The sequence below is a fragment of the Pongo pygmaeus genome, chromosome 9, assembly GCF_028885625.2.
Source record: "Pongo pygmaeus isolate AG05252 chromosome 9, NHGRI_mPonPyg2-v2.0_pri, whole genome shotgun sequence".
In the NCBI taxonomy this organism is placed as follows: Eukaryota; Metazoa; Chordata; class Mammalia; order Primates; family Hominidae; genus Pongo; species Pongo pygmaeus.
Window position 1 is genome coordinate 116,317,115 of NC_072382.2, and position 144,179 is coordinate 116,461,293.

General features: G+C 38.1%; 2 protein-coding genes and 1 pseudogene across 2 annotated transcripts; 2 read left to right on the plus strand and 1 right to left on the minus strand.

Annotated features, from left to right (window-relative positions):
• Nucleotides 1-4,538: 4,538 nt before the first annotated feature.
• On the minus strand, nt 4,539-72,999 carry NXPE4 (neurexophilin and PC-esterase domain family member 4). The gene is made up of 7 exons (XM_054438039.2): nt 72,680-72,999; nt 29,453-29,555; nt 28,525-28,630; nt 16,143-16,876; nt 15,580-15,641; nt 13,987-14,193; nt 4,539-5,414 (listed from the first exon to the last, which is right to left on the minus strand). The coding sequence occupies exons 3-7, from the start codon at nt 28,618-28,620 to the stop codon at nt 4,879-4,881; spliced, it is 1,635 nt and encodes a 544-aa protein (XP_054294014.1). The 5' UTR covers nt 28,621-28,630; nt 29,453-29,555; nt 72,680-72,999; the 3' UTR covers nt 4,539-4,878.
• Nucleotides 17,108-18,555, plus strand: LOC129007314 (histone deacetylase 1-like; annotated as a pseudogene).
• A 26,732-nt stretch (nt 73,000-99,731) lies between the features above and the next one.
• Nucleotides 99,732-128,572, plus strand: LOC129007313 (NXPE family member 2). The gene is made up of 6 exons (XM_054438038.2): nt 99,732-99,807; nt 100,870-100,975; nt 119,221-119,954; nt 125,107-125,168; nt 127,343-127,558; nt 127,945-128,572. Exons 1-6 carry the CDS (start codon nt 99,782-99,784, stop codon nt 128,478-128,480), a joined length of 1,680 nt encoding a protein of 559 aa, XP_054294013.2. The 5' UTR covers nt 99,732-99,781; the 3' UTR covers nt 128,481-128,572.
• Nucleotides 128,573-144,179: the final 15,607 nt, after the last annotated feature.

Consider the following 144,179-nt stretch of genomic DNA (forward strand, 5'->3'; position numbering starts at 1 on the left):
GGAATATAAATCAAGAATTCTACTTTGATCCTATTGAGTTTGAGATGTCTCCTGGACAGGTAAATGGAAAATTAAGTAGGCAATTAGATATGCAAGTCCTAAGCCCAGTGGAGAAATCAGAGCTGGAGACAAATACTTAGAAGTTATGGAAATCATCGGTGGTATTTAAGCCAGGGAGTGGGTATCACCCCAAATTAGCATATAGACAGAGCAAAGTAGATGCATAGGAATGAACCCCAGGGCACTCCAGCTTTAGAGGCCAAGCAGCTGAGTGGGGATTGGCAAAGGAAAATGGGAAGGAGTGACCAAGGAAGCAGGAGGAAAACACAGAGAAATCTGTGGCACAGAAACAAAGGAAAGTGAGTGAGTGAATAAAGAAGGCACAGTCAATTGGGTCAAACACTACTGAAAGGCTGAGATGGATGAAGACAAAGAAGTAGCCATTGGATTTAGCAACACAAAGGCCATTAGTACCCTTGGCAGGAGCGATTTAGAACATAAGCCCAACTGGAATGTGTTGTAACAGAGAATAGGAGGTAGCAAGGACAAAAAAATATATGTTTTCAAGAAGGTTTTATGAAAAGGGGAGAAGATATGTGGCCATACCTCAAGAGAATCATGTAATATCAAGGGATCTCTCTCTCTCTCTCTATCTCTGTATATATAGAATATTTGCACACATATGGAGAATATTTATATTCTACATACACACATATATATGTATTTAAATTTATGTTTTCTTTTGTAAGATGCAAACTATTAGAGAGTAGTCTATTTGTTTCCTAAAGAAATGACCCAGTTGAAAGGATTGGGTTGATGACTGTGTCAGTTATTGATTTATTACCTCTTGACTCCAAATTTGCCTTTGTATACATTCTCTGCAATCATGGACAGAATTGCCTTAAGCACCCTCCTGTATAGTGAGCACATTGCTAAGTTTTCTCAGCAGAGGGCTTTGGAGGGGCATTGCAGAAAGAAGGAACTCTCCTGCTGTTTCTGGTGGCTGTGCAGTAGGGTAGTGTTTTTGGTATGGGGACATCCAGTAGGGCTCTTCCCCAGCCATGTTCCCAGAATAAGCAATCTTTTGGCAACCTTGCAGCCTCATCCTGGCCTGGCAATAACCTTTCCTGGCCTTCCACATTGGCTACAGCACCCCAGCACTCCCTGTCTGTGAAGGCCTACTGCTTGCATGGGCACTCGATTCCCCATGCAGGCCCCCTGCACAGCTCATCTTTGTCCTAGGCCCTCACCCACTTGTCCACACCCCTGGTTCCTGATTGCCTGAACCCTGCCTGGACTATGGAGGATTCCCTTCTGCTTGCCCAGCAACTGCAGACGAGCTCTAGCCTGGGAAAACCAACGATCTCTGCTTTCCAGTGAAATGAACTATACATTTCCCAATAAGGCTGAACCGCAGCCTTGGGGAGGGACCTTCTTCCAAGTTTTTTTTGTATACCGTCCCTCAGCCTTAGGCATACCACATAGAGATTCCTTTTATCTTACAGTCACTCATTTATCAGAGTTTAGTAATTCTTTATATCAAACTTCCCCCCGTTTGGCCCACTGGGTGGTTTCTACCTCCTCATTGGACCCAGACTGTTAGTTACAGTGATGAGAAAGATTATAACTGTAAGGATTCAGCACAAACTGGTACTTAGAATACACTTTGTATTTTTTTTAAATACCCTTTCTTGAAAAAAATACCTTACCTTGTCAGTTTCTTTTCAGTATATTCTTTAATATGCTTGCCTCTTGTTAATAATTTCCCTTGGACATTTTTACAATGTTTTTTCTTTGTGGAGTATTTTTCCAAAATGTTTAAGAATCCATTCAGCTCCAAGGGCTATATGTCAGTCATTTTTACTTTTTCCCTCTGTTGGAAGAACAACTTGTACTTGCTATATATATACTGGCCAATCATCTCAGACAAGAAATAAACATATGAAACATCACACAGACATTGCCACAGCTAACTCTGTGTGTATATTGATTTGGTTTTCAGAAGAACCATTAAGCCTTCATGGATTGCCCCTAGAAAGTGCTAACTTCTGAGAATTATCATTCTGAATGTATCTTTCTATCTGAGCTTACACTCCCTCTTAGAGTTCACATATTACAAACATATATCTTCTTTTTCTTTTCTTAAAAAAAATCTCTGGGTCACATTCAAATTTTAGTTTCTGTGCTAAAATTATAGTGCTCTGTGTTCCTTTTAAATATTCTGCTCCTTTTGCAAGATCTTTAATACCTTTTATCCATCCTTACCTCAAGTAGAAAGGGGTAGTGGAAAGTCACTCTATTAATAGAAGAAAGCAGGTGCTGTTCTACCATTCCTGGAGCTTCACAACCCTTGTTCATTCTTACCTTAGCAGCTATAGTAGTCCATGGTGATGCTTGAGTTAAGGTACTGCTCCCCGCTCCCTTTATTTCCCCCTCTCTTCTTCACTCTCTTACTCTCTTTCATTCCCTCTTATTTTCCCTCTCCCTTCCTTCCTCCCTCAACTACCCACCCATTATAATTAGGATAAAATTTAAACTCCTTGCCATAGGTAATAAGGCCACATAAGATCTAGCTCCTGCTTGTTTCTCTAACTTCTCAAGCCTCTGTCTTCCTCCATTTTGTTTCACGGCTGCCTCCTTTTTATCTTTTTTATCCCACTTTCAATGCTTCTCTTCTGAGATGCTTTTCTAAATACCTAGTCACCTCCATCACCACCATGCCGTTACCCTATCACTGATGTGATATGCTTTGTTCATACGACTTTATCATGAATTGTGGAATCATTTTATGTCTTTTTGTGTATTATCTTTTTCCTTTATTAGAATATAAAATCTTTGATGGCAGAGATATCATTTGTCTTTTTGATGACTATATACCTAAAGACTAGAACAGTTCCTGGCACATGGTAGGGATTTAAAAAAAAATGTTGACCATTTGAGTTTATATGGGGCATTGAACTATGAACTGTGATTATTGGCAAATAAATAGAAAATGTATTATCTCCTGCTGCCCCCAAAACACTGGATAAACATATTTAAGGTGCCCTATTGTAACTGTTTTTTTCCAGATGCAGGTACTCTTGCCATTCTTACTATTGGGTCAGGGGCCTGGTGGTATCTGGGGCATGATGAAGGGTACAAAATTAAGGAAGAATATGGTACCAAACTGCTTGACAATAATCACATTGCTCTATTCAACTGAAATTCTCATATCCAACACTCTTTTTTGATCAAGTCTTGGGAAGGCCTATTAAAATGCAAATGAGAGTGATTAAGATGTTAACCTACCTGTGTAGATTATAGGAAACATTGTTATTTATTGTCTACTTAACAGCTTTCAGACAATAGTGGCTCGCAAACATATTTTAAGCCGTGGAATTTTTTCAAACAAAAAGCTCACCCAGGATTCCATGTACATATAGGTAAGAATGACTGATATTCTGGCTGAAGCAGTGGTATTGGAACTGATACTCTGCCCCATGGGGCACCTCTCCTGACTCTGCCCCTCAAGGTAGTGCCCAAAGTACCACATGAGGCCCAGAGAGCTGAAGTTACGTATCCACTCTTTTGTTGTTGTTGTTTTTTGAGGCTGGGTCTTGCGCTGTCACTCTGGCTGTAGTGTAGTGGTGTGTCACTGCAGCGTCAAACCCCTGGACTCAAGTGACCCTTCCACCTCAGCCTCCAAATGAAGAAGGAATTAATAAAATCAACTATAACCTAATAGTAGTAGTAATAGATATTTTAAAATCCTCTTAAAGCTGCTGCAAAGTGTGACCCCTCACCCCCACACTCAAGCTGAAAGGGAATATTAACAGCCTGTCTTCTCTCTGTGGACAGTGGACCTTATCTATACTCCCCAACTCTACATTCCTCAAAGTATATTACAGGCCCAGAGAGTTCCTGCTTATCTTCCTACATGGCTGCAGGGTCACAAGACTGTTAAGTTTAGGTTGCAAGACCTGTTTCTCTCAAGATGTAAGAAATGTTGTAATGCTGCGTTTGTTTCTTGCTTCTGTAACTCGCTTCCTGCCTCACATGGTTCCCGCCTTAAGATGTTTAAAAGTAGGAAAAGCCCTTTGTTCGGGGCTCAGACTTTCTGGACCTATGTCCGGCTGAGCCAGTGATCACCTTAATTTCATAGACTCTCCTGAACCTTTTTTGGTTTCTCCAGTCTTTGATTGTCTCGCAACACAAAGTGCTAGGATTACAGGTGTGAGCCACTGCACCCAACCCTCCAAAGTCTTAAAATGATCAACAGCAACAAGACTAAAGACAAACTTCCTGAATTCTAGTGGCCCGTGCTTTTACCTGTGTTATCCTATAAACCTGGATGAAAAATACTACAGAATCAGATTAGAGCCTAGTATCAGGAGTTCCTACAGAGAGAGAAAATTTAGAGGTTTTCAGGACCCGCATGTCCTTGCTTAGAATTCTCTCTATGACTATGGGAGAATTGCCTCACAAGACTTCTCTTCTGACTTGGAAATTCATCTAGAGCTTGTCTTTAGTGGTAGAAATAAACAAACAGGACTGCTTTCTCCAAATATTTATTTTAAAATTACTTTATCACTCTGAATTTTCATGCGTCAGAGAGAACTTTTACCCATAGGTATCTTGACTTCCCATTGGTGAAGAGTGGTATGGCTCCGATCAAGAAGGGTAGGCTCTTTTCATGAGTATTTTTAGTTTTATGTTTAAGTGGGATCCCAGATTAGAAACATCTCATTTAGCTGAATTGGTGGCTTATGGATCAGCCATAATGTAAATTCTCTGCTCTTGCTAGTTGGGAATTCAGAGCCAAACACAGCGTCTGGCCTGCTAGTAGACAGTCAATAAATTTTTTTACTTAAGTGAATGAATTTCAGACTTTTGCGTTATTTAACAAATATAGTTTAAGAATATATTAATCTGATTTCCAACTACATGTTGAGGTGGGTGTACATTATTTGTGCCATATGCAATTGTTATATCCCAGGCATCAATGATACTCACACTGAGATCCTGGAAAATGTCCTTTATGATGAGATATTGAATGTAACCATGAAAGTCACTAAATCTTTCTGCATCATTGTACATCTCCCTGATGTTTTCTGTTTTGATGATAACCATAGTGTCTGGGCTTCTCAGAAGAAGATGCTGAATGGCTTTGTGGACATTGAGGGCCCTTCGGATAAAAACATCAATGGGAAAGGGTCTGAAATGCTGGCCCAGGGAAATAACAATGACAGTATTTTTTTCTCCTCCAGTTCTGTCAATGGCCCGGGTGAGGTACTCCATCTCTTTGACTGAATAGGTCATTGATCCTATCAAGGGATAACAGTGTTTTTGCCACTGGATGTTGATGTTCCTATCCAAATCCACAGCAAGCTGGTGTTGCAATTTTCCAGATTCATGCAGATCCACTGACTTCAGCGCTGATAACAAATAGGCAATCCCAAAATAAAAGGAGGATATAGTTACCAAGATTGAGTAGATATAAAGATAGAAGAGATTTGATTGGTATAATTAAATAAGCTAATCATGTCTAATTTATTATAGGTTTAGATGAAGAGATGTTTTTGAAAATTATTTGAACAGTCAAAAGTGTTACGTAGCTTCTTGGATTAAGATGGTGGATAGGAGGCAGGACTAGCTTGCAGCTCTCACTCAGACAAACAGTGCAGCATGTGGAGACCCACATCATGAACTTCTGCTCCAAGAACTGCCACAGGAACATACCAGGAAAGTCAGAAGAATCCATAGACCCTTTGAAGGAACAGGATCACCACTGCAGTCTCTCTGAGATGCTGAAAAACTGTGTCCCTAGGGCAAGTTTGCATCCTGCCTATAGGACAGCAGCCGATGTGCTCTTGAAAGTGCCACCTGCTGGCTGGAGGCCAACCAACACAAAACCAGCGCACTAAACAAAAACACAACCAAAGACCCTCACAGAGTCCACTTCACTCCCCTGGTAACTCCACTGGAGCAGGTGCTGGTATTCAAGGCTGCAAGACCTGAAGATGGGTCACATCACAGGATTCTTTGCAGACACTCTCCAGTACCAGCCCAGAGCCCAGTAGCTCCACTGGGTAGCGAGACTCAGAAGAGCAAAAACATTCACTACAGTTTGGCTCTCAGGAAGCCCCATTCCTAGGGGAAGGGGGATTAAACCACATCCAGGGAGCACCCTGTGGGACAAAAGAATCTGAACAGCAGCCCTTGAATCCCAGATCTTCCCTCTGACATGTCTACCAAAATGAGAAGAAACCCAAAAACCAATTCTGGTAATATGAACAAACAAGATTCTTTAAATCCCACAAAAGACCATACCAGTTCACCACCAATGGATCTAAACCAAGAAGAAATCTCTGAATTGTAGGAAAAATAATTTAGAAGGTTGATTATTAAGCTAAGCAAGGAGGCACCAGAGAAAGGTGAAGTCCAACTTAAATTAAAAACATGATACAGAATATGAAAGGAAGATTCTTCAGTGAAATGGATAGTATAAATAAAAAACAATCACAACTTCTGGAAATCAAGGATACACTTAGAGAAATGCAAAATGCACTGGAAAGTCTCAGCAATAGAATTGAACAAGCAGAAAAAAGAAACTCAGAGCTAGAAGACAAGGCTTTAGAATTAACCCAATCCATCAAAGACAAAAAGGATTTTAAAAAATGAACAAAGCCACCAAGAAGTTTGGGACTATGCTAAATGCCCAAACCTAAGAATAATTGGTATTCTCAAGGAAGAAGAGAAATTTAAAAGTCTGGAAAACATATTTGAGGGACTAATCAGGAAAATTTCCCTGACCTTGGTAGAGATCTAGATATCCAAATACAAGAAGCTCAAAGAATACCTGGGAAATTCATCACAGAAAGATCATTGCCTAGGCACATAGTAAGCAGATTATCTAAAGTCAAGATGAAGGAAAAAATCTTAGGAGCTGTGAGGCAAAGGCATCAGGTAACCTATAAAAGAAAACTTAGCAGATTGACAGCTGATTTCTCAGCAGAAACCCTACAAGCTAGAAGGGATTGGGGTTCTATTTTAGCCTCCTTAAACAAAAAAATTATCAGTCAAGAATTTTGTATCCAGCAAAACTAAGCTTCATAAATGAAGAAAACATAGTCTTTTCCAGACAAATGCTGACAGAATTTGCCACTACCAGCAAGCACTACAATAACTACTAAAAGGAGCTCTAAATCTTGAAGCAAGTTATCAAAACACACCAAAATAGAACCTCCCTAAAGCATAATTCTCAAAGGACCTACATGAAATAATGCGATGAAAAGAAAAACAAGGTATTTAGGCAACAAGTAGCACAATGAATAGAATAGTATTTCATATCTCAATACTAATATTGAATGTAAATGACCTGAATGCTCTACTTAAAACATGCAGAATGGAAGAATGGGTAAGAATTCACCAGCCAAGTTTCTGCTGTCTTCAGGAAACTCACCTATTAATAACACATAAGAACTCACATAAACTTCAGGTAAAGGGGTGGAAAAAGACATTCCATGCAAATGGGCACCAAAAGCAAGCAGGAGTAGCAATTCTTATATCAGACAAAACAAACCTTAAAGCAACAGCAGTTTAAAAAGACAAAGAGGGACATTATATAATGATAAAATAACTAATTCAACAGGAAAATACCACAATTCTAAATATATATGCATCTAACACTGGAGCACCCAAATTTACAAAACAATTACTAATAGACCAAAAAAATGAGAGAGATGGCAATACAACAATAGCGGGGAACTTTAACACTCCACTGACAGCACTAGACTGGTCATCAAGACAGAAAGTCAACAAAGAAATAATGGACTTAAACCATACCCTACAACAAATGAACTTAACAGATATTTACAGAACATTCTACCCAACAAGTGGAGAATATACATTCTATTCATCAGCACATGGAACATTCTCCAAGATAGAACATATGATAGGCCACAAAACAAGTCTCAGTAAATTTAAGAAAATCAAAATTATATCAAGTACTCTCTCAGACCACAGTGGAATAAAATTGGAAATCAACTCCAAAAGGAACCCTCAAAACCATGCAAATACATGGAAATTAAATAACCTGCTCTTGAATGATAATTGAGTCTACAATAAAATCAAGATGGAAATTAAAAATTCTTTGAACTGAACCATAATAGTGATACAAGCTATCAAAACCTCTGGGATACAGCAAAAGTGATGTTAAGAGGAAAGTTCATAGACTTAAATGCCTACATCAAAAAGTCTGAGGGAGCACAAATAGATAAACTAATGTTATACCTCATGGAACTGGAGAAACAAGAATAATCCAAACCCAAACCTGGCAGAAAAAAAGAAATAATGAAGATCAGAGCAGAAGTAAATGAAACTGAAACAAAAGTAATACAAAAATAAATGAAACAAAAAGCTGGTTCTTTGAAAAGATAAATAAAATTGATAAACCATTAGCAAGATTAACTAAGAAGAGAGAAGATCCAAATAAGCTCAATTAGAAATAAAATGGGAGATATTACAACTGATACCACAGAAATACGAAAGATTATTCAAGGCTACTATGAACACCTTTAAGCACATAAACTAGAAAACCTAGAGGGGATAAATTCCTGGAAATATACAACCCTCCTAGATTAAACCAGGAAGATAAAGAATCTCTGAACAGACCAGTAACAAACAGCGAGATTGAAATGATAATTAAAAAATTGCCAACACAAAAAGTTCAGGATAGATTCACAGCTGATTTCTGTCAGACATTCAAAGAAAAATTGATACAAATCCTATTCACACTATTCCAAAAAATGGAGAAAGAAGGAATCCTCCCTAAATAATTCTGTAAAGCCAGTATCATCCTAATACCTCAACCAGGGAAGGACACAACAAAAAAGAAAACTACAGACCAGTAACATCCCTGATGAACACAGATGCTAAAATCCTCAACAAAATACTAGCTAACTAAATCCAACAGCATATCAAAAAGATAATCCACCATGATCAAGTGGGTTTCATACCAGGGACGCAGGGATGGTTTAACATACGTAAGTCAATAAATGTGATACACCATATAAACAGAATTAAAAACAAAAATCACATGATCATCTCAGTAGACACAGAAAAAGCATTTGAGAAAATCCAGCATCCATTAGTATTAAAACCCTCAGCAAAATCAACATAGAAGGGACATACCTTAAGGTAATAGAAGCCATCTACAACAAACGCTTAGCCAACATAATACTGAATGGGGAAAACTTGAAAGCATTCCCTCTGAGAGCTGGAACAAGACAAGAATGCCCATTCTCACCACCTATCTTCAACATAGTACTGGAAGTCCTAGCTAGAGCAATCAGACAAAAGGAAGAAATAAAGGACATCCGAATCAGTAAAGAGGAAGTCGAACTGTTGCTGTTGCTCGTGATATGATAGTATACCTAGAAAACTCTAAAGACTTATCCAAAAAGCTCCCAGAACTGGTAAATGAGTTTAGCAAAGTTTTAGGATACAAAATTAACATACACAAATCAGTAGCTCTGCTATAGACCAACAGCAACCAAGCTGAGAATCAAATCAAGAACTCAACTCCTTTCACAATAGCTGTAAAATAAAATAAAATAAAATAAAATAAAAACCTTAGGAATACCTAGCCAAGGATGTGAAAGACCTCTACAAGGAAAACTACAAAACACCGCCCAAAGAAATTATAGATGACACGAATAAATGGAAACATATCACACGCTCATGGATGGGTAGAATAAATATTGTGAAAATGACCGTACTGTCAAAAGCAATCTACAAATTCAATGCAATTTTCTTCAAAATACCACGATCATTCTTCACAGAACTAGAAAAAATAATTCTAAAATTCATATGGAACCAAAAAAGAGCCCACATAGCCAAAGTAAGACTAAGCAAAAAGAACAAATCTGGAGGCATCACATTACCTGACTTCAAACTATACTGTAAGGCCATAGTCACTGAAACAGCATGGTACTGGCATAAAAATAGGCACACAGACCAATGGAACAGAATACAGAACCCAGAAATAAAGCCCAATACTTACAGCCAACTGATCTTTGACAAAGCAAACAAAAACATAAAGTGGGGGAAGAACACCCTGTTCAACAAATGGTGCTGGGATAATTGGCAAGCCACATATAGAAGAATGAAAGTGGATCCTCATCTCTTACCTTATACAAAAATCAACTCCAGATGGATCAAAGACTTAAATCTAAGACCTGAAGCCATGAAGATTCTAGAAGATAACATTAGAAAAACCCTTCTAGACATTGGCTGAGGCAAAAACGTCATGACCAAGAACCCAAAAGCAAATGCAACAAAAACAAAGATAAATGGAGGGGACTTAATTAAACTGAAAACTTCTGCATAGCTACAGATATAATCAGCAGAGTTAACAGACAACTCACAGAGTGGGAGAAAATCTTCACAATTTATACAGTCAACAAAGGGCTCATATCCGGAATCTACAAAGAACTCAAAGAAATCACCAAGAAAAAAAACAGTCCCATCAAAAAGTGGGCTACAGACATGAATAGACAATTCTCAAAAGAAGATATACAGATGGTGAACAAACATATGGAAAAATGCTCAATCTCACTGTCAGGGAAATGCAAATCAAAACCACAATGTGATACTACCTCAGTCCTGTAAGAAAGGCCATATTCAAAAAAATCAATAATGTTGGTGTGGATGCAGTGAAAAGGGAGCACTTTTACACTGTTGGTAGGAATGTAAACTAGTGCAACCACTAAGGAAAACAATGTGGAGATTCCTTAAAGAACTAAAAGTAGATCTACCATTTGATCCAGCAATCCCACTTCTTGGTATCTACCCAGAGGAAGAAAAGTTATTATACAAAAAAAAACTTGTACACACATGTTTCTAGCAGCATAATTTGCAATTGCAAAAATATGGAACCAGCCCAAATGCCCATTAATCAATGAGTAGATAAAGAAGATGTTTATATATATACATATATATATAGAAAGTTATATATATATAATGTTATATATGAATATATATGTGTTTATATATATATATATATATATAAAATGTTATACACACACTATGGAATACTACTCAGCCATGAAAAGGAATAAAGAAGGGCATTTGCAGCAACCTGGATGGAATGGGAGGTTTTACTCTAAGTGAAGTAACTCAGGAATGGAAAACCAAGCATCGTATGTTCTCACTCATATGTGGGAACTAAGCTATGAGGATGCAAAGGTTTAAGAATGGTACAGTGGACTTTGGGGACTCGGAGGAAAGGGTCAGTGTTGGCGAGGGATAAAAGACATTGGGCACAGTGTACACTGCTCGTGTGATGGGTGCATCAAAATCTCAGAAATCACCACTAAAGAACTTATCCATGTAACCAAACACCACCGGCTCCCCAAAAACCTATTGAAATAAAAAACTTAAAATTTAAAAAAGTGTTATGTAAATGTGAAAGATTATGTGCATGCCACCTTATACAATCATGTGGAATCTAATGGAGTGGGGATGGAAAGGTAATGAGGTAACTTCCTTGGAGGATTATGTGGTCAGTTTTGTAGATATTATTTTTGTATATTTTGTTGATTATAGACTAAGCTCATTTGAGGATAGAGGAAGGTACTAATTGATGGTCTTTACATAAAAAACAAGTAAACCCTATTTCCCCAGCCACTCTTTAAATTCCCTCAAGACTGAAATTATATTCTGTACTTCTGTGTTTCCTTCACATATGCTTGGGATAATATTAAGTGCCATATCTATAATAATAAGTATTACTAGTCATTTGTGGAACCCTTTACGATATACAAAGCATTTATTTGGACTCATCTATCCATTCACCTCAAGGATCCTCTCATGTATATTTAATTGACCCATGAATAGAATACAATGAAGTTCTTCCATTTTCATCATATTAATTAGACTTTTATCAGAACATCAGGGCTAACTGCTTTGTAGTTAGAACTTTTGAGGAAAATGTTCAGAGGAGGATTATTGATGCTTTGTAACATGGGATTGTCTTAGAAGCAAAGGGCTACATTTGAAGACTTAACCCAGTGAGGCTGGAAAACAGAGATGCTGTAGGGTGAGTTGGAAGAAAATGGCAGAGCTATTTCCTTCACTCTGCTTCCAACTTACTTCAGTTTTCTTTTCCAAATCACACTCTGGCCATAGAATTTAACTTTTAACACAATGTACAACAGTTGTTTTTCTATGACAAATTAAAAGATGAGTCGAATAGGGTGGGTAACTCCATAACTCAGTCCTTTATATGACCCAAGAGAATCACTGTTATAGAATGTGATGCTAAAGGCTGTTACTAGACCCTGAATTTTGTAGATGAGGTAACTGAGGTTCCCTAGGAGCTTAGTCATTTACCAGAGATCACAATTTAAAGCTCTCCCTTCTGTTGGGAATTTTTCTTATAACTTAGAACTAAGGCCCTACCAATTTTCCCACTTTTATTGGATCAACTTTCCTTCTAAGTTTGAGATCATGAGTGGCCTCATTTTAGGAAGGCCAGGATGGAGCCACAGCTACTGCATTTCTCTTAGTGATGAGAGCCAGGATCCGGGGTCATAGAGGGACAGACAATAATGGTTTTGTAGGTGAGATTGCTAAGGTCTACTAGCAAATTCTGAGTTATTACTGGTGCACTCTTGGTTTAGTAAATAGAGCAACTGAACTAGGATTTTAGCAACTGGATTCTATCCCTGACCCTTAAATTAAGTAATGATAACAATTGCAATGGCTATTGTGTTTTTGGGCACTTTCTATGTGCCACTATGCCTTGCAATGTGTTAAATACCTTATATCCATTACTTCACTTAATCTTCTTTACAAACTTGTATTAGTCTGTTTGCATTGCTATAAAGGAATACCTGAGGCTGGGTAATTTATAAGGAAAGGAGGCTTATTTGGCTGATGGTTCTGCAGGCTGTACAAGCATGGCATCAGCATCTGTTCAGCATCTGGTGAGGCAGGGAAGCTTTTAGTCATGGCGGAAGGGAAGGGGAGCCAGTGTGTCACATGGTGAGAGAGGGAGCAAGAGAGATGGCAGGCTCTTTTAAACAACCAGTTCTTACATGAACTGACAGAGCGAGAACTCACTTATTACCATGGGGAGGGCACCAAGCCATTCATGAGAGATCCACCTCCATGACCCAAACACTTCCCCCTAGGTCCCACCTTCAGTGTTGGAGATCATGTTTCAACATGAGATTTGGAGGGAACAATCAGTCAAACTATATCACTGTTATTATTCCTGGTTGATTGATGAGAAACACCAGGCAGGGAAAATAAATAACATGCCCAAAGTCATTGTTTCTAAGTAGTACAGCCTAGATCTGTTAGACCCCAAGCCCATGCTTTACTTGTGTCTACCTGATGCAAAGTCTACCTCACTTCTGACATCTGTTCTCTTAGGTAATGATGACAGTAATGATACCTTACACCAAAGAGAAGTTATCATGTAAGAAACAATATTCTAAATGCATTGTATGCATTACCTCATTTTACCAGATACAAACTCTTTTCATCTTCAGTTGACAGATGAGAAAACTGAGGGATGGAATGGTTATGTAACTTGTTCAAAGTCACCCAGATAGGACGTAGAGAAGTCAGGTTTTGAACCCATGCTGTCTGACTCTAGAATCACACCGTTAATCATTATGCTGGTTCTAGAAGCTGGACAATTTAACATGTTATCTTTGGCTCCATCAATAGTTTTTGGAGCCTACTGGGTACATAGTGAAGTGTGAATTCTGTAGAAATAGGGATGTAATAAACCTTTTTCTACACTGGTTTCCTTCCAGTTAGATAGCTGTAGTTTTTTTTTTAAAGGAAAGATAACAATGCCTTGTGAAAAATTTTGGTGTGTTGTGATTGAAGAATATGAAAAAAAGGAGGAATTTTCCATATTCCCTTCTCCCGTTTGAAATGGAAAAGAAGTTTCTGAAAGGAGTAAGAATTATAGCTTAGACTGAGGCATACTGTTGATACTGGCTTTGAAGTATTCCATCCACTGGCGGATCGTGGAATCTCCCATTAGATATATGAGTTTTCCTCTCAGGCATTCCTTCATTTTGACTGTAGCCAAACTACAGGAGACAGGATTCCATGTGTTTCTCCAGACATGCCCACTGGGGATTGTGGATGTCATTCCAAGCTTGCATTTCTCTTTTATTGCAACTGTTTCTTCTGCCAAAGAATCAATGGGATAGGATCTTCCAAAACATCAAATTACCCATCAATATGTATTAAGAGCCTTCTATCCTCTAAGTATCCTAAGAGGGGGTAAGTTGGTGGTAATGGTGGAAAAAGTATTATTGAAGTATTCTCTTAATGGAACAGCTGTTTTTTTAATACAAATTTTTCTCTGATGTGAATTTCCTAAATAATGTTCATTAATGTTCATTACAAGAGTATATGTTTCTTCCCAGAAAAAATGGCTTTCTGGAGGAAAATTTAAGTATTTTCCAGCTTTTCTATGAAAGTAAAGTCATCAATTCTTGCATAGGAATGGAAGCTCAATTATCCTATCATTTTAGCTCACTTTACCCCTAAGTTTATCACACTGTATCTTAAATGCCACCATCAAGATATAAATCCTTTGAGTTAAATAAAGGTGATATAAAAAATAATAACAACTAGTTTGGCTTGGGAACTAACTGGCCAATCCAAATGAATATGGCTGTAGGCTGGAGAGTGTCTTGGAGGTCCAAGATGGGCCAGGGATTAACCCCTCAGTCATTGGTTTAGAAGAGTCTGGGAATCCACGGGTTGAGGTAGCCACAATGGTGAGGAACCGGTGGCAGTTTTGATTATTAATCAACTGAGAGAAGTCATTTAATATTTTAATAACTGGGATGAGTGTACTCATGTATGTGTGGTGAAAATAACATTTCTACATCTAGGTACATATTTACACTTCAGTGTAGATAGGTTTATTAGTGATTAGCAAGTCTTTCTTTTTTTTGTGATTAGCAAGGTTTTAATGCTGAACTTGCATAGACATAAAAGCTCTTGCCTTGAATCGTTTTAGATAGGAATTTCCTAGTCTATTTGGATTCAAAGAAATTTGAGAGAGAAATTAGTAAATGTAAGTGTGGAAGTTCTATTTTGTGTGCTAACAATTGTTTGAAAGGTGGCAAAGATCAAGAGGGAGGGGTTGTAATAAATTGACACCAAGATGGCAGGTTGGAAACCTCTAGATGATGATGGGCTAGTGGTGATATGGGAAGAGGTGATGGGAGTGGTATGAAGACGGGTGTTGTGGTGAGGTAAAGAACTGGGTATAGAATTGGGAAAGAGTTAATGTTTAAATATTGTTGTATAAAATGGGCATGGAATTCACTGACTGACAAATAGACTGATGATGAGAGTTACAGTTACTAAAATAGGCTTATGATAGCCCAGTGATTGAATTATTCACCTACCTAGGTAACTGGTGTCTTGGCCAACCTCAGATAAGCCAGATGACAGAGTGCTGATAGGACTGAAACAGTGAACAAATCCAGTAGAATGAAGAAACCCTTTAAATGGATCTAGAACTAGGCATCACCCACCAAACACAGGAGTACTTACTGTTGCATTTGGAGACACTAATTGTATTGAATTTTTCCATAATCTCTATGCCCACATTTGACCTTAAAGACACAAATACAGAAATTAATCTGTAGGTGGCCTCAAATCAGGAAACATACAGAAACTAGATTATCCAGTGCCTCAGTTATTTCTTAGAGATAAGTCAATTATTATGCCTACAGTTTCAGGCCATTTAGTAAATTTCCATTTCTTTGCCTATTAGGCTATGGGATACAGTTACCCAGAAGGTATGCAAGAGGATTTGTTGAGATGCAGAAATAATGTATTAGAGCACACACACATACACACATGTGCATTTCTCATTTTCTTTTAGTTTTTATTCTGTATATATTTTTATCCCATTGATAAGAATTAAATGTTCAAAAAGTTTGTGGATTACTAGAGAATGGGCACTGTCTCTAAATGAATTCACAGATCCTTTCCCCAAAGGCTCTTACTAAAGACACCCAAAATTGATACACTCACAAGACTTTTCTTTGGATCAGTATATAGGCCAAATCACAATATTTGCACAGGTAGTCTCAAGAAGTAATTATTTTTACCTTTCAAAGAGGCTCTTTTCTTGTTTGGTAAGATAAGAAACTTTCTTGTTCTTAGAGTACATGTGAGTGAGTGCAGCACAGGGCATGTGTTGAGGCCTCACACAGTAGAAGGCTTCTTGGTCTCTGTTGTCCAGGTACTGGCACAATTCAGCATTTGTGTTTAGGATCAGGCCGCATTCAGAGTGGACTTGGGAAGTGCCATTGACAAACTGGCCAATGAAGATCACCCTGTCATAGCCTTGGTTCCTTGCACTCCAGAGAGCTGACACCCCTTCACTGGGGTGGATGAGCAGCAGAGACAGAGAGACCTGGCCCTCCCAGAACAGAGTGAAGCTGACCAGGTAGGTGCCGTTGTTGAAGTCAGTCACCTTTCCTGAAGCACCTGCCATCAGCGCTGGGGAGGACATCCTGGCCCTCAGGAAATCCCCACCATATTGCTTCCTGCGTCCCAAGTGGTCCCTCACCTCCAGCAGGATGTGCAGCTGGTCTCCCCTGCAGTACGTATCTCGAGGGTTGAGGATGGTGGCTGTGCTGTGTGTGGCGCTGGTGGTGGTGTTCACGTGGGTGAAAGGTCTGGGTGGGATCTGCTGATCTAGTTTCTCTATGATTTCCTTTATTCTGAGTTCAGTCTCTGTTAGTGGCTTTAATGATATCAGTGGTGTTTTAGGGAATAAGGACTTTGTGGAGTTGTTCCAGTAATGGAGGGAGATGGATAAGTTTAGAGCAGACCAAAGCTGAAATGACAGCAAATGTGACATGAGATGGATAAATTTAGAGCATACCTGAACTAAAATGACAGGAAGTGTAACGTGCTATGAAATTAACCTGTTCCTAGTCATTTTTACTTATTATGATTTTGAATATTGATTTACATACTATTATCAATATTATTTAAATTCTCCAATAAAAAGGCATAGAATGGAGATTGACTGACAGGAGAGACAGAGGGAAAGGAAGTGAGCAAGATGGCACAAAGGCAGAGCACCAGGAGGAAAGTCTGTTACTACTACAATAGGGGTGTTGGAAATTGCTATTATGGACAAGCCTACCCAGGGAATCCTCACTGAATCTGCATGACTCATAATTTGCTGCTCAACTATGGTTTCTACTGAAAAATGGAAACCCATCACCCTCATAAAGCCAATGCTGAGGAGATGACCAAGTACCACAGTGATGACTACATTAAATTCTTGTGCTCCACCTGTCGAGATTACGTGTCTGAGCACAGCAAGCAGATGCAGAGATTCAACGTTAGTGAGGACTATTCAGCATTTGATGGCCTGTTTGACTTCTGTCAGTTGTCTACTGGTGGCTCTGTGGCAAGTGCTGTGAAACTTAATGAGCAGCAGATGGACATTGCTGTGAATTGGGCTGGAGGCCTGCACCATGCAAAGAAGTTCAAGGCATCTGGCTTCTGTTATGTTAATGATACAATCTGGGCCATGCTGGAACTGCTAAAGTATCACCAGAGGGTGTCGTATGTTGACGCTGATATTCACCATGATGATGGCATGGAAGAGGCCTTCTATATTACAGGCTAGGTCAGGACTGTGTCCTTTCATAAATATGGAGAGTACTTCCCAGGAAATGGGGACTTATGGGTTATTGGGGCTGGCAAAGGCAGATATTATGCTATTAACTATCTGCTCCTAGATGGGATTGATGATGAGTCCTATGAGGCCATTTTCAAACTGGTCATGTCCAAAGTAATAGAGATGTTCCTGTCTAGTGTGGTGATCTTACAGCATGGCTCAGATGCCTTGTCTAGGGGTCACTTAGATTGCTTTAATCTGATCATCAAAGGGCATGCCAAGTGTGTGGAATCTGTCAAGAGCGTCAACCTGCCTATGTTATTGATGGCAGAAGGTGGTTACACCATTTATAATGTTGCTCAGTGCCCTGGAAATAAGAAAGAGCTGTGGCTCTGGATATGGAGATCCCTAATGAGCCTTCATACAATGATTACTTTGAATACTTTGGACCATATTTCAAGCCCTACATCAGTCCTTCCAATATGACTAACCAGAACACTAATGAGTACTTGGAGAAGATTAAACAATGGCTGTTTGAGAACCTAGTAATGCAGCCCCATCCACCTGCAGTCCAAATGCAGGTGATTCCTGAGGATGCTGTCCCTCAAGGGGGTGGCGATGAGAATGAAGAAGACCCTGACAAGCTCATCTCCATCCGTCTCTCTGACAGATGAATTACCTGTGAGGAAGAGTTCTTCGGTTCTGATGAGGAGGGAGAGGGTGGCTGCAAGATCTCTCCCATCTTCAAAAAAGCCAAGAGGATTAAAACAGGATGAAAAAGAGAGACTCAGAGATGAAGAAAGAAGTCACAGAAGAGGAGAAAAACGAAGGAGGAGAAGCCAGGAGCCAAAGAGGTCAAGGAGCACTTCAAGCTGGCCTGAGGGAACCTCCCTAGCTCTGGCTTCCTGCCTAGTCCCTAATCTTTCTCTCCTAAACCCTCAGATTTTATGTCTTCTATTTCTCCAGGTATTCATGTAAAATTTATTAAATATAAATGGTTCCAGGGACTAGACAGAAATCAAGACCCTGAGCCCAGGGCAGCTGTGCTGGGTGATCTCTTCTAGGAACTGCCTTGCCACCCATCCCTCTGCAGGTCTTAACTCTGAAGCATAAAAGGTGCCAGGTCTGGGTGAAAGCAATACTTTTGTGCAAACAGAAGACAAAATCCTGAAATGCCAAGTGCCTGCTTAGTAGCTTTGGAAAGGTGCCTTTATTGCACCTTCTAAAAGGGGTGTCTGGGTCTTCAAGGATGCCCTGTTCTTTTCAGCTCCTAAAGTAACATCAGCCATTTTTAGATTGGTTCCATTCTCATACCTTCTCACTGGCCTCAAGTGAGCCAAAAAACTCACACTGCCTGCCATCTGTCTTCCCCCAGTTCTGCAGGTGGAGGATGGTAGTCTAGTCTCCTGCCATCCTCCACCTGCAGAATTGGGGGAGTTTTGAGATACTATTTTTATTTTTGTGAGACTCTGTAATAAAATGGTATATTTCAATACTCCCTACCCCAAAACAGAATGGTTGAGTAGATTATAAAAAAACAAGACCCAACTCTATCGTTCTGCAAGAGATTCACTTCAGCTTTAAGGACACACATAGACTGAAAGGGAAGTAATGGAAAAAGATATTCCGTGCAAATGGAAACCAAAAGAGAGCAGGAGTCTCTATACTTATATCAGATAAATTGGATTTGAGTCAAAAACTGTAAAAAGAGAAAAAGAAGGTCATTATGTAATAATAAAGGGATCAATTCATCAAGAGAAAATAACAAATATATGTACGTGTGTGTGTGTGTGTGTGTGTGTGTGTATGTATGTATATACATTCAACATTTAGAACACCTAAATATATAAAGGAAATGAAACAGGAGCTAGAAAGAAATTATTTAGGTAGACAGTGAGGGTAAAGGAGTCCTTGGCAAGGCTTCCCTTTTTAACAAAAAGGAGCCCCCAAATCATTTCTTTTCTAACAAAGAGCAGCCTGAAAAATCAAGCTGCAAACATAGATAAGCAAGCTGAAAGCTTGCATGGGTGAATGCTGGCAGCTGTGTCAATAGAAAAGGGCTACCTGAGGGCCAGGCATGTTCAACATGGAGGCTCCATCTTCCCTTTTCTTTGTCACCATGTGTACAGAAAAAAGCAGGCAACATGGAGCTGGCCAGGTAGAGAACCCATCTGCATAATGAAAGATTAGAGTGGGACAGCCAGCTTCTTCATGTGCTATGCAAATGGCACACCGAGTCCTAACCAGTTCTCTGTGTGCTATGCAAGTGTTACACCTGGGGTGACCAATCTTTCTTGTCCTATGTAAATCAGACACTACCTCCTCAAGCTCATCGATAAAATCTCCTGCACTTCACTGTGGACCAAAAGATCCACTTAAGACCCCTCTCTCTACAGAAGAGAGCTTTTCTCTTTCTTTTGCCTATTAAACCTCTGCTCTTAAACTCACTCCTTGTATGTCCGTGTCCTTGATTTCCTTGGAGAGAGACAATGAACCTTGGGTATTATCCCAGATGAAAAATGCCGTTTCATTATTGGGGCCCACTTGGGATCCAAGGAAGATTCATAGAAGGGGGAATATAGGAGTGGACCCCAACTCCTTTTTATTTCAAGGCCTTCTGCTCTCCATTTAAAAATCAAACCAAATACTGGGCCCCCAATCAGCCATTTAAAAAGTTAGCATGGCTACCAGCCTTACAAGATTCAGGGGACAGGCTTACCAGGGAGAACTTAGCTAATCCTCCCGTGTCCTCAGGGTGCTGGGAATGTTGGCTTTGTTTCTAATTGGTTTCCTTTTACAGAGAGCCTTGCTGTCATGTGGGGCTGGAAGAGGTTGAGAGGCACTGAAGGTTCCTGGCCAGGGAGACACCCTGGTGTTACCTGAAGGCTTCTGGACTAATTCCAGCCTCCAACAGCGTGATGGGTGATGGCAACAGGATCTCCAAGCTTTTTCTATTGCAAATTTTCTCCTTTCCTATCCGCAACTTCCATGTCTCCTATCCACTCTCTGTATGCAATGCTTTGAAAATTTTTACAGTTCAGTGAAGTAATCCTCTTAGGCAAGATCAGGAAATGCCATAATACCTGGGAATATAGCTCATGGGATTGCCGTTTTTGTGATTTTCTAGGCACAGAGGGCCTCCTTCCCTTCCCACACCCCCTGTGAACATCTCTCTCTTTACCCTTGGTCTGGAGAGCACATGGTATTTCAAGGTCAACAGCATCACCTAGTGGAATAGGAACCCTATTCCATGAGGCACGTTGTTGGCCCTTTGCCGAAACACTCTTAGCTTCCTCATTCTCACTTTTTGTGCCCCTCTACAAGAGACCAGGCTTTATGCTCCTTCTGTGAACAAGAAAACTCTGCCTTCAACAATGAGGAGAAAAAGGTCCTCCAAAACCAAATTTTAGTCTGAACATGGTCCCATCAGCAGGAAAACCACCATTTGGTTCCTATGTTCTTTTAAGGCACCTATTCTTCCTCCAATTAAAATGGTACTTAAATAGTAAGGGGAATTTAATTCCAGAAGTTAACCAGAGCCACTGCCTAAGAATAAATACTTTAGTACAGGCCATAATAGCAAATTGTACAGCTCAAACCTGCATTCTCTCTCTATTAAAGGGCATTGCCCAAATGTAACAGTAATGAAGTCTCTCTCAAGATCCATCTATTGGAGAGTCATGCAGATCACACAAGTCTAGAAAGTCAAAGGGAAATCACCAGCAAAGGACTAGAGTCACATGGGTGAGCATGACTAATCCCAATCAATTGTTTCATTGCTGTGGGTTACGCTTGCATCAATGGATGGCACCTTAAAAGATGCCAGGGCTCAGGGAGCCAAGGAGGGAAAACAGTTGGGGGGATGCCCCTACTGTCTTCCCCTCCACCCTAGGCCTTTCCAAAGGAAACGAAGGTGACTAAAGGGACACCTTTTTTCTTGCTTCTCTTTCTAGATGAATAACAGACCATCTTCGGTCTGCACTCCTCTGGAGTGCTTTCTGAAGCACTGGGATTCCTTTGACCCTGAGACTGAAGAAAAAGTGGCTCATTTTCTTTTGCACAAGGGTGTGGCCTTCTTACCATCTTGAACCAGCCTGGCCTGCAGAGGGGAGCTTTGATTTTAATACTGTCCAACAATTAGATATTTTCTGTAGATGGGACAGCAAATGGTCAGAGGTCTCTTATGTACAGGCTTTCTTTGCCCTGTGAGACAACCCAGAACTTTGCAAGCATTGCACAATCAGCTCAGCTTTTTCAGCCATCATATCAGGAGGGCCCAAAGGGAATGATTCCCCAAAACTAAAGAAGCAACCTCCAAGGAACTATCTGAGGCAGCTATTGAGTGTCCAGGCCCTTCTTGTCCTCCCTCTCTGGGGCCCCCTCCAGCTGTGCCATCAGGTCCTTCAGCTCCACCATCTCCAAAACTCCCCACTCCCCCAGCTTCACTCTTACCCTTACAGGAAATGCTCAGTGGAGGTGATGTCACTAGGGTTCCCTTCTTATTGCAGGATCTTAGGCAAATAAAGGGAGACTTAGGCCAATTTTCTGATGACCCTGATAAGTATATAAAAGCTTTCCAAAATTTAACTCAGGTGTTTAACCTCTCATGGAGGGATGTTATGCTGCTCCTAAGCCAAACCCTAACTGCAGCTAAAAAACAGGCAGCTCTGCAGGCAGGGGAGAAATTCAAAGATGAGCAATATGTCTCCTATAGTAGGCCAAAAGGGAAAAAAGGAAATAGAGAAAATGAAGAAGTAGGGGAACCATCATTCCCAATACGAAGAGAGGCACTACCTCTTGACAACCTTGTTTGGAACCCCAGTGACATCACAGATGAATGGAAAAGGAAACACTTTTTAATGTGCATATTGGGGGGCCTATGAAGAACTAGGGCCAAACCTCTTAACTACTCTAAACTGTCCATGGTAGACCAAAATCCAGATAAGAATCCCACAGCCTTTATGGAAAGCCTGAAAGAAGCACTAATAAAACACACCTTCTTGTCCCCTGATTCAGTTGAGGGACAGCTCATCCTAAATGACAAGTTTATTACACAGGCAGCTCCCAATATTAGAAGGAAACTACAGAAGTAGGCTATAGGGCCAGATAGCATTTTGGAGAACCTCCTGAGGGTGGCCACCTTAGTCTTTTATAGTAGGGACCAGGAGGAGACTCAGGAAAAAGAGAGGAAACACAAGAGAAGGACTGAGGCTCTGGTAGCTGCTTTGCAGGCTTGCAAAGTCTGGGATCCCTGAAGTGCATCTGTGAGTTGCTATCGATGTGGGAAGTCAGAGCACTTTAAAAAGGATGCCCAGGAAGCAAGAAGAAGCCACCTTGACCCTCTCTAGCCTGTGGTGGGGACCACTGGTGATCAGACTGCCCCCAGAGATGGAGGTCAGCAGGTTCAGAACCAGTCTCAAAGATGGTGCAGCAGGACTGATGGGTCCTGGTGCTCAAGCCCTGGCTCCAGTGCCTCAAATTGCCATTACAGCACAGGAGGCCCAGGTAATTCTGGAAACTGAAGGAAGGAAGGTGGACCTCCTTCTGGACACCAGAGCCAGCCTCTCTTTTCTCCGCTATAATCGAGGCCTCCACTTTTCCCATAGCATGAGGGGTGAGGGGTGTCTCATAAACACTCTAATCTGATATGTTTTTCTCAACCCCTTAGTTGCAGTTGGGGGGACATATTATTTACATGTGCCTTTTAAATCACGCCTGAAAGTCCCACTTCTTTATTAGGTAGAGACATTCTAGCTTGCATGTGGGCCAGCATACTTATAGCCCCAGGAAAAACTCTTTTTCTCCTCTAGTGGAAGCTAATATCAATCCAGAAGTCTGGGCAACTCAAGGAAGAATAGGTTGAGTTGTAACCATTATGCCAGTCTGGAGCTATCCTAATGATCCCACTTTTTTTGTAATCGGAGACAATATCCCCTAAAGCCAGAGGGTAAGAAAGGGCTAGAAGCCATTATTAATAAACTGAAGATGCAGGGCCTCCTTAAACCCTGTAACAGTCCCTACAACACCCCAATATTAGGAGCACAAAAACCCAATGCAGAATGGAGATTCATTAATGAGGCCATAGTCTCAATCCATCTGGTAGTACCTAATCCCTATACCTTGCTAATCCAAATGCCTGAGGGAACTAAATGGTTTACAGTCCTAGATTTAAAGGATGCCTTTTTCTGCATACTGTTACATCCTGACTCTCAATACCTGTTTGCCTTTGAAGAATGCTTCTGGCCAAACTGCTCAGTTAAAATGGATGGTGCTGCCTCAGGGATTTTGAGATAATCCCTCATTTGTTTGGACAGGCATTGTCAAAGGACCTCTCTGAGTTTTCCCATCCTCGGGTCAGGGTCTTGCAATATGTGGATGATATACTGCTCTGTGCGCCAACTGAGGAAACCTCTTGGGAAGGCACTGAAACTCTTCTTAATTTCTTAGCTGACAGAGCATATAAGATTTCAAAATCTAAGGCCCAGCTTTGCAAAACCTTGGTTAAAGTACCTCAGTTTAGTGCTTCTGAAAGGACCAGAGCATTAGGGGAAGAAAGAATTAAGCCCATTTCCTCCTTCCCCCTCCCTAAAATCCTCAAGCAACTGACAGGATTTTGGGGCATTACAGGATTTTGCAGGCTATGGATACCTGGGTATGGTGAGATAGATCATCCTCTATATCACTTCACAAAAGAAACTCAAGTGGATAAAACTCATCTAACCTGGAAACCTAAAGCTCAAAAGGCCTTTAGCCAGCTAAAGCAAGCCTTACTTAAGGTACCAGCCCTCAGCCCTCCTGTAGGCAGGGCCTTCAATCTTTATGTATCAGAAAGGAAAGGAATGGGCATGGGAATTTTAATTCAGGCCTGAGGACCAGCTCAACAACTAGTGGGCTACCTGAGTAAGAAACTTGATTTGTGGGTAAAGGCTGGCCAGCATGCCTCTGAGCAATTGCCATGTTGGCCCTGCTGGTACTGGAGGTCACCAAATTAACCCTGGGAAATGGCTTAACTGTTTATGCCCCACACGATGTAGCAGGATTGCTGTCTTTTATGGGGAACCTTTGGCTAACGGTCAGTTGGCTCCTTAAATACCAGGCTCTGCTGTTAGAAGGCTCAGAAGTTCTGTTAAAAACTTGTTCTTGCCTAAACCCAGCCACTTTCCTCCCCAAGAAAACTGGGGAACCTGAACATGACTGTGAGCAAATTGTGGTACAGATCTATGGAGCCAGGGAGGATCTCAGGGAAGCTCCCCTAGAAAATCCAGACTGGACCATCTTCACAGATGGCAGTTCCTTTGTAGAGCAAGAAGTCCATAAGGCAGAATATCTAGTAGTCACTCTGAATGATGTTATTGAAAGTGCACCTCTCTATCCAGGCACAAGTGCTCAACTAGCTGAACTGATAGCTCTTACAAGAGCACTTGAATTAAGCAAAGGAAAGGTAGCTAACATTTACATTGACTCCAAGTATGCTTTCTTAGTTCTCCATGCTCATGCTACCATTTGGAAGGAAAGACACTTTCTTACCACTAATGAATCTACTATAAATTACCACCAGGAAATTAACAGGTTATTATCCTCAGTTTTCCTTCCATGAGAGGTAGCAGTAATGCATTGTAAGGGACATCAGAAGGGAACAAATGAAATAGCTGAAAGAAACAAGTTAGCAGATCAGGCAGCCAAGTCAGCAGCAAGAAAGCCTCATGGCATCAACTTGAAGCCCCTCTAACCTGGGAAGGCTTCATAAAAGAAATTAAGCCTCAGTACTCCCCTGCAGAAATAGAATGGGCCATTTCTCAGGGTATACTTTCTAGCCCTCAGGATGACTACAGTCAGAATATGGCAAGCTCCACTTTCCAGCCTCCAGCCAATGGAAAGTCCTTAAAATCCTTCACCAAATGTACCTCAAAACAATAAATTCCATGCCCCCTCATGGAATTCCAGGCCCCTGTATGATGTTTGCTAAAAGTAGTGGCCTACAAATCTGTGGGTGAACAGGAGATGTCTGGACTGACAGCCCTTGATGCAAGGATTATCTGAGATATTGACAAGGGTATATTATGTCCCTAATTTTTTGAAAGTCCATTTGTCAGGTGGACCCTTCTCATTTAACAAAAATCATATAATCATCTCAATAGAAAAGACATTTGATAACATTCAACTTTGCTTCAGATAAAAATATCTCAACAAATTAGGTATGAAAGAAATGTACCTCAAAACAATAAAAACCATGTATAACAAATCCACAGCTAACATCACATTCAATGTGGAAAAGTTGAAAGCCTTCTGAGATCTGGAATAAGATAGTGTTGACCACTTTTACCAGTTTTATTCAACATAGTATTGGAAGTCCTAGCCAGAGCAATTAAGTCAGAGAAATAAATAAAGGGTGTACAAATTGGAAAGAAGGAAATTAAATTGTCCCTGTTTGCAGACCACATAAACTTATATTTAGAAAACTCCATAGACTTCAATGAAAAACTGTCAGAACTGATTTTAAAAACTCAGTGAAGTTGCAGGATACAAAGTCAACATATAAAGATCAGTAACATTTCTATACACCAATACCAAACAACCTGAAAAAAAATCAAGAAAGCAATTTCATTTACAGTAGCTACAAAAAACCCTAGGAATAAATTTATCTAAAGAGGTGAAAGATCTCTACAATGAAAACTACAAAACATTGATGCAAGAAATTGGAGAACACACACACACACTCACACACACAAAATAGAAAGATATTCCATGTTAATGGGTTAGAAGAATAAATGTTAAAATGTTCAGACTACTAAAAGCAATCTACAGATTCAAGGCAAACCCTATCAAAATACCAATAATATTCTTCATCAAAATAGAAAAACAATTCTAAAATCTGTAAGGAAACAAAGAAGATCCAGAATAGCCAAAGCAATTCTGAGCAAAAAGAACAAAGCTGAAGGCATTATATTACCTGACTTCAAAATATACTACAAAGTTATAGTAAACAGTGTTATACTGGCATAAATATAGTCACATGCACCAATGGAACAGAATAGAGAACACAGAAATGAATCCACATATTTACAGCCATCTGGATTTTTGACAAAGTCATCAAAAACATACAATGGGGGAACAAAAGTATTTAAAATAGATGGTGCTGGAGAAACTGAATATCCATATGCAAAAGTAGGAAATTAGACCATTTTCTCTCACCATATACAAAACTCAGTTACAAAATGAATTAAAGACTGATATGCATGATCCAAAGTATGAAAATACTAGAAAAAAACATAGGGAATACTGTTCAGGACACTGATGTAGCCAGAGGATTTTTGGATAAGACCTCAAATGCACAGAGAACAAAAGCAAAGATAGACCCATGGGATTATATAAAACTGAACACTCTTTCACAGCAAAGGAAGCAATCAAGTGAGTGAAGAGTTAACCTACAGAATGGGAGAAAATATTTGCAAACTATCCATCTGACAAGGGATTACTATCCAGAATATACAAGGAACTCAACCAACTCTATAGCAAAAATATTTAATAATCCAATTAAAAAGTGGGCAAAAGATCTGAATAGACACTTACCAGAAGATATACAAATGGCAAACAAGTATATGAAAAGGTGCTCAACATCATTGATCATCAGAGAAACACAAATCAAAACTACAGTGTAATATAATCTCACTCCTGTTAAAATGGCTTTTATCCAAAAGACAGGTAGTAACATATGCTAGTGAGGATGTGGAGAAAAGGGAACCCTTGTACACTGTTGGTGGGAATGTAATTAGTACAACCACTATAGAGAAGAGTTTGGAGGTTTCTCAAAAAACTAAAAATAGGCTACCATATGATCCAGCAATCCCACTGCTAGGTATATACCCAAAATAAAGGAAATTAGTATATCCAAGAGCTATCTGCACTCCCATGTTTATTGCAGCACTGATTACAATAGCCAAGATTTGTAAGCAACCTAAGTGTCCATCAACAGACAAATACATAAAGAAAATATGGTATATATACACAATGGAGTAGTATTCAGTTATAAAAAGAACAAGATTCTGTCATTTGCAACAACATGGATGGAACTGGAGGTCATTATGTTAAGTGAAATAAGCTAGGCACAGAAGACAAACTTTGCATGTTCGTTTTTATTTGAGGAAGTTAATACTTAAAACAATTGAAGTCATGGAGATAGAGAGTAGAATGATGGCTACCAGAGGCTGGGAAGGGTGGTGGGGGCATGGAGGAGAAGTGGGGTTAGTTAACGAGTACAAAAATATGATTAGACAGAATGAATAAGATCTAGTATTTGATAGTATAACAGGGTAACTACAATCACCAATAATTTATTTTACATTTTAAAAAATAGCGAAAAGAGTATAATTGTATTGTTTGTAGCACAAGAAAGAATAAATTCTTGAGGCAATGAATACCCCATTTACCCTGATGTGATTACTATGTATTGTATGCTTGTATCAAAATATCTCATCTACCCCATAAATACATACACCTACTTTGTACCCACAAAAATTAAAAATTAAAAACAAACAAATGAAAACCAAAAATATAGATATTCTGTTCTTCAGATGTTACCTTAAAGAAAGTAAAAAGATGAGCTAAGCATTGAAGAAGATAGGTGCAATGCATTTATATGTGACAAAGAAAGAATGTGTATGTGTGAACACACACACAGTATTTATCCTCTCACATATTGCTTAATGATTATCAAGTATGTTGTTTGGTATCTAGCTATTGAAACTCCCTTCCTATAATCTACAAGTCTTGTAGTTTAGCCTTTCCTAGAACAGATGAGGTAATAAGTGAAAATAAGCTTTTGTAAACCACATAAATAAAGCATTTCCTACCTTTGTGGAGTTCTGGAAAACTGTAAAAATGATCCAGGAGGCTAATATAAACAACAGTGCCAATAGCGACTTATAATTTATCATACTTATTTTCATGATTAGGATCCTACAAGAGACAATACAAAAACAAGCACAAAAACATACAACAAAACAGAAAAGCAAACAAACATGGGAAACATTTGAAATTTTTTTGGCTCATGATTACTTTTTAGCCTCAGATAAATAACTCCCAGAAGTAAACCTTCACCCCCCTAGCTGTACTTGGTATCTCCCAGGTGCTCTCTTTTAGCTATCTGCTTGTACATTCTACAGAACAGATATTTCATGGAGCCCACTGTGAACTTTAAGAAATCGAGCAGCTAAGGGCCTGAAGGATGCAAGCTTGCTCGTGTCTAGATGAAGTCTCCAGACTATTTGTCACCTAACTATCAGGTTCCCTGTTCTAGTCCCTTAAACTCAAGGGCAGACACAAAATACTCCAGCGAATATTGACACTGAGAACCACATCATTAAAGTGCCTGTTGAATGTAAATTAGTTTTTCTTTTTCATTAATTCCAATCTGTTAATATGTCCTCCTTTTCTGTTTTAGCAGGCTTTCTAGCACCCCTCAAGCTTGAAAAGTTATTTTAAAACATTTCTTACTTAAAAAAATTTCAGAATTTATCAATATTTTTCTATGATTCATCTTAACATTTCTGTTTGCACCAGAATTCCAAGTTCTCTTTTAACTTGGAACTTTAAACTTTAACATCAGATTGCTTGAATGCTGCCTTTCTAAAACTTTCCATCCCTCAAAATTTACCCTCCCCATAGAAGCACTTTTCACCCCAGATCACCAGTTTATACATGGGCATTAGACGTTTCTGCACCCAAAAATAAATGTTATACCTTTCCCTCACCTTCCCAATTTTACAAATATTTTCATACCTTTAGTTTACAGATTGTTCAATCCCATACATAGACTCTCTGGCGAGCTAGGTGTTGAGGATTTCTTCTGAAGCCACCAGTGTGCTACTGGAATACCTCTCCTCTATACCAAAATAAATTGCAGATATAAGTTGCAGTTTGTTTACCTTTAGCATGGATATACAACCTTCTGCTTGTTTCAGCTAAGACAGAACTGTCAGCCACGTCAGCTCCACCTTAAGGAGGGGCCTGGATCACAAACTGCAGTTATTAGCTCAAGCAGAGGTAGGAAGGAGAAATGAAGTGCTCTGCATAGTAGGTTATATGATTTCAAATTCCTGAAGTTTTATGAGTCTAATTCTAGTTACAATAAATAACTGACAAGAAAAAGAGTGTTTGATAAATAATTGTATTTAGTTAATACAATTTGATAAATATAGTTACAATAAATGACGAGAAAAAGAGCCAGAAGTTTGAATGATTGACAGTAATCATCAACAGAAAGTCAGACTTTCTAGTTTCCATCTGAACGTTATCATCAAGACCCAGTTGGCAGGATTCAAGTGCATATTATCTCATACATAGTAGGTTTCAATACAATTTGCTGAGTTGAACTAAAATAATCTCAAATATAACATAGGGAAGACAATAATATTAATTGCATCTGAGACTAACAGAGTGACAGCTTATAGCCATGGGTTTGAATCCATCTGGGATTTGTATTCTTGATCTGATGAAAACATTGCTGGAAAGAGCAGGTACCCAGACAGCTGCACCAGTGCCCACAGGAAGCAGTAGCTGCTGTCCCTGTGGCTCTCTCTATGGGTTCATTACTGCTGCCCTACACAGGAGGGTAAACATATTTAAGCATGCCCATCAATCTTTCCAGTCTTATGTTTTTCAAAAGATGGAATCAAGACTAGTTTCACAACTGGTCTTCTTGTTTCAGATCTTGAAATTCTTCCAACACCTTGGATCCTGTTCTACCAAATTTGCCTTAACAATACTTCTTCATGTCTTTACATGATGACCTTTGGAAAAGCTGTTTTAACCTCATAAAACTGGGTCTAGGATTGTTAAATTTTTCACTGAGGAGCCTGTGATAAGAAAAAAGTATTTGCAGTGGGTTTGGTTTGGCTGTTCCTTAGAGGACTGATGCCAGCAACCACCCAAGTTCACAGTCTACTCTGAGACATATAGATTTATAGATTTTCATTTGGTTTGGTCACATAGATTTTGAAATCTAATGTTAACCTGGAATCTTTTTATGAGGTAGGCATAATAGATAAGCTTGACTTAAAGAACCAAGAGCACAAAAGAAAGTTTGAATGATTTGTGCAGGTCATCTGATAAGCTTTCAAACAGGGCTGAATCCAAGATTCCTGTCATTTTAATCTCTAACACTGTGTGTTTATAGTGTATGTGTATAACAACATAAGCACAAATAATGAAAAGTAGGAAGCTGGAAAAACTATCTTGAAGTCTTTATACCATGTGTGAATTGGGATAATATTACTTGAAGGTAGACTCTGATTAATTAAGAAAAATGTTGTAACCCTAGTATAACCACTAAATATTTCTTTTAAAAAGTGGTATACATAATAAATCAACAATGAAGATTAAATGAAATAACAAAAATGTTTGATTAGCCCAATAGAAGGAAAAGAAGGAAACAAAGAAGTGGAACATAGAAAACTTCTGTCAATATATTCTTAAATTCAAATATATGAACAGTGTTCTGAAATCTGAATGATATTAACCAGGGGTGGACAAACTTTTTCTATAAAGAATCAGATAGAAAATATTTTAAGAGAAAGAAACTATAAACAAGAAAATGTAATGGGTATATTAAAATTAACCTTGTGATATTCAGTTGGAATTAGAATTATCGGTATGCACTCAGAGTTTTTTGATAGGTAAATATGCATTTTTATGTATAGATGGGGTCATGCACACAGACATATATTTTCAAGCTCTATCCATAGAGAAGCCCTAGAAGTAATGACACCTAGTGCCTAGACCTTGGTTTCTTAATTTTCCAGTAAAGGGAGCTACAATTTCTTGGAGAAGTGACTGGTTGATTCCATCACTTTGTCAGGGGATATGAGATGAGCCTGGAGCATCTTGGGGTGCTAGGAAATGCCTTTTAAAAAATGGAGGGACATGTCAAAATGGCCCAGAAGCTAACCTGAAAGAGCTCCTGATGAACAAAGTTGCAACAATTTGAGCCACAAAATAAATAACAATCGTTCTGGAATATATATTAATCTACTCTCACATTTCAAAATACAATCATGCCTTCCCAACAGTCCCTCAAAGTCTTAGTGAATTTCAGCATTAACTCAAAAGTCCAAAGTCCAAAGTCTCATTTGAGACAAGGTAAGTCCCTTCCACCTATGAGCCTGTAAAATAAAAATCAAGTTAGTTACTTCCAAGATACAATGGGACTATAGGCATTGGGTAAATATTTACATTCTAAAAGGGAAAAATTGGCAGAAAGAAAGGGGCTACAAGCTTCATGCAAGTTCAGAACTCAGAAGAGCAGTCATTAAACTTCAAAGCTCCAAAATAATCTCCTTTGACCCCATGTCTCACATCCAGGGCACACTAATGCAAGGGGTCGGCTCCCAAAGACCTGGGCAGCTCTGCCCCTCTGGCTTTGCAGGGTTCAGTCCCTGCAGCTGCTCTCAAGGGCTGATGTTGAGTGCCTTTGGTTTTTTCAGGTGATGAGTGCAAGCTGCCAGTGTGTCTACCATTCTGGGGTCTGGAGGATGGTGGCCCTTTTCTCACAGCTCCACTAGGCAGTGCCCCAGTGGGGACTCTGTGTGGGGGCTCCATCCCCACATTTCCCCTCCACACTGCCCTAGTAGAGGTTATCTAGAGGGTTCCACTCCTGCAGCAGACTTCTGTCTGGACATCCAGGCTTTTCCATACATCCTCTGAAATCTAAGTAGAGTCTCTCAAGCCTCAACTCTTGTACTCTGTGCACCTGCAGGCTTAACACCCTGTGGAAGCCACCAAGGCTTATGGCTTGCACTCTCTAAAGCAATGGCTTGAACTGTACCTGGGCCTCTTTGAGCCATGGCTGGAGCTGGAGCAGCTGGGATGCAGGGACCAGTGTCTTGAGGCTGTGCAGGGTGACAGGGCCCTGGGCCTGGCTCACAAAACCATTCTTCCCTTCTAGGCCTGCAGGTCTGTGATGGGAGAGGCTTCCACAAAGGTCTCTGAAATGCCTTTGAGGCCTTCTCCCCATTGTCTCCACCTGCAGGCTTAACACCCTGTGGAAGCTACCAAGGCTTATGGCTGGCACTCTTTTTGCATTTGGCTCCTTTTTACTTATGCAAATTTCTGCAGCCTTCCTGAATTCCTCCCCTGAAAATGGCCATTTCTTTCTACCACACGGCCAGGCTGCAAATTTTCCAAACTTTTATACTTTGCTTCCTTTTTAATATAAGTTCCAGTTTTACATCACTTTTTGCTCATGCATATAAGCATAGATTGTTAAAGCAGCCAGGCTGCTTCTTGAACACTTTGCTGCTTAGAAATTTCTTCCCCCAGATACCCTAAATCATCACTTTCAAGTTCAAAGTTCCACAGATCCCTAGGTCAGGGGCACAGTGCCTCCTAGTTCTTCACTAAAGCATAACAAAACTGACCTTTACTCCAATTCCCAATAAGTTCCTCATCTCCATCTGAGACCTCCTCAGACTGGACTTCATAGTCCATATCACTACCAGTATTTTGGTGGCAACAATTTAACAAGTCTCTAGGAAGTTCCAAAGTTTCTCTTATATTCTTGTCTTCTTCTGGGCCCTCCACTCTCTGCCTGTTACCCAGTTAAAGTAGCTTTGACATTTTCAGGTATATTTATGGCAGTGCTCCACTCCTCAGTACTAATTTTCTGTATTAGTCTGTTCTCACGCTGCTATAAAAATATTTGAGACTGGATAATTTATAAAGAAAAGAGATTGAATTAATTGGCTTATGGTTCCACAGGCTGTACAGGGAGCATGGTAGCTTCTGCTTCTGAGAAGGCCTCAGGGAGCTTTTACTCATGGAAGAAGGCAAAGTGGGAGCAGGCATCTTACATGGCCAGAGCAGGAGCATGAGTTTGTGGGAGGGGCTACACACTTTTAAACAACAAGATCTTGTGAGAACTCACTCCCTATACAGTACCAGTGTGGGATGGTGCTAAACCATTTTTAAGAACGCTGCCCCCATGATCCAATTACCTCCTACCAGGCCCCAGCTCCAACACTGGGGATTACAATTCAACATGAGATTTGGGCAGGGACACAGATCCAAACCATATCAGAATATAACCCATAGAATTAAAAAAAAATCTATGAGTTCATATCTATAAAAGTAAACAATAGCATAAATAAATGGGGTAGAATAAACAGCTGTTCCTCACAGAAGAATTCCAACTAACAAATATGGCAAAAGTGAAGGAAATACAAAGTGAGCATTAGAACTCTTCAGTAATAATTGCTGTACTCAATATCTGCTAATGAATACTAAAATCAGTGAGGAAATTTTGAAGAAAAACAAGTTTATTTCCACCAATATATTTATAATTTCAAAGTTGAAAATAGTAACATTAGAGTGGAGAAAATCAATGAACATCTGCTTACCCAAGTGATGAAGGGTTAACATAACCAGTAATAAGACATATCTTGGTTGGCAATAATCTGCCAGCCTTTTCTATAATTCAAAAACTCATTTAAAAGTCAAAACTATTAAAAGTATTCTCAAATTGAAACAAAAATAGTTATACATGAAATGACCCAGTTTCCTCATTCCTTCATTTACCAAATAATCTGCCAAATAGTTAATCATTTCTAATAATAAGACACAAATGCTGTACTGAGAAACGCACATCACATCTATGATATTCTTGACAACAATGTATAACTTCAATCTAACTATGAGAAAATTTTGGATAGAAAAAAATTGAGTGACATTCTACAAAATAACTAATATTTTTCTAAAGTGTCACAATCATGAAAAACCATGTAAGACTAAGCAACTGTCCCCAGCTAAGGAGACACGATGACTAAATGCAATTTGAGATCCTGGATTGGGTCCTGAAATAGAAGAAGGACATTAATGGAAAAACTAGTAAAATCCAAAAAAAGTCTGTAATTTCATTGATACTAGTGTACCAACGTTAATTTCTTAATTCTGAACATTTTATGATTATTATGCAAGATGTTATTTACTGATGCTGGCTGAAGGATATATGAGAATCCTCTATACTATTTTGAAACTTTTCTATAATTCAAAATGTATTAAAAGTAAAATAATTAAAAACCTTCTCAAATGGGAAAATATAGTTCTCCATGAAATGATTCAGTTCCCCATATCATATACCAAATAATTTGCCAAATAGTCTATCATTTCGAACAGATCGATGTTGCCACTTGAACATTTTAAGTTGCCATCTGTACGTGTTTTAATCTATCAATGTCACACTGTTGTTTTTTGTTTTGCTATTTGCTTATTTATATTTAAATAACTTTAGGGGCACAAGTGATTTTTGGTTACGTGGATGAATTGTATAATGGTGAAGTCTGGAGTTTTAGTGTACCTGTCACTCAAATAGCATACATTTTACCCAATAAGTAATTTTTCATCCCATTTCCCTTCCCACGCTCCCTCTTTCTGAGTCTTCAAAGTCCATTATACTACTCTGTATGTTTTTGGGTACTCATAGCTTAAATCCCACTTATAAGTGAGAGTATGTGGTATTTGGTTTTCATTCCTGAGTTATGTCACTTAGGATAATACCCTCCAGATTCATCCGTGTTGCTGCAAAAGATGTTATTTTGTTCTTTTTAAATTTATATATATATTTATATTTTATATATATTTATATTATATATTATATATTATATTGTATATATATTCAATTTATATAAATATTTATTATATATTATATATAAATTATATATTATATATTATAATTATATATAATACAATTAGCAATAATATATAATATATATAATATATATTCTATAATATATAATATATTATATATAATACATATAATAGATACAATATAATATTACATATAATATATAATATATATTATTAGACATATATAAATATCTGTAATTATAATATATAATCTATAATCTATAAATTATATATTATATATTATCCCATATATAAATTATAGATATACCACATATAATAAGCTCATATACAAATTATAGATTATATAATGTATAATAATTATCTCATATATAATAATTACAGAATCATGTATAATTATCTCATATATAATAATTACAAAATCATATATAACAATTATCTCATATAATTACAGAATCATATATAATAATCTCATATAATTACAGAATCATATATAATAATTATGTAATATATAATTACAGAATCATATATAATAATTCTCTCATATAATTACAGAATCATAATAATTATCTCATATATAGTACAGAATCATATATAATAATTTTTGTCTCATAGGTAACTACTATTACCTAGTGGATAATAATTATTGTCTCATCTCATAGGTAACTACTATTATCTAGTGGATAATAATTACTGCCTCGTCTCATAGGTAACTCCTATTACCTGGTGGATAATAAGTATTGCCTTGTCTCATAGGTAACTCCTACTACCTGGTGGATATTAAGTATTGCCTCATCTCATAGGTAACTCCTACTACCTGGTGGATATTAAGTATTGCCTCGTCTCTTAGGTAACCCCTATTACCTGGTGGATAATAAGATTGCCTCATCTCCTAGTAACTGCTATTACCAGGTGGATAATAAGTATTGCCTCATCTCCTAGGTAACTCCTTTTACATGGTGGATAATAAGTATTGCCTCATCTCATAGGTAACTCCTATTACCTGGTGGATAATAAGTATTGCCTCATCTCCTAGGTAACTCCTTTTACATGGTGGATAATAATTACTGCCTCATCTCATAGGTAACTCCTATTACCTGGTGGATAATAAGTATTGCCTCGTCTCGTAGGTAACTCCTATTACCTGGTGCATAATAAGTAGTGCCTGCTCTCCTAGGTAACTTCCATTACCTGGTGGATAATAAGTATTGCCTCATCTCATAGGTAACTCCTATAACTTGGTGGATGATAAGATTGACTCGTCTCATAGGTAACTCCTATTACCTGGTGGATAATAAGATTGCCTCGTCTCATAGGTAACTCCTATTACCTGGTGGATAATAAGTATTGCCTCATCTCCTAGGTAACTCCTATTACCTGGTGTATAATAAGTATTGCCTCATCTCATAGGTAACTCCTATTACATGGTGCATAATAAGTATTGCCTGCTCTCCTAGGTAACTCCTATAACTTGGTGGATAATAAGTATTGCCTCGTCTCATAGATGACTCCTATTACCTGGTGGATAATGAGTATTGCCTCGTAGGTAATGACTGTTACCTGGTGGATAATAAGTATTTCCTCCTAGGTAACGACTGTTACCTGGTGGATACTTAGTATTGCCTCCTAGGTAACGACCGTTACCTGGTGGATAATAAGTATTGCCTCATAGGTAACGACCGTTAGCTGGTAGGTAATAAGTATTGCCTTGTAAGCAACGACCGTTACCTGGTGGGTACTAAGTATTGCCTCATAGGTAACAACCGTTACCTGGTGGATACTGAGTATTGCCTCGTAGGTAAGGACTGTTACCTGGTGGATACTCAGTCTTGTCTTGTAGGTAACAACTGTTACCTGGTGGATAATAAGTATTGCCTCTTAGGTAACAACTGTTACCTGGTGGATAATAAGTATTGCCTCATAGGTAATGACTGTTACCTGGTGGATACTAAGTATTGCCTCGTAGGTAATGACTGTTACCTGGTGGATAATAAGTACTGCATCGTAGGTAACAACTGTTACCTGGTGGATATTCAGTATTGCCTCGTAGGTAACGACTGTTACCTGGTGGATACTGAGTATTGCCTCGTAGATAAGGACTGTTACCTGGTGGATACTGAGTATTGCCTCATAGGTAAGGACTGTTACCTGGTGGATATTCAGTATTGCCTCGTAGGTAACAACTGTTACTTGGTGGATAATAAGTATTGCCTCGTAGGTAATGACTGTTACCTAGTGGATAATAACTATTGCATCGTAGGTAATGACTGTTACCTGGTGGATAATAACTATTGCCTCGTAGGTAATGAGTGTTACCTGGTGGATAATAAGTATTGCCTCGTAGGTAATGACTGTTACCTGGTGGATAATAAGTACTGCCTCGTAGGTAACGACTGTTACCTGGTGGAAAATAAGTACTGCCTCCTAGGTAACGACTGTTACCTGGTGGATACTGAGTATTGCCTCATAGGTAACGACTGTTACCTGGTAGATACTCAGTATTGCCTCTCAGGTAATGACTGTTACCTGCTGGATACTGAGTATTGCCTTGTAGGTAACGACTGTTACCTGGTGGATAATAAGTGTTGCCTTGTGGGTGACCACAGATACCCGGTGGATAATAAGTATTGCCTCGTGGGTAACCACTGTTACCCAGTGGGTAATAAGTATTGCATCTTGTGTAACCACTGTTACCTGGTGGATAATAAGTATTGCCTCGTCTCATAGGTAACTCCTATTACCTGGTGGATAATAAGTATTGCCTTGTCTCATAGGTAACTCCTACTACCTGGTGGATATTAAGTATTGCCTCATCTCATAGGTAACTCCTACTACCTGGTGGATATTAAGTATTGCCTCGTCTCTTAGGTAACTCCTATTACCTGGTGGATAATAAGATTGCCTCGTCTCCTAGTAACTGCTGTTACCAGCTGGATAGTAAGTATTGCCTCATCTCCTAGGTAACTCCTTTTACATGGTGGATAATAGTATTGCCTCATCTCATAGGTAACTCCTATTACCTGGTGGATAATAAGTACTGCCTCATCTAATAGGTAACTCCTATTACCTGGTGGATAATAAGTATTGCCTCATCTCATAGGTAACTCCTATTACCTGGTGGATAATAAGTATTGCCTCGTCTCATAGGTAACTCCTATTACATGGTGCATAATAAGTATTGCCTGCTCTCCTAGGTAACTCCTATTACCTGGTGGATAATAAGTATTGCCTCATCTCCTAGGTAAATCCTATAACTTGGTGGATAATAAGTATTGCCTCGTCTCATAGATGACTCCTATTACCTGGTGGATAACGAGTATTGCCTCGTAGGTAATGACTGTTACCTGGTGGATAATAAGTATTTCCTCCTAGGTAACGACTGTTACCTGGTGGATACTTAGTATTGCCTCCTAGGTAACGACCGTTACCTGGTGGATAATAAGTATTGCCTCATAGGTAACGACCGTTAGCTGGTAGGTAATAAGTATTGCCTTGTAAGTAACGACCGTTACCTGGTGGGTACTAAGTATTGCCTCATAGGTAACAACCGTTACCTGGTGGATACTGAGTATTGCCTCTTAGGTAAGGACTGTTACCTGGTGGATACTCAGTCTTGTCTTGTAGGTAACAACTGTTACCTGGTGGATAATAAGTATTGCCTCGTAGGTAATGACTGTTACCTGGTGGATAATAACGATTGCCTCGTAGGTAACGAGTGTTACCTGGTGGATAATAAGTATTGCCTCGTAGGTAATGACTGTTACCTGGTGGATAATAAGTACTGCCTCGTAGGTAACGACTGTTACCTGGTGGAAAATAAGTACTGCCTCCTAGGTAACGACTGTTACCTGGTGGATACTGAGTATTGCCTCATGGGTAACGACTGTTACCTGGGGGATACTCAGTATTGCCTCTTAGGTAATGACTGTTACCTGCTGGATACTGAGTATTGCCTTGTAGGTAATGACTGTTACCTGGTGGATAATAAGTATTGCCTTGTGGGTGACCACTGTTACCCGGTGGATAATAAGTATTGCCTCGTGGGTAACCACTGTTACCCAGTGGGTAATAAGTATTGCCTCTTGTGTAACCACTGTTACCTGGTGGATAATAAGTATTGCCTCGTCTCATAGGTAACTCCTATTACCTGGTGGATAATAAGTATTGCCTTGTCTCATAGGTAACTCCTACTACCTGGTGGATATTAAGTATTGCCTCATCTCATAGGTAACTCCTACTACCTGGTGGATATTACGTATTGCCTCGTCTCTTAGGTAACTCCTATTACCTGGTGGATAATAAGATTGCCTCGTCTCCTAGTAACTGCTATTACCAGGTGGATAATAAGTATTGCCTCATCTCCTAGGTAACTCATTTTACATGGTGGATAATAAGTATTGCCTCATCTCATAGGTAACTCCTATTACCTGGTGGATAATAAGTATTGCCTCGTCTCATAGGTAACTCCTATTACCTGGTGCATAATAAGTATTGCCTGCTCTCCTAGGTAACTTCTATTACCTGGTGGATAATAAGTCTTGCCTCATCTCATAGGTAACTCCTATAATTTGGTGGATAATAAGTATTGCCTCGTCTCATAGATGACTCCTATTACCTGGTGGATAATGGGTATTTCCTCCTAGGTAACGACTGTTACCTGGTGGGTAATAAGTATTTCCTCCTAGGTAATGACTGTTACCTGGTGGATACTTAGTATTTCCTCCTAGGTAACGACCGTTAGCTGGTAGGTAATAAGTATTGACTTGTAAGTAACGACCGTTACCTGGTGGGTACTAAGACTTGCCTCATAGGTAACAACCGTTATCTGGTGGATACTGAGTATTGCCTCGTAGGTAAGCAGTGTTACCTGGTGGATACTCAGTCTTGTTTTGTAGGTAACAACTGCTACCTGATGGATAATAAGTATTGCCTCTTAGGTAACAACTGTTACCTGGCGGATAATAAGTATTGCCTCATAGGTAATGACTGTTACCTGGTGGATACTAAGTATTGCCTCGTAGGTAGCGACTGTTACCTGGTGGATAATAAGTACTGCCTCGTAGGTAACAACTGTTACCTGGTGGATAATAAGTATTGCCTCGTAGGTAACGACTGTTACCTGGTGGATACTGAGTATTGCCTCGTAGATAAGGACTGTTACCTGGTGGATACTGAGTATTGCCTCATAGGTAAGGACTGTTACCTGGTGGATATTCAGTATTGCCTCGTAGGTAACAACTGTTACCTGGTGGATAATAAGTATTGCCTCGTAGGTAATGACTGTTACCTGGTGGATAATAACTATTGCCTCGTAGGTAATGACTGTTACCTGGTGGATAATAACTATTGCCTCGTAGGTAACGAGTGTTATCTGGTGGATAATAAGTATTGCCTCGTAGGTAATGACTGTTACCTGGTGGATAATAAGTACTGCCTCGTAGGTAACGACTGTTACCTGGTGGAAAATAAGTACTGCCTCCTAGGTAACGACTGTTACCTGGTGGATACTGAGTATTGCCTCATAGGTAACGACTGTTACCTGGTGGATACTCAGTATTGCCTCTTAGGTAATGACTGTTACCTGCTGGATACTGAGTATTGCCTTGTAGGTAAAGACTGTTACCTGGTGGATAATAAGTATTGCCATGTGGGTGACCACTGTTACCCGGTGGATAATAAGTATTGCCTCGTGGGTAACCACTGTTACCCAGTGGCTAATAAGTATTGCCTGTTGTGTAACCACTGTTACCTGGTGGATAATAAGTATTGCCTCGTCTCATAGGTAACTCCTATTACCTGGTGGGTAATCAGTATTGCCTTGTCTCATAGGTAACTCCTACTACCTGGTGGATATTAAGTATTGCCTCATCTCATAGGTAACTCCTACTACGTGGTGGATATTAAGTATTGCCTCGTCTCTTAGGTAACTCCTATTACCTGGTGGATAATAAGATTGCCTCGTCTCCTAGTAACTGCTATTACCAGGTGGATAATAAGTATTGCCTCATCTCCTAGGTAACTCCTTTTACATGGTGGATATTAAGTATTGCCTCATCTCATAGGTAACTCCTATTACCTGGTGGATAATAAGTATTGCCTCGTCTCATAGGTAAATCCTATTACCTGGTGCATAATAAGTATTGCCTGCTCTCCTAGGTAACTTCTATTACCTGGTGGATAATAAGTATTGCCTCATCTCATAGGTAACTCCTATAATTTTGTGGATAATATGTACTGCCTCGTCTCATAGATGACACCTATTACCTGGTGGATAATGAGTATTGCCTCGTAGGTAATGATTGTTACCTGGTGGGTAATAAGTATTTCCTCCTAGGTAATGACTGTTACCTGGTGGATACTTAGAATTGCCTCCTAGGTAACGACCGTTACCTGGTGGATAATAAGTATTGCCTCATAGGGAACGACCGTTAGCTGGTAGGTAATAAGTATTGCCTTGTAAGTAAGTGCCGTTACCTGGTGGGTACTAAGTATTGCCTCATAGGTAACAACCGTTACCTGGTGGATACTGAGTATTGCCTCGTAGGTAAGGACTGTTACCTGGTGGATACTCAGTCTTGTCTTGTAGGTAACAACTGTTACCTGGTGCATAACAAGTATTGCCTCTTAGGTAACAACTGTTACCTGGTGGATAATAAGTATTGCCTCATAGGTATTGACTGTTACCTGGTGGATACTAAGTATTGCCTCGTGGGTAACGACTGTTACCTGGTGGATAATTAGTACTGCCTCGTAGGTAACAACTGTTACCTGGTGGATAATAAGTATTGCCTCGTAGGTAATGACTGTTACCTGGTGGATACTGAGTATTGCCTCGTAGATAAGGACTGTTACCTAGTGGATACTGAGTATTGCCTCATAGGTAAGGACTGTTACCTGGTGGATATTCTGTATTGCCTCGTAGGTAACAACTGTTACCTGGTGGATAATAAGTATTGCCTCGTAGGTAATGACTGTTACCTGGTGGATAATAACTATTGCCTCGTAGGTAATGACTGTTACCTGGTGGATAATAACTATTGCCTCGTAGGTAACGAGTGTTACCTGGTGGATAATAAGTATTGCCTCGTAGGTAATGACTTTTACCTGGTGGATAATAAGTACTGCCTCGTAGGTAACGACTGTTACCTGGTGGAAAATAAGTACTGTCTCCTAGGTAATGAGTGTTACCTGGTGGATAGTGAGTATTGCCTCATAGGTAACGACTGTTATCTGGTGGATACTCAGTATTGCCTCTTAGGTAATGACTGTTACCTGCTGGATACTGAGTATTGCCTTGTAGGTAACGACTGTTACCTGGTGGATAATAAGTATTGCCTTGTGGGTGACCACTGTTACCCGGTGGATAATAAGTATTGCCTCGTGGGTAACCACTGTTACCCAGTGGGTAATAAGTATTGCCCCTTGTGTAACCACTATTACCTGGTGGATAATAAGTATTGCCTCATCTCATAGGTAACTCCTATTACCTGGTGGATAATAAGTATTGCCTCGTCTCATAGGTAACTCCTATTACCTGGTGGATAATAAGTATTGCCTCGTCTCATAGGTAACTCCTATTACATGGTGCATAATAAGTATTGCCTGCTCTCCTAGGTAACTCCTATTACCTGATGGATAATAAGTATTGCCTCATCTCCTAGGTAACTCCTATAACTTGGTGGATAATAAGTATTGCCTCGTCTCATAGATGACTCCTATTACCTGGTGGATAATGAGTATTGCCTCGTAGGTAATGACTGTTACCTGGTGGATAATAAGTATTTCCTCCTAGGTAACGACTGTTACCTGGTGGATACTTAATATTGCCTCCTAGGTAACGACCGTTATCTGGTGGATAATAAGTATTGCCTCATAAGTAACGAACGTTAGCTGGTAGGTAATAAGTATTGCCTTGTAAGTAACGACCGTTACCTGGTGGGTACTAAGTATTGCCTCATAGGTAACAACCGTTACCTGGTGGATACTGAGTATTGCCTCGTAGGTAAGGACTGTTACCTGGTGGATACTCAGTCTTGTCTTGTAGGTAATAACTGTTACCTGGTGGATTATAAGTATTGCTTCTTAGGTAACAACTGTTACCTGGTGGATAATAAGTATTGCCTCATAGGTAATGACTGTTACCTGGTGGATACTAAGTATTGCCTCATAGGTAACGACTGTTACCTGGTGGATAATAAGTACTGCCTCGTAGGTATCAACTGTTACCTGGTGGATAATAAGTATTGCCTCGTAGGTAATGACTGTTACCTGGTGGATACTGAGTATTGCCTCGTAGATAAGGACTGTTACCTGGTGGATACTGAGTATTGCCTCATAGGTAAGGACTGTTACCTGGTGGATATTCAGTATTGCCTCATAGGTAACAACTGTTACCTGGTGGATAATAAGTATTGCCTCGTAGGTAATGACTGTTACCTAGTGGATAATAACTATTGCATCGTAGGTAATGACTGTTACCTGGTGGATAGTAACGATTGCCTCGTAGGTAACGAGTGTTACCTGGTGGATAATAAGTATTGCCTCGTAGGTAATGACTGTTACCTGGTGGATAATAAGTACTGCCTCGTAGGTAACGACTGTTACCTGGTGGAAAATAAGTACTGCCTCCTAGGTAACGACTGTTACCTGGTGGATACTGAGTATTGCCTAATAGGTAACGACTGTTAACTGGTGGATACTCAGTATTGCCTCTTAGGTAATGACTGTTACCTGCTGGATACTGAGTATTGCCTTGTAGGTAACGACTGTTACCTGGTGGATAATAAGTATTGCCTTGTGGGTGACCACTGTTACCCGGTGGATAATAAGTATTGCCTCGTGGGTAACCACTGTTACCCAGTGGGTAATAAGTATTGCCTCTTCTGTAACCACTGTTACCTGGTGGATAATAAGTATTGCCTCGTCTCATAGGTAACTCCTATTACCTGGTGGATAATAAGTATTGCCTTGTCTCATAGGTAACTCCTACTACCTGGTGGATATTAAGTATTGCCTCATCTCATAGGTAACTCCTACTACCTGGTGGATATTAAGTATTGCCTCGTCTCTTAGGTAACTCCTATTACCTGGTGGATAATAAGATTGCCTCGTCTCCTAGTAACTGCTATTACCAGGTGGATAATAAGTATTGCCTCATCTCCTAGGTAACTCATTTTACATGGTGGATAATAAGTATTGCCTCATCTCATAGGTAACTCCTATTACCTGGTGGATAATAAGTATTGCCTCGTCTCATAGGTAACTCCTATTACCTGGTGCATAATAAGTATTGCCTGCTCTCCTAGGTAACTTCTATTACCTGGTGGATAACAAGTCTTGCCTCATCTCATAGGTAACTCCTATAATTTGGTGGATAATAAGTATTGCCTCGTCTCATAGATGACTCCTGTTACCTGGTGGATAATGAGTATTTCCTCCTAGGTAACGACTGTTACCTGGTGGGTAGTAAGTATTTCCTCCTAGGTAATGACGGGTACCTAGTGGATACTTAGTATTTCCTCCTAGGCAATGACCGTTAGCTGGTAGGTAATAAGTATTGCCTTGTAAGTAACGACCGTTACCTGGTGGGTACTAAGAATTGCCTCATAGGTAACAACCGTTATCTGGTGGATACTGAGTATTGCCTCGTAGGTAAGGAGTGTTACCTGGTGGATACTCAGTCTTGTTTTGTAGGTAACAACTGTTACCTGGTGGATAATAAGTATTGCCTCTTAGGTAACAACTGTTACCTGGTGGATAATAAGTATTGCCTCATAGGTAATGACTGTTACCTGGTGGATACTAAGTATTGCCTCGTAGGTAGCGACTGTTACCTGGTGGATAATAAGTACTGCCTCGTAGGTAACAACTGTTACCTGGTGGATAATAAGTATTGCCTCGTAGGTAACGACTGTTACCTGGTGGATACTGAGTATTGCCTCGTAGATAAGGACTGCTACCTGGTGGATACTGAGTATTGCCTCATAGGTAAGGACTGTTACCTGGTGGATATTCAGTATTGCCTCGTAGGTAACAACTGTTACCTGGTGGATAATAAGTATTGCCTCGTAGGTAATGACTGTTACCTGGTGGATAATAACTATTGCCTCGTAGGTAATGACTGTTACCTGGTGGGTAATAACTATTGCCTCGTAGGTAACGAGTGTTATCTTGTGGATAATAAGTATTGCCTCGTAGGTAATGACTGTTACCTAGTGGATAATAAGTACTGCCTCGTAGGTAACGACTGTTACCTGGTGGAAAATAAGTACTGCCTCCTAGGTAACGACTGTTACCTGGTGGATACTGAGTATTGCCTCATAGGTAACGACTGTTACCTGGTGGATACTCAATATTGCCTCTTAGGTAATGACTGTTACCTGCTGGATACTGAGTATTGCCTTGTAGGTAACGACTGTTACCTGGTGGATAATAAGTATTGCCTTGTGGGTGACCACTGTTACCCCGTGGATAATAAGTATTGCCTCGTGGGTAACCACTGTTACCCAGTGGCTAATAAGTATTGCCTGTTGTGTAACCACTGTTACCTGGTGGATAATAAGTATTGCCTCGTCTCATAGGTAACTCCTATTACCTGGTGGGTAATCAGTATTGCCTTGTCTCATAGGTAACTCCTACTACCTGGTGGATATTAAGTATTGCCTCATCTCATAGGTAACTCCTACTACCTGGTGGATATTAAGTATTGCCTCGTCTCTTAGGTAACTCCTATTACCTGGTGGATAATAAGATTGCCTCGTCTCCTAGTAACTGCTATTACCAGGTGGATAATAAGTATTGCCTCATCTCCTAGGTAACTCCTTTTACATGGTGGATATTAAGTATTGCCTCATCTCATAGATAACTCCTATTACCTGGTGGATAATAAGTATTGCCTCGTCTCAAAGGTAACTCCTATTACCTGGTGCATAATAAGTATTGCCTGCTCTCCTAGGTAACTTCTATTACCTGGTGGATAATAAGTCTTGCCTCATCTCATAGGTAACTCCTATAATTTGGTGGATAATATGTACTGCCTCGTCTGATAGATGACACCTATTACCTGGTGGATAATGAGTATTGCCTCATAGGTAATGATTGTTACCTGGTGGGTAATAAGTATTTCTTCCTAGGTAATGACTGTTACCTGGTGGATACTTAGAATTGCCTCCTAGGTAACGACCGTTACCTGGTGGATAATAAGTATTGCCTCATAGGGAACGACCGTTAGCTGGTAGGTAATAAGTATTGCCTTGTAAGTAAGTGCCGTTACCTGGTGGGTACTAAGTATTGCCTCATAGGTAACAACTGTTACCTGGTGGATACTGAGTATTGCCTCATAGGTAAGGACTGTTACCTGGTGGATACTCAGTCTTGTCTTGTAGGTAACAACTGTTACCTGGTGGATAACAAGTATTGCCTCTTAGGTAACAACTGTTACCTGGTGGATAATAAGTATTGCCTCATAGGTAATGACTGTTACCTGGTGGATACTAAGTATTGCCTCGTAGGTAACGACTGTTACCTGGTGGATAATTAGTACTGCCTCATAGGTAACTACTGTTACCTGGTGGATAATTAGTACTGCCTCATAGGTAACAACTGTTACCTGGTGGATAATAAGTATTGCCTCGTAGGTAATGACTGTTACCTGGTGGATACTGAGTATTGCCGCATAGATAAGGACTGTTACCTGGTGGATACTGAGTATTGCCTCATAGGTAAGGACTGTTACCTGGTGGATATTCTGTATTGCCTCGTAGGTAACAACTGTTATCTGGTGGATAATAAGTATTGCCTCGTAGGTAATGACTGTTACCTGGTGGATAATAACTATTGCCTCGTAGGTAATGACTGTTACCTGGTGGATAATAACTATTGCCTCGTAGGTAACGAGTGTTACCTGGTGGATAATAAGTATTGCCTCGTAGGTAATGACTTTTACCTGGTGGATAATAAGTACTGCCTCGTAGGTAACGACTGTTACCTGGTGGAAAATAAGTACTGTCTCCTAGGTAATGACTGTTACCTGGTGGATACTGAGTATTGCCTCATAGGTAACGACTGTTATCTGGTGGATATTCAGTATTGCCTCTTAGGTAATGACTGTTACCTGCTGGATACTGAGTATTGCCTTGTAGGTAACGACTGTTACCTGGTGGATAATAAGTATTGCCTTGTGGTGACCACTGTTACCCGGTGGATAATAAGTATTGCCTCGTGGGTAACCACTGTTACCCAGTGGGTAATAAGTATTGCCCCTTGTGTAACCACTATTACCTGGTGGATAATAAGTATTGCCTCATCTCATAGGTAACTCCTATTACCTGGTGGATAATAAGTATTGCCTCATCTCATAGGTAACTCATTTTACATGGTGGATAATAAGTATTGCCTCATCTCATAGGTAACTCCTATTACCTGGTGGATAATAAGTATTGCCTCGTCTCATAGGTAACTCCTATTACCTGGTGCATAATAAGTATTGCCTGCTCTCCTAGGTAACTTCTATTACCTGGTGGATAATAAGTCTTGCCTCATCTCATAGGTAACTCCCATAATTTGGTGGATAATAAGTATTGCCTCGTCTCATAGATGACTCCTGTTACCTGGTGGATAATGAGTATTTCCTCCTAGGTAACGACTGTTACCTGGTGGGTAATAAGTATTTCCTCCTAGGTAATGACGGGTACCTAGTGGATACTTAGTATTTCCTCCTAGGCAATGACCGTTAGCTGGTAGGTAATAAGTATTGCCTTGTAAGTAACGACCGTTACCTGGTGGGTACTAAGAATTGCCTCATAGGTAACAACCGTTATCTGGTGGATACTGAGTATTGCCTCGTAGGTAAGGAGTGTTACCTGGTGGATACTGAGTCTTGTTTTGTAGGTAACAACTGCTACCTGGTGGATAATAAGTATTGCCTTGTGTGTGACCACTGTTACCCGGTGGATAATAATTATTGCCTCGTGGGTAACCACTGTTACCCAGTGGGTAATAAGTATTGCCTCTTCTGTAACCACTCTTAGCTGGTGGATAATAAGTATTGCCTCGTCTCATAGGTAACTCCTATTACCTGGAGGATAATAAGTATTGCCTTGTCTCATAGGTAACTCCTACTACCTGGTGGATATTAAGTATTGCCTCGTCTCTTAGGTAACTCCTATTACCTGGTGGATAATAAGATTGCCTCGTCTCCTAGTAACTGCTATTACCAGGTGGATAATAAGTATTGCCTCATCTCCTAGGTAACTCCTTTTACGTGGTGGATAATAAGTATTGCCTCATCTCATAGGTAACTCCTATTACCTGGTGGATAATAAGTATTGCCTCGTCTCATAGGTAACTCCTATTACATGGTGCATAATAAGTATTGCCTGCTCTCCTAGGTAACTCCTATTACCTGATGGATAATAAGTCTTGCCTCATCTCATAGGTAACTCCTATAACTTGGTGGATAATAAGTATTGCCTCGTCTCATAGATGACTCCTATTACCTGGTGGATAATGAGTATTGCCTCGTAGGTAATGACTGTTACCTGGTGGATAATAAGTATTTCCTCCTAGGTAACGACTGTTACCTGGTGGATACTTAGTATTGCCTCCTAGGTAACGACCGTTACCTGGTGGATAATAAGTATTGCCTCATAGGTAACGACCGTTAGCTGGTAGGTAATAAGTATTGCCTTGTAAGTAACGACCGTTTCCTGGTGGGTACTAAGTATTGCCTCATAGGTAACAACCGTTACCTGGTGGATACTGAGTATTGCCTCATAGGTAAGGACTGTTACCTGGTGGATACTCAGTCTTGTCTTGTAGGTAACAACTGTTACCTGGTGGATAATAAGTATTGCCTCTTAGGTAACAACTGTTACCTGGTGGATTATAAGTATTGCCTCATAGGTAATGACTGTTACCTGGTGGATACTAAGTATTGCTTCGTAGGTAACGACAGTTACCTGGTGGATAATTAGTACTGCCTCGTAGGTCACAACTGTTACCTGGTGGATAATAAGTATTGCCTCGTAGGTAACGACTGTTACCTGTTGGATACTGAGTATTGCCTCGTAGATAAGGACTGTTACCTGGTGGATACTGAGTATTGCCTGATAGGTAAGGACTGTTACCTGGTGGATATTCAGTATTGCCTCGTAAGTAACAACTGTTACCTGGAGGATAATAAGTATTGCCTCGTAGGTAATGACTGTTACCTGGTGGATAATAACTATTGCCTCGTAGGTAATGACTGTTACCTGGTGGATAATAACTATTGCCTCGTAGGTAACGAGTGTTACCTGGTGGATAATAAGTATTGCCTCGTAGGTAGTGACTGTTACCTGGTGGATAATAAGTACTGCCTCGTAGGTAACGACTGTTACCTGGTGGAAAATAAGTACTGCCTCCTAGGTAACGACTGTTACCTGGTGGATACTGAGTATTGCCTCATAGGTAACGACTGTTACCTGGTGGATACTCAGTATTGCCTCTTAGGTAATGACTGTTACCTGCTGGATACTGAGTATTGCCTTGTAGGTAACGACTGTTACCTGGTGGATAGTAAGTATTGCCTTGTGGGTGACCACTGTTACCCGGTGGATAATAAGTATTGCCTCGTGGGTAACCACTGTTACCCAGTGGGTAATAAGTATTGCCCCTTGTGTAACCACTATAACCTGGTGGATAATAAGTATTGCCTCATCTCATAGGTAACTCCTATTACCTGGTGGATAATAAGTATTGCCTCGTCTCATAGGTAACTCCTATTACCTGGTGGATAATAAGTATTGCCTCGTCTCAGAGGTAACTCCTATTACGTGGTGCATAATAAGTATTGCCTGCTCTCCTAGGTAACTCCTATTACCTGGTGGATAATAAGTATTGCCTCATCTCCTAGGTAACTCCTATAACTTGGTGGATAATAAGTATTGCCTCGTCTCATAGATGACTCCTATTACCTGGTGGATAATGAGTATTGCCTCGTAGGTAATGACTGTTACCTGGTGGATAATAAGTATTTCCTCCTAGGCAACGACTGTTACCTAGTGGATACTTAATATTGCCTCCTAGGTAACGACCGTTATCTGGTGGATAATAAGTATTGCCTCATAAGTAACGAACGTTAGCTGGTAGGTAATATGTATTGCCTTGTAAGTAACGACCGTTACCTGGTGGGTACTAAGTTTTGCCTCATAAGTAACGAACGTTAGCTGGTAGGTAATATGTATTGCCTTGTAAGTAACGACCGTTACCTGGTGGGTACTAAGTTTTGCCTCATAGGTAACAACCGTTACCTGGTGGATACTGAGTATTGCCTCGTAGGTAAGGACTGTTACCTGGTGGATACTCAGTCTTGTCTTGTAGGTAATAACTGTTACCTGGTGGATAATAAGTATTGCTTCTTAGGTAACAACTGTTACCTGGTGGATAATAAGTATTGCCTCATAGGTAATGACTGTTACCTGGTGGATACTAAGTATTGCCTCGTAGGTAACGACTGTTACCTGGTGGATTATAAGTACTGCCTCGTAGGTATCAACTGTTACCTGGTGGATAATAAGTATTGCCTCGTAGGTAATGACTGTTACCTGGTGGATACTGAGTATTGCCTCGTAGATAAGGACTGTTACCAGGTGGATACTGAGTATTGCCTCATAGGTAAGGACTGTTACCTGGTGGATATTCAGTATTGCATCGTAGGTAACAACTGTTACCTGGTGGATAATAAGTATTGCCTCGTAAGTAATGACTGTTACCTAGTGGATAATAACTATTGCATCGTAGGTAATGACTGTTACCTGGTGGATAGTAACGATTGCCTCGTAGGTAACGAGTGTTACCTGGTGGATAATAAGTACTGCCTCGTAGGTAATGACTGTTACCTGGTGGATAATAAGTACTGCCTCGTAGGTAACGACTGTTACCTGGTGGAAAATAAGTACTGCCTCCTAGGTAACGACTGTTACCTGGGGGATACTGAGTATTGCCTCATAGGTAACGACTGTTACCTGGTGGATACTCAGTATTGCCTCTTAGGTAATGACTGTTACCTGCTGGATACTGAGTATTGCCTTGTAGGTAACGACTGTTACCTGGTGGATAATAAGTATTGCCTTGTGGGTGACCACTGTTACCCGGTGGATAATAAGTATTGCCTCGTGGGTAACCACTGTTACCCAGTGGGTAATAAGTATTGCCTCTTGTGTAACCACTGTTACCTGGTGGAGAATAACTATTGCCTCATCTCATAGGTAACTCCTATTACCTGGTGGATAATAAGTATTGCCTTGTCTCATAGGTAACTCCTTCTACCTGGTGGATATTAAGTATTGCCTCATCTCATAGGTAACTCCTACTACCTGGTGGATATTAAGTATTGCCTCGTCTCTTAGGTAACTCCTATTTCCTGGTGGATAATAAGATTGCCTCGTCTCCTAGTAACTGCTATTACCAGGTGGATAATAAGTATTGCCTCATCTCCTAGGTAACTGCTTTTAAATGTTGGATAATAAGTCTCGCCTCATCTCATAGGTAACTCCTGTTACCTGGTGGGTAATAAGTATTGCCTCGTCTCATAGGTAAATCCTATTACATGGTGCATAATAAGTATTGCCTGCTCTCTTAGGTAACTCCCATTACCTGGTGGATAATAAGTATGGCCTCATCTCATAGGTAACTCCTATAACTTGGTGGATAATAAGTATTGCCTCGTCTTATAGATGACTCCTATTACCTGGTGGATAATGAGTATTGCCTCGTAGGTAATGACTGTTACCTGGTGGATAATAAGTATTTCCTCCTAGGTAATGACTGTTACCTGGTGGATACTTAGTATTGCCTCCTAGGTAACGACCGTTACCTGGTGGATAATAAGTATTGCCTCATAGGTAACGACCGTTTGCTGGTAGGTAATAAGTATTGCCTTGTAAGTAACGACCTTTACCTGGTGGGTACTAAGTATTGCCTCATAGGTAACAACCGTTACCTGGTGGATACTGAGTATTGCCTCGCAGGTAAGGACTGTTACCTGGTGGATACTCAGTCTTGTCTTGCAGGTAACAACTGTTACCTGGTGGATAATAAGTATTGCCTCGTAGGTAACAACTGTTACCTGGTGGATAACAAGTATTGCCTCATAGGTAATGACTGGTACCTGGTGGATACTAAGTATTGCCTCGTAGGTAACGACTGTTACCTGGTGGATAATAAGTACTGCCTCGTCGGTAACAACTGTTACCTGGTGGATATTCAGTATTGCCTCGTAGGTAACGACTGTTACCTGGTGGATACTGAGTATTGCCTCGTAGATAAGGACTGTTACCTGGTGGATACTGAGTATTGCCTCATAGGTAAGGAGTGTTACCTGGTGGATATTCTGTATTGCCTCGTAGGTAACAACTGTTACCTGGTGGATAATAAGTATTGCCTCGTAGGTAATGACTGTTACCTGGTGGATAATAACTATTGCCTCGTAGGTAATGACTGTTACCTGGTGGATAATAACTATTGCCTCGTAGGTAACGAGTGTTACCTGATGGATAATAAGTATTGCCTCGTAGGTAATGAGTGTTACCTGGTGGATAATAAGATTGCCTCGTCTCCTAGTAACTGCTATTACCAGGTGGATAATAAGTATTGACTCATCTCATAGGTATCTCCTTTTACATGGTGGATAATAAGTATTGCCTCATCTCATAGGTAACTCCTATTACCTGGTGGATAATAAGTATTGCCTCGTCTCATAGGTAACTCCTATTACCTGGTGCATAATAAGTATTGCCTGCTCTCCTAGGTAAATTCTATTACCTGTTGGATAATAAGTATTGCCTCATCTCATAGGTAACTCCTATAATTTGGTGGATAATAAGTATTGCCTCGTCTCATAGATGACTCCTATTACCTGGTGGATAATGAGTATTGCCTCGTGGGGAACGACAGTTACCTGGTGGGTAATAAGTATTTCCTCCTAGGTAATGACTGTTACCTGGAGGATACTTAGTATTTCCTCCTAGGTAACGACCGTTAGCTGGTAGGTAATAAGTATTGCCTTGTAAGTAACGACCGTTACCTGGTGGGTACTAAGTATTGCCTCATAGGTAACAACCATTATCTGGTGGATACTGAGTATTGCCTCGTAGGTAAGGAGTGTTACCTGGTGGATACTCAGTCTTGTCTTGTAGGTAACAACTGTTACCTGGTGGATAATAAGTATTGCCTCTTAGGTAACAACTGTTACCTGGTGGACAATAAGTATTGCCTCATAGGCAATGACTGTTACCTGGTGGATACTAAGTATTGCCTCGTAGGTAACGACTGTTACCTGGTGGATAATAAGTACTGCCTCGTAGGTAACAACTGTTACCTGGTGGATAATTAGTATTGCCTCGTAAGTATCGACTGTTACCTGGTGGATACTGAGTATTTCCTCGTAGATAAGGACTGTTACCTGGTGGATACTGAGTATTGCCTCATAGGTAAGGACTGTTACCTGGTGGATATTCAGTATTGCCTCGTAGGTAACAACTGTTACCTGGTGGATAATAAGTATTGCCTCGTAGGTAATGACTGTTACCTGGTGGATAATAACTATTGCCTCGTAGGTAACGACTGTTACCTGGTGGATAATAACTATTGCCTCGTAGGTAATGACTGTTACCTGATGGATAACAAGTACTGCCTCATAGGTAACGACTGTTAACTGGTGGAAAATAAGTACTGCCTCCTAGGTAACGACGGTTACCTGGTGGATACTGAGTATTGCCTCATAGGTAACGACTGTTACCTGGTGGATACTCAGTATGGCCTCTTAGGTAATGACTGTTACCTTCTGGATACTGAGTATTGCCTTGTAGGTAACGACTGTTACCTGGTGGATAATAAGTATTGCCTTGTGTGTGACCACTGTTACCCAGTGGATAATAATTATTGCCTCGTGGGTAACCACTGTTACCCAGTGGGTAATAAGTATTGCCTCTTGTGTAACCACTCTTACCTGGTGGATAATAAGTATTGCCTCGTCTCATAGGTAACTCCTATTACCTGGAGGATAATAAGTATTGCCTTGTCTCATAGGTAACTCCTACTACCTGGTGGATATTAAGTATTGCCTCGTCTCTTAGGTAACTCCTATTACCTGGTGGATAATAAGATTGCCTCGTCTCCTAGTAACTGCTATTACCAGGTGGATAATAAGTATTGCCTCATCTCCTAGGTAACTCCTTTTACGTGGTGGATAATAAGTATTGCCTCATCTCATAGGTAACTCCTATTACCTGGTGGATAATAAGTATTGCCTCGTCTCATAGGTAACTCCTATTACATGGTGCATAATAAGTATTGCCTGCTCTCCTAGGTAACTCCTATTACCTGATGGATAATAAGTCTTGCCTCATCTCATAGGTAACTCCTATAACTTGGTGGATAATAAGTATTGCCTCGTCTCATAGACGACTCCTATTACCTGGTGGATAATGAGTATTGCCTCGTAGGTAATGACTGTTACCTGGTGGATAATAAGTATTTCCTCCTTGGTAACGACTGTTACCTGGTGGATACTTAGTATTGCCTCCTAGGTAACGACCGTTACCTGGTGGATAATAAGTATTGCCTCATAGGTAACGACCGTTAGCTGGTAGGTAATAAGTATTGCCTTGTAAGTAACGACCGTTTCCTGGTGGGTACTAAGTATTCCCTCAAAGGTAACAACCGTTACCTGGTGGATACTGAGTATTGCCTCGTAGGTAAGGACTGTTACCTGGTGGATACTCAGTCTTGTCTTGTAGGTAACAACTGTTACCTGGTGGATAATAAGTATTGCCTCTTAGGTAACAACTGTTACCTGGTGGATTATAAGTATTGCCTCATAGGTAATGACTGTTACCTGGTGGATACTAAGTATTGCTTCGTAGGTAACGACAGTTACCTGGTGGATAATAAGTACTGCCTCGTAGGTCACAACTGTTACCTGGTGGATAATAAGTATTGCCTCGTAGGTAACGACTGTTACCTGTTGGATACTGAGTATTGCTTCGTAGATAAGGACTGTTACCTGGTGGATACTGAGTATTGCCTCATAGGTAAGGACTGTTACCTGGTGGATATTCAGTATTGCCTCGTAAGTAACAACTGTTACCTGGCGAATAATAAGTATTGCCTCGTAGGTAATGACTGTTACCTGGTGGATAATAACTATTGCCTCGTAGGTAATGACTGTTACCTGGTGGATAATAACTATTGCCTCGTAGGTAACGAGTGTTACCTGGTGGATAATAAGTATTGCCTCGTAGGTAATGACTGTTACCTGGTGGATAATAAGTACTGCCTCGTAGGTAACGACTGTTACCTGGTGGAAAATAAGTACTGCCTCCTAGGTAACGACTGTTACCTGGTGGATACTGAGTATTGCCTCATAGGTAACGACTGTTACCTGGTGGATACTCAGTATTGCCTCTTAGGTAATGACTGTTACCTGCTGGATACTGAGTTTTGCCTTGTAGGTAACGACTGTTACCAGGTGGATAATAAGTATTGCCTTGTGGGTGACCACTGTTACCCGGTGGATAATAAGTATTGCCTCGTGGGTAACCACTGTTACCCAGTGGGTAATAAGTATTGCCTCTTGTGTAACCACTGTCTCCTGGTGGATAATAAGTATTGCCTCGTCTCATAGGTAACTCCTATTACCTGGTGGATAATCAGTATTGCCTTGTCTCATAGGTAACTCCTACTACCTGGTGGATATTAAGTATTGCCTCATCTCATAGGTAACTCCTACTACCTGGTGGATATTAAGTATTGCCTCGTCTCTTAGGTAACTCCTATTACCTGGTGGATAATAAGATTGCCTCGTCTCCTAGTAACTGCTATTACCAGGTGGATAATAAGTATTGCCTCAACTCCTAGGTGACTCCTATTACCTGGTGGATAATAAGTATTGCCTCGTCTCATAGGTAACTCCTATTACATGGTGAATAATAAGCATTGCCTGCTCTCCTAGGTAACTTCTATTACCTGGTGGATAATGAGTATTGCCTCATCTCATAGGTAACTCCTATAACTTGGTGGATAATAAGTATTGCCTCATCTCATAGATGACTCCTATTACCTGGTGGATAATGAGTATTGCCTCGTAGGTAATGACTGTTACCTGGTGGATAATAAATATTTCCTCCTAGGAACGACTGTTACCTGGTGGATACTTAATATTGCCTCCTAGGTAACGACCGTTACCTGGTGGATAATAAGTATTGCCTCATAGGTAACGACCGTTAGCTGGTAGATAATAAGTATTGCCTTGTAAGTAACGACCGTTACCTGGTGGATAATAAGTATTGCCTCATAGGTAACGACCGTTAGCTGGTAGGTAATAAGTATTGCCTTGTAAGTAACGACCGTTACCTGGTGGGTACTAAGTATTGCCTCATAGGTAACAACCGTTACCTGGTGGATACTGAGTATTGCCTCGTAGGTAAGGACTGTTACCTGGTGGATACTCAGTCTTGTCTTGTAGGTAACAACTGTTACCTGGTGGATAATAGGTATTGCCTCTTAGGTAACAACTGTTACCTGGTGGATAATAAGTATTGCCTCATAGGTAATGACTGTTACCTGGTGGATACTAAGTATTGCCTCGTAGGTAACAACTGTTACCTGGTGGATAACAAGTATTGCCTCATAGGTAATGACTGTTACCTGGTGGATACTATGTATTGCCTTGTTGGTAACGACTGTTACCTGGTGGATAATAAGTACTGCCTCGTAGGTAACAACTGTTACCTGGTGGATAATAAGTATTGCCTCGTAGGTAACGACTGTTACCTGGTGGATACTGAGTATTGCCTCGTAGATAAGGACTGTTACCTGGTGGATACTGATTATTGCCTCATAGGTAAGGACTGTTATCTGGTGGATATTCAGTATTGCCTCGTAGGTAACAACTGTTACCTGGTGGATAATAAGTATTGTCTTGTAGGTAATGACTGTTACCCGGTGGATAATAAGTATTGCTTCGTGGGTAACCACTGTTACCCAGTGGGTAATAAGTATTGCCTCTTGTGTAACCACTTTTACCTGGTGGATAATAAGTATTGCCTCGTCTCATAGGTAACTCCTATTACCTGGTGGATAATAAGTATTGCCTTGTCTCATAGGTAACTCCTACTACCTGGTGGATATTAAGTATTGCCTCATCTCATAGGTAACTCCTACTACCTGGTGTATACTAAGTATTGCCTCGTCTCCTAGGTAACTCCTATTACCTGGTGGAAAATAAGATTGCCTTGTCTCCTAGTAACTGCTATTACCAGGTGGATAATAAGTATTGCCTCGTCTCATAGGAAACTCCTATTACCTGGTGGATAATAAGTATAGCCTCATCTCCTAGGTAATTCCTATTACCTGGTGGATAATAAGTATTGCCTCGTCTCATAGATGACTCCTATTACCTGGTGGATAATGAGTATTGCCTCGTATGTAATGACTGTTACCTGGTGCATAATAAGTATTTCCTCCTAGGTAACGACTGTTACCTGGTGGATACTTAGTATTGCCTCCTAGGTAACGACCGTTACCTGGTGGATAATAAGTATTGCCTCATAGGTAACGACCATTAGCTGGTAGGTTATAAGTATTGCCTCATAGGTAACGACTGTTACCTGGTGGATACTGAGTATTGCCTCGTAGATAAGGACTGTTACCTGGTGGATACTGAGTATTGCCTCATAGGTAAGGACTGTTACCTGGTGGATATTCAGTATTGCCTCGTTGGTAACAACTGTTACCTGGTGGATAATAAGTATTGCCTCGTAGGTAATGACTGTTACCTGGTGGATAATAACTTTTGCCTCGTAGGTAATGACTGTTACCTGGTGGATAATAACTATTGCCTCATAGGTAACGAGTGTTACCTGGTGGATAATAAGTATTGCCTCATAGGTAATGACTGTTACCTGGTGGATAATAAGTACTGCCTCATAGGTAACGACTGTTACCTGGTGGAAAATAAGTACTGCCTCCTAGGTAACGACTGTTACCTGGTGGATACTGAGTATTGCCTCATAGGTAATGACTGTTACCTGGTGGATACTCAGTATTGCCTCTTAGGTAATGACTGTTACCTGCTGGATACTGAGTATTGCCTTGTAGGTAACGACTGTTACCTGGTGGAAAATAAGTATTGCCTTGTGGGTGACCACTGTTACCCGGTGGATAATAAGTATTGCCTCGTGGGTAACCACTGTTACCCAGTGGGTAATAAGTATTGCCTCTTGTGTAACCACTGTTACCTGGTGGATAATAAGTGTTGTCTCTTGGGTAACCCCTGTTTACGTGGTGGATAAGTATTGCCTCATGGGTGACTACTTTTACCGGGTGGATAATAAGTATTTCCTCCTAGGTGATCACTGTTACCCGGTGGATAATAAGTATTGCCTCGTAGGTAACAACTACTATTACCTAATAGAGAATAAATATACTTTATGCATAATATATAATAATTATGGGATATATAATAATTATATGTTATAATGTTTATTATATTATAACATATAATTTATATATTATAATGTAATATATAAATTATGTATTATCATATATAAAATATGTTTTATTGTTATATATAAAATATCATTTATCATATATTATATAATAAAGAAATTATTTAGCATATAATATATAATGGATAAATTATTTATCATATATAATATATAATAATATATAACATATATTATATATCATATGTATTATATATAATATAATATATAATATAAAAGTATAATATAGAATAATTATGTATAAATATAACTATATAATATATAATGTATAATTATTTATTATTATGTGTAATATATATTATTATGTGTAATATATAATAATTATATATTATGTGTAATATATTAGTATATTATATATTATATGACTGTATTATATTATATAATATATAATAATATATTGTATAAGTATATATTTTATCATTATAATATATAATATTATATAATATATAATTATGATATATAGTATTACATGATATTATTATATTATTGTTTTATATATAAGTATATTATCATAGTTTCTATATTATATTTTTTATAATTTATATTTCATATACTTTATATATTCTATATTATATTTTATATATTTTATATTTTATATATTTTATATATTATTTCATATATTACATATTATATTTTGTATAATTTATATGATTATATTTCATTATATATGATATATATAAATATACATAATATATATAAATATATATTATATATTATATATGTATAATATTATATATAATATATATTATATTATACATATAATTATATGTATAATATACATAATATATAATATTATACATATAATTATATGTATATTATATATAATACATATAATATTATACATATAATTATATGTATATTATATATAATACATATAATATTATACATATAATTATATGTATATTATATATAATACATATAATATTATACATATAATTATATGTATAATATTATATACATATATAATTATATATGTATACATATGATATATACATATAATTATATACGTATATATATTATATATATGTGTATATAATATATAATATGTATTTAATATATATCATATACAATACGTATTATATGATATATAATATATATCATACATAATACATATAATATGTATTATATATCATATATTATATATAATATATATTATATATGATATATAACATACATAATATATATTTAATATATAAATTATATAGATTATTATATGTACTTATGTGTATAAATAGATATTATATATAATATACATTATCTATAAATATATATTATATATAATATATATTATATAGAATATATATTAATAGATAATATATATTATACAGAATATATATTAATAGATAATATATATTATACATAAATATATGATATATATAAATTATATATAAATAAATATATTTAGATATTTATATATTTAGATATATATGGATAATATATATTATATAATATATAATATATGTAATATAGGTATTATATATTACATATTATATATAATATATCATATATTATAGATATTAGAGATACTATATATTATACAGAATATATTATATATTATAGATATTATATAATATATAATATATAATATCTATAATGTCCATTAATATAATACAATATATAATATATAATATATAATGTATAATGTAATATACAATTATATATTATAGAAAATTATATAATATAGTTTAATTAAAATATGATAATATAATATAATATAATTATTAATAGAATATATTATATCATATTATATATAAGAACAAAATATATGATATATTATATATTAATATTATAGAAATGTAATAAATATTTCATGTATTATGTATAACTTATATATAAATTATATATTTTAAAATGTAATGTATATATAAATTATATGTTATAAAATATAAAATATATATTATATAATACATTATTTTGTTCATTTTAAATTTATAGATATTTTTATATTGTATATTTGTATTATATCTATATATAAATGTAGCATATATATGCTACTGTTTCTTTATCCACTCATGTGTTGGTCAGTTGTGAATTGTACTGAAATATAGATTCAAGTGCAGATATCTTTTGATGTAACTTCTTTTCCTTTGGGTAGACACCAAGTAGTGGGATTACTGGATTCAATGATAGATCTACTTTTAATTCTTTGAGAAACCTCCATACTATTTACACAGAGGTTGTACTAATTTATACTCCCACCCAGAATGTATAAGTGTTCCCTTTTCATCACATCCTCACCAACATCTATTGGTTTTTTACTTTTTAGTAATGGCCATTCTGACTGGGGTAAGGTGGTATCTCATTATGCGTTTAATTTCCATTTCCCTGATGATTAGTGATACTGAGTATTTTTTATATGTTTGTTGGTGTTTGTATGTCTTCTTTTGAAAAATGTCTGTGCATGTAATTTACCCACTTTATAATAGAACTATTTATTTTTTCTTCCTAATTTGTTTGAGGTCCATGTAGATTCTGGATATTAGTCCTTTGTCAAATGTGTAGGTTACAAATATTTTCTCTCATTCTGTAGGTTTCCTGTTTTCTCTGTTGTTTTGCTGTGCAAAAGGAAAAAGGCAGTAGAACACATAGAGCAAGAATTAGAATTAAGTGTAATCAATATCATTGGAGAATGAGAAAGTACAAATATGTAAAATGCAAAACAGAAACAAGACATCAGAAAGAAGAACCAGTTGAAGGTTCTTGGTCTGAAAAGTATAATAACTGAAATAAATACTAGTCTGGTGCACGAGTAGAATGTATACAAAAATCAGATTAGTGAGCTGGAAGATTAGGTTGAAGAACTCTCCCAGAAATCATCAAGAAGGAATATAGGGTTGAGAAAATATGAAAGACAAGTTTAAAAATATGGAGGAAAGAAATAATAATATCACTATCTATATTTTTAAAATTCCAGAAAGGTAGGGTAAAAAATCCAGTGAAAAGTAGAGAAGCAATACGTTATTTTCAAGTACATGTGAAAACCAAAAATAGACCACATACTGAGTCACAAAGGAAATCTCAGCAACTTTCAAATTTATCATTTAAATGTAAATTGCAATGAAATTGCAAAATATTTGACAATGAATAACAATGAAAGTACTTTATATCAAACATTAGGGAATGCCACCAAATTATATTGAGAGGGAAATATGTAACTGTACATGAAGCTGTTAAATAGCAGTGAAAATTAAGACTAAATGTGCGAAGTGTCCAAGTCAAGAATAGGAAGAGACTAGCACAGTAAACCTGGAAAAAGTAGAAGTCAGGAAATCACAAATAGAAAAGATACTAATAAGGAGGTAAAAGAAAGAAACAATAGAGATGATCAACAGAATAAAAAGCTAACTCTTAGAGCACACTAAAAGTGGGCAACTTTCCAGTAAATTTGATCAAGGGGGAAAGAAAACACAGAAACAATTAATTTTCAAAATAAAAAAGGGGATATCACATCTGACACCAGGAAGATTTTTTTAAAGATTATTTGGGGAATAAAACAGGATACACATCTGAATTGGTGTTCTCATGAAAGAACACTAGAATAACTTTATGCCAACATGTTTGCAAAGTTTGACACAGAGGACATATTTTTGTGGTATATAACAACACAATTGATGAGAAGATAAATTTTAAAAACCCAAATAAAAAAGTAATTATTCTCTGCATGGTTATTTCTTTCCAAAGAGTACAACATGGAAAAGGAGAAAGAGTAACTTCCAAAGTGGAAAAGCCTGGCAAACACTACCTCAGCTAGATGATCAAGATCAACACTAGCAGTGAAAATTGTAATGTGTACCCTTGATATGCTGTGATGAAAATGGCATTTTACTTCTGTGGTGCTTCTCCCCCAATCCAAAAAACCTAGTCTATCAATGAGAAAAACACCAGATAATTCCCAACTGAGGTATACTGTTTATAAAATACCTGACCATGAGCAGTGGTTTGTAGTTCTTCACATGTGCAGAACGTGCAGGTTTGTTACATAGATATACATGTACCATGGTGGTTTGCTGCACTCATCATCCCGTCATCTACAGTAGGTACTTCTCCTAATGCTATCCCTCCCCACTCCCCCCAGCCCCTGACAGGCCCTGGTGTGTGATGTTCCCCTCCCTGTGTCCATGTGTTCTCATTGTTCAACTCCCACTTATGAGTGAGAACATGCAGTATTTGGTTTGTGTTAGTTTGCTGAGAATGATGGTTCCCAGATTCATCTATGTCCCTGGGAAGGACATGAACTCATCCTTTTTATGGCTGCATAGTATTCCATGGTGTACATGTGCCACATTTTCTTTATCCAGTCTATTATTGATGGATATTTGGGTTGGTTCCAAGTCTTTGCTATTGTGAATAGTACTGCAATATACATACGTGTGCATGTGTCTTTAGAGTAGAATGATTTATATTCCTTTGGGTATATATCCAGTAATGGGCTTGCTGGGTCAAATGGCATTTCTAGTTCTAGATCCTTGAGGAATCACCACACTGTCTTCCACAATGGTTGAACTAATTTACACTCCCACCAACAGTGTAAAATCATTCCTACTTCTCCACATGTTCTCCAGCATTGGTTGTTTCCTGACATTTTAATGATCGCCATTCTAACTGGCATGAGATGGCACCTCATTGTGGTTTTGATTTGCATTTCTCTAATGACCGGTGACGATGAGCATTTTTTTCATATGTTTGTTGGCTGAATAAATGTCTTCTTTTGAGAAGTGTCCATTCATATCCTTTGCCCACCTTTTGATGGAGTTGATTTTTTTTTCTTGTAAATTTAAGTTCTTTGTAGATTCTGGATATTAGCCCGTTGTCAGATGGCTAGATTGCAAAATTTTTCTCCCATTCTGTAGGTTGCCTGTTCACTCTGATGATAGTTTCTTTTGCTGTGCAGAAGCTCTTGAGTTTAATTAGATCCCATTTGTCAATTTTGGCTTTTGTTGCCACTGCTTTTGGTGTTTTAGTCATGAAGTCTTTGCCCATGCCTATGTCCTGAATGGTATTGCCTAGGTTTTTTTCTAGTGTTTTTATAGCTTTAGGTCTTACGTTTAAGTCTTTAATCCATCTTGAGTTACTTTTTGTATAAGGTGTAAGGAAGGGGTCCAGTTTCAGTTTTCTGTATATGGCTAGCCAGTTTTCCCAACACCATTTATTAAATAGGGAATCCTTTCCCCATTGCTTGTTTTTGTCAGGTTTGTCAAAGATCAGATGGTTGTAGATGTGTGGCGTTATTTCTGAGGCCTGTGTTCTGTTCCCTTGGTCTATATATCTGTTTTGGATACCAGTTCCATGCTGTTTTCATTAATATAGCCTTGTAGTATAGTTTAAAGTCAGGTAGCGTGATGCCTCCAGCTTTGTTCTTTTTGCTTAGGATTGTCTTGGCTATATGGGCTCTTTTTTGGTACCATATGAAACTTAAAGTCGTTTTTTTTTAATAATTCTGCAAAGAAAGTCTATGGTAGCTTGATGGGGATAGCAGTGAATTTATAAATTACTTTGGGCAGGATGGCCATTTTCATGATATTAATTCTTCCTATTCATGAGCATGGAGTGTTTTTCCATTTTTTTGTGTCCTGTCTTATTTCCTTGAGCAGTGATTTGTAGTTCTCCTTGAAGGGGTCCTTCACATCCCTTGTAAGTTGTATTGCTAGGTATTTTATTCTCTTTGTAGCAATTGTGAATGGGAGTTCACTAATGTTTTGGCTCTCTATTATTGGTGTATAAGAATGCTTGTGATTTTTGCACATTGATTTTGTATCCTGAGACTTTGCTGAAGTTGCTTATCAGCTTAAGGAGATTTTGGGCTGAGATGATGGGGTTTTCTAAATATACAATCATGGCATCTGCAAAACAGAGACAATATGACTTCCTCTCTTCCTGTTCGAATACCTTTTCTTTCTTTCTCTTGCCTAATTCCCCTGGCCAGAACTTCCAATACTATGTTGAATAGGAGTGGTAGAGAGGGCATCCTTGTCTTGTGCCGGTTTTCAAAGGGAATGTTTCCAGCTTTTGCCCATTCAGTATGATATTGGCTGTGGGTTTGTCATAAATTGCTCTTATTATTTTGAGATATATTCCATCAATACCTAGTTTATTGAGAGTTTTTAGCATAAAGGAGTGTTGAATTTTATCAATTGCATTTCTTTTTTTTTTAAATTTATTTATTATTATTATACTTTAGGTTTTAGGGTACATGTGCGCAATGTGCAGGTTAGTTACATACATATACATGTGCCATGCTGGTGCGCTGCACCCACTAACTCGTCATCTAGCATTAGGTATATCTCCCAGTGCTATCCCTCCCCCCTCCCCCCACCTCACAACAGTCCCCAGACTGTGATGTTCCCCTTCCTGTGTCCATGTGTTCTCATTGTTCAATTCCCACCTATAAGTGAGAATATGCGGTGTTTGGTTTTTTGTTCTTGTGATAGTTTACTGAGAATGATGATTTCCAATTTCATCCATGTCCCTACAAAGGACAAGAACTCATCATTTTTTATGGCTGCATAGTATTCCATGGTGTATATGTGCCACATTTTCTTAATCCAGTCTATCATTGTTGGACATTTGGGTTGGTTCCAAGTCTTTGCTATTGTGAATAACGCCACAGTAAACATACGTGTGCATGTGTCTTTATAGCAGCATGATTTATAGTCCTTTGGGTATATACCCAGTAATGGGATGGCTGGGTCAAATGGAATTTCTAGTTCTAGATCCCTGAGGAATCACCACACTGACTTCCACAAGGGTTGAACTAGTTTACAGTCGCACCAACAGTGTAAAAGTGTTCGTATTTCTCCACATCCTCTCCAGCACCTGTTGTTTCCTGACTTTTTAATGATTGCCATTCTAACTGGTGTGAGATGGTAGCTCATTGTGGTTTTGATTTGCATTTCTCTGATGGCCAGTGATGGTGAGCATTTTTTCATGTGTTTTTTGGCTACATAAATGTCTTTTGAGAAGCGTCTGTTCATGTCCTTCGCTCACTTTTTGATGGGGTTGTTTGGTTTTTTCTTGTAAATTTGTTGGAGTTCATTGTAGATTCTGGATATTAGCCCTTTGTCAGATGAGTAGGTTGCGAAAATTTTCTCCCATTTTGTAGGTTGCCTGTTCACTCTGATGGTAGTTTCTTTTGCTGTGCAGAAGCTCTTGAGTTTAATTAGATCCCATTCTAAGCAGTAATAATAACTTACTAAAAATGTAATAGAAAAATATCCTATTTGCTACTGCATGTAAAACATCTAAAATTAAAATAAGATATAAAATATTTTTATGGACATCACAATATTGAAGGAAATGAAAGAAGGCATGAATAAATGGAATATTATGTCATGTTTATGAACTGGAAATTCTAATATCATAAAGATGGTAATTCCCCCCCAAATTTTATCAGATCTCTATAAGTTGATTCTAAATGTTATATGGAAGAGCAAAGCGCCAAAAATACATATCTAAATCTGCAGAGGATGAACATAATGGAGCCCACCCTGCCAGATATCAACTAAAAAAAAAAACTGTAATTAAGACAGTGTAGTATTTGCATAGCTATAAACAAATTGACCACTAAGATAGAATTAAAAGCGCAGAACTCAATCTATTAAAAAAGCTTGATAAATAACAGAAATTGTCATGACATGTTGATGAAAAAGGATAAACACTTAATAAATGATTATTCACACTATTAAAAAAAAAAAAAACAGGCCGGGCATAGGGTTTTATGCCTGTAATCCCAGCACTTTGGGAGGCTGAGGCAGGCAGATTCCTTGAGGTTAGGAGTTCAAAACCAGCCTGGCCAACATGGTGAAACCCCATCTTTACTAAAAATACAAAAATTAGCTGGGTGTGATGTCGTGCACTTATAATCTCAGCTACACAGAGGCTGAGGTAGGAGAATCACTTGAACCGGAGAGGCAGAAGCTGCAGTGACCTGAGATCATGCCACTGCACTCCAGCCTGGGTGACAGAGTGAGACTCCATCTCAAAAATAAATAAATAAAAATAAAAAAACCCAATCCCCAAAAGATTCCCTATACCACATCATGCATGCCTCTGCAAATTCCAGGTAGATTAATCTGAATGTGAAAAGGCAAACTTTAAAATTTCAGGAGAAAATGTAAAAGGATGTATTTTCTGGAGAATAAAAGGATACCTGAAAGACAAACAAAAACCAAAAACAAAAACATAAATGATAGAAGAAAATGTTGATAAATTTAACTATATTAAATTTTTGAATTTCAGTGCAATAAAAGATACCCTAAAACAAGTAAAAATGCGAGGCCTAAGCTATGTCCAATTAATAAAATGAACAATGTATTTGTGTCCAAAGTTAGCAAAGAACTCCTCCAAAGTAAAGGGAAAGAAAACCCAATAGAAAAATGAAGAAAAGACATGAATAAACAATTCATATAAAGTGATATTTGAATGACTAATATGTATATGTGAAAATGTTCGATGTTACTAATTATAAAATAAGTGAAAATTCAAATCACAGTGACAGATGTCATGTTCATTAGATAGGCCAAATTTGAGAGTATAAAAATTATAATTTGTTGGTAAGTATTTGGCATAATGGGCTCTTCTATCCTTCTGCTATGAGAGTCATTTTGGGAGAACATTTTGGCAACATCTAGTAAAATTAAATATGTATATATCCTTTGACTCAGCATTTGTATCTATTGGTTAGTACTTCAGAGAAAAATCTCTTGATTTTGCTAGGTTAAATGCAGATATGATATGATCTGCAAATAATGACAACTTGTGACTTCCCTTCAACTTCTTTTATTTCTTAATATGTTTTCTCATTTTTATGTGCTGGCCTGAGGTAATAGTTGTATCTTTGTCATTTCTATATCTTCAACTAACTATGTCTAAAGTTTCTCTGTTAAGTGCAATCACTGCTATGGAATTTCAGCAGATAGCCTTTTAAAAATATGAGGGCTCTATTCTACTTCTAGTTTTTCAAGAATTTTTTTCATAAATATTATGTATATTTACATTAAAAATAAATATAAATAACTTAATCAAGTTCTTTTCTGCATCTATTAAAATAAGTGTTAATTTTTATCCTTAAGTCCCTAGGTGGTATTTCAGTGAATTACATTTATAAATTTTTCTGTTGTGAAAAGATTCTTGTATTCTTGAGGTGAATCTCATTTCATCATGAGGTTAAGATCACTTAACTTTATTAGAGCAATGTAATTTTTTAAAAAACCTGAATTATAAAAGTGAGTTATCATAAGTCAAATATAGTTGCTATTCATTTCAATAGGAAAATATGTTACATATTCTCAGCATCAAAATAACAAGTATTTTTACTATAACACCACCAAATACCATTAAAATAGATCCAATTACCTCAATAATTAAAAATTATTTTAAGGACACAACCTGCCAAGATAGTTTCTCTTTATTAATTACACAATATAATAAGTTTTGTCTTTTCTCATTAAAGAGTTTTCTTTTTAAGCTAGTATACACTTTAGGCTTAAGACTATGGTTACAAAGAAGGACCATATGTGATTCTCAATGTTTATCCAAAAAACAAAAAACAGAGCAAAGGAACTTGATAGAAGCAAGGCAAATGATATTATACTCACTAGAAAGTTGACAAATAAGAAGCATGAGTTTGGAGATTACCAGTGCTGTAAACCAGCACAAGTGTCCTGAAAGGAGAAGAGACACTGATGGCACACCTTCAAAGGTGACCCATGATTGGGTCTCATCTCCTAAAGCACACCTGCTTGCAATGTGCCCTAAATCCAGAATGAACCTTGTAAACAAACATGAGCCCCCATAAGTTGAAATGGTAATATTAAATAAAACCACTAATTACACTGATTCTCATTACCTGAATGGGTATTTATCACTCTTATATTATTCACCTTCTACATTCATAGATTTGGGTAAGTAATGTCTTACTTCAGATTTCGAGTTTATGTTCCTAAGTTAAATGGGCCTGTACTTTTATTGTACTGTGTTTACCAGCTTTGGTATAAAGTTTTATAAAATGAATTTTGGGTGTTCCATTTTCTAGAACTTATATAAGATAGAATGAGTTCTTCCATAAAAGTTTGATAGCTGTCACTTGTAAAACCATCTAAATCTAGTGCTTATTTAAAGGGGGACAAAGTCTTTACCATGTTTTATTTCCTTAATGCTCACTAACTATGTAAGTTTCCTGTTTTTTCTTAAGACAATTTTGGCATTCTCTATTTTTTGGAAATGTATCACTACTAGGTTTTACATTTGCTGTTTAATAAATTTCTTAATATTCTCTCTTTCAGCTTCTGGATTATATATGGTTATTTATTCTCATTCTGTATTTTGTCTCTTTCTCTCAATCAGTATTTGGGAGACTTTTTTTTTTTTTTTTTTTTTTTTGAGACAGAATCTCACTCTGTTACCCAGGCTGGAGTGCAGTGGCATGATCTGGGCTCACTGCAACCTCTTTCCCTTGGGTTCAAGCGATTGTCCTGCCTCAGCCTTCTGAATGGCTAGGATTACAGGTGCCTGCCACTGTGCCTGGCTAATTTTTGTAATTTTAGTAGAGACGAGGTTTCACCATCTTGCCCAGTCTCGTTTTGAACTCCTGACCTTGTGATCCACCTGCCTTGGCCTCCCAAATTTCTGGGATTACAGGCGTGAGCCACTGTGCCCGGCCGACTTAATGGTTTCTTAAGAACTAGATTTTAATTTTGTTAATATTCCCTGTGGTATATAAAACATATATTGGGTCTTTGCCCCTGGTTCCTGACACAGAGCTCCAAAAACCCTTAGAATTTCCTAATGATAGGAGTATCTTTGCCTATTTATAATGAGCCCTTTTTGAGCACATCTGAGTTTGTGCTAGTGAAGTGATTCAGGGAGGGGCCCCGAGATGACTTTAAGATGGGGGCTAATCGCCAGTCTGAATTTGAAGGCATGAGAACCAGGAGAGCCAATGGTGTAGGTTCAGTTCAAAAGCTGGTAGGTTGAAGGTCCAGGAAGAGCCAATGTTTTGGTTCTACAAAACCAAACAGGACAAAAACCCATATCTCAGTGTGCAGGCATTCAGGCAGGAAGAATTCTCTCTTACTCAGCGGAGGGTCAGACTTTTGTTCTATTCAGGCTTTCACAAATTGGATGAGGCTCACCTACATTGGGGAGGACAATTTGCTTTACTCAGTCTACTAATTTAAACGTTAATCTACCAAAAAACACTCTCATAGAAACACCCAGAGTAGTGATTATCAAATATGTATACCTCATGACCCAGTCAAGTTGATACATAAAATTAATCATCATAAGTCTACCCTTGTCAAGTTAGCACCCATATGCATCTCCTTAAGTCATACTTAATCTCCAAATGAAGACAATGACAAGGTTGTAATACCACCTTATATATGATACAACTATCCTGCATACAACTGAAAACTTACTAACTTCTCCAGAAAAGGAGATAAAGTCCTTGAGTGATATTTACTCTTCTTCTTGATATTCTATAACTTAAATACTTGATATCTTATAACTTGTATACCATAGTCAAAATGATATAAAGTGAACAGTACTTAAATACTATGATACGAAGTCAATACATCTTATGTTATATGATAAGGGGATAAGAAGAAAGAAAACAAAAATATTTGCTTTTTTATACACACAATACAAATATATTTTTATACAAAAATAAGAAGGAAATACTCATGACAATTACAGTCCTTGTTTATGTAACAGGTCACATGGTTATAACTGATATTTATCCTCCACTACCATTCCATATTCCTTTTGCCTTCAGCAACACCTCAGCTTGTCATGTTTTTTTTTTAACTGGTGGGGTGACCGAAACCTTTACTTTTGAAGGGTCTGGACCATTAATCCTGCCTTGATTGGGTCATTTTAGTTTTCCACAGATCTTAATCATAGGGCATGGTAATACTAATGAATCACACAAAGACTTGCACATACATGTTCTTAGAAGCACTATTCTTAGTAGCAAAAAATAAAATCTAATGTATTTTAACTGGTGAATGGATAGACACAATGTGGCATATGAACACAATGTAGTAATATTCAGCAATGAAAAGGAACAAACTACTAGTACATGCTAGCATATGGAAGGACCTCACAACTATTATGCTCAGTGAAAGAAACCAGACACAAGAGACCACATGTTGTGACTCCACTTGATTGAAATTTCCAGAAAAGGCAAAGCTATAGAGACAGAAAGCCCATCAGTGGTTGCCTGGGCAACTAAGTAAAAATCATCTTGAGATGATGAAAATTTTCTAACTTATGAAGATGGTAATACACCCCTATGAAATATAAAGTAGGTTGAGCTGGAAGAAGACTGGAAGCGGGGGAAACAGGTAGTAGGAGGAAATGATCATAGGGGTCCAAGGCCAGGTGGGGTGATGAATCCAATTGCCTTTTTTGACTCACAAAATAGCCTCCAGAATAGAATTTCTGCCTTTGGGCTAATATTTACCAACCATTTCTCATGTTCGAATGTGTACTTGAGGGATCTGACACTCCTTTCAGTTACAATGTTTTACTAAGGCAGGGATTCTAGGGCTGATTGGTGAATGCGTGCAGTTTGTAAGAAGCTTCAATTGTACATTTGAAATGGATGAATTATCTTATATGTAAAATATGCGTCCCATAGAGTTATATTTTAAAAGGTCAATAAAGATTTCTGTTTCTACATAAACTGTAATAAACTTCAAAAACACTGCTTCCACTCTAACAATGAGAAAAAAAATCCAGATAATATACAAAAGTGTAACTTTCTCAAATACATCATAAAGCACAAGTAGCAAGAAGACCAAATGGCCAGAATTCTAAAGAGGAACAAGCCCCTTCAGGGAGAGATGAAATACACAAACAATTTCATCTTTGGCAGAGCACAGGAAAAAGAGAAGAGAGCATACAAAAAGGAAAGAAGAATCCTGCAAGAATAAAAATGAATTGTTAAACGCCAAATGTGAGCTAGTGTGCTGATTCAGAATAGCTGGGATCACCAGAAAAGAGGATGTCACAATCACCCATGAGCTCTTCCCTATGATCCTCCACTGGTATTTATGAGAAAGACTCAGAGAAGACCAGGAGATTGAGAGGGTACTTCTATTTGGTGCAGGCATGAAGGAAGTAATTGGCAGCAGCTAGGGGATGGGCATAAAGCCCTGGCCTTAAGCAAGAGCCTTACATGAATGGAGGAAGGGCAGGTATTGTTCTTCCGCAGGAAGTGAGAAAAAAATCTACTTCTGCAAAAGCAGGAGGTGGAAGAATAAGACCTCTACCCCTAGGGAATGGACAGGAAGCTGTCTTGGACCCAGGATATATGCTGATATCAAGCAGAAATCTGCTGCCATCATAAGTAGGGCCAGCAACTCCCACCCAAGACAAACCATGGATACAAGGCAGAGTGTGGTTGCCACGGGAAGGAGCAGCAGGAACTCTGGAAAGGTTCTCTCCAAGTTCCAAGTACTTGCCAAAGACAAAGGCTGGACCAGGAAAACAGTCTCTCTCCTGCCCTACCCCAAGAAACAACAGTAAAAAACGGCAGGCTGCAGCTGTTGGAGGCGAAGCCTGGTAATACTGGCTAACAGAGATGGCTCTGAGCATAGCAGCAAACAGGAACACTGAGGAAAAACCCCTCTTGAAACCCAGCCCCCACCCTAAGCACAAGGCAACAAAGAATTTGAAGTCTGTGGTAGATTGAAAGTAATAATATAATAGCTAGCATAATGTATAATAATATATATACAATATTACATATAATTTGTCCAGATTTGGTTCCTTCCAGTGGGTTCTTGGTCTTGCTGACTTCAAGAATAAAGCCATGGACACTCACCGTGAGTGTTACAGTTCTTAAAGATGGTGTGTCCAGAGTGTCTTCCTTCAGATGTGTCCGGAGTTTTTTCCTTCCGGGGGGGTTCATGGTCTCGGTGACTTCAAGAGTGAAGCCACAAACCTTCACAGTGAGTGTTACAGCTCTTTAAGGGGGCACATCCGGAGTTGTTTGTTCCTCCTGGTGGGTTCGTGGTCTCGCTGGCTTCAGGAGTGAAGCTGTAAACGTTCCCGGTGAATGTTACAGCTCATAAAACTAGTGTGGACCCAAAGCGTAAGCAGCAGCAAGATTTATTCCAAAGGGCAGAAGAACAAACCTTCCACAGTATGGAAGGGAACCTGAAAGGATTGCCACTGCTAGCTTGGCTGGCCAGCCTTTATTCCCTTATTTGGCTCTGCCCACATCCTACTGATTGGTCCATTTTACAGAGCACTGATTGGTCCATTTTACAGACTGCTGATTGGTCCATTTTACAGTGTGCTGATTGGTCTGTTTTTACAGAGTGCTGATTGGTGTGTTTACAAACCTTTAGCTAGACACAGAGCGCTGATTGGTGCATTTACAATCCTTTAGCTAGACAGAAAAGTTCTCCAAGTCCCCACCCAACCCAGAAGCCCAGCTGGCTTCGCCTCTCAATAATAGGAAAACAAAAACCATAAACAAAACAAAGAAACAAACCAAATTATTAGGGTGCTGTTAGTTCACAGTGGCACTCCAGCTTGCTGCATCCCAGGTTGAAGTGGAACTTGAAACTCAGTTGGAACTCCAAAGCATTTGTTACCCAACTGATAAAGCTATTTACTTTTTCTAAAACCTACACCAGTACTTAAAAATTTTTTTAATCTACTGCCTAGAGTGTTTAACACACTGGCCAATGCAATCTAGTAAGATTCAGGATGGGTGAGAGATAAGCAGGGAGAGAAGGGTCATACTGAGAGGGGCTCTGAGACCTCAGTTGAGTTAGCAGGTGAATTTGGTGCATGAAAAAGTATTTATGGACATTGAGTATCTGGAAGGGGAAATGATGCCCTTAAAGCATCCTGCTCCTTTCTACCCCTTTGGAAAGGCTTCAAAGCACCACAGCCAAAGCTCCCTGTGCCTAAGCTTGAAACTCCCTAGACTGCGATTTGTATGGTCAAAAATTCAGTGTCCAGAGTGAGATTCCAACGCTTTCAGGATTTGAGATCTTTGGCAGATGTGTTAAGCTTTTAGGGTCACACAATTCTCTACTATATAGTGAGGATTATGATGGAATTCATCTCTAAGGGCTGTTTTGAGGATTAAAAGAGATGGTCCATGTAAAATGCTTAACACAGTGAGTGTTGCTCGACATATGTTAACTGTTATTGTTATAATTGTCATCAGGAGGTAGTAAAGTCTTGAAATGATTCTTGAAGTTAGAATTAAGAAGAGGAAATTGAAGCAAAGAATATTGTAGAGAACCTGACTTGCTGAATGAACATGAAGAGTGATAGAGCACAGTCAAGAATGGCTCTGTGTTTTGAGACTCTGGGGTTGGCAGAATAGTGGCATCTATGGCGCACTGGAATGCCTGTGTCTAGTTTATAAAAGGCAGCACATTCAGCTAGAGCATTTTCCATTTGGTACTGCAAGCCCAGTGGTGCCAATCACTGTTTCAAGTGAAGCCAGAAATCCAGATGATTATGTGAAATCTGAAGTTTTAGTATTCTTAAAAATCTGGAGCAAACAAAAGATGACTGTGAGATGCAAATTTGCAACCTCTGTGTAAAATCGGGGGGGTCCTGCTGATGTAGAACTCATCATTATATATTCCATAGAGCCTTGTGCCTTTTTACTCATTGAATGTGTAAATTTTCCAAACTAGAGTTTTCTAAGAAGCATAAATACCAATATTGACTTGTTTTATAAGTTTCAAAGTTATAAAAGTATCTGGAGAAAGGGATTTTAAAACAAAACATTTATTATTCTAGATTTAACAGTGTAAGACTGGAGGTGCAAAAGGCAATGTAAGCAAACATTATAAAAATGTTCTGTAAGGGCTGAGCCCCAGACAATATTGTTCAAGAAAGCAGCAGCCATCTCAGTCTGTTCTTGGTACTTTTATTGTCCCTATAAGCTCAACGGTTTTGTTGTATAGACAATAAACCATCTTTTTTTTTCTCCATTGCTCATGTGACTGTACATTTCTTTCTGCCTCCAGAAGGCAGCTTTGAAAATATTTAACCCTTGGGTGCTTGTACTCTGTATTTCATTCCCTTTTCTTGTTAGGACTACCCTTGTCCTGTCCTGCTTTCACTTTTTTTTTTTTTTTTTTTTAGACAGAGTCTTGCTCTGTCGCCCAGGCAGTGGCGCGATCTCGGCTCACTGCAAGCTCCACCTTCTGGGTTCATGCCATTCTCCTGCCTTAGCCTCCCGAGTAGCTGGGACTACAGGTGCCCGCCACTATGCCTGGCTAATTTTTTTGTATTTTTAGTACAGACGGGGTTTCACTGTGTTAGCCAGGATGGTCTTGATCTCCTGACCTTGTGACCTGCCCGTCTCAGCCTCCCAAAGTGCTGGGATTACAGGCGTGAGCCACCGCGCCTGGCCTGTCCTGCTTTCCTTTCTACCTACCTCTAGAAAGCTCAAGATTCCAGCTTTCCTAAGCAACGAACAGCAATCTACATTCGTGAACTAGAGAGGAAGTTCCCATGATGTCTTGAAACATGAGTTCCAGTTAGCCAGGAGAAGGAGGCATACCTGGAAGGAAAGCATACCCAGCAGAGGGAAAAACATGCAAAGCATGAACGTAGGAAAATCAAGTTATGTTTGGTAATGACAATGATACAAAGTGGTGAAGGTGTGTACAAAGAAGCAGGAGATGAAGTTGGAAAGTAGACCCCACATTGGCTTTCAGGATCCAATCTACAACCCTCAGCCTGGCATTCAAGTCTCTTTGTCACTGAGCATTTCCAGAGTAAGATGCCTGCCTTCCACCCAGAGAAAAACACATCCAAAGCCCCTCAGGAGCTTTGAATGAAACAGAGCTGTGTTAAATACATGCTCTGCCACATACAAGCTACCGGATCTTAGGGAAGTTGTTTAAAGTCTTTGGATCCCAACTATTTTTTTTTTTATGTCTTCTAAAAAAAAAATGGGATACACATGCAGAATGTGCAGGTTTGTTACATAGGTATATGTGTGCCATGGTGGTTTGCTGTACCTATTGACCCATCTTCTATGTGCCCTCCCCTCACCACCCCAACCCCCAACAGGCCCTGGTGTGTGTTGTTCCCCTCTCCATGTCCATGTGTTCTCAATGTTCAACTCCCAATTATGAGTGAGAACATGCGGTGTTTGGCCCTCTTTTCTTGTGTTAGTTTGCTGAGGATGATGGCTTCCAGCTTCGTCTATGTCCTTGAGGAAGACACGATCTCATTCCTTTTTATGGCTGCGTAGTATTCCATGGTGTATATGTACCACATTTTCTTTATCCAATCTATCATTGATGGACATTTGACTTGGTTCCGTGTCTTTGCTATTGTAAATAGTGCTGCAATAAACATATGTGTGCATGTGTCTTTATAGTAGAATGATTTATACTCCTTTGGGTATATACCCAGTAATGGGATTGCTGGGTCAAATGCTATTTCTGGTTCTAGATCCTTGAGGAATCGCTATACTGTCTTCCACAATGATTGAACTAATTTACATTCCCACCAACAGTGTAAAAGCATTCCTATTTCTCCACAGCCTTGCCAGCACCTGTTGTTTCCTGACTTTTTAATAATCACCATTCTGACTGGTGTGAGATGGTATCTCATTGTGGTTTTGATTTGCATTTCTCTAATGACCAGTGATAATGAGCTTTTTTTTTTCATATGTTTGTTTGCCGCGTAAATATCTTCTTTTGAGAAGTGTCTGTTCATATCCTTTGCCTACTTTTTGATAGGATTGTTTTTTCTTGTAAATATGTTTAAGTTCCTTGTAAATGCTGGATATTAAACCTTTGTCAGATGGGTAGATTGCAAAAACTGTCTCCCATTCTGTAGGTTGCTTGTTCACTCTGATGATAGTTTCTTTTGCTGTGCAAAAGCTCTTTAGTTTAATTAGATCCCATTTGTCAATTTTGGCTTTTTTTGCCATTGCTTTTGGTGTTTTAGTCATGAAGTCTTGGACCATGCCTATGTCCTGAAGGGTTTTGCCTAGGGTTTCTTCTAGGGTATTTATGGTTTGAGATTTTACATTTAAGTCTTTAATCCATCTTGAGTTAATTTTTGTATAAGGTGTAAGGAAAGGATCCAGTTTCAGTTTTCTGCATATGCCTAACCAGTTTTCCCAGCACCATTTACTGAATAGGAGATCCTTTCCCCATTGCTTGTTTTTGTCAGGTTTGAGGAAGATCAGATGGTTGTAGATGTGTGGTATTATTTCTGAGGCCTCTGTTCTGCTCCATTGGTCTATATATCTGTTTTGGTAGCAGTACCATGCTGTTTTGGTTACTATAGCCTTGTAAAGTTCAACATCCCTTCATGTTAAGAAAAACCTCTCAACAAACTAGGTATTGATGGAACACACCTCAAAATCATAAGAGCGATTTATGACAAACCCAGAGCAAATACTGAATGGGCAAAAGCTGTAAGCATTCCCTTTGAAAACCAGTATAAGACAAGGATCCCCTCTCTCACCACTTCTATTCTACATAGTTTTGGAAGTTCTGGCTAGGGCAGTCAGGCAAGAGAAACAAATAAAGTGTATTCACATAGGAAGAGAGGAAGTCAAATTGTCTCTCTTTGCAGATGACATGATTTTATATTTAGAAAACCCCATCATCTCAGCCCCAAAACTTCTTGAACTGATAAGCAACTTCAGCAAAAGTCTCAGGATACAAAAATCAATGTACAAAAATCATAAGTATTCCTTTTCACCAACAAAAGGCAAGCAGAGAGCCAAATCATGAATGAACTCCCATTCACAATTACTACAAAGAGACTAAAATACCTAGGAATACAGTTAACAAGGGATGCAAAGGACCTCTTCAAGGAGAACTACAAACCACTACTCAAGGAAATAAGGGAGGATACAAACAAATGGAAAAGCATTCAATTCTCATGGATAGGAAGAATCAATATCGTGAAAATGACCATACTGCCCAAAGTAATTTATAGATTCAGTGCTATTCCCATCAAACTACCATTGACAGTCTTCACAGAATTAGAAAAAACTATTTTAAATTTCATATGGAATCAAATAAGACCCTGTATAGACAAGACAATTCTAAGCAAAAGGAACAAAGCTGGAGGCATCATGCTCCCTAGATCCCAAGTTTTTCATCTCTAAAATGGGGTTCAAATATTTTGCCTCAAAGAGATGTTGTGATAAGTTAATTGCATGGAAAATATTTATAATATACTTAATACAGTACTGATAATCAACTTCAGCAAAGTCTCAAGACCCGAAATCAATGTGCAAAGATCACAAGCACTCCTTTACACCAAAAATAGGCAAGCAGAGAGCCAAATCATGAAATTAATTGTATGAAAAATGTTTATAATATACTTAATACAGTACTTGATATTTATTATAAAATACCCTTAAAATAGTAACTAGTAGTAGTAGTGTTTAAAAATATCAAATTACTGCCTGTAATCCCAGCACTTTGGGAGGCCGAGATGGGCAGATCACGAGGTCAGGAGATCAAGACCATCCTGGCTAACACAGTGAAATCCCGTCTCTACTAAAAATACAAAAAAAAATTAGCCGGACGTGGTGGTGGACACCTGTAGTCCCAGCTACTCGGGAGGCTGAGGCAGGAGAATGGCGTGAACCTGGGAGGTGGAGCTTGCAGTGAGCCGAGATTGAGCCACTGCATTCCAGCCTGGGCGACAGAGTGAGACTCCGTCTCAAAAATAAACAAACAAACAAACACCAAATTACTTTTAGTTCCGGATTGTACTATACTCATCCTCAGTTACACAATTTTTCAGATGCTGGGACCTCCATGTGGAATTTCCCTGATGCCTTCTCTGTCTTTCCTACCTCTATCTCTGATTGCAGTTGATGGTTCTCTGTTTTTAGCACAGAGGTTCTTAGCCAGGGGTCCCCTTGGGAGATCTCGATGTAGAATTTAGAGGAGTCTGTGAACTTAGGTGGGAAAAAGATTACATCTTTATTTTTCACTAACATCTAACTGAAGTTCAGCATTTTCTCTAATTTGAATGTAGGCAATAAAGCTCAGCAGTATTAGTGATATCCAAGATTTTTACCAATGGAAATCACAATATTTCATATCATGCCACAATTGTTGCAGGTATCACAAAGTGCCACTTACTCTTACCACTACTTTGAAATTATAGCAATTAGGCCCACACTAGATATTGCTATTTAATGTCGTATAATAGGAAGGATGTGTATTTATATATCATAATAAAAATACTTAGAAAACTAATTTAATATGATTGGTTTTCTTTATAATCTTTTATATTTAAATTCATGCATTTAAAAACACTGTTTTGAGAAACAGTCCATAGATCATAAAAGGCTTCCTTGTATAAAGAAAAAAAGATATAAGAACCCCTGATTTAGCACTTACCATTATATTTTTCATTCATTTAGTTAAATATACTCTTTTCACTTACAAATCAGCTTCCAGCCCCAATTTTACAGACTGAGCAAAATCTCTCATAGTTTCATTTAACACCATCATCTTCTCAATCAAAAGAGGAATAGAATACAGTTATTTAGCCTTAGTCATAGACTATTAATGCCAAATCAGTTAGCTTATTGAACAAACTAACTTATTGCTTTCTTTAAGTTAGAATTAAATTTCCTGGTCTAAGGACCTTGTCTTCCTAATGTAATTTTGTTCCCTTTAAAATAAACCCTGGAGGACTTAGCTGCAAGAGGCATCATCACTCCCGTCATAAAAAAGAAAAATCCGGATAATCTGCAAAATAACTTTCATTTAACTTATTAGAAATTGGGGTCACAGGCCAGCCATCTAGCTTAAAATCTAATGAAAGACAGAGCAGAAAGAACACAAATATTGACTCACTTTTGAGAAGAGAGCAGGGGAAGAGGATAAACTGCCATATAAACAGGTAAGAAGAATTTAGCTAAGTTTTAAAAATGAATTTCTAAAGGCTGAATGTGGGCTAGTATGAGAGTATAGAACTTCCAGGAGCACAGACGTAAAGAGACTTTTGCACATAAAGAGAATTTGTTCCTACCTAGTACCTCTTTGTTTTGGACCTCCACTGGGCACTCATGAGAAAGATGGGTCAGAACAAGAGACCAGACCTCACTAATGCAGGCCTGGAGGGGGAGGGTAGCTGCCTCAAAGGGAGAGACATAAAGCTCCCTCATGCCCTTACCCTAAGAACACTAAAGTGTTATGCTACTGGCAGAAGGGCAGCAAACTCTGTGACTTCAAGACCCATATGAAGATCCCTGTGGCTGGGAAAATGGAAAAATAATAAACTGTGAACTTCTTGAGGAAGGGCAGAAAACCATCCTGGGGAGAGACATGAAACTGTCCTGGGCCCAGACCATTAGAGATTTTCTAATGCTATGGAGAAGAGGACAGGATCACTGAGAAGGCCTTTCCCTAACCCCACAAAATAACATGAACACAAGACCTACCTAGGATTGAGGCTGATCCCCAACAAAAGAGAATCTCACTCGTTCCCCCAGTAGGCTAGGCAGCACCAGGTAGAAAGCAACAGCAATCTACCATGGAAGAAGGGACAAGGGCATGAAGAGAGGCTCTTTCTGGGACATTGACACACAAGGAAGGACAAAGCTAAGGGTGAAATAGGAACACTGAGAAAAATCCTTTGTCAAAACGATACTCACCTTAAGCACCAAGTAACCAGAAAAATTTGCAACAGAAACCTCAAACACAGCTGGACTGACTAGATCGAGTCAGTGCTTCTCCCTGCCTCCTGGCTCAGGAGAAGATGTGTCCCCATTTCTTTGCATGAATATTGTTTATGTTAGTCTATATTGTTTTAAACATTATGCCTTTCAATAATAAACAAAGTATGAGATGTACAGAAAAGGAAGAAAAATAATCCATAGTAAAGAGCAAGGTGATCAATAGACTCAGAGATGACCAAATGTTGGTATTATCAGACAGAAACAGTCATCAAGATGAAGTATGCTTTTGATGGCCTTATCAGTAGAGCTGACAAGCATGAGGAAAGAATCAGTGAATGTGAAGATAGGTCAATGAAAATTATTCTACTAAACAAAAAAAGAGAAAAAAAAGAGTGAAGAAAAAGAACAGTATAGATTACCCTAGAGATGTGAAATAATATCAAATGGTCTAACAAAAAAAGTTTGGAAAACCCCCAAATATTTTGAAATGAAACAACATACTTCTACATAACTCAAGGGACAAATAAGAAGTCACAAGAATACTAGAAAATATTTTAATGAAATGAATGTGAAAACAATATATCAAAATACGGGGATGCAGGTAAAGCAGTGTTTGAGGGATAAGTTGTAACATTAAATACATGTATTAGAAAAGAACAAAGGTCTAAAATCAATAAACTAATCTTTCATCTTAAGAAACTGGAAAAAGTAAAACAAATTAAACCCAAAGTAAGCAGAGGAAAACAATAATGTAGGTAAGAGCAAGTAATCATGAAATTAAAAACAGAAACAAAATAAAGTAAATCAATGAAACAAAGCTAATTCTTTGTAAAGATCAATGTTACTGCTCAGGATGACTAAAAAGAGAGAAAGCACAAAGTGTCAATGTTAGAAATGACAGAGGGAATATTATTACAGATATAACAGATATTAGACTGATAAGGGAATACTAAAGAATCTTGTATCTATGAGTTCTACAACTCAAAGGAAACAAGAAAACTCCTTGAAAGACACAAACTACCAACATTCACTTAAGAAAAGTAGATAACCTGAAAATTCTATAGCTTTGGGAGAAACTACATTCCTAATGAAAAATCTGCATCAGGATTTTTCATAATTCCTAATGAAAAATCAGGCCTAAATGGTTTTATTTGCAAATTTGACCAAATATAAGGAATCAATACTAACAATTCTACTGATTTTTTTTCAGAAAATAGAAGCACTTTGCAATTCATTTTATGAGAAAAAGAGATTCCAAAACCCTAATTTCAAAACTAGAATTAACATAGAGGCAAACATCCTCAACAAAGTATTAGCAAATTAAATGTAGCAATTTATAAGATGGATAATATATCCTGACAAAGTGAGGCTTATCTTGGTAATAAAAGCCTTGTTCATCATTTGAAGATCAATCAATCAAAGTAATCACCATATCATTAGGCTAAAGAAGAAAAACCGTATGATAATCTCAGTATAAACAGGAAAATTATTTAACATAATTCAGCATTCTTCATAATGAAACGCTATGGTAAACTAAAAATGGTAAGGAGTTTTCTTCACTCAATAAAGGCATTTAGGAAAATCTGTATTGATATCATGTTCAATGGTGAAAGACTGAATGCTTTGCCCCAAGATAAGGAAAAAAATCAATAATGTTCACTCCTGCTGTTCTTATTCAGCATTATACTGGAGGTGTTAGAAAGAAATAAAATAAAAAGCATACCATTTGGATAAAGGAAAATACAACTACATATTTTCACAGCCAATATGATTATCTAAATCAAAAATTCCAAAGAATCTACATAAAATCTACCAGAACTATTTAGTGTCAGCAAGATTATAAGGTTCAAGTTAATATAAAGTTTTTTTAGGACTGCCCCTTAATGTAAAGTTTTATTGTTATTCTATCAATCATCAGTTTAAAATTAAAATTAAAAACACAGCATGATTAAGAATGGCACAGAAAACATGAAATACTTATGTGTAAATCTAATGAAATACACAAGATCTATATACTGCAAACCATAAACCATGATGAAAGAAATCAAAGAAGACATAAATAAATGGACTATGTTTGTGGATGAGCAGGTTCAATATGATTAGGATATTAGTTCTCCCAAAATTGGTCTCTAGATTCAATAAAATTCAAATCAAAATCCAGTAGGGTACTTTTTATTTAAATCAACAACTTGATTTTAAAATTTATGTTGAAAGGTAAGGGAAATAGAATAATCAATCGGTTTTGAAAAAGAAGAGCACTATTGGAGGACTCCACAGAGGTTCCTGGGTCTAGTCCAGTGAGACAGAACACTTGTACCACAAGTCAGGCAAAGCAACTTTATTACTCAGATAGGCAACAAAGGTAAACAGAATCCTAGGATCCATGGTGAGCCAGCCCCTAAGGTTCAGGAACGCTGCCTGTTTTGTCCGTACTGTCATCATATTGCAACTGATGGACTTCAAAGTACTCTCCTCTGAGTTTTATATCCTGGGTGCCACTTGGGTTGCTGAGTACAAGCACTGTAGAACATCCCATTCTGGATAGAACAAGGACAAAACCTTGATTGTTACAGACATTTCCTCTTTATCTCAGGATTTTGCATTATCGGTAGATTCTTCCCAAGAAATGCAAGCAAGAGGGAGAAGAACTGCATTGGCCAAGGCCACTGGTGACTTGTCCTCTTACAAACACATAGTAGTTCAATTCAAAACTTGCTAGGAATCTATAGTAATTAAGACAGTATGGTGTCAGTGAAAAGATAGACGCAGAGGTTGACAGAAAAAAAATTAAGATTCTCTGTATATACCCACATGTATATGGTCAATGGGTTTTTTTATGAAGGTGCAAAGGCAATTCAATGAAGAAGTTTTGTCTTTTCAAGAAATTATCCTGGTAAAAGGACTTGTGGGAGGTGGGGCAAGATGGCAGAACAGAAGGCTCCACCAATCACCACCCTCTCCACCCACCCCCTCAAGGACACCAATTTAACAACTATTGACACAAAAAAAGCACTTTTATAAGAACCAAAAATCAGTACCTCATTTTAACTCCATATCACTGAAAGAGGCACTGAAGAGGTAGGAAAAAGCAATCTTGAATTGCCAACACAACCCCACCCTCAACCCCCAGCAGTGGTAACAGTGTGGAGAGTGTTTCTGTGCACTGGGGAGACAAAGTGCACAGCAACTGTGAGGCATTGAACTCAGTGCTGCCCTGTTATAGCAGAAAGCAAAACTGGACCAAACTCAGCTGATGCCCACCCACAGAGAGAGCATTTAAACCAGTCCTAGCCAGAGGGGAATTACCATCCGGGTTGTTGGAACTTGAGTTTCCACAAGCCTCAGCGCTGCAGGCTAAAGTGCTTTGGGACTCTAACTAAACTTGAAAGACAGTCTAGGCCACAAGGACTGCAACTTTTAGATGAGCTGCTACTAGTGCTGAACTTGGCCCAGAGTCAGTGGACTGGGGAGCACACAACTTTCTGAGACACCAGCTGGGGTGGCTAAGGGAGTGCTGGCATCACCCCTCCCCTAATTCCAGGCTGCACAGCTCACAGGTCCAAAAGAAACCCCTTCCTTTGCTTCAGGGGAGGAGAGGGAAGAGTGGTGAGGACTTTGTTTTCCATTTAGGATACCAACTCAGCCACAGCAGGATAGGGTATGGGTCAGAGTTGTGAGGCTGCCGTTCCAGGCCCTAGCTCCCGAATGACATTTCTAGATGCATCTTGGGTCAGAAGGGAACCTGCTGCCTCAAAGGAAAGGACCCAGTCCTGGCAGCAGTTATCACCTGCTATCTGCAGAGCGCTTGGGCCTTGAATAACCAGCAGCAATATCCAGGTACTATACTGAGGGCCTTGGGTGAGCCTATGAGACTTGCTGTCTGTAAGTACCAGCTCAGCCACAATGGAGGAGAGCAACAAGCAGCCTCTTGAGGTCCCTGATTCCAGCACTTGTCTCTTATATGGCATTCTGGACCTGCTCTGCACCAGACAGGAGCCCATTGTCCTGAAGGGTCAGTATCAGGCCAGGCATCATTCACCAAAGGCTGACTGAAGAGCCCTTGGGCCTTAAGGGAACATTGGTGGTAGTCTGGCAGTACTCCCTGTGGGCCTGTGACGGTAGCCACAGGTTGAAGTGCCTCTCACTTTGGAAAGGGAAGGGAAAAGAGGGGAGGACTGTGTCTTGTGGTTTCAGTGCCAACTCAGCTGCAGTACAATAGAACCATTAATATCCGTTGTAGCCTTAATGTTCTGCCTAGGCTGCCCTTGTAGCCTGCCAGTCTCTGGATTGGTGGGCCCTCTTCCTGTTCATGAGGTAGGACTCAATGGTTGCAAGTAACAAAACACAGGTGTGGGTTTATGTAAAATAAAATGGGGGTTACCTTAGAAGGACATGGTGGTGTCTTATGGAAGCCAAGTACGTGAGTATTCCACCCCTCAGTAGGGCTGTAAACTGGGAGCTGTAAGGTCACCAGGCCCCTTCACCATCTCCTGTCTATCTCTATCTATCATATCTATCTATCTATCTATCTATCTATCTATCTATCTATCTATCTATCTATCTATCTATCTATCCGTGTATCTATCTATCTATCTAATCTACCTACCTATCTATTGCCAAACTCAATAATAATAAGGAACCCAAGTAAAAAATGGCCAAAATTTAAACATTTCATCCAGAAAAGATATAGAGATGGTAAATGAGCATATAAAAAGATGCTCAGCATAATCTGTCATTAGGGAAATAAAAATAAAACCACAGTGAGATACTACTACACACCTATTAGAAGGTCAACTTTGGCACATTGCTGATGGAGTGCAAAAATGGTGCAGACACTTCAAAAGAGTTTGACAGTTTCTTATAATGTTAAAACAGACTTACCACACAGCAACGCCACACCAGAGAAATGTAAACTTATGTTCACACAAAAGTTTATACATGATTATTTATAGAGGTTTTATTCACAATTGCCAAAAACTGGAAAATAATTCAAATGTCCTTCAACTAATTAAACAAGCTGGGATACATCCATACTGCTGAATGCTGTAATTCAGTGGCAATGAGATACACAAGTACTATAATATGAATCTCAAATGCAGTATGCCAAGAAAAAGAACACAGACTAAAAAGGCTTATATAACATTCTGGAAAAGGTAAAACCATAATGGCAGAAAACAAATTAAGGGCTTGTAAAGGTCTGGGATTAGGGGCAAGGGCTGAACACAAAGGTGTATGAGTAAAGTTTTGGGTAGTGGAATTATTCTCTATCTTGATTGTGGTGGTGGTTACATTATCGTTGAAACTTACAACTGTAAACGAAAAAATAGTGAATTTTACTTAATGTAAATTGCACCTCAGTAAATTGACTTCACAAAAACCTGGACAGAGTGTCATTTCCCACATTTGCTCGCTGTCAGACTGTTCTGTACACACAGAAGAAAAGGAGCTCCTTGAAAGTACAAATTCCTTAAAGTGACATATATATAATTTTGAATGCACTTAATTACACAGTCCCCAACTTGTGAGGGTTTGACTTATGAGTTGTTGACTCACAAAATGGTGCAAAAGTGATAAGAATTCAATAGAAACCGTACTTCCAATTTTGAATTTTGTTCTGTTCTCCTAGCAATATGCTGTAGGATACTCCCTTGGGAGGCAGGGCAGCAGCAGAGAGCCTCAGCTCCCAGTCTGTCACACAATCACAAGGGTAAACAACCAATACTCTATAGTGTACTACTGGATTTTCAGATGATTTTGCCCACCTGTAGGCTAATGTAAGTGTTCAGAGCACATTTAAAGTGGGCTAGGCTAAGCTATGATGTTTGGTAGGTTAGATGTATTAAATGCATTTTCAACTTAGGATATTTTCAACTTATGATGGGTTTAATGGAACATAACCCCATGTAAGCTGGGGCAAATCTGTACACAGCATCACTATTATCTTATATTCCCATTTATCAAACAAAACGTATATTAGGGTTTCATTATAGATATAGAAAGTAGCCTTGCCACATCTTTCCCATTTTCTTTATGGTAATGCCATTATCTTAGCAAAATACAGAAAGTAATATCTATTTAAGAGAAATTCAAAAAATGCTTTCTAGTCTCTAAAATATTCTCTCTACCAGCTTTAAGTCATTTGAAATGCTAATTTCTCCCCCACAATCTCTCTAATTAGAATGTCGTGGTTATAAGCCCATCACATCTTGATGCTCTATTAACAATGATGTTCTGAACTTGTCCAAAGTTTTAAAATTCTGTGAACATAGCACAACCTGATTTCAATCCCATTTTCAGTCATACTTCATGAAAACCATCCATATGCCAGTCCTTAATATATCATTTCTAAAAAGGAAGGGGTTTGAAAAGCCTGAGGTTCTCAAAGCATGCAAAGAGTTATGTACCTTTTAAAATATTTCAACAACTTCTCTGAAGCCCACGTAGTTAACATCAAATATTAGTAGGACAGGACAGCAAGAACTAGAACAGATTGCTAAGAGTCAGTGTAGGTGGAAGATAGTTCAGCAGGTTAAATAATTTGTAATCTGGAGTCAGTTAGAAAGACAGTGCCTAGGTGGCAAACATCCACAGATAAAGTCAAGGTCAGTATCCAGGGACTTGGAGAAGGGCTAAGACTGTGCAGGTTTAAAGTTTCTCCTTGGAACTTTCCCTTCCTATCACATTACTGTAATTACTTGAAGCTAATTAAAGGTGCCATTTATTGACCACCTACAATGCACTAGGACCTTTGCTTGCACTAAAACAGTTGTCTCCATGACAAATATGTGTGCAGTTATTATCACTCTTGTTTTACAAGTGAGGAGAGTGAGGTAGGGGGCAGGGTTAGGAGTTGAATCTACAGGTTTCCGATTCCAGTGCCCTTACTTCCATACTGTCCTGCATCTTATGAGAATCCTTCCAGTATTCAGGTTCATTTGGCCCTAGTGCACATTTTCCCAGACTTCTGATGACTCTCCACATCTTTAGAAAGCCATGCCATCCTTTCCAGTGACCTTCTCCTTTTCTCTCTAAGGCTCTCACATTTTCCCCATTTTGCTTTTTTGAAAGCTATATACCTTTGCTACCCTATAGCAGATTCATTCCTCTTTAAACCATTATCTTCCTGGACACACAGCAGCATTTTCATTTTTACGACATTTGTTGCTGGCCTGAGGCCAGTTCCAGGGCCTTCTTTAAAGTAAAGTAAAAGTCCCACAGATCCATAATTACCCCAATTCGGGGATGAAAGATTTTTTTCCCCTAAAGGTAATTCAATTTGATTATTACTATCAAAGTATAAAATGTGTATCCTCACATCAGTATTGATTTGTCTTAAAATATTATATATGAACTTTCAAACAAAAGGTAATTCTCTTTTTTTTCAGAAATGGTAAAATGGCATAAGAAATTAACTGGACTGATAGTTAAGAGACCTGTTCTATCTGTTGTTTAACAGGATATATGGCCTTAAATCATATAAGCCCTTAGTACTTTGGTTTTTTGATCTGAAATATTATTCATGGTTTCACAAAATAATTTCTAAAGAGGTATTAGGGTCTCAAATTGCTAGCATATGCATGTAAGAAGCTTTTAGAAGCTAGAATATCAGCTTCTAAAATGCCCTCTTAGAGTATTGGTCTTTTCCTTGTATTTACAACATTTAAACTGAATTCTTATTTCAGTCACAATGGACAGAATTACCAAAGGAAAAACAAATATTACCCTTCATTCACAATACCCTCACTTCTCTCTATAGCATATACACATAAAAAACACCCCTGCACACATCCACACACATATGTCCACACCCATAGCCCTCAGAAACACAAACACAGGTTTGAACATTAATCAACATCTAACATCCTCACTTTTAAAGTATGTTTCTATTTTCCTTGTATTCATGCAACAAAATTTTACATGTGCCAGGTGTTGTTCTACCTGTGCTGTGATGGCCATGTAGTCCAGTGAATTATCTGTATACATGAAGATATTTACATGAAGATCCAGGTCCTGATTGACAGAGAGTGACAAAACTGGTTTTGTTCTTTTAGAAATGAAGGTATCTTTCTGAACTTTTAAAATTCATTCTTTAACCATTACAAATAGGAAGTTGAGAAAAAGTAACAGAGTGAATTTAGAAAAGTGTTTTTAATAAACATAATTGTATTTAATAACTAAACAAATTTCTCCTAAAATGTCAATTTGAAGCTTAATTCTGAAGTAATAGACTTCTAAATGTTAATTCAGTTAGAGATTATCCATTAATTAAACATGCAACGCCAAAGATGTCCATAAATTCTTCGATACTCCACCCTCAAAGAAGTGGAACCCAATTCCCCTCCTCTTGAGTAATCATGGATTTGTCTTGCTTCTAACAAATATAATTTGGTGGAAGTCATGACATGTGAGAGTAGGTCAAAGATGGCATTGTGATTTCCTCCTTGCTTTCTCTCTTGGATTACTTGCTTTGGGGAAAACCAGCTGCCACATCATGAGTACACTCAACAGTCCATGGAAAGTGGTGAAGAACTGAGACCTTGCTAACAGACAGCAAAGAACTGAGGCCTCCTGACAACAGCCATCTGAGTCAGCCATCTTGGAAGTAAATCTTCCAGCCCCAGTCAGGCCTTCAGATGATGAGTGTATCTCCAGCTGCCATATTGACAGAGACCTCATTAGAGATCTTGAGCCAGAACCACCCAAATAAGCCACTCCTAAGTTCTCAACTGCACAAACTATGAGATAATAGATGTTTATTGTTTTAAATTACTAAGTTACACAGCAGTAGATAACTAATACACGGAGGATACAGAAGCAAGCAAACAAAAAATTGTGACAAGCACTATTTATAACAGTGAGGTTGAAGTTCTATAGGTACACACAGAAGGAACCTCAGCCTTTCTTAGGGAGAAGGATGTTCAGGAAGTGTTCTTGGAAAAGACTGAATACCTCTTGATAGACGGATAGTGTTCCTGCTCTTAAGCTATTGGCCCTCAACTCCAAACTACTTTTCTGTACTCTGTTTTGTGATTCTGTGGCTGGGACTCTGCAAACCTTAGCTGCTTTCCTATTAGGATCTATGTTAATTAAGGTACAGTAGAGGGAGACTTCTGGAGGAAGATAAGGGACAGGCTTCTGCTTGTCTGCTCCTATTTCTGCTAGTGAACAGGCTAACATACCAGTTAGAGTTCTCCAGATAAACACAGTCATAAGGTATATAAGGGCACACAGTATTCTAGGATCTGCCCAGAGCAAGTGGAGAAAGGAACAAACTAGGAAGATAAATGGGATTGGGCAGAGACCATGACTTATCTTTATATTTTCTTCATAAAATATTAATAAGTTACTTGTTAATCTTTAGTGAATATTGTAAATATAGAAGCCAACTATTAGGACAGCATTTTTGGAATGGTGAAATAAGAACATTGGCAAATCCTCTTCTGGAAATAACTGGACAAAATCATCAAAAACAATATTTGCAAAACTCTGAAAAGTAACCAAAGGTATACAATAAATCAAACAACACTTATTTAAGAAAAATGACTGAATTTTGATTAGAAGAATGGAATCTCTGTGATTTTAACTTGGGGCTGCTCCCATTCCACTCCCAGCTCTATAGAGTGGTAGCCATGAGGAATGGTAGCTTGCTGCAAGTGGAGGAGACTGATCTGATTTAGAGCTCCACAGAAAATTCCTGTGCTCTGGAATGATTTCAAAAACAATAGAAATCAAGAGATGACTTCCAGCAAAAATGTGAGAAGCTCTGTGGACCCTCTCCCCAGTGGAGCAATCATAATTGATACACATTATAAAACAAACAATGATTTAAAGTCTTCGGAAATTATCCCAAGGGCATACAGCAAATGAATAAACATTTTTTAAAAGAAAATCTTCTATATCTCAGTTAGAATGGAAAAAGACTGGAAATTGAGCCACAAAATCCTTCCATCTTCTCCTTCCAAGCCCACAGGTTAGCATGACAAAGCTCTACTCTGGTGGGTGCAATCAAGAAGACTTCATCTTCCCTGACTTGTCAGTCAAGAATATCTTACCTGAAGGGATAGTCCACTAGCATTTTTCATTCCTTCCAATTCTGTGTTGCAGAGGTTCTATTCTACCCAAGAATGACTGAGAAGTCATGGACTCTCTTTCTCTACCCAGCCCCTACTTATAGAGCAGAAGCACTTTTCTAGGTTTGATGGACTGAGAATACGAAGCTCCAATTATTCTCACTTTAGCTCACTGGCTGAGTGTCACTCTGAGAAATGGGCCACTGTCACTGACTTCAGTTCTGGAGCAATGGCAGAAGTTTTGCCTGGGAAGAGAGGCAGGTCATAGCAACAGAATGCTCCACATATTTTTACCAAGGGTACTGACTTTATCTGGAGCAGACTGAAGGGAATTTCAGTCCTAAAAAAACTCTTCCAAAGATAATGGAGATATTGGTTGTAGGCAATTAATTATGCCTAGTGTTCCATTATTGGAACACTAAGCATGTGGGAGTTATTTATATCTTACTGCTTGCGGTCATCCTTAAGGTCTGATTGCAAAAATTCAAAACATTGCAACCTCAGGGATAAATGGGTTAAGAGCAAGCTGGCAGCTCCTTGACAGCAACAAGCAAAACCATAAACCAACTAATTTACCAGAGGAAACTGCACAAAGACATAGCTAGGTAGAGCCCTATAGAATTAGAACAAACCTCAAAGACTGGTCTCAAAAACTGCCCCTCAAAGGAGTCTATATTTAATTTAATTAGACTATAGAGCAGTTTATGCCCCAGGACCTTGTGGGAAACAATGGTGCAATCAGCCAGGAATTAGTAGAGGCTATCCATTAGGTATGATAACAACAGATGGAGAGAGCTTAGAGAAATCAAAATAAGACATGGTCAAAGAGAGCCTTGATAAAATCACTGTTATCCCAAGATGATTGTGTGCATGCCCAAGCCTTTACTTTCTGAGGAGCAATATCAGAGACTATGCACTTCTGGAGAAATAGACTACTAAAATAGTCCAGCCTAATTACTAAACAAACAAGCAGGCCAAGCGCAGTGGCTCACCTCTGTAATCCCAGCACTAAAGTGGCCCCTGTGGTAGGATCCCTTGAGGCTAGGAGTTGGAAATCAGCCTGGGAAACATAGCAAGACATCATCTCTACAAAAAATTAAAAAATCAGCCAGGCATAGTGGTGCACACCTGTGGTCCTGGCTACTTAGGAGGCTGAGGCAGGAGGATCACTTGAACCCAGGAGTTCAAAGTTACAGTGAGGTATGACTGTACCACTGCACTCTAGCCTGGGCAACAGAGTGAGACTGTGTCTCTATAAATAAATAAATAAATGTAACACAAGCAAACAACAACAATATCAAGTTCCATCGAGTGGAGATCAGTATGTAAATTTGCTATAATATTTTATCTGAAATATTCAGTTTTCAACAAAAATTATAAGACATGCGAAGAGACAGGAGAGAATGACCCACAAATAGGGGAAAAAGCAGGCAACAGAAACTGCCTCTGAGAGGGCCAAGTTGTCAAACAAAGTCAGACAAAGACTGCAAGATAGCCAATATAAATATGTTCAAGGAATTAAAGGAAGCCCTGCTTAAAAAAAGAAAGGAAATTATTATGGCAATATCCCATCAAGGAGAGATTGTCAATAAGGACAAATATATATATAAAAATATAAATATATACATAAATATAAATATATATAAATATATATATAAAGAAAATTATCAAATTGAAATTCTGGAGTTGAAATACAATAACTGATATGAAAAGTTAACTAGTGACACTTAACAGTAGATCTGAACTGTCAGAAGAAACAGTCAGCAAACTTGAAGGTAGGTCAGTAGAGATTATGCAGTCTAGAGAACAGAGAGAAAAATAATAAGAATATAAATAGATCCTTAGAGGAATATAGTACAAATTTAAGCACAGCAGTTGAAATGTAATGGAGGAATTAGAAGGAGAGGATAGGGAGAAAGGACCAGAGAACAATGGAAGAAATAATGGCTGAAAATTCCTCAAATTTAATGAAGAACATTAATCTATATATCCAAGATACTTAATAAAGTACAAGTATGATAGTGTAAGGAAATCCACACCCAGACACATCATAGTAAAAATGAAAGTCAAAGTCAAAGTAGAAATCTGGAAAGCAGCAAGAGGAAAATAATTTATCACATACCAGGTAACCACAATAAGATGAACAACTGACTTTTCTTTAGAAACAGTGGCACCAGAAGGCAGTAGGATGACATATTCAAAGTGCTGAGAAAAAAAAATAAAATAAGCCTGTCAACAGAGTATTTTATCTAGCAAAACTGTCTTTAAAAGTGAAGAGGAAAAAGAGAAATTCTCAGATAAACAAAACTGAGAGCATCCATAGCTAACAGATCTGTTTTACAAGAAATAGCAAGGAGAATTCCTCAGTTTGAAAACAAGTGACCACAGACAGTAATTTGAATACACAAACAGACACACACACTGTATTAGTCTGTTCTCACACTGCTATAAAGACATACCTGAGACTGGGTAATTTATAAATAAAAGAGGTTTAATCGGCTTATGTTTCTGTAGGCTGTACAGGCTTCCACTTCTAAGGAGGCCTCAGAAAACTTACAATCACGGTGAAGGCAAAAGGGAAGCAAGCACATCTTCACATGGCTGGTGGGAAAGACATAGAGAGAAGGAGGAGGTGCTACACACTTTGAAACAATCAGATCTCATGAGAACTCTAGTACGAGAACAGCAAGGGGGAAGTCCACCCCCATGATTCAATCACTTCCTACCAGATCCCTCCTCTAACACTGGGAATTACAATTCAACAGCAGATTTGGGTGGGGACACAGAACCAAACCATATCACACACAAAAAGCAACTGTAGAACATAAAAACCATGAATAATAAGAATCTACTGTGCAAGTTAATTGCTAGAACAATCCCTAAATTTTTTCAAAATGTACAGCAATAATTAAAGGAATTAAGATGTTACACTAGAAAATATTCATTTAATGCAAAAGAAATCAGTAAAGGAAGAACAGAGAAAAAAGATACAAAGGGCATACTAAAAACAAAAGGTAAAATAACTATTTTAATGATAATACTTAATGTGAATAATGGATTAAACAATCCAATCAAAAGGCAGAAATTGCCAGACTGGTTAATGGGACAAGATCCAACTAGCATATGCTGCCTACAAGACACATACTTTACATTTAATGATACAAGCAGTTTGAAAGTAAAAGGATGGAAAAAAGGTATCATTCAAACAGCAATAATATGAAAGATGAAGTGGACAAAATAGATTTTAAAAGCCATAACGTCACCATGGATAATGAGGAATGTTTTCTAATGTTAAAAGTGTCAATACATCAGGGAGATATAACACTGAGAAAAATATAAGCATTTAACAATATAGACCTAACATATATAAACGAAAACCTACAGAATTGAAAAAAGAAATAGACAATTCAACAGTAATAGTTAGAGACTTCAATATCATACTTTCAATAATGATTAGAACAACTAGACAGAGTAGCAGTAAGAAAAAACTCCAAAATTATAAGCCATCTAGACCACACAGATGTCTATAGAACATTCTGCCCAACAACAACAGAAAACATATTCTTCTCAAGTACACATGGAACATTCTCTAGGATAGACCATATACTATGCCATAAAACAAGCCTATATATATATATATTATATATATATAAAACATATATAGTATATATAAAATAATTGAAATCATGCAAAGTATGCTCTGTGGCTATATGGAATGAAATTAGAAATTGGTAATGAAAATAAATTTGGAAAATTCACAAATATGTAAAATTAAACAACACACTACTAAATAATCAAGGTGTCAAAGAAGAAATCACAAGGGAAATCAGAATACACTTTCAGATGAATGAAAATGAAGGTGTAACAAACCAAAACTTATGGGATAAAGATAAAGTAGTTATTAGATGGGAATTTGTGGCTATTCACACCCATATTGAAAAAAAGAAGAAAGATCTCAAATCAATAACCTAACTTTTCACCTAAGGACACTGGAAAATGTAGAGCAAACTAAGCATAAAGCAAGCAAAATAAATAAAATATAAAAATCAGAGCAGAAAAATAGAGAATAGAAAAACAGGACAGAAAAATCATTGAAACAAAAAAAAGCCCTTTCAAAAGACCAATAAAATTGACAAACCTGTGGCTAGAATAACTCAGAATAAAAGAGAAAACTCAAATTACTAAAATCCGGAATAAAAGAGAAAAAATCCCTATTGTGAAAGAAAATAGAATCTCGGGACCCCTAACTCTCTATGCCAAAGAGAAAGTTAAACTTGGGAATTGAGTCATGCAATACTTCCTTCCTTTTGTTCCCAAAGAGCTGTAATTTCACAACTCTATGTGAGAGCCTCATCCATAAACCAGGTTCCCACAACGATAGGAAGCCACATATCTCCCCAGATAGCCTCCCACAAATTGCTCATGAGGAAATTCTTTGTGAATTCCTAAATCCTTCAGGATACACATCCCTCCTATAAACTAGCCCAAAACCAGAATTCTGTTAAATCTCACCATGACAGTGTCATTTATCAGCTTATCTTCACAAGTACAGGATAAAGACAAAACTAGAAATCACCCCAAAGATGATGATGGGATTAGATGAGATTAAAAATTTCAAAGGGAGAGAAGGGGCCTCCAGGGGCTGGTGGACATTGTTTAAAAACAAATCCTACAATAAAAATTTGGCTTCATCCAAAAAAAAAAAACAAACAAGTGAACAAAACCTGCTAAGGAATTAAAATGCCTTAGTAGTCTTTTATTTTAAAAATTCATGCATATGTTGCATTTCCTACAATGGTATGCTGAAGTTTATACTAACAAAAATGTTTAAAATTATTTGCCAACTGAATAACCTTAATTTTCCCTCGAAAAATCATTAAATAAAAATAACACAATGGTAAAAATGTGCTTCAGTAATTACGATGTGGCTCAGACACACATTTATCATCAAGTGTCTATGGAGCTGAATAATTTCACTTAGCTACATAAAGACTAGATTCCACATTAGGAGAGAATCCTATTGTATGTGGTCAAAGTTGTTATCACTTTAAAATGGATTTTAGACCCATAGTATGTTTTATGCAAACCTCATGGCAACCACAAAGAAAAAACTTGTAGTAGATAACATGAAAGATAAGGAGGAATCAAAACATACCACCACAAAAAAATAATCAAATCACAAAAGAAGACAACAAGAGAGAAAGAATGACACAAAGTAACTACAAAGCAGTTAGAAAACAGTGACAAAACTGTTCAACAAAGAAAAGACAGGACCTGATGGCTTCTCTCATGAATTCTAGTAAACATTAAAGAAGAAATAATGCCAACTCTTCCCAAACTCTTCCAAACAATTGAAGTAAAGGGAGTACTTTCAAATTCATTTTAGATGACCAGCATTGCCCTGATATCAAAGCCAGACAAGGACACTAGGAGAAAAGATAATTATAGACTATCATCCCTAATGAACATAGATGCAAAAATCCACAACAAAATACTAGCGAATGAAATTCAATAGCACATTGAAAGAATGATTCACCATAATCAAGTGAGATTTATCCCTTGGATGCAAGGATGGTTCAACATACACAAATCTACACATGTAATCCATCATATTAACAGAATGCAGGATAAAAATCATATCATCTCAATAGATAAAGAAAAAGCATTTGACAATATTCAATGTCTTTTCACGAGAAAAAAACTCTAAAAAATTGAGTATAGAAGGATTATTAGAAGGATTATACTCCAACACAATAAAGACTATATATGACAAACCCACAACTAACATCATACTCAATGGTGAAAATCTAAAAGCTTTTCCTTTAAGATGAGGAATAAGAGGATACCCACTCTTGCCATTGAATTCAACATAGTACTGGAAGTCCTAGCCAGAACGGTTGGGCAAGAGAAAGAAATAAAAAGCATCCAAATAAAAAATGAAGTAAAATTGTTTCTGTTTGCCAGTGACAGGAGCTTACATATAGAGAACTCTAAAGACTCCACCAAAAAGCTGTTAGAACTGTTGAACAAATTCGGTAAAGTTGCAGGATACAAAATTAACCACAGAAATACATAGATTTTCTATACGCTAACAGTAAACTATCTGAAAAAGAAATCAAGAAAACAACTTAATTTAATATAGCATAGAAAAACCCTTAGGAATTAATTTCACGAAGTAGCGAAAAGATCTGTTCGTAGAATGATATCCTGTGTTCATGGATTAGAAAAATTAATATTGTTAAAATGTCCATACTGCCCAAAACATTCTACAGATTTAATGTCATCTTTATCAAAATTCCAATGAACTTTCTAACAGAAATAAAAGTAATAATTCTGAAACTTACATGGAACCACAAAAGATCACAAATAGCCAAACCAATCTTGACCAATAATATCAAAGCTGAAAATATGAAACTACCTGATTTCAAAATCTACTACAAGCTCTAGTAATCAAAACAGCATGATATGGACATAAAAACAGACACATAGAAGAATGGAACCAAATAGAGACCCCAGAAATAAATCCACATATTTACAGTCAACTGATTTTTGAACGAAGGTGCCAAGAACACACAATGGAGAAAAGACAGGCTTTTCAATAAATGGTGCTGAGAGAACTGCATATCCACATGTGGAAGAATGAAACTAGACCCTTATCTCACAACATATTAAAAAAATCCAACTGAAAATGGATTAAAGACTTAAACATAGGACCTGAAACTGTAAAACTGCTAGAAGAAAACATACGGAAAAATCTCTTTGATATTGGTATGGTCACTGAGGTTTTTTTGATATGACCCCAAAAGCACAGGCAACAAAACAAAAAAAAATAGACCAAATGAGATTACATCAAACTTAAAAGCTTCTGTACTGCAAGGGAGACAATTAACAGAATGAAGAGACAACCTATGAAATGGGAAAAAACATTTGCAAACCATACATCTGATAAGGAATTAATATTTAAATTAAATATAAAAGAACTCAAATAAGTTAATAGTAAGAAAAAGAATAATCCAATTAGAAAATTGGAAAAGGAGCTGAATAGATATTTCTTAAAGAAGACATTCTAATGGCCAAGAGGTATATGAAAAAAATGTCCAGCCTCGCTAATCATCAGGAAAATGCAAATTAAAATTACAATGAGAGATTACCTCATATCTGTTAGTATGGTTATTATCAAAAAGAAGACAGATAAGTGATGGTGAGGAGGGGGAGAAAGGGAATACTTGTACACTTTTGATGGGAATGTAAATTAGTACAGCCATTTTGGATAACAGTATGGAGATTACTCAAAAAATTTAAAATGGAAATACTGTATGATCCAGCAATCCCGCTAATGGGTATATATCCAAAGGAAAGGAAGTCAGTATTTAAGAAGATATCGGCACTCCCATGTTAATTGCAGCAATATTCACAGTAGCCAAGACATGGGAACAATGTTAAGTATGCATCAACAGATGAACTGATAAAGAAATTGTGTCATGTATACACATAAACAGTTGGGTGTTGCTCAGCCTTAAAAAAGAAGGAAATCTTGTCATTTGCAACAACATGGGTGAACCTGGAGGACATTATGCTGGGTGAAATGGGCCAATCACAGAACACGGAAAGATAAATATTGCATTATCTCATTTACATGTGAAATCTAAAAATGTCAAATTCATATAAATAGAGTAGAATCGTGGTTGCTGAGGGTCTGGTCAGGGAGAAGGGCAAATAGGGGATGTTGGTCAGAAGACTCAAGGTTTTACTTTACACAGGATGAATAAGTTCTAGAGATTTTTTGTACAGCATTGTGTCTATAGTTAATAATACTTGATTGCATACTTGAAAATTGCAAAGAGACCAGATCTTAAGCGTTCTCACCACACAAATAAAAATAACTATGTTAGGTGATGGATATGTTAATTAACTTGATTGTAGTCATCACTTCACAATGTCTGCATACATCAAAACATCACATTATACACTGTAAACATACAGATTTTTTATTTGCGAACTGTACCTCAATAAAGTTGAAAAAAAATTCTGGACACTATTATAACTGTCGTTAACACTGCAGCACAAGGCAGAGGAGAAGAACATGCCTTATAAGGAGTGGGGAAGAATTGGCAGGATCCATATCTTTTTTCTTTCAATAGATTTCTTTAAAAATTATCTACCGAATCTCTGTGCCAATCTCCAATATGCTGTGATTACCATATATCCATACTATATAACAGCATGGATATGTTCTGATATCCATGCTGTTATATAGACATGGAGGGATATATGGTGGCTAGAGGTGCTGGCTTAGATGTAAACAAACAAATGCTATGTGTATATAAATATACACATATCTATGAAGTATACACATGTATATATCCATATTTATATCTAGATAGCTATCATCTATCTATAGCTGTATATAGAGATCTTTATCTAGACACTCTCATGCAGAGCAATGCATACTGAGCGTGGCCCGTGTGACATGGTGGTAGCAGGGCCACCTGGCAGGTAGTTGCGCTGTGACCACTGAAAATCCTTAGTGTCATGATACCTACATCCACAGAATTTGCTCTTTTGGATTCTCTTACCTTGTTACATATTCAAGTTGCAGTGAGATTTAGACCTGTGGCTGTTCCTCTTATGGCCTGAGATTGAATTTAAATCATCGCTGTGGGACTGCTTGATGTATGCAATGGTTTAGAGCAAGAGAAAGTTTACAAAGAAAGCACTCCAAAAATTGAGAGGACCCAGCTGAATCAACTCTCAGGCCTTCAGGAACTGTGGACTCAGGGCTTCTGTTTTTCTTCTATCTGATTTTTCGGTTACTTTTCCTGCTACCGTGGAGGTGACTAATCCCACGTGAAGACCATACAAAGGCATGAGCAAGGGTAGAGCACTCTTGTCTATAAATATGTAAAGCCTTAACCAAAGGTGACCCAGTGCTGCAATTAGATGTCCAGTCTCTAAAAACAAACTTCAGAGCTTCCTCATGGCTTTTTTTCTTCTGGCTCTGTGGTGTGGGTTGGGCAGGAACAGATCATAATAAGGGAGGTTTATGATTCCAGCTGGCACGCTGTGGCCACAAATAGGATGTCAGCTTTTGATCAATGAAGCTCATATGGAAACTCCAACCCTAAGATAAATGCAAAGACTGCTTTAATCAAGGAGAGTCTCTGGACAACTATAATTTCTGTGAGAACACGAGAAGATGATGGAGAAAATACTCAACCATAGGTGTGGTACTTTCCAGCTCTTACTGGCAAGCTAACGTCAGGAAAGGGAGGGGAGAACTACAGACCATTTGGTGTTTTTCAAATGGTGTGATGCAACCCTTTAGAGGATAGTAAAATCGTTTTATTTGGGCATAAAATACTTCTAAAATGGAATACAATTCAATGGAATAAAACAGTAACTAGAAAAAAATCACAGTGCACTGTGTGCAGTGTAGATAGTATTGTTTTATGAGATTTTTGGGGCGTGTATGTGTGTGTGTGTGTGTTTGTGTGTATGCATTCGTGTGTCCTGAGTTGGGATTTGGTATGATTTTTTTTTTGGGGTGGGGGGGTTGTTTGTTTTTATTTTTTTTACTGTGGGTCCTGGTCAAAAATGTTTGGTAAAGATTGCCCTAATTTAGCTCTTTGCCACATACTTTTGGGATTCTGGGTTTTAAAAACTAACACTGAAATTCTAACCGCTCAACACTGAGCTTTTTTAAAGACTGTAACTTTCACTCTTTTTGGCAGTGTTTATCAACTGCTTTGGCTTGAGGAGATAACATGAGGTGGCAACAAGCTGCCTAAAAAAGTAAATGGGTGGTTTATAGTGAAGCTCTTGGAGGCAGATAAGACCAGGGAGAGAGGGCACCAGACAACACGTGTGTGCGTGTGTGTGTGTGTGTGTGTGTGTATCAGAGAGAGATTTAGAGACCAGGATTCACTAGAGGACACGGTGGGGGTGGGGTGGGGGTGGGAGGTACTGTTTTTTCTGGTAAATAATCTAAAACCTTGTTGTCCATGCTGAGACCTTGACAAGAAAACAGGTTCCAGTATGTGATGTGATTCCAAACCCAAAGAATTAACCTGAGTATCAGAAACCAGGAGTCCTTCTAGGAGTTTTGTTCCCTGCCTCAGGGAAACACTTTGTTTCTGATTGACAATAGAAGATATAAAGGAAGTTTTGGAAAACCCAGGATAACATCACCTTGTTCTGGAAATTACTGAAGAGGAACCAAAGTGTATGGAGCCATGTCGTGCTTATTTGATTTAATGTGATTATTTCTCCTGTCCTTTCTTATAGGATACTCACTTTGTTTCCAAATGCCATAGCTCGAAAATTACTGCTGATGTTGATATTTATCTTAATTTTCTGGGTCATTTACTTGGCTTCAAAAGACCACACAAAGGTAGGAAGTTTCCTTTTTAAGAATTTCACAGAAGGTCACAGTGACTTCATTTGAATGACCCCCTTTATCACGGCAAGAAATAAAAGTTAAAAGCATATCATCTTAGCAGGAGAATGTGGATCGGGGTTCACTGTTCGGCATAAATCCCTTTGGCAATGCATACATTATTATTACTATTTTAAATGGCAATGTATACATGATTATTGTTGTTCTTTAAAAAGTAGCAGATGGATTTGTGCCATCTCTGTACTACTTGGCACCGTAACCATCCTGCCTCAAAATTCTCTCCTCCTCCCTTGGCCTCTGAGATTTCAAACTAATTAAGTTTCTGTTTCAGTCGTCTGCCTTCTTCACAGGGGTTTTCTTATTCTTTAAGTAGTTTAGTGTCTCCTGGCTCTTCCCTTTGTAAGTTTTTCTTAACTCACCTTGCTTCCAGTTTCTTTTCTTCCCAACCATTTAGTACAAACATAATCTTTCAGAAACTCTGCTTTTATCATCTTCTGGTCCTGATCAAACACTTTCACCAATGACAGTATAAAGAACAAACTCCTTTGTTTAGCCATTTGAGGCCCGTTTACATTTGAACCCAACTACCTTTAAAAGTGTCTCTCTAACCTTTGTCTAATGCAGACTTACCTCCAAGCTTCAAACAAGAAGCACCACAGTCTAGGGCATTCAGCCAGTAATATGAACTGGTTAAAAAAAGCCTTCAGAGCAAAGCTCAGAAGGTTTCTTTTCCTGGGCCCTCTCTATAAATATGTGTTCTCTAGATTTCTTCCTCTGATCCTCTTCTCGTCTATGCTTGTACCTTTTAATTCATTTGCCCAGGTCCTATCCACTACCAATACTAGTGTTTCACAAAGTGAGGTCTGGGAGCCTTCTGCCCAGAATACCTGTGCTTATACCTGTGTGTAAAATGCAGATTCCTGAGCCATACTCAGAACTACTGAAATCTCAGTTTGAGCCTAAGATTACAAAGTATTAACAAGCTCCTCAGCTTATTCTTAAGCATGCTAACATTTGAGAATCTCTGCTATGTCCTTCCAAAGGTGAAACCTCTTTCCAACCCCACTATTGAATATGTGCTGTTCATTAGATATCTCCATCTAAGTCTTCCACTAGCACTACCAACACAAAAAACACACACACCAAATTTATCATCTGTCACACCATCATCCCCTAACAAAAACAAAACAAACATACAAAATCAAATGGAAACAAATTCTCTGTTTTTATCTCTCCAGTCTTAAGAATTGTTGCCATAGCCTGTGTAGTCAATCAAGCTAAAACTCCCTCCACAAGCTATCAGCCGCTAAGTCTTGTAAATCCTACCTCCAAAATGTCTCTCAAGTCTATCCTTTTTTTCTCCATCCACATTGTCTTTCTTTAGACCGATACTTTGTCATTGCTCATCTAATTTGTTGAAATAGTTTTCCAATTAATTTCCCTGCCTCCAGACTCAGCCTGCTCTAAGCATTCATTCAACAAACATTTGTTAAATGTATATTGTGTGTCAGGCACTGGTCTAGGAATTAAAGATACAGAAATACAGGATATCATCTTTGTGTTCAAGAATCTGAAATTTTATTTCTAAAATGAAAAGTTGAATATGGTACTCTACCTTCAGCAGCTCCTCATGTAGCATGTGTATGGCCCAAATGCCTTGGCACAGTGTTTTATTGGACTCATTTAAATAAAGGGCACAGAAACTCACTAGGCCTGGTCCAAGACATCCTTGCACTGGCTGTTTTCTTTTTCTTCCCTTTCTCCAGGTTTTCATGTAACTTCCACATAGTTCTTACTTCCTTCAAGTCTTTTTCATTTCTTGATTTAACACCAGACACATCCCCACTCCCACCTCTTAGCATTCCCCTTACTCTGTTTGATTTTTTTAACATAACGATTATAATTATTACTGATAACATGCATTAAGTCATATCAGAATTATGGGAGTTTCCCGTAATTTTGGAATACGTGCCAATAACATATTTATACAAACACAGCCCAAAGGAAACCAAACACCATTTTATATTTGACAATGCTTCCTGTATAATTTTTATACCAAATAAGCTAAACATGTCATTTTTGGACTTTTGGGAACCTATTAGTAATATCTTAAAGGATTAATGAGGTCAGAAAAAGACATAATTTATAATTTGATTTTGGAAAGTTTGTCAACTATCAAAGGTTTAAAACACTTGATATTACAAAATAGGATCACAGGTCATTGTAAAATAAATCATTCATTTAACCAAAGTGATAACTCAAGGATTTTTTTAAAAAGGCAAAACCTTCATTCCATGAGAGAGGAGACTTAATTTTCCAAACAATAAGCCCTAATAAAAACAACAGGAAGCCTATTAAATTTATTTTCCAAAATGGTATAAACAATCTATAAAATTTTCATCCTGATCATAAGATATAACTTCCGTAAGTCTTTATAACCTTTATTAAGGAGTAGGTTAATGCTTCAAGAAAACCTTGTTAATCTGACATAGAGGCCCACATGCTGGTCTTACATCAGTGTGCTTTTGACATTAATGATTAATTTATAAAGAAACTGAACTTATTTTATCTTTTAAAATTGGCCCTTACAATCTCATATGCCCACCTCTTCCAAGATAGTCCCTGGGCCTTGAGGAGTTGAATAGCTTTAATTTCTGGCCCTGTGTCTCAGGAATGCAGTTAATTTTGATTGGCATCTTCTACCAGGCCTGAAGATGAGGCTTTAATTGCTGTCAGCGCTTAAGTTTAGCAGGACTTGGTGTTCTTTTTAGACCCAGAAGTCAAAGCCCTGTAACTCAATGTCACAAGGACTTTAAAAGCACATACAGGAAGATACAAGGATTTAATAATGTTAATTAAAATTTTTTTATTCTCAATTTTTCCTGAGCAAACCAAACTTAATAATAATGACATAGGAATTATTTTGATAAAACTTAAAATCTGTTAGTCCAGTTACCAAAAGGCAAAAGAAAAGACCTTTTGTAGTGCACCGAGTATTATGTTGGAAGAAGACATTTCCTTTAGACCTTTAAGAAAACATTGCTAGCATAAAGCCACAAGAAACAGAACCCGAGGAGGAAAAAAAAAACTTATATGAACTGAAAATGAGTTGAAGGGTATTGTTACTATTTCATGTCTTTTAAAAGGGGAGAGAAAACCAAAACCCATGAGATGCAATAAAATTTGAACTTTGGGTTAAAATAAAACAATTAAAATATCTTATAATTTATTAAAATTAAATAAACCCCTTAAGAAAATTTCATTGTTCTAACCAATTCTATTCTTTAGCATATAAGTGGTTTTTTAAATATCAAATCTGATCTATAGAAAGACCATTATAATTTCCCTTTAATCATAGAGAACTAGATCATATAAAAGTTTTTGAATTTTTAAAAATAAATCCTCCTATTGTCACTTACACAGGCTGTTCATGACTTGCTTGGACTTTCTGGTTTGTTCTGAACATCCCTTTTCCTTTAACAACCAGTCATTTTACTCTAGGACTAAATTTACCATACAATTCTTTGTTGTTTGAATTATTTTTTGTAATAGTACTTTTCACTTTCTAAAATAATATATGATTTACTCATTTATTATGTTCAATAATTATTGTCTATCCTTACCTAGTATATGGTAACCTTTATAGAGTCAAAGTTTTTTTTTTTTCTTTTGAGAGGGAGTCTCACTCTGTTACCAGGCTGGAGTGCAGTGGCACGACCTCGGCTCACTGCAACCTCTGCCTCCTGGGTTCAACTGATTCTCCTGCCTCAGCCTCCCGAGTAGCTGGGATTACAGGTGCGTGCCACCATGCCCAGCTAATTTTTTTATTTTTAGTAGAGATGGGGTTTCACCATGTTGGCCAGGATGGTCTCGATCTCTTGAACTTGTGATCTGCCCGCCTTGGCCTCCCAAGAGTCAAAGATTTTTATAAGTGTTTATTGGTATCACAAGTGCCTAGAACAGTCTCTGGTACATAGTAGATACTTAATAAATAACTGGTAAATAACAAAATAAAGAAAGACTGTTCAGTGATCTGGGTGAGAGGTAATAGTGGCCTGAAATAAGCTACTAACAGTAAGGTGGAGAAAAGTCAATTAATTTGGGCTATAATTGACAGTAATAGTGATTGACTGTGGGAGGTAAAGAGGTAGATTTAACCAGCAGTTACATTCCAGGTTTGTACAACTGCATGGCTGTTGATCTCATTCACTGAAGTATTGACCAGAGTAGGAGAAATAGTTGGAAGACAAAAGATGGGTTTAGGTATGAATAGTCTAGGTTTGAGGTCCTTTTAGGTCAACCAAGTGGAGATGTTGAATATATAGATCTGAAGCTGGGAAAGATCTGGCTTAGAAAAATAGATTTAGGAAGCCAGGCCCAGTGGCTCATGCCTATAATCCAAGCACTTTGGGAGGCCGAGGTGGGCAGATCACGAGGTCAGGAGATCGAGACCATCCTGGCTAACACGGTGAAACCCCGTCACTACTAAAAATACAAAAAATTAGCTGGGTATGGTGGCGGGTGCCTGTAGTCCCAGCTACTCAGGAGTCTGAGGCAGGAGAATGGCGTGAACCTGGGAGGCAGAGCTTGCAGTGAGCCGAGATCATGCCACTGCACTCCAGCCTGGGCGACAGAGCCAGACTCCATCTCAAAAAAAAGAAAAGAAAAAAAAATAGATTTAAGAAACATCAGAATACAAATGGCAGCTGAAGTCATTGTAGTCTGTGACATTTCCTTGGATGAATTATAAAGCAAGAAGAAAAAGTTGCTAGTGATATAATCCTGAGAAACAAAATAAGCACTGGGCTGAGGAGTTAGTGGTAGTGGAGAAGGTGCACATGGGATGGAAGAGGACCCTTGAGAAACTGAATTGGTAGGGGTGGGGAATAGGTGAAAGTTAGAATAGCAATTAAAGGGGGAATCAGAGGCTCAAAAAATTTTCCTTTTTGTAATATGGGAGATACTTGAATATATTTTAATTCATATGGAAAAAGGCTAACAGAAGAAAGTAGGAAGTAGGAAAGAGAAGGTGTGGTTACACATGTTTGGCAGTGTGACAGGAAGTTGAATTGCTAAGTGTTACTCTTACAGTTCTCTAAAGCCAAGAAGCTTCAGAAACACAGAAATTTAGGTATTGGAGGAACTGCCTCCATGGATATTGAAGTCTACCTGGAGGATGTCAAGACTTTTAGTGATTAAGACTAGGAGCCAAGTTCTTCATGATCTTCTATAAATGAGTAAAAGAATCCAGTTGGTCAAAAAATGACAAAGAAGAGGAGGATTATGTAGTAATTGGTGATAGTTGGTCAGATATATCGTGGAGAACAAGATATCTTAGGGTCTTCTGAAAAAATATATATCCCTTAATATATATAAATCTTCAAAATATATATATTTGAAATGTGTGTGCATATGTGTATAAAACCCTGGTTTTAGTCCATTCTAGCTGTTCTAAAAGAATACCACTGACGGAATGGCTTACAAGCAATATAAATTTACTGCTGACAGTTCTGGAAGCTGCAAAGTCCAAGATCAAGGCACCAACAGATTTGATGTCTGATGAGGGATTGCTTCCTTGTTCATAGATGGGTATCTTTTCATGTGTACTTATATGGTGGAATGGGCAAAGGCGCTCTCTGGGGTCCTTTTTGTAAAGGCACTAACTTTATTAATGAGGGCTACATTCCCATGATCTAATCACCTCCCCAGAAGTCCCATCTCTTAATACCATCACATTGAAAGTTAAGTTGTAACATACAAATTTGGGGGAACCACAAATATTCTATCTATAGCAACATTGGAGATTAGCTTACAACATGAATTTTGGGGAGATGCAAGCATTTAGTCCATGGCAATTCTAGTGTGTGTATGTGTGTGTGTGTTTAACAGGTTGTTAAATAATGAGACAACTGGGCCTCACATGAAATTGAGCATTAAATGCTGATCCTGGCCCTGCTACTACTATTTTAAAGAGACTTTCCTCCTTCTGTGCCTAATTTTAAGGGTCTAGCACAAAACTTTTTGTTTTTCCTTGCTCACATTTGTGTCTCATATGTTGCATAATTCTACTACATAATATTCTTGACATGACAAAATCATAGAAATAAATAACAGATACATGTTTGCCAGAGGTTAACTAAGGAATGGGAGAGGGTGAGGGAAAAGTAAGCATGGTTAAAAAATGGCAACATGAAGGAAAGGAAATGTTCTGTATCTTGACTATATCAGTTTCAATATGCTGGTTGCAATATTTTGCTAGTTTTGCAAAACGTTACCATTGAAAAAAACTCGGTAAAGGGTACATGAGATTTCTCTATAATTTATTTTTTTCTAAATACTTTTATAATTTTTAAAATTTTAGATTTAGGGAGTACATGTGCAGGTTTCTTACATGGGTATATTGCATGATGATGTGGTTTGGGCTTCTAATGCTCCCATTGCCCAGTAGTGAACATAGTACTCAATAGGTAGTTTTTCAATCCTCGCTATCCTCCCTCCCTGCTTTTGGACTCTCCAGTGTTTATTGTTCTCATCTTTGGGTCCATGTATATCCAATGTTTAGCTCCCACGTATAAGTGAGAACATGTGGTATTTGGTTTTCTGTTTCTGTGTTAATTCGTTTAGGATAATGGCCCCCAGCTGCATCCATGTTGCTACAAAGGACATGATTTTGTGCTTTGTTTTGGCTGTGTAGTATTCCACGGTGTATATCTACCACATTTTCTTTATTCAATCCACCATTGATGGGCACCTGGGTTGATTCCATGTCTTTACTATTGTGAATAGCACTACAATAAACACACAAGAACAAATGTCTTTTTGGTAGAACAATTTATTTTCCATTGGGTATATACCCAGTAATGGGATTGCTGGGTTGAATGGCAATTATATTTTTAGTTATTTGAGAAATCTTCAAACTGCTTTTCACAATGGCTGAACTAATTTACAGTCCCACCAACAGTATGTAAGCAATTCTTTTTCTCTGCAACACTGCCAAAATCTGTTATTGTTTGACTGTTTAATAGTAGCCATTCTGACTGGTGTAAGATGGTACCTCACTGGAGTTTTGATTTGCATGTCTTTAATTACTAGTGAAGTTGAGCATTTCTTATGTTTGTTGGCCATGTGTATGTCTTCTTTTGAGAAGTATCTGTTAGTGTCCTTCGCCCACTTTTTACTGGGACTATTTGTGTTTTTCCTGTTGATTTGTTTAAGCTCCTTATAGACTTGACAGCAGTCCTTTGTTGAATACATTGTTTGTAAATATCTTCTACCATTCTGTAGCTTGTCTGTTTGTTCTGTTGATAGTTTGTTTTGCTGTGGAGAAGCTCTTTAGTTTAATTCAGTCCCAATTGTTAATTTTTGTTTTTGTTACATTTGCTTTTGAGGGCTTAGTTATAAATTCTTTGCCTAGGCCAATGTCTAGAAGAGTATTTCCCAAGTTTTCTTCTAGGATTTTTATAGTTTGAGGTCTTATATTTAAGTCTTTAACCCATTTTGAGTTAATTTTTCTATATGGTAAGAGGTGGGGGTCCAGTTTTATTCTTCTGCATATGGTTAACCAGTTTTCCCAGCCCCATTTATTGAATATGTTATCCTTTCCCCAGTGTTTATTTTTGTTGACTATATTGAACATTAGTTGGTTACAGGTGTGTGGCTTTATTCCAGGGGTCTCAATTCTGTTCCATTAGTCTATGTGCCTGTTTTTGTACCAGTACTGTGGTGTTTTGGTTACTGTAACCTTGTAGTGAAGTATAAAGTTGGACAACGTGATGCCACTATCTGTATTCTTTTTTGCTTAGGATTGCCTTGACTATTTGGGCTCTCTTTTGGTTCCATATGAATTTTAGAATAGTTCTTTCTCATTTTGGGAATACTGATTTTGGAATAGCATTGAATCTGTACATTGCTTTGGGCAGTATGGACATTTGAATGATGTAGACTCTTCTAATCCATGAGCAAGGGATGTTTTTCCATTTGTGTTGTCTGTGATCTTTCTCATCAACATTTTGTAGTTCCTCTTGTAGAGATCTTTCACCTCCTTTGTTAGATGTATTCCTAGGTATTTTTTGTAGCTGTTGTACATAGGATTGGATTCTTGATATTTTCTCAGCTTGAACATTATTGGTTTATAAAAATGCTATAATTTTTGTACATAAGTTTTGTATCCTGAGACTTTGCTAAAGACCTGTTTATCAGGTCTAGGAGTCTTTTGGCATTGTCTTTAAGGTTTTCTAAGTATAGAATAATACCATCAATGAAGAGAGGTAATTTGACTTCATGGTTTCCTATTTTGATGTCTTTTATTTTTTCCTCCTGCCTGGTTACTCTGGTTAGGACTTCCAGTATGTTGAATAGGAGTGGTGAGAATGTACATCCTTCTTCCAGCTCCTAGGGAAAATGCTTCCAGTTTTTGCCTGTTCATTATGATGTTGGCTGTGGGTTTGTCGTAGATAGCCGTGATTATTTTGAGGTATGTTCCTTTATACCTAGTTTGTTGAAGGTTTTTTATCATAAAGGGATGTTGGATTTTTATCAAATGCTTTTTCTGCATCTATTGAGATGATGATATAGTTTTTGTTTTTAATTCTGTTTATGTGGTGAATAACATTTATTGATTTGCATATGTTAAACCATCCTTGCATCCCTGGAATAAAGCCCACTTAATTGTGGTGAATTAACTTTTGATGTGCTGCTGAATTCAGTTTGCTAGTATTTTATCAAGGAGTTTTGCATCTATATTAATCAGAAATATGTAAGTTTGCTGTTGGTGTTGTGTCTTTGCCAGATTTTGGTATCACAATGATACTGGTTTTGTAGAATGAGTTAGAGAAGAGTTCTTTCTCCTTGATTTTTTGGAATAGTTTCAGTAGGATTGGTACCACTCTTCTTTGTATGTCTGGTAGAATTCAGCTGTGAATTCGTGTAGTCCAGGGCTTTTTCTGCATGATAGATTTTTTTTACTATTTAAAATTTAACATAATAATTTTTAAACAATTATTATTATGATTCAATGTCTTTAGTCATTTTTGGTCTGTTCAGGATTTCTGTTCTTCCTGGTTTAATCTTGAGAGATTGTGAGTTTCCAGAAATGTACCCATTTTCTCTAGATTTTCTAGTTTGTTTACATAGAAATGTTCATAGTAGTCTCTGAAGATCTTTGTATTTCTGTGGGATTGATTGTGATGTCAACTTTGTATTTTCTGATTGTGCTTATTTGGATATTCTTTTCTCCTTTGTGAATCTAGCTAGTGGTCTATTGATCTTGTTTATATTTTCGAATAACCAACTTTTTGTTTTGTGGATCCTTTGTATTTTTTATGGGGTCTGAATTTCATTTAGCTCTGCTTTGATTTTAGTTATTTTTTTTCTTCTGCTAGCTTTGAGACTAGTTCTTGTTTTTCTATTTCCTTTAGGTGTGAAGTTAGGTTAGTAATTTGAGATCTTTCTATCTTCTTGATGCAGGGATTTAGCACTATAAACTTTCCTAGTAACACTAGCTTTGTCACATCTTAGAAATTTTGGTATGTTTTGTCTCTATTTTCATTTGTTTCAATTTTTTAAAATTTCTGCCTTAGTTTTGTTATTTACCCAAAAGTTATTCAGGAGAAAGTTGTTTAGTTTCCATATATTTGTGTGATTTTTAGAGTTCCTCTTGGTGTTGCTTTCTATTTGTATTCCATTGTGGTCTGAGTAGATGCTTGGTATGAGTTCAATATTTTTGAATTTATTGAGACTTGCTTTATAACCAAGCACGGGGTCAATTTTACAATATGTTTCATGTGCAGATGAGAAGAATGTATATTCTGTGGTTGTTGGGTGGAGTACTTTGTAGATGTCTATGGGGTCTAATCAGTCAAGCATCAAATTTAAGCCGAGAATTTCTTTGTTTCTTTGTTAGTTTTCTGCCGCAGTGGTATGTCTAATGCTGTCAGTGTGGTGTTGAAGTCCCTCAGTATTATCATGTGGCTGTCAAAGTCTTTTCTTATATCTAGAAGTAATTGTTTTATAAATCTTGGTGCTCCAATGGTGGATGCATACATATTTAGGATAGTTACATCTTCTTGTTAAATTGAACCTTTATCATTAATTCATGCCCTTATTTGTCCTTTTTTAAATTTTTTGGTTTAAAGTCTATTTTGTCTGATACAAGAATAACAAACTCAGCTCTTTTTCCGTTTGTGTCATAGATCTTTCTCCACTCCTTTACTATGATCCAATTGGTATTGTTATATGTGAGATGAATCTCCTGAAGACAGCAGAAGGATGGGTCTTATTTTTTAATCCAGTTTGCCAATCTATGTCTTTTAAGTGGAACATTTAGGTCATTTATGTTCAAGGTTAATATTGATATGTAAGGTTTTGTTCCTGCCATAGTGTTGTTAGCTAGTTGCTTTGTAGTTTCAATTGAGGGGTTACTTTATGGGATCTGTGGGTTATGGATGTGTGTGTGCTTTTGTGGTAGCAAGTAACATTCTTTTATTTCCATATTTAGAATTCCTGAAGGAGATGCTTCTCTTGTAGGGCTGGTCTGGTGGTGATTAATTCCCTTAACAAATACTTGTCTGGAAAATACTTCATTTCTCCTTCATTTATGAAGCTTAGTTTGGTGAGATATGAAATTCTTGGCTAGCATTTCTTTTCTTTAAGAATGCTAAAAATGGAACCTCAGTCTCTTCTGGCTTGTAAGGTTTCAGCTGAGAAGTCTGCTGTTAGTCTGATGGGCTTCCCTTTATAGATAATATGACCTTTTTCTCTAGCTGCCTTTAAGATTTTTACTTTTTTGTTAGTCTTGGATACACTGATGACTGTGTGCCTTGGGGATGGGTTGCCTTGTATAGTATCTCATCAAAGTTCTCTGGATTTCGTATCTGCATGTCAACCTTTCTTGCAAGATTGGGGACATTTTCCCATATTCAAATATGCTTTCCAAGTTGCTTACTCTCCCTTCTCACTCAAAAATGCCAATGAGTCATAGATTTGATCACTTTACATAATCCCTTGTTTCTCAAAGTCTTTGTTCATTTTTAAAAATTATTTTTATTTTTATTTTTGTCTGAGTGGTTCATTGAAAAAACTGGTCTTTGATCTCTAAAATTCCTTCTGCTTGGTCTAGACTATTGTTAAGGTTTCCAACTGTATTTTAAAATTCCTATAGTCAATTTTTTTATTCCAGAAGTTCTTTTTGATTCTTTCTTAGTACAGCTATGTCATCTTCCAAATCTTGGATCATTTTTTCTGGCGCCTTTGTGTTGAATTTCAAATTTCTCTTGAATCTTGTTGAATTTCCTTGCCATTCACATTCTGAATTCTATACCTGTCATTTCAGATATTTCATTCTAGTTAATATGCATTGTTTGTGAGTGAATGGCATCCTTTGGAGGTGATGAAACACTCTGGTTTTTTGTATTGCCAGAATTCTTACACTGCTTCCTTCTCATCTGAGGGAGTTGACACTTCTTTTCTTTCCTTTGAATTTGCTATCATTTGGATAGGGATTCTTGATTTTTTTCTTTCTTTTTTTTCTTGGGGGTATGGCTATGGTGTATTTGTGTATGATCAATTGGCTTTGTTTCTTGGTGCTTTCAGGGTGCCTAGGCTCTTTATGGGTTCATTGGTTACAGATAGGTTGCAGTGGCTTTCTCAGATATTGCTTTTTGTAGCAATGTGGTTTTGTTTGGTGGTGTAATTCAAGCTGCAGTCTAGTGTGTGGTATTTAAGAATAATAGCTGGCAGCTAGGGGCAGGGGCAGAGAAAAATTGGGAAGTGTGAAACGTGCCCTCTCCCAGCACACATTTACCTTCAGTGGTGGTGGACACACTGGTGAAGCTATCTCTTTCAGCCCATGCTCCCCATGCCCTAATAGGAAGAGATGCTGCTAAGTCTGCAACAGTACACTGAGAAGAAAGGTGGGGGTGAGAGATGACCTCCTCTCCATGTCCATTCCTGGGCTTTGGTGATGCCACCTTCAGTAGCTGGTGCCATGCTTGCATTTTCTTTGACCCAAGAGGGGCTTTGGTGAGCTGTGCTCCCCCTTCCCTTAGGGGCAGATAGTGCTGAAGGTTAGATCTCCAGGGAAAGCGGGGTCTGCCTCCATTCTACTTCTTGGAGCTGATGGGGCACTGTCCCCTAAATGGCCAAGGGAGCAGGCTGGGATACCAGGATTGACACATAGACTGGTTCCAGGTTGCAAAGCTGTCCCCAGCTACAAACCTCACCACCCAGGAGAAACCTTGGCTTCAGAAACTCTCCTCCTGCTCCAGACCGGTGACACGAAAAAGACTAATTCCAATGCCTACTGCTGGGGAACTCTCCGCATTCACCACTCAATTCTGACTGTGGGTGCCCTTCTGCCTTTCCAGAGCAAATGCTGCAAACTCTGGCCTGAGCTTAAAATGCCTGCTGTGGTCACCACTGCCAAGTGGCCAAACAATGTCTTTAAATGCTCAAAATGGTGTGATTTGTGGGTTTGTGGCTGAAGAGGATGGGGTCCCTCTCAGGCAAGTAGCATGGGCAAGAAGCTGTGGAGAGTGCAGTCCATTTACATCTCAGTCTCACAGCATTCTGTTGCAGGGTAGCAAGTACCCTCCCAGGGCTGTGTGGGTGCACCCATTCTCCCCCTTCATCCTTGGAACTGTGCAGCAGCTACAGCCACGTCTACAGATCCCAAGTATCTAGTCTCTCAAAGTGGCTTCCAGCTGAGTCTGCTCCAGGCTTGGATGCCTGTGGGATTCTGTGTGGTTTCCCTTTCTGGAGCAATGTTTCTGTGTGATCTTCAGGCAGCTCTGTATGTCAGACACGAGGCCCAAGTGGGTTGAGGGTTTCTCCTGTAGCCATGATCATTAAACCCTATTTCAGAGCTTTGGGGATTTCTCTCTTACTGTTTCCTTGCATCCATGAGCCTCTCACGCTCAGTCAGTTCCTAGCTGGGCCAGCTGTTTTAAATCCTCTCCTTACTTAATTCTGATGTTTCCTGTTTCTTCTCTGATGAATCCAAGCATTCTCTACTAGCTAATTTATTCAAAATATGACTATCTACTTTCTCTCTTTCTTTTTTTTTTGAGATGGAGTTTTGCTGTTGTTGCCTAGGCTGGAAGGCAATGGCATGATCTTGGCTCACCGCAACAACTATCTACTTTCTACTCTGGCTCTTCTCCATGGAGGAGGCACACAATACTTGTGTCTAGTCAGCCATCTTGATCTCTCTAATTTCTCTATTATTTCTGACAATTGCATGTGAATCTACAATTATCTCAAAATAAAAAGCTTAACTTTTTTCTCTTTACTATACTTCTGTTGAAGTTTAAAGACCTCATTATATACTGAATCTTATCCAAACTCTATTTCCTTCAACAGTTTAAAACCCCATGTGGTGCACACTTTGCCTTTGTCAGGCCTTTTAAAAATATTCCTGCCTGGTCTCAGGTGCTACAGGTAACCTAGGGAAACATATTAGAGTTCTCCTTCAGGATGGGAAACCTTCTTCTTGCCCCATATTTCTGGCTGGAGGACCAATAATGGACACCTCAGAGAATGGGAAAGTGATAGGGAGACTGTGGAAAAGATGAAGTTCAAAAGAGCTATCCCACAAAGTGGTTGATGAACTCCTGGGCTCAACTCTGAGTTTAGCATGTGTCAATCTTACCCTAAATAGCCTACCAAAGGCTTTGGGAATTTAATTATGGACCGGATCGCTGCCCATGTCCCAGACTGTCCACTGGACTTCACACACATAAAACAGATTCAAGTAATACAGTGAAGTCTTTGAGAACTGAACAGACCTGTAACCAAAGCCCACAAAAGGTGGGTTGAAACTTGCAGCCTTAACCTAACTAAATCAAATGCTTTTTTTAAAAAATAAAATCAAAATTATCATTAGAGTTTAAACAGGACCCAGAATCTCATAGCATAATATTTAAAATATCTAGGCTATGATTTAAAACTATTTAGAGAATGAAAAACCAGGAAAACCACAACTTGCAAGAGAGTAGAAATTAGACAAAACCCTGAGATAACATAGGTGTTGGAATTATCAAAGACTTAAAAACAGCTATTATAACTTATTGGTTTTCTATTGCTGCTATAACAAATTACCACAAATTTAGTGACTTAAACAATGCAAATTTATTATGTTGCACTTCTGGAGGTCAGAATTACAAAATGGATCTCAATGGGCTAAAATCAAGGTATTAGCAGGGCTGCATTGCCTTCTGTAAACTCTAGAGGAGAATCTGTTCCCTGGCCTTTTGAAGAGAGACTCTGTTTTCCTTGGCCTCTCCATTTTCAGAACAACATGAAGTAACATTGATCTAAATCTTTTTCACACTGCCATCTCTTTGGTTTTTCCTTTTCTGCCACTGTCTTCTACTTTTAAAAACTCTCATGATTACATTTGACTCACCTGTATAATTTAAGATACTCTTCCCATCTCAAGGTCAACTGATTAGCAAGCAGAATTACACCTTCAATCTTAATTCCCTTTTGCCATGTAACTTAACATATTCACAGGTTTTGGAGAAGAGGATATAGATATCTTATCCTTGTTCTTCAATAGGTAAAGTTTTCTTTCCTGTATGGCTTGTATCATAATTTTATGCTTTGTCTTTGATTTTTGGCAATTTGAATGTGAGATGCCTAGATGTAGATTTTTGGTATTTTTCCTGCCTGGTGCCTCTGAGCTTCCTGGATCTATGGCTTGGTGTCTGTTATTAGTTTTGGAAAAATTTCAGTCATTATTTCTTCAAATATTTCTTCTGTTCCTTTCTCTTTATTCTTTTGGTATTCCCATTATGTGTATTTATGCCTATTGTGTTTGTCCCACAGTTGTTGGATATTCTGTTCTTTTTTCATGCTTTCTCTCTTGTTTTTAGTTTGGGAAGTTTCTGTTGACATACTTTCAAGCTCTCTTATTTTTCACATGACTATGTTCAGTCTGTTCATGAATTCATCAAAGGTGTTCTTTATTCTGATACAGTGTTTTTTATTTCTAGCATTTCCTTTTGATTGTTTCTTAGAGTTGCCAAGTCTCTACATACATTACCCATCTGTTCCTGCTTGTTTTGTATTTTTTTATTAGAGCCCTAAGTATTAATACCTCAATCGTAGTTATTTTAAATTTCTGGTCTGATAATTTCAAAATCTCTACTATAACTAAGTTTTGTTCTGATGCTTGCATTGTCCCTTTAGACTGTATTTTTTTCTTCTTGTGTGCCTTGTAATTTTTATTGAAATCTGGATATGATATAGTTGGTAAACTGGAACTGAGATAGGCATTTAGTGTTGGCTTTTATGTTTATGTATTTAGGAGTTAGACTGTGTTTACTGTTTACTGTAGATATTGTGTCAGAGGCTACAATTTCCTCCAGTGTCCATGTTTATGTGTCTCCTAGAGACTTCATCCTTGGGTGTTTCTAGGGACTCCTTTTTAAGTAGGGTCTGAGGCTTGCAGTGCTTTTTGCTATAATTCTGTTTCTATACAGAATTCCTATTGAGTTGGTTGTAAGATGTGCAGGAGGGGAAGCATTCTGTAGTACGGTGATTTAGTCTCAGTATTTTAGTGAGCTTGTGCCCTTAAATTGTGACCTTCACAAGTGCTTGTCAGCTTCCTATTTTCCTATACCCACGTCTATCCTTAGGTGAATAAGAAGGCCAGATGGAGGCTGGGTTTGGGTATTTTCCTTACCCCAGATTGATCAGGTTTTGGTAAAACCCAACTTGGTTAGGCTCTAGTAACCTAGTTCCCCTTGTTCTCCTTGTTAAGGAGAACAGAGAGTTCTGGTACATTTAAAAATAGTGGCATCAGAACTAGAAAAAGAGAGAAAGGGTAGACTTAAATCAAAGCATATCAATAGAACACTAAATATAAATAGTCCAAACACATCAGTGAAAAAACAGCAACTGTCAGAATGTATAAAAAGAAGAAATCGGCCGGCCATAGTGGCTAACACCTGTAATCCCAGCACTTTGGGAGGCCAAGGCAGGCGGATCACGAGGTCAGAAGTTTGTGACCAGCCTGACCAACATGGTGAAAGAACATCTCTACTAAACACACACACACACACACACAAAATTAGCTGGGTGTGGTGGGGCGCACCTGTAATCCCAGCTACTCAGGAGGCTGAGGCAGGAGAATTGCTTGAACCTGGGAGGCGGAGGTTGCAGTGAGCCGAGATTGTGCCACTGCACTCCAGCCTGGGTGACAGAGAGAGACTCCATCTCGATTAAGAAAAAAAAGAAGAAGAAGAAGAAATCAGGCCGGGCTCAGTGGCTCAGGTCTGTAATCTTAGCACTTTGGGACGCTGAGGCTGGCAGATCCCTTAAGCCCAAGAGTTTAAGACCAGCCTGGGCAACATGGTAAAACCCCACCCGTACGAAAAATACAAAAATTAGCCAGGTGCTGGTGGCTCACACTACCTAGGTAGCTGAGGTGGGAGGATCACCTAAGCCTGGAGCCTGGTAGGTCAAGGATCCAGTGAGCTGTGATTGTGCCACTGCATTCCAGCCTAGGTGACAGAGTGAGACTCCGTATTAAAAAAAAAAAAAAAAAAAGAAAGAAAGAAAAGAAAAGAAAAGAAACCAACCATAAGCTAGCATCCATTTTAAATATAAAGGTACAGGTAGGCTAAAAGTAAAATGACAAAAATAGATATACCATGCAAATCCTAACCAAAATAATGCTTGTATGAATTTATTAATATCAGATAAAGTAGATTTCAGAACCAGGAAAATTACCAAGAATAAATAAGATCATTATGTAATGGTAAAAGTGACAGTTCACCCAAAATACATAACAACCAATACATGTGTGTACATCTAATAGCAGAGCTACAAAATGTTTGAAGAAAAGCATATATCAATAAAAAGAAAAGGAAAAATTCAGAATCATAGTCAACAACATTAACATTGTTCTTAGTAATTGATAAAATATGTAGAGAGAAAGTCAGTTTAGCAGGTTGAATGATGGCCCCCTAAAAATGTGTCTACCTGAAACCCCTGAATATGACCTACAGTAGTCCTCCTTAAATCTACTAAATATATATTCCAAGACCCCAGTGGATGCCTGAAACTGCAGATAGTACCAGATGCTATACAGTGTAAATGCTGTTTTTTTCTTATACATAGATATCTATGATAAAGTTTAATTTATAAATTAGGCACAGTAAGACATTAACAAAAATAACTAATATTAAAATAGAACAATTATAACAACGTACTGTAATGAAAGTTATATAAATATGGCTTCTCTGTCTGTCTCTTTCTCTCCCTCAAAATATCTTATTGTACTATACTTACCTATTTTTGGACCATGGTTGACCATGGGTAACTAAAACCATGAATAAGGATGTGTCACTATATTTAGAAAAACACTCTTTGATGATGTGAATAAGGGAAAGGGCTCAAGAAGAGATCATCCTGGATTAAGGGGGATCCTAAATCCAGTGACAACTGTCCTTTTAAGAGAAGAAAAGGGGAAAACACACACAGAGGGGAAGATTACATAAGAATGGAGGCAGAGATTGAAGTAAGCTGTCTACAAGCCAAGAAACACCAAGGATTACTGGAAACCACCAGGAGTTAGGAGAGATGTATGGAATATATTCTTCTGCAAAGCGTCTATAAGGAACCAACCCTGTTGACACCTTAATCTCTGACTTCTGGCCTCCAGAACTATGAGTGAATAAATTTATGTTCTTTTAAGTCACTAAATTTGTGATGCTTTGTGATGTCAGCCCCATGAAACTAATAGAGTCAGCAAAAATGTAGAAGAAGTAGAGAACACAATCCTTCAACTAAATCTGATTGACATTCATAAAACACTTTCTCCAACAGCAGTGGAATATACATTCTTTCCCAGTGCACATGAAACATGTACCACATTGTGCTCTGTTGTTTGCATTGTTGATATAGAAAATGATAATATGGTTTTTAAAAAGAAAAGTCAAGTGAGGGGATAGCAAAAGGAAAAACTCTAAAATTGAATCATGAAATGCTATGTATTGATTGCATCTAGTTAATTTTTAAGTCAGTGACTCCTAAAGAAAACCATCTGCTGGCAGCAGAGGAAGTCATACTACGTGGAAACCAATTCTGAAGATTCCATAACTGAAAACCAGTTAGTATTGATTTTTGATATTTAATTTATCACACTGAAAGATGTAAAATAAGCCATAATAATTTATATTGAAAAGCAAGCCCTATTGTTTGCTGATGATATTTTCTTTTCCCTTTCAATATTTCAGTTCTTGTTCAGCTTGGAAAACCATATTATCCTGAACCAAGGGAACATCTTCAAAAAATATTCACACTCTGAAACACCACTGTGTCCAGCAGTTTCACCAAAAGAGACTGAACTTAGAATAAAGGACATTATGGAGAAACTAGACCAGCAGATCCCACCCAGACCTTTCACCCATGTGAATACCACCACCAGTGCCACACACAGCACAGCCACCATCCTCAACCCTCAAGATATGTACTGCAGAGGGGATCAGCTGGACATCCTTCTGGAGGTGAGGGACCACTTGGGACGCAGGAAGCAATATGGTGGGGATTTCCTGAGGGCCAGGATATACTCCCCAGCCCTAATGGCAGGTGCTTCGGGAAAGGTGACTGACTTCAACAACGGCACCTACCTGGTCAGCTTCACTCTGTTCTGGGAGGGCCAGGTCTCCCTGTCTCTGCTGCTCATCCACCCCAGTGAAGGGGTGTCAGCTCTCTGGAGGGCAAGGAATCAAGGATGTGATAGGATCATCTTCATTGGCCTGTTTGCCAACAGAAGCTCCAATGTCTTCACTGAATGTGGCCTGACCCTAAACACAAATGCTGAACTGTGCCAGTACATGGATGACAGAGACCAAGAAGCCTTCTACTGTGTGAGGCCTCAACATATGCCCTGTGAGGCCTTGACCCACATGACCACTAGGACAAGAAATATTTCCTATCTTAGCAAGGAAGAATGGAGCCTTTTCCACAGGTAAAGAGGCTTTCAAATACAATAATAGATAAAAAGAGGTATCCGACCAAACTCTGCCTAGTAGTTTTGCCTAATCACACTTTTGTGTCATGTCAGTTATGTTGACTAAATTATAATTAGGTCCTCAGAGTCAGTTCAGCTTGGAGTGTGTTCACAGGGATCCATACAAGTCACCCCTAGAACTATTTGCTGACAGGAGTATAACCAGTGAAGCACTTAATATAGACCTATAGTTCTCCATGGTTTGCAATACTTCCAGGTTCAGTAATTTTTTATAGACCAGTATTTTCTATAATGTGTTCCAGGGAATACTAATCCTATAGACTATTAATAGATGCTGCACAATAAAAAAGTGGTGAATGATATCATTGTTCAGTCGAGCTTTACCCCTTACATGCAGTGAACCATCAAGCTCTATACATTATACCTCCCAACTATCTCCTGAACCCAGCCATTTCTGTCTACCACCATTGCCTCTATCCTTGTATAACCTGCCATCATACCTCAGATCATTGCAACAATCCCCATTCTCTGTCCTCAGTCCTGTTTCTTCCAATCTATTCTCCACACTGCACCTAGACTAATGTTTTTGAAATGCAGTTATGTCTTTTACTATTTCCTCCTTAAAAGCTTTAAGATGACCCCACAGCTCTAAGGGTGAAATTTAAACTCTTTAATATATTTACAAGGACTTTCCTCCCTTGGCAGCCTCTTGTCTCACTTTTATGCTGCCTTGCCCTCTGTCCATCAATGGAACTCCTTTTATTTAACAAATGGACCATGTCCTCTCACCTCTGGCATTTCACAAGCTTTGGTTTACACATCATTTCCTCTAGGAAACTTTCTATCTCCCTGAGTGAAGTTCTAGTCCTATATTCTTCCTTAGCATTTTGTTCTTCCCCAACATAATTCTTATTACATTATTAATTTTCCAATTTATTTTTAATATCCTCTGTTAAGTTGTAAGCTCTGCAGAACATTAAGTGTCAATTACTTTTTACCATTCATTCATTTTTTTTTTTTTGAGACCAAGTCTCTCTCTGTCACCCAGGCTGGAGTGCAGTGGTGCGATCTCGGCTCACTGCAACCTCCGCCTCCTGGGTACAAGGAATTCTACTGCCTCAGCCTCTTGAGTAGCTGGGACCACAGGCGCCTGCCACCACACCTGGCTAATTTTTGTATCTTTAGTAGAGACAGGGTTTTACCATGTTGGCCAGGCTGGTATTGAACTCCCCAACTCAGGTGATCCACCCACTTCAGCCTCCCAAAATGCTGGGATTGTAGGCATGAGTCATCACGCCCAGCCCATTCTTTCAATTTATAAGTAGTCAGCACTTTCTGTATTCCAGACACAGCACTAGGTGTTAGGAATTAACATTCTAGTGGGATAGAAGGACAAAAAGTAAATAAACAGATTTGTCTTTTACTATTTCCTCCTTAAAAGCTTTAAGATGACCCCACGGCTCTAAGGGTGAAATTTAAACTCTTTTAATATTAAAACTCTTTAACATGAAGGTCATAAGAGTAACAGTTTCAATCGTGATGGTTGATGCTATTTTAAAACGGTGTCAGGTAAGGCTTGTCTTGAGCAGCAACCTGAGTTAAGTGAGGGAGTAAGTCATGTGAATTTTTGGGAAATAGCATTCTCAAGAGAAGGAATGGGACCTGAGGCAAGAGCATGTTGGAATGTTCTAGGAACCATGGTTGGGGTGGAGTGCAGAAAGGCTGGAACGCAGGAAGTGAGGGAGAGAGAAGATGAGATAGGTAGGCAGGGCCTTAGAAGTCATCTATGTCTGTCAGGAAGTCATTCAGGGCCAGTATTTTGTCTCACAGGCCCAGCACAATGCCTGACACTGAGAAAGTTCTGAATAACTATTTGTTGAATAAAAAAAAATAAGTAAAATAATACAATCTGGAGAAATAATTAAAGTTAAGTTGGTTTCTTTGCAGCAAGACTTCTCAGAAACTTTAATATGTATCCCTTCAAGCAAGAATAGAGCATACAGCATTTCCCAAATTTATTTGGCCACAGACCACTTATTTTATGGATCATTTAAAGAGACTTTGGTTCCCCAGTTTGGGAGCTGCTGCCATAGAAAGGCTTTAGTTTTCTGATATGTCTTCAGAGGGCAAATTTCCAGGATAGCACAATATCCTGGAAATTCAAGTTCAAATCCAATTTAAGCATTATGATGACACAGAGAGCTGGGCACAACTGACCCTACATCACTACAGGCTCTCCCTTTCACCCCTACATCACCTTCACTTCTTTACATTTTCCTGATCAATGTATAGAAAAATCTCTTTATCCCCTATGGCTCAGCTAAAAGAAGCTGGGATTTTAAAAATAAATTTTTATGAAGCAAAGGAAAAATGATCATGGAGACATAAAGGTCTTCCTGTCTTGAAGGTCTCAGAATTATGTCTTAAGTCTAAGGGTGGACTTAAGATTCTATACTCTATATGTTTTATATGTGCCTGATTCTATATTCCCTGTTGGCTACAGCTGGATCCCTCTTGAGGTGGTCCTCATTGAAGCCTGGATTGGAGGTACCATCCTTGCACAGTTGCTGGCTGTGTCTCAGGAAATCCAAAGTCCCTAGTCTGGCAGACTGGCACATACTTTGGGTCCTAATCAGGCTTCTCAATGGGGCTGTGCTCATGACAGTAATCATGATAATAAGCTGCTTTATTTCCAAATAGACATAAGTCCTTCCCAGATCCCCTGCTCTATTCAAACTGTTAAGTTTTTTTCCCCTACTGCATGGAAATAGAGATTTCAGTCTCCTTACAGGTGATGTAGTGCATATGCAAGGAACAGCTGATTACACATCCAAGAAGTCTCATGGACCATTCTATTGCTAAGCTCTAGGGCCCTTTCCTAGACCCAAGCCGAGTTCTTTGACATCTTTCCTTCTCATGAATACAGGGACTAAGCCAGTTTCTGTTTCATTTGTAACATAGTACCGTTAACCCTTGAACGACCCGGATTTGAACTGCACAAATCCACTTATATTCAAAGCATTATCAATCAAATGTGGATCAAAAATATAATATTCACAGGATGAAAAACCTACATATATGGAGAGCTGACTTTTCACATATTTGGGTTCCATGGGGCTGAATGCAGGACTTGAGCATATGCTGATTTTTGTAGATGTGGTGGGGGTCCTGGAACCAATCTCCCACATATACTGAGGGATGACTGTAAATATATTTTCCCACTTGAGTTCTCTCTCCCAACCTTGGCTGAAGAATCAGAAATGTTACTTCCTAGGATATTTATTTCTTCAAATTAAAAAAGTCTTTTTCTTTTTAAGAGTTTTGTGGATAATCATGATAAAAACATAAATGAAGAGTTAACATAGGGGAAGATATCACATAGGTAACACAGTTGTTCAATATTCTATTAGTTTCTATTATGGTCTAATTAATTATAGACCCCTTTTTAAAATTTAATGCACATGCAAAATTGCAAAAACAGAAGACATTAAAATGAATTCCTTTATAACATTAATACATGGCTTTAATCCTAATTTTAATGTAGCATCAAATTTTTCTTTGGTAACCAAATGTACAAGGTAGCCAGGTCTCAATCTCTTTTGTTATCCTCAGCCTTACCTGAGAAAGGTATGGGAGAATAGAGGTTTGGTCAGATTAAATTTCTTAAAGACAAATCTTACTCTTGTGCCAAAAATAGGTCTGATGGGATCCTCAGTAATAATAATCATTGCAATGATTTGTTGAGCACCTACTATATGCCAACCTTTATGTTAGATGCCTCCCTTATATTATACTATTAATGCTCAGTAAAACACTCTGGAGTGACTATTATTATGCTCATTTTGAAGATGAGAAAATTTAGGCATATTAAATAGGTTGGCCAAAGTCACATATCCAGTTGAATTGCAGAATCAGAACGGGATTCCCAATCGATCTTATTCTAAAGTCAATGGGCCATAGTGCTGTCTCCCATGACTCCACCACTCCATGCAGCCATCATGCCCAGCCACCCTGACCTCTCTTCAGTCCTCTGGCCTTCTTAATGAAGGGGATATTATCCTCACTTGACCCAAAAACTCATTTCCTGAGATTCAGGCAGTTCTTCTCAATCTTAGAAAGGGCTTTCTCTATCCCTCTTGAAGGTTTCTGTGGCTCTGGCTCTGAAAGGGCCTACCTTCCCCCAGATGGATTTCATTCTGATAGAGTGAATTCAATTTGGCCAGACATAGTCACCATAGTCATTGGGACTGATACCTTGAGACAAAGCTCACTGTGCTGGGCACTTGAAATATTGTAGTGAATAATATTGACTTGATTCCTATCTGAGGGAGATAACAGACTATGAAAAATAGACTCCTGGGAACTCAAGAAGGTGAAGAGTAGATGAAGATGAAGCTGGAAATGTAGACACTCATAGGAGATTTTTATACCAGTTAGGGAGCTTTTTCTGTAGGCTGAGGACAGAAAGTCATGGGAACATTTTACATAGGGGAATAAAACAGGTAGCATATGGTTTGTATTTAGGTGGGATAAACCAAAAGGGCAGAAAGATAGTATTATAATAATTTAGGACAGAGTTCTCAAAGTAATGCCCCTAGACCACTGGCTTTGGGTTAGCCCAAGAGCTTGTTATTATAGAAATCCAAATTCTTGAGAATTTGCCCCATAACTATTGAATCAGAAATTCTGGGTGTGAGGCTCAGCAATTGGAGTTGTAATAAAGTACTGCAGGTAATTCTGATGCACACTCAAGTTTGAGAAGCACTAGCCTAGGAAAAGGTTGATGAGGGCCTGAATTACTACAGGTGGAAAATGTGGAGAGGGTAGTTTGTGGTAGAGAGCCATTTAGAAGGTAAAAAGAAGGATAGATAGATAGATAGACAGACAGACAGACAGATGTTAGATAGATTTGATGGATTGCATGTGGAGGGTGAGTGACTTTCTCTGGATCTCTAGATTCCCTGCCATTAGCAGAGGAACAGCTTTCCAGAATCCTGACCTATTTACTTCCCCAGGATATCTTAAATATATCAAAATAAGGGGGGGGGAAAGGCATTTGGAGAAGAGTGGTTTAATCCATCTAAACCAGTGATTCCTACTTTATTATCTGGGCGGATATTAAGCTAATTTATTTTCCCATTTCTTGCAGGTCCAACATAGGAGTTGAAATGATGAAGAACTTTACCCCCATTGAGGTTGTACCATGTAACAGTAAGTCTGGAGTGTTGTTGCCTGCCATGATCACAATTTATCCATGGAAAGGACATGCTTACTTAGAGATATTTATTCCACATTAACCATTTGATCTCTCATTTCCTAGGACAAATTACATCAACCACCTTGGGTTTTAGAGAAGGGATTTTATTCTTGGAAATTATTTTCATATCGATTTAAACCAATTTTCATCCCAAGTCAGATATAAAAGGCTAGGGAAACCATTAACTTCAGTGGCACTGCCTCAAAATGTACAGGCTATTTGTATTTAAATTTGAGATTTATTCCTCCAGAGCCAATGATCAGGTGCTGGTGCTATGTGAAAAACGTCTCAGATGAGCTGCACAGATTCAGAGTGAGGACATTTCTTTGGTGATTTCTAATTTCTCATTTAGCCAAGCCATCTTACTTGAAGTTCTATGAACTAGAAATTTCTGTGAATTTTTTCTCAGTTTAATCATATGAACTTTAGTGGCCAACACAAAACCATTTCACTCATAGAAGTGATGTTTCTGCTACACTGGAAATGAAGTGAATTTCAAAATTAAAGTAAAGCAAAGGACTTCCATTATAACATTCAACGGGGTGTACCATTACTGATTACCCCTTTTTCATGCATTTAGCAAATGTTTATTGAGGTCCTACTGTACAAAGAACTTTGCTAAACCCGGTGGAGACTTTTACACACCCGACTTTTACACTGAAGAAAGTTCTTAGATTCTTGAGGCAATTTGAATGTTCGTAACACCTCTTTTATTTCCCTCTTGCCTGGACAGTAATTTCTAGTAAAGTCAGGCAGTTTCTTGGAAGATAGTACCAGACTGTAATTTTTGGAGCCACTTACAAATCTGATGTTATTCAATACGAATAAATGTAAGTTCCTCAATGTGTACCCCATATCCCAACAATGCAGGTAGATGACAAAGAAGATGTGCATTTTTTTGGGGGGGCGGTTCTTTTTATTTTATTTTTAATTTTTTTTAAAATTTTATTATTATTATTATACTTTAAGTTTTAGGGTACATGTGCACAATGTGCAGGTTAGTTACATATGTATACATGTGCCATGCTGGTGTGCTGCACCCATTAACTCGTCATTTAGCATTAGGTATATCTCCTAATGCTATCCCTCCCCCCTCACCCCACCCCACACATGCACACCTGTGTTTATTGCAGCACTATTCACAATAGCAAAGACTTGGAACCAACCCAAATGTCCAACAATGATAGACTGGATTAAGAAAACGTGGCACATATACACCATGGAATACTATGCATCCATAAAAAATGATGAGTTCGTGTCCTTTGTAGGGACATGGATGAAATTGGAAATCATCATTCTCAGTAAACTAGCACAAGGACAAAAAGCCAAACACCGCATGTTCTCACTCATAGATGGGAATTGAACAATGAGAACACATGGACACAGGAAGGGGAATATCACGCTCTGGAGAAAATGTGCATTTTAAGTGGTGAATATAGAAGTGGCCTCAGAAACTTACCTGGGGAAAAACTCAATAGGAGTCAGTAAATACAGTTTAGGCTATTTTAATAGAGGAGTGTACAGAACAGGGAGGTCATGATCCTACTTTTTTCTGTGTTAGATCACACTGAGAATATTACATTCAGTTCTAGACACGACAATTAAGATTTAAGGATTTTAAAAAAATTATTAGCCAGAGAAGATGATTCTGGGACACACAAAATAAACAATGTGTGACATTCATTTCATAAACACATTCAAGCTTCTTTTCCTGGATAAGTAGTTTGAGGAAGATGAGATTTACAATTCAGCAAGGCCAATGTCATTGGTGTAATATTTGGCAGGGCCACTGTGCCCTGCTATTTCACGGCCACACATTTCCTCCTGACTCTGGCTGGCTGTTCCACAGCAGCGTGGCTCTGGGGACAAGGTGGAGCCCAGGGACACATTGCAAATGCACAAGAGTCAACAGATCCCCACTCCAAGAAAAACTATTCAAGAAAAGCTATTTAATTCACCCTTTTAACATGATCTTATTAAATAAATATTTGTGGAAGAGAGGAGGGTAAAATAGAGCTGAAGAGAAAGGGGGAAGAAAAAGAGGAAAAGGAAGGCAAAAATGAGAAACATTTTTCCAAAATAATTTGTGGTAATAAAAATTACTTAATCTGGAAATTTGTATTGCCAGAGAGCGAGAACATAAAAAAGAACTGCCAGATTGGAATGAAGACTCCTTTCCCCAGTGGTTATACTTTGAAAAAAATGTGGATTACAGCATTTTGTAAACAGATCAAGTTCAATGAAACAAAAAATATAAATGACTGCTTGGCAAGAAAACTTATTTATCTCATGGGAGATTCAACACTGCGTCAGTGGATTTACTACTTACAAAAAGCTGTGAAAAGTATGTATTTAATTTATATTTTGAAATTCTATTTGACTTTTGAGGGTTTTGAAATAATAATTAGAATTATTTGCTTTTCTTTTCTAATATTTATTTTATTTATTTTTTTAAAATTTGCCTAACTTTGGGCTTTGGGCTTTTAATAAAAAGTTAAATTTTGTCTTTTCCTTCACAAATGTTAATATTTTTCTTCCTATTCATGTATTCTCATAACAAGTTCAATATTTTGTTAAGATTGTAATGCACCTGGTAAAATTATCCACCCTACATAGGCAATAATGCTTAGTTAGAAGTGATCTTGGTTAAAATTTTATACATGTTGTGTGCAGTTTAAAGTTATATCATTTTCCTTTTGTTAAAATATTTATTGATTTGTCTTTCATCAGCCCTAAAATATTTTGATCATCATGGAGCTGGGATCTTTAAAACATATGTTCTTCTGGATGTTGAAAGACATATTTTGATTCAGTGGAAAAAACATGGTCATCCATTTGTTACCAAAAAGTTATTCTCAGTGAAAGATGAAAACTATATCCCACGGGAAATTGACCGGGTAGCAGGAGACAAAAACACAGCCATTGTCATTACCCTCGGCCAACACTTCAGACCCTTTCCCATCAACATTTTCATCCGTAGGGCCATCAATATTCAAAAGGCCATTGAACGTCTATTCTTGCGAAGCCCGGAGACCAAGGTGATACTTAAAACTGAAAATACCAGAGAGATACAACAAAATGCAGAGATGTTCAGTGACTTTCATGGCTATATTCAGAATCTTATCATAAGAGATATTTTTGTGGATCTTAATGTGGGTATTATTGATGCCTGGGACATGACGATTGCATATTGCACCAACAATGCCCATCCACCGGATTATGTGATTCAAAATCAGATTGGCATGTTCTTAAACTATATTTGTTAGAGGAAAAATACAAAAATAGCACTAGCCACTTTCTATAGATGATCTCACATATACAGCGAAGATAGTTTAATGCAATCCAAGTTTTGAGGAAATCATTTACCATTTAAGCCATTTTATTATTTTATTTATTTTTGAGATAGAATTTTGCTCTTGTTGCCCAGACAGGAGTGCAATGATGTGATCTTGGCTGACTGCAACCTCCACCTCCAAGGTTCAAGCGATTCTCCTGCCTCAGCCTCCCAAGTAGCTGGGATTACAGGTGCCCACCACCATGCCCAGCTGATTTTTGTATTTTTTAGTAGAGATGGGGTTTCACTATCTGGTTGGCCAGGCTGGTCTCGAACTCCTGACCTTAGGTGATCTGCCCATCTCGGCCTCCCAAAATGCTGGGATTACAGGCGTGAGCCACCATGCCCGGCATTATTTTATTTTATTTTTCGAGACAGTCTCACTTTGTCACCAAGACTGGAGTGCAGTGGCATGATCTCAGCTCATTGCAACCTCTGCCTCCTGGGTTCAAGCAATTCTCCTGACTCAGCCTCCCACATAGCTGGGATCACCAGCCTGCAGCACCACACCTGGCTATAAACCATTTTAAGCGTACAATTCAGTGATATTAAGTAATTTACAATGCTGTGAAACCCTCATCATGATCCATCTGTGGCACATTTTTAACATTCCAAAAAGAAACTTGGTACCTATTAAACAATAACTCCCCATTAGCTCCTGTCCTTGGCCCATGGCAACCGCCATTGTATTTTCTGTCCTTCTGAATTTGACTATTTTAGGTAGCTCATATAAGTGGGAACATGCAGCATTTGTCCTTTTCTGTATGGCTTATTTCACTTAGCATATGTCTTTATGGTTCATCCATATTGTAGCATTTGTCAGAATTTTCCTTCATTTTTAAGACTGAATAATATTCTGTTGTACGTATGTACTACGTTTTGTTTATCCATTCATTTGTTGATCGACATTTGGGTTGTTTCCCCTTTTGGCTACTGTAAATAGTGCTGCTAGGAAGAGAAAACCAAATTTAAAGGCATGTCTCCAGTGCTGAGCATGATGATTGAATAGCAAATCATCATCACCCATAATTTGAAGACATGTGCAGCCCAGAAATGCATAGATTAAATGATTCAAGTTTAGAGAAAATGTGACGTATACAGGAAAACTTAGTGGGATCATAATAGCAGTCTTCTTGCTTAGGAAAATTATTTGGAACTTAGTAACCAGTTGTTCTCTAGATTCCAGTAAGAATCACGGATCACACTTCAAAACCCACAGGCTCATTGAGAGAAAACAACTTAGCATTATGTTAACGTACAGGCCCCAAAACCCTGATTCTTGGATATCCAAAAATATGATTTGGGATCCCCTCCAGAGGGCCTCAAATGACAAATTTTGTCTCTAAATCTTCCTCTCATTAGAAAGATATACACCCTTTCTATTAATATACTCTAGGTCTCAAGAGTGGGAATATTGTTATTAAGGATACTTCCCCTCTTAGGACTGTGTTTCTTAGTTAGAGGAAGTGAAGTTATAATGCTGTAACATCAGTACAAAGTTTGGGTCATCGGGAGGTGGAGGTTGCAGTGAGCCAAGATTGCAACACCACACTCCAGCCTGGGTGACAGAGAGAGACTCCATCTCAAAAAAAAAAAAAAAAAAAAAGAAAGAAAAGAAAAGAAAAGTCTAGGTCATAAGTCTAGGTCATACACCTTAGCACTAGGCTTCTCTAAGTACGGAACTCATGTTAGAAATTTCTTCCTTGTATCAAGCTACTTATTGGTTCTAATTCCTCCTTTAGGAAACTTTGAAAGTAAATTTAATTATTCTTCCAACCATTGCAATGTTAATTGCTTAAATGAGTTATCATTTTCCCACCAAGACCACCTCAAATTCCTTCAACCTAGTTCTGATATGATATAGTTTCGAGTTTTCTTACCTTCTCTTCACATGCACTGAAGTTTGTCTATATCACTCTACAACTCACTCTACAATGTGCCTTCTTCCTCATCTCTCACCTCAACAAATTGAATGTTTTAATTTAAATGTGATCCATTAGCCCCTATAAAAGAGGGTCTATTATTTCTCTTGTTCTAGAATTGCACTGTACAACACAATAGCCATTAGTTGCATAGGGCTATTTAAATTTAAATTAAATTAAGTAAAAAATTAGTTCCTCAGTTGCACTATTCACATTTCAAGTGTTCAATAGCCACATGGAGCTAGTGGTACTGTACAGATAGCACAACATGTGCTTGCATTCTTCTCTAGAAAGTATTTTTTAATGTTTTGTCATTGTAATTCGTTGTATTTTTAAAAGCAAATTCCATAATGCCTTATCATTTTTCGTGGTGAGTAAAAAACAAAAATATCACCAAATGTTGGTAAGTGTCAAGTCTCTGATTTTTAAGCCATTTACTTCTTGTTTATTTTTTAAAGAAATTCTGGTATGTAAATATTTCAAAATGTTTTGGCTTAAAGTGATAGCTTCATGTTATTGCAGATAATGACTATATTGCTAATATACAAGACTTGAGCAAGCCATTTGAAATCATAGAAATGTTCTCTATTGCTATTATCAAACCTCTTTCAAAAACCCATTTATGCACAATGGAACGAAACAAAACTAGAAATCAATATCAGAGGCCGGGCACGGTGGCTTGCGCTTGTAATTCCAGCACTTTGGGAGCCAAAGCAGGCGGATCATTAGGTCAGGAGTTTGAGACCAGCTTGGCCAACATGGTGAAACCCTGTTTCTACTAATAATATAAAATAGCTGGGCATGGTGGCACATGCCTGTAGACCCAGCTACTTGGGAGGCTGAAGCAGGAGAATTGCTTGAACCCGGGAGGCGGAGGTTGCAGTGAGCCGAGATCATGCCACTTCACTCCAGCCTGGGTGACAGAGCGAGACTCCGTCTCAAAAAAAGAAAACGAAAAAAAAAAAAAAAAGAAATCAATAGTAGAAAGAAAATAGGAAAATCCATAAATATTTAGAAATTAAACATTGCACTATTAAACAGCCTATCAGTCAAAGAAGAACACACGAGGGGATTTAGGAAGTATCTGGAGACAAGTGAAAACAAACATACAACACATTAAAACTTATGGGATGCAGTAAAAGTGGCACTAATAGGGAAGTTCATAGCAATAAATGCTTACATGAAAAAAGAAAAATGTTTGCAAATAAACAGCCTAACTCTGCCCTTCAAGGAACTAGAAAAAGAAGAACAAACCAAGCCCAAAGTCAGCAGAAGGAAGGGAATAATAAAGATTAGAACAGAGATAAAGGAAATAAAGTAAAGCATAAACCATAGAGAAGATCAACAAAACTAAGAGTTGGTTTTTCAAAAAGATCAAAAATTTAACAAATTCATAGCTAGACTAAGAAAAATAGGGAAGACTCAAATAGTTAAAATTGTAAATGGGCAATGAGACATTAAAATGGATGTCACAGAAATAAAAAAGATTTCAAGAGACTGCTATGAACAACTGTACACTAACAAATTGTATAACCTAGAAGAAATTGATAAATTCATAGCAACATACAACCTACGAAGACTGAATCATAAAGAAATAAGAAATTTGAACAGACCTATAACTGAGAGGACATTGAAACAGTAATCAAAAACCTTTCAGTAATAACAACAACAATAAAAAGCCTAGGCCCAGATGGCTTCAGTGGAGAATTCTACTAAACATTTAAAGAGGAATTAACACCAATCCTCAAACTCTCCCAAAGAATAAGAGGAAGGAATTCCCCAAACTCATTCTATGAGGCAAGTATTACCCTGACACCAAGACAAAGACAAGAAAAGAAAACTACAGGCCAATATCCCTGATAAGCATAGATGCAAAAACCCTAAAAAGAAGGAATACTAGTAAACCAAATTCAATAGCACATTAAAAGCATCATATACCATGACCAAATGGCAATTATACCTGGAATACAAGGATGGCTCAACATATGAAAATCAGTCAATATAATGTGCCACATTAACAAAATAAGGAACAAAAACTACATGATCATCTCAGTTGATGCAGAAAAAGCATTTGACAAAATTTAACATCCTTTCATGATAAAAACATTCAATAAACTATGAATAGAGGGAAACTATCTCAACACAATAAAAGCCATATACGAAAAGCCCACGGTTAATACCATATGCAACTAGGAACAACTGTTTTTCCTCTATGATCAGGAACAAAGCAAAGATGCCCATCCTTACCACTACTATTCAACATAGTACTGAAATTTCCAGCCAGAGCAATTAAGAGAAAACAAAACAAAAACATTTTGTTATATATAGCATATAACAAAAAAAAAGAAATAAAAGACACACAATTGGAAAAGCAGAAGTAAATTCTCTCTGTTCACAGATGACATAATCTTATATTTAGAAAATCTTAAAGATTCTGCACAGAACTTGTTAGAACTAGGAAATGGATTCAGCAAAGTTTCAGCACACAAAATCAACACTCAAAAATCAGTTGCATTTCTATACCAATGACCAATTCAAAAAGGAAATTAAGAAAACAATCCCATTTCTTATAACACCAAAAAGGATAAAATAGCTAGCAATATACTTAAGGGGATGAAAGACCAAAAAGTATAAAACATTGCTGAAAGAAATAGAATACAAATAAATGGAAAGATATCTCATGCTTGTGGATTGAAAGACCTAATCTTGTTTAAATGTCATACTATCCAAAGCAATCTACAGCTCCAGTGCAATCTCTGTCAAAACCCAATGGCATTTTTTGTAGAATTAGAAAATCATAAAATTCATGTGGAATCTCAAGGGATGTTGAATAGCCTAAATAATATTGAAAGAGAAGAACAAAATTGTAGGCCTCACACTCCTTGATTTTAAAACATACTTCAAAGCAACAATAATTAAGATGGTGTGGTACTGATATAAAGATAGCTATGTAGACCAATGGAACAGAACAAAAAGCCCAGAAATAAACCCTGGCATATCTGGCTACATGATTTTCAGGAAGTGTGACAAAACTACACAGTAGGGAAAAAAAGAACAGTCCCTTTAACAAATAGTATTGGGAAAACTGAATATTCACATGCAAAAGAATGAAGCTGGACTCTTACTTTATAGCATATACAAAAATTAACTCAAAATGGATTAAAGACCTAAATGTATCACTTCTCATCCTTTTGGCTAAGATCAAGTGAAGTCCTAAATGTAAGATCCAAAACTACTAAACTTCTAGAAGAAAATAGAAGGCAAAAGATTTAGGACCATAATTTCTTGGCTACGACACCAAATGCAAGGCAACAAAATAATAAAAAAAAAAACCAAACAAATGGGACTACATCAAACTTAAAAACTTCTGCATAGCCATAGAAAACAGTCAACAGAATGAAAAGGCAACCTACAGTATGGGAAGAAATAATTGCAAATATTATATCTGATAATGTGTTAATATCCAGAATATGTAAAAAAACAAATAGATTTAAAAATGGGCAAAGAAGTTGAATAGATATTTCTTCACAAAAGATATACAAGTGGCCAATAAACACATAAAAAGATGTTCAATATCGCTAATCATTAGGGAACTGCAAATCAAAATTACAATGAGGTATCACCTCATACCCATCAGGATGGCCACTATCAAAAGAACACAAAACAGCAAGTGTTTGTGAGGATGTGAAGAAGTTGGAACCTTTGTGCACTGTGAGTGGGAATGTAAAATAGTGCAACCATACATACTGGAAAACAGTATGGAGGTTCCTCACAAATTAAAAGTAGAATTGCCATACAATCCAACAATCCCACTGTGGCTAGACATTCACAAAGCAAAGTGAATTATTTCCAAATAATTCAAGGAGATACTTGCACACCCATGTTCATCACAAGACTATTTCCAATAGCCAAGAGGTGAAGCAACTCAAATGTCCATCAACAGGTGAATAGATAATGAAAACTTGGCATATACATACAGTGAAAAACCATGCAACCTTAGTAAAGGAAGGAAATCATGTCACATGCACACATGGATGAACCTTGAGGATATTATGCTAAGTGGAAGAAGCCAGTGACAAAAGGATAAATACTATAGGATTCCACTCCTATGATGTATTCATAGCAGTCAAAATCATAGAAACAGAAAGTAGAAAGGTGGTTATCAAGGGCTGGTAGGAGAGGGAGTTAGTGTTTAGTGGTATAGAGTTTTAGTGTTGCCAGGTAAAAATGTTCTAGAGATCTGTTGCAACCATGTGAATATACTTAACACTACTGTACTGTACGCTGAAAAAATGGTGAAGAGGATAAATTTAATGTTGTTTTGTTACCACAATAGTAATTTTTAAAAACCCTCATGTATGTTCTTTCCCTTTCATGGCAAATAAATGTGGAAATCAAGAGTATGTCATTTCTTTGTCCAACTTGCTGAAATGAAATACATTTGTCCCTCTATGTATGTGGGGAATTGGTTGCAGGACACCTATGTAGATGAAAATTAACTCATGCTCAAGCCCCGAACCTGAGTATATGAAAAGTTGGCCCTCTGTATACATGGGTTTAACATCCTGCAAATACTTATTTCAATATTTTGATCCACATTTGATTGAAAAAAAGTCAGATATACGTGGACCAGTGCAGTTCAAACCCCTGTTGTTCAAGGGTCGACTGTTGTCTCAGTTGTTCAGTATCCATTAATGACTTGAATTCTCTATTTTCTTCAATACTGAATCAACGTTAGGAGGCATATGATTAAAAACAGTTCTCTGTTAATAAAGGAACAGGTGAGTTGGCATTCAGGTACAAGTCTTGCTGCACACATAGCTGCTGCTCTCATAGGATTAATCCCAATGTTCTTTTCCAGTCTACACCATGGATCGCAAAATAATTTATACAAAAATTCTTCCTGTACAGCATGAGTTTTCAATGACAACCAGATGCAAAAGCCATCAAGTGCTTCAGGCTCTTATACATGCTGCACAGATGCCAGGAATGTATTCTTGCTCCTCATATAAATCATTTCCATCTACTATAAAGCAAAATGTGTTCCAGTACATACTTTTTCATTCACATTATGTGCTATTGACAATATGTTTGCATAACAGTATCATTTGATATAGGAATTTTGCTGACTTACTTCTGATTTAGCATCAAGTATATGTATCATTAGCTTGTGGTTGGCTTTATAAGCTTCTTGCCAGTGCTTTGTGTTGTACCTTTTTTCACTATCAGGGGTACAATGACAAATGATACCTTGGTAATTCTAGTCTTTTTCTTTTTACTTTATTGACAAAACTCATCAAGTTGATACTGGAAACCAATATCTTGTTCTTGTTCATTCTTATTCTGGAGAAAAGTAGATTGCCTTAGCAGAGAGGTGAGTGTGCTTTGCCTGACAATTATATAAAAGTCTTTGATGGCTTTAGTCCTCTATAGGCTAGGACTTTTATACAGGTGATAAAAATATACCTCAAAGTAGCCTAAGGAGGAGTGGGAAGCACTGAATTAACTCATAACTGAGAAAGCAGAAAAAGTGCAAAATAATTGAGGGATGTTGTATTCAGATGTTTAAAGGACATGGCCAGGCCTCTGTATCTCCATGCCATCTCTTGGCTTTTCTGTTGGCTTCATTTTTAGGCAGGTTCTTTACATGTGGCAGCTGAAAAGTTGTATGATCCTTGTGATTTGTGACCCCACAGTAATAGAACACTTTCCTAGCACCTGTATATAGATAAAAATAATAGGGAAGGCTGGATGCAGTGACTCACGCCTATAATCCCAGCACTTTGGGAGGCTGAGGCAGGCGGATCATGAGGTCAGGAGTTCGAGACCAGCCTGGCCAATATGGTGAAACCCCATGTCTACTAAAAATACAAAAATTAGTTGGGCATGGTGGCACGCACCTGTATTCCCACCTACTCGGGAGGCTGAGGCAGAAGAATTGCTTGAACCCAGGAGGCGGAGTTTGCAGTGAGCTGAGATCGTGCCACTGCACTCCAGCCTGGGCGACAGAGAGAGACTCTGTGTCAATCAATCAATCAATCAATCAATCAATCAATAGGGAAGACTCTGGTTGTCCCAGTTTGGATCACATGTCCATGCTGAAATCAGTAACACTGGTTGAGGATAGATTATTTTGATTATCAAGCCTATACAATATGCCCACTCCTGTGGACAGATTTTATTGCTAGAAGTGAAGGAAAGAATATACACATAAAATATTTTTATTCTATTGCAGACACTACTTAAAGTTTCATCAAAAATAATACCCAAGAGGCAAATAGACTAATGATCCAATAAAATTCAGTTTTCAGAGATTCATGCTTATATTTCTTTTTAGCACATTTTGTTTTATGTAATTGTGCAAAATCAACACATTCACAGATAATTTGAAAAGAAGCTCTTCTCTTTATGTTTAAAAAGTTATTTTGAGTTGAAGTATTTCTGTTACTAATGTTTTCAACCTTTTTTACACTCAATAATTCACTCTTAAGTGTGATTTATTTATTTTATGGTGAAGATATAAAATTACATAATAGAAACCAATAAATTGTAAGCAAAAACCCATAGTAATGTAAAATAAATACATGTTTATAAAGACCAAAGTGCTCCAGGTTAACTGAATATTAGTCAAGATTAACTGATCAGATAAACTTTATGATTCATGCACCATTTTTAAGAAAGCAATTTTTATGAAAAATATAGAGAAACTGTGGAAAAATAATAATTAAACTACAATTTAAATTTATGAAGTACAAATAAACAAAATGTTTAAATACTTTTCTTTGAGAACTACCAAAAAACCTCCTGAGCCCTCTGTAGATGACCTCAGACCATACTCTGAGAACTGGCTCTTTTGCTTCTCAGAGCATTTTTAGAATCAGCTTTTCCACATGCCTGTGTACCACAACCACCTAAGTAGCTTTTTAAAAACATGCATTTCCACATCTAGCTTCTAACCGATCAAACCAGACTTTTCTTGGGTGATGCCCAGAAATCTGTATGTTTTAGTCTTTTAATGTAATTCTAATACATCTACGTTGGCACCTGGCAATACAACCAATTTAGGAATCACAATCTAAGGTATCCTCTTTCCAGTCTATTTCCCCACTGTCAAACAACTTACACAAGCCCATTCATTCTGTCCATGTACCCCCTCAGTTTTCATTTAAACCTGTCACCTGGCTGGGTTTTTACCAAGGGGTGCTGTTGGAAGAACAGGGAAGCAGCTACCAAGATAGGCAACTCATAATCTTTATGGAAGTTTCATCAGCAGCCTGATTACCTGGCAGCTTGTTTCTCCCTTCACCTACTCTGGATCCAAAGAAACTAGGTCTTTCTGCCTCTTCTGCATTTCATGAAAAAAGGGATTCTGATGCTCCATGGAAATCACTCCATTTCCTGCACATTAATTACCCCAGGAAGAGGGGAGGAGGGATGAGGCATGAAATAAAAATGCTCGGGAATATAGGTGGGTATGTTTCCTGTATCCTCCTTTACTCATCTCTGTCTTAATTATCTGGATCTTAGAGATATTTATATGTCCTTCTTGCATGGTGGGACCTGGGCAGAGAAATTATTCTGTGCCAGTTTTCAAATATTTGGTCAGTGTATATGGAGAGGGCAAGATGAAGACTGTGTGGTAGTACAGCAGAGAAATCTCAGTGATGCCCCTAATGTCTTGAGCAATCTAGCTGTGACCTCAACGTTGCACATTCCACTAAGCCAAATAAAAGCTGTGTGATTAGGAGACCTGCCTTACTCAGAAGGCAGTTTGGTATCACTCCATTGCCACTTGATTATGTTTCTTAAGGGGCAGGCAGGTGCTGTTTTAATGTTCCATACTCTAAGCAGTTTATCAATTTTTTTTCCAATGACAAAGAACACTGTCTCTGAGAACAATTGTAATGAATAGTTTCTGTCTTTCTATATATTTGGTGCTAATTTATAGCAGGGGTCAGCAAACTAACAGCTGCCAGCCAAATCCAGCCTGCAGCCTGTGAGCTAAGAATAATTTTTTAAAAATCATTTTAAAGATTTGTAAAAATAAAACAAAGATTAATATGTGGCCTGTAATGCCTAAATTATTTACCATCTGACCCTTTACAGGAAAATTTGCTGATTCCTGAGTTAGAGGCCTTTTAGACTGACGTACCTGGTTACTACCTGGCTGACCCTCTTAATCTAACTCTTCTTGGCTCCACCGTGAAGACCAGCTAAGAGTCATTTCTGACCTAGTTCTAACATCTGCCTTCCAGTTTACCAGATCCCAGTGGTGTGCAGATAAACAGTGGTGTGCAGGACCAGCTCTCTGGACATAAAAGTCCTGATTTGTAACATCTGCCAATTTCTGTTGTGTAAACACTCCCTTCCATGGCTGATTTTAAGCTACCGGAATGATGTCCCTGAACATGGAATTGGGAATAGATGCATACAGTCAGATCTTGCTAGATGATACAAGTCATCTCCAGCACACCATAGCCTGATCCCAAATATTTTGAAGTATTTGACATGGTGGAAAGAACATCATCTGCAACTGGTTAAATATTCCTAAATTCAAACGCAATCTTCACCAGTTAATGAACTGCATGATCTTTGATAAGTCATTTAACTTCCTTCCATGAGTGTGTTTTTACATTTGCAAACCTAAGATAATACCACATACCTTTCAGGTAGAAGAGTTTGGGAATAGCAAGAGCAGGTACTGGTGAATATACTACACAGTTCCTGGTACACACCTTCCCGCTTGCCCCCACTGAGAGGAGGTTTCTCATTCCCTCCTTCCTCATCTTCTCGACAGCTCTCTGTGTAAGCCGCAACTGGATGTGAGCCCAGTAAATCTTCCTTCTAGGTCTGTTGGGGAAGAGTGAGGGTTATCAGAAGTGTTTGGGCCCTAGGAAAAGTTTGAGGTCTGAGAGAGTTGGCTGGGGCCTGCTACTAAGCAGGACAAACTTGGAAGAATAAATTAGATAGCATGTCCTGAGGATGTCTATCAAGGGAGATCAAACATGTCTGTTTGATTCCATTTTAAGGGCTGAGTTCTGCTGTTATTTTTCTGTGTCTACAATGCTGGGCTCAATTGTATAGTCTATCGAACAACTCAATATATAATTGCTGAATGAATGAATGAATAATATCAGTAATAAATTAATGCAATCATGATCATCCCAGCGATTAGGAAACTGAGCTCTGAACAGCCTGGATTCAAATCCCAACTTGGTTCCTTGCTATCAGATCTGTATCTTTGGACAAGTTATTTAACTTCTCTGTATTTTGGTTTCATCACTTGTAAAATGAATACTATTAGCAACTATCTCATAGAGTGGAGTTAAAGTACTTAGTAAAATAAGCCTGGCACATTGCAGGTACCCAATAATATAAGCTATTATTATCATTATCATCAAAGTCAACATTAACCACAAACACGCATTGATGTCTACTATACATCATGCTCTTAGTTTAATCTATTAATCCAATCACCATTTCAAGGAGAAAAAACATGCAACAATATGACTACCACGCTAATGTGTCACAATGCCCAATTTTAATAAACCAAATTCATGGCAACTAAATATTTACATTCTTTTGATTTCTCTTGCTCATCAAACTAAAGGAGCAAAGGCTACAATAATTGTGGGATAAAAGCTGAGGTTCTCTTACACTTGAGGGGTCTGAAAAGAAACTCCAGGGGGCTCCCAGTGGTCAAATATGGGACAATTTGAGCACCATAAAGGAAAGAATGACTGTAAGTGTTTAAAAACACGTTGAATTATAGTTGATGTGTGTATATTTGAGGCAGAGAGAGGGAGGAGACCTTATTTATCATCATTGGAGGTAGCTAGTGTAGACATATTGCTATGGTCTGAATGTTGGTGTCTCCCTAAAATTCATATGGTGAAACTGAACCCCCAAAGTAATGGTATTAAGAAATGGGGCTCGCTCTACGCTCTCCTTGCAAAGAGTTAATCATTTCTGTTTTAGTCCATCACAAACTTAAGTTTGTACTCCTACTTAATGATTATACTAACATTAGAAGAAATCCACTGAGTCGCCGTTGGGAAGGATGAGGAATTTAGACCACTTCCAGCTTCTCTCCTCCACTGTAAGATCTGTTCCTTGTATTATTAGTTTCAGTTCTTCTGTCATTTTTTATTAGTTTCAATTATATCCTCAAACCTCTATTTCATGTTAGATGTCCTGTAGTCAGTATATCTTTACTGCCAACATGTGAGATAAATAATAATGCCCCTCCACTACTTCCTCCTTCCTTTTACCTCCCTCCCAATCCAAACCCAGGAAATGACAGAAATAATATGTTTAAAGAACAAATTAATAACCATTCTAGGAAACAAGAGAAAGTAACAACACCAGATGAGAAATAGGAGCAATCTGAAAGTCAGAAAACAGTGTTTTTCCTGCGGGATATGAGGAGGCAGCAGCCTAATGTGGCAGAGGGCTGGGTGCCACGGGCTCAGGAGGGCAGGGGAGCTGCTTGGTTGTGCCTTGGCTTCTCTTCACATTGTCCTTGGTGGACGTTTGCCCGTTCTGTTGTCATTGTGCACACCTGATATGAATCAGAGCTGACCATTAGATCCATTGAATGCACATGGGCAGAGAAAGCGTTTATAACAGTCACAGACTTTGCTTCTCCAGGCCTAATGGACAATCTGCAGAAGCAGCTGTTGCCAGCCTCACGCGCTCACCTGGACCAGGCACTCAGCCTGCTTCTAGAGGCTGTGGTGATGAGGGTCAGGCCACAGGGCATGCGGCTCCTCTGAAGCAGTTTCCTGGTCATGTTCAGAGGCTGGGAGCCTTGAAAGGTAAGTGGGCCCTGAGCGGGTATGGTACTTTGGCTAGTGTACAGGGCCCCTGAAGACCCTGTCGTGATTCTCTTCCATCAGCCTTTCTTAGACCTACTGCCTCCTAACACTTGCTTGGTTCCCATTATCGTGCTGTCATGCTTCTTTCAAACCCAGCTCAAGTGCCTGAACATTTATCCTTCAGTCTGCAGCTGAACATGGACAGTGTGTGCTGCACTGGCTGGGGCAGAGTTGGGGTTGTCTCTGACCACTGCAATGATCAAGTCTCGGTTCTTTTCTTACCTATTGGCAGCATTTAATGATTTAATGCTATCTCCTCCTTGAAACCGTTTCACTTGTTTCTAGGGAGGCTGCTTCTGTAGTGTTCTGTTTTTAAGAACCCCTTCAGGAAAATCAAGTCAGAGCAGTGCAAGTAGAATGAATGGTTTCTTATGAATATATTCACCCGTTGGCATGGAGGGCCCTGAGCCATTGGATCTGAGCAGCACACTGCATATTAACAGAGGGACGACTCAGCTAGGGGAAGACCCACTACAGGGGAGAGAGTCTCCCCTGAGTCCAGCCCCAGTCTTCTGAATCCCTTGATGTATCTGAAGGCCTGCTTCTCTATAAAGCAAGTGTTTCCTCTGAAGTTAACAACAAACATTTTGCTGTTTCCGCTCTTCATATGTGTCAGGGTAGCACAGGCCACATGTTCAGGTTCATACCTTAGAAAGCTTCTGGGTCAAAAGCTGCAGTGTCCAATTCACTAGCCACTTGCCATGTGTGGCTGCTAAACACTTGAAATGTAGCTGGTGCAAATGCAGATCTGCTCTAAGTGTAAAGTGATCACCAGATTTCAAAGCAAAAAACACCAGAATATAAAATATCTCATTAATAATCTTTATGTTGATGATGTGTTGAAATGATTATACATTGAATATATTAAGTTAAATAAAATATGTTATCAAAATTAATTTATTTCCTTATACTTTTAAAATAGGTTTACTAGGAAATTTCAAATTACTTGTCTGGGTTACATTTCTATTTTTAATGCATTCAGGTCCAGGCACAGTTGAGCTCATGATTTTGTACTGACGTCACTCTCAGAGATGGTTTAGGAGGATCTGATAAAGGGCTTCTTATTCTCTAGAGAGCAGTTACCCTTTTTTTCCTTTGGGTGATGAGCAGAAGAGACACCTTGACCCAGATGAACTTGATGAGATAGATCCCATTGTTAAGTTGATTACCCTTACTCAAGCACCTGCCTGCAGTCCTAGCCTATAGGAAATCCCCTGCTCCTGCCCTCACATACACCTTTTCCTTTCCCGCAGGAGTTCTGTCACCTTCAGCAGGATGTTGAGATGACCCCTCTGAGTACCATCTCGGGGGTTGCAGGTTGTGAGTGTACTGAGGTCTGATTGACGGCGATTAGTGTTCATGTGGGATCACCTGGTTTGGCTTATGCAGGTTGTCTTTCTTCTGTTTGTTTGTTTGTTTTTTTTTTTAATATTCAAATCGGGCTCTGCTGTTCTGTGTGCCTCAGGGAGCAATACATGATCCTTCAGAGCGGGACCATAATGGGATGACAAGGAGCATACTTTAGTGATTGAGCAAATCACAAAACCTGTCTCTGCCTGATCATCCATGTTGGTGGGTTTGTAACTATATGGATACAACCTGCTGCTGCTTCTTGTCAGGACTATGCCCCATTTCTGGATCCTCTCTGTTAGAGAAAGGGAGCCTGAGCACACCTGCATTGAAATTAGAGGAGGCAGAGGAGGTGAGGTGAATAAAGGCATGTGGAGGATTAGCTGACAAGAGATCAGAGAGAATGGAAAATACAGAGGAAAGAGATGGTGATGATTTTAATAGCTTTGGGGAATTGACTCTGGGTCAGGCACTGTGCCCAGTGTTTTAGTATTGGTATTATTTTATTTGCTTCTCATACTAATCCCCGAGGCAGGTAGTAAAATTATCCCATTTTATAGATGAAAAAACTGGAAGAGAGAGAAGATAAATAATCTGTCAAAATCATAACAATGGCCAGTGGCAGTAGGAGGATTTGAGCATGGGTCTCAGTCTGGAGCACGTGTCTTTAGTTACTGTATTCTACTGCTCATAGATAGAAATAGAACAGGGGAATGTAAGTGGAAAGGAGAAAGGCACATCAAAAGGAAAAAGCAAATAGAAAAAGAGTAAAACAAGGGTGCACTAGAAATGTGAGTTGTGATGTTTGACTTGAAAGAGATGAGTTTAAAAAGAGGCAGTAAAAAGGAAACTGGAAAGAAAATGGAGTCTCAACTTTTTCTTCATACATCTAGAAGATTCTTATTCTCACATTTACCAGAAAATTCCTATTTGATACGGTTTGACTCTGTGTCCCCACCCAAATCTCATCTTGAATTGTAATCCCCACATATCGAGGGAGGGACCTGATGGGAGGTGATTGGATCATGGGAGCAGTTTCCCCCATGCTGTTCTCATGATAGTGAGGGAGTTCTCATGAGATCTAATGGTTTTATAAGCATCTGGCATTTCCCCTGCTCACTCTCTCTTGGCTGCCGCCATGTAATACATGCCTGCTTCCCCTTCCACCATGACAGTAAATATCCTGAGGTCTTCCCAGCCATGTGGAACTGTGAGTCAATTAAACCTCTTTTTTTTTTTTTTAATAAATTACCCAGTCTCAGGGAAGTTATTTATAGCAACGTGAAAATGAACTAATACACTATTTACATTTAATTTCCTTATATAGTTTAGGGAGCTCTGTTTTTGGTACATGTGTACATGGTGACAAAATGTGGGCAGAGACAAAACGTACCTTTGAAGTTAACTCCAAGCCAAGACCCTAAGATATCCTGGTTTTCTTGCTAAGGATTCCTCACAGATCCCTGAAAGAATGCACAGACT

Coding starts and splice junctions, on each gene's coding strand:
- NXPE4 (XM_054438039.2), bottom strand. CDS start 28,620: ATGAAAATAAGTATGATAAATTATAAGTCGCTATTGGCACTGTTGTTT. Junction 16,877..28,524: donor TTTTCCAGAACTCCACAAAG/GTAGGAAATGCT, acceptor CTGTCATTTCAG/CTTTGGTCTGCTCTAAACTT. Junction 14,194..15,579: donor TAGTGTCTCCAAATGCAACA/GTAAGTACTCCT, acceptor ATTCTTTGGCAG/AAGAAACAGTTGCAATAAAA.
- LOC129007313 (XM_054438038.2), top strand. CDS start 99,782: ATGATGGAGAAAATACTCAACCATAG. Junction 99,808..100,869: donor GAGAAAATACTCAACCATAG/GTGTGGTACTTT, acceptor CCTTTCTTATAG/GATACTCACTTTGTTTCCAA. Junction 119,955..125,106: donor GAATGGAGCCTTTTCCACAG/GTAAAGAGGCTT, acceptor CATTTCTTGCAG/GTCCAACATAGGAGTTGAAA.